Raw genomic sequence first — 144,179 nt, 5'->3', positions numbered from 1 at the left:
TACACCAGAATGGAGATGACTACATTACAGAGGGCAACACATTTGCTGATGAAATAGCTCAATATTGTGCCAGACATCTGACCTTAATGAATCGGAGGAGGGAAAAAGAACATGTTTCATGTCCTTTGCTGTTTACTAACACAATTGAAATGTGGGAAGAGGTGAGACAATTGCAGGAAGAAGCAAGTGATGAGAAAAAAGAGATATGGATAAAATCAGGCTGTAGACGAAGAGAGGAAGATGAGTTTGGGTTTACAGGGATGAAAGACCAGTTATGCCTGAAAGCATGATCTCTAACATGGCACAAATGTACCATGGACAGGCACACATAGGTAGAGATGCAATGATCAGACTTTTTAAGCAGACTTGGTACAACCCAATATTTAGGGCTATAGCTGAAAGCCTTTGTCAAATATGTCTTATATGTCAATAGTTTGAATCCTGGAAGGGAAACAGTAGTGAGTTTGGGAATAATAGGACCTAAAGGAAGTCCTTTTACCAGAATGCAACTAGATTTCATTGAAATGCCCTTGAGTAACAGACTGAGGTATGTCCTGGTGGTTGTCTGTTTGTTTTCTCGTTGGGTGGAAGCAAATCCGACAAGAAGGAATGACGGAGTTACTGTAGCAAAACTCCTGCTGAGAGAATTCTTTCCTAGATATGGTTTCCAGTAACGATAGAAACAGATAGAGCAAGTAATTTCCAAACTGAAGTTATCCAGCTGATATGTGAAGCATTAGACACTCAACAAAAGCTGCATTGTGCCTACAGACCAGAGGCTTCTGGGGTGGTTGAGCAAGTAAATGGCATAATCAAGAATAGGCTAGGGAAAATGTGTCTAGCCACAGGACTCAAATGCCCAGATGCCCTACCTCTTGTGCTCATGAGCATGAGGAGTGTACCAGACAGAAAAACAGGTTTGAGTCCTCATGAAATAATAATGGGACGAGCAATGAGACAAGCATTCGTACCTGTCAACAAACTGCTGACTATAACTGATGATCTTATTCTTGACTATTGCAAAGGATTGGCTGATGTGGTGCATTCTGTGTTTCATCAGGTTGGACCAGATGCAATCACTCTTGAGAGAAACCCAGCTCATGATCTGAGTCCGGGAGATTGGGTTTGCATTAAACTCCACAGAAGAAGAAATTGCCTGGTTCCTCGCTGGGATAAACCACGTCAGGTGATCTTGGTGACTACCACAGCAGTAAAGTGTGCAGGTGTGAAAAATTGGATTCATGCCAGCCATACAATCAAGGTTCCAGATCTTGGAGATCGACCTGTAAGTCAACATTTGGAAACATCAGACACCAGTTCGGCATCTGAAGCAGAAACTGAAACGGTCAGAGTTCCAGATCCTGAAGATCGACCTGTAAGTCGACATCTAGAAATATCAGATACCAGTTCGACATCTGAAGCAGAATAATCTGAATTTGGTGAAAGACAAACTAAGGACATTGAAAAGCAAACAGAAGACTTTGAAAGACAGACAATTTATATTGAAACAGGAGAGACAGAAATAATTCACAGTGATGTTGAACAACCAAGTACAAGTTTTGGGGGAATCCCTTTAGAAATAATTGAAACAACAGAAGAAAATCTAAAATCAGACAGAGAATCAGAGATCATAAAGTTAAAAGTTAAAAGAAATTGAAGTGAGATCTGAAACAGAACCAGAAGAAAGTGAACAAGAAAAAGAACAAAGAAGAGGACCAAGAAAGAGAGCTTGGAAAGTGGAACGGGAAGAAACAGAGACTGAACTAAAAAGGCCAAGAAAAGGAGACAATTGGCCCGAGGAGTGTAAAAGACTGAGATATAAAATAATACATTTGAACAAAGACAAGGAAAAACAAATTAATGAAATAACAAGTCAAAGAAATCAAATACATTTGAATAAAGGACCGTTGCAGAGACCGAAAAGAGCAAAAAGACCTAATCTGAAATACAAATCTCCTGAATGGACTTACATAGCACTGCCTGACATCGAAGAGGTGGATAGCAGTCAAGAGAACCCAAACGAAAATTGTAAGTAGGAGGGTGAAAGTGAACTGTGCCCATCCTGAAGAGACTGAAGGAAACCAGAATAAAGACAAACTGACAGTATCAAAGAAAATTTTGAAGGACCAAACAGCGCGCTAAGGGCAGTTGGTTCGAAGGCCATATTTTTGAGTGTGAAGAGATACATTTTTCTGTACATATCTTAGATTATAGTTTACCATGGCAGAGAATGAAAATAGAAGCTCAAGGTGTAGGTTTCTACACAGATGGTGTAGAATGTGTTTTCCTTGTACAGGTTTACTGATGCTTATTTGGTTCATTTTAGCAATAATTATTGCACTTAGATTAAATGCAGAAAATACATCTGTGATGCACAATAAAACGAATAGTGACAAGGCACATGACACAAAGAATACTGCAACACTGATAGATAATACTGAGTCTCATAGAGACAGGTCAACAAATGATTTTTCTAAGAATGTTTTTACAAAGCTATTATATGAATATGTAGAGACAATGGCTGTTAGGGATTGTTATGTCTGTATGCAGTTACCTGCGTCTGTGACAGAGGGTGTAACATATCATCACCTTCCTTTGACGTATGGAATAACTTGCAGTGTATTGGCTAGTTTATTTTATAAGACAGGCAAATTAGAATGTTACTACACTGATATGGATGATGTTTTTGCTAAAGTTTCTGTAGTTCCTGAACTAAACAAGGTGAAGTCTGGTAAAGTTTTTGGAGAATTTTTCTTAGAAACAGAAGAATTAACATTAGACTACGCATTTAGACACAATCTTACTTGTAGATTAAGGAAAGAAGAACAAGTATTTTTGTACATGGTAGAGGATAAAAGAGTTAAGTTTCAAAGAAAAGCGACAGGAGAAAAAATGAAAACACCACCTTGCGGTTTTGAGGAAGGAAGTTATGATAAGAGTGAAACTAATGTAGCAATAGGGCTAGATTTGCCAAAACAAGGTAAATTGTGCATTCATAGAGATAACACTATGTATGACAACTATTTCTTGGGTGCTAGTGAATGCTGAGATACATACAGAATTATAGGGGGATGGGTATTCAAAGGAGGAAAAGATCCAGTATTCCCACGGATCTACATTATTTGTGTGAACAAAGCTTATTATAGGTTGCCGGACCATTGGTACGGGACATGTTATCTAGGCCTGGTCTTTCCAAAGATATTCATGTAGATAGGGGAACTAAAGAAACTCACGAGATAGGTAAACCACTAACACGTAGAAGAAGGGGAAGTTTCTCAGAGATAATAGGTGACATGTTTGGAGCATTGATACCAGCAGTGGGTATATCTTTTAATGCATATAAGATTCGGAAATTGTCAACAATAGTAGATCAATTATCAATGAATACTGCTGGAGGGTTCTTAATGGTAAATACCAAGATTGTTGCCATGAGAGCTATGATGATGCAAAATCGACTTGCCCTTGATATTCTTTTGGCAAAAGAGGGAGGAGTCTGTGGAATGCTGAAGGTACAACATTGTTGCACTTACATTCCAGATAAAAGTCAGAATATACAAAGGTATATAAAAAATATTACTAAATTGCATGAAAAAGTTACCCCACTGGAGGTTGATGGTGCTTTGGAGAAGCTTGGTAAGAGTTTTTCCTCAGTAAAGAAATGGTTTGCAGAAATAGGTAGTTCATTAGTTGGGAAATACTAATACCAGTGACAATAGTAATATTAATGATATTGATGCTGAGATTAGCATGTGTATGTATTAGAAAAAGAAAAGGAGAAAATAAAGTAAAAAGACAAAATGAGAAAAATAAGCAAAGAGAACGAGAAATGGGAGAAATTGAATTAGAAGAATTTAAAGAAAAAATGTACAACAAATCCTAGAGACAGAATGTGAAGAATACAATTGTTTGAGCTAACAAATGAAAAAGGACAAGAAACATGCTTTCTGATAAATTGGCAGAGATGGTTTTGTGGTGATATCACCAAAGGGGGGAATTGATGGAGCAGTGGAAATACAATTCTTTTTTGTACCCCTACAAAGTTAATTACCTTATAACTTTAAAAATACTCACTGTTTGAATGCATGTATTAATAAACAAATGCACCTTTAATTAGACACTACATGCAGGAAACTAACTGGCATTGCAAAATTCTAATTTATTTACAAAAGTGAAATCAAATTAACATAGGTTTGTGATTTGTGTAGAAAGTAGACGTAAATTGCATGTATTTCATTTGTAGTAAAATTATATTGTGGCAAAAATACAGATGGTAAGTAAAATGGCTTTAAATGTCGCTTATGCTAGGTAACACCTAACACGGGTCATTAGAATGGTGGGTGGTAAACAGAAAGGCTTATGGGCCTGCTAGACCTCGCTTGGAAAATGGCCACTGCAGAGAGACATGATTGCGTGCGCAGAACAAAGTTGCCCCCACGCATGAGCAGAGTGGAAATTCCAGCCACAAGTGTGTGGCCTATGCCCGGTGTGAGAGATGTCAAGGCCAGTCTGACCTAAAACAAGAGTTGTGCCAAGAGTTCAGCATGAATGCATGGGAACGGATAGGAGACTCAAACTCCAGAAGATGAACTAATTCATGACTGTCGAATAATGTTGCAAATATATTAACAAAGTTAAAGAACATTTGGACTTGATGAATCACAAGAACTATTGTATGAATGGATTGTTTGTGGAACCGGTTCGAGCAAGAGGGACAATGAGGTGACCATCACCACCCCTCCATAGCCCCTAAAAGGTTTCAACTTGCGGTTTAGTAAGGTAGTGTAAAGGGTATAAAAAGAGCTTGTGCTTACAATGATGCACGGTGAACGCTTATTCTACATCGATCTATTCAACACGACACGCTGTCTGTTGAGACGATTTTTCCTTCTGATGCTGAAAAAGACTTTGTTCATTTTGGACTTCGAACGTTAATGGGGAAAAGGAACGAGACAGTCGCGGGATTCTATCCTGGGAGGGAATACGTCCAAGGAGGTTAGAGGGACAGTCAGTCAGTATTGGGAATCTATCCTGTGATCTTCGATTCATGTTCTGGTGAATCATTCTCATCATCGCCCTATGGCCAAGGGTAATGAGTATTTTCCATTTCTATTTCAATCTTTACTTAAATGCTTATGTAATAATGTCTAGAATATTTGTCTAATAAAATTTACCTATTCAATTTATTCAATGAATCTAGATAACATTTCATGCTAACTCAAAAGCTGAGTCTGTGGTTATTAGAATTAAAGTTATGATCAATAATTGTTAAAAGGTTTTAATTGTGATTGAGCTGGACTTAATCGCCATCAACTGATTACTACTAGTTGGTCCATCGACCGAAATAGCGGAGTACCTTGATGTTTAGAACCGACAATTCCAAAATCAAATGTATATAATGTATATAGTTATTAGTTAGGTAAAAATATTAACAAGGTACCCCATATGTCTTGTAGCTCGTCTACTTATCACTGATCCAGAAAAACTGAATGAATGTGTGTTTCAGTGTTATGGGCCCCACCGATGAACAAATGGTGTAAGGGTTTTTCTGGGTTGGTGTCGTAAGGAAAGGTTTTTATAATAGCCACGCTGCATTATTATCACTTATGATATTACTTCAATTTTAGCATTGGGAATAATGTGCAGAAACCGTTTATCTGATTCCGTATGACCTGGTAATATCGCAGAGTAATATAAAAACACAGTAGTACCAATTCTGGATGGAATCAAAGAGCCTTTATCGCACGATTAGGAGATGCAGCCATTGGAATGGGGAATAACAAGGGGAAGGTAGTGTTACCGTACGTTTCTGTCTCACTTCCATCTTCATCTTGTAGGTGCATATGTGAATTGAAATACTAAAACACTTCTGCCAAGATTCTAAAATCTGACAGGCAATGCAGCGTAGCAACAAAAGTTGCTACGCTGCATTGCGTGGCAGGGAGGGAGCAGGAGAGTGCCGTATTCACATAGAAATGGTTCTTCCCTCCCTTTTCCCAAGTGCCAGCATGATTTCAGTTGCCGAGCACCACACACACCTTAGGGTCATAGCGCTAGTGTAGGTTCAGGTGCCTAGCATAGGCTTTGTACAAGAAGGGTATACTTCCTGTACAAAATACTAAGGGGCAGATTTATGTTCCCTGGCGCATCCCTGCAAATCAGCATGGATGCGCCGGGGAAGATGCGTCACGCAAGTTTGCCCTTGCGCCACCGCAGATGCGCCGCATTTACAATGTGGTGCATCGTGGCGCAAGGACAAGCAGATGCGTGACGTATCTGTCGGCGTAAGGATGGCGCAGTGCTGAAGTTGTGTCGCAAGCGCGACGCAACTTCAGCGCTGTTCCAACCTACCCCATACCTAACATGGTGCGTCAAGCCTTACGCCTGCTTCAAGCAGGCGCAGGGTTTTGACGCATCAGCGTTGGGAAAGTGACTCAGTGAAATCTTATAGATTTCACTGAGTCACTTTTCAGGGGCGTTCCTGCGACGGAACGCCCCCCCTGCGTGGAAACGCCCACATGAAACCTGACGCAGGTTTCATGTGGCGCAGGGCTTTACACCGTGACGCATCTCCATAGATGCATCACGATGTAAATAGGGCGCAATGTGGCGCAGGGTTTACGCCGCCGCTGCGTCACAAAAGTGACGCAACGGCGGCGTAAAAGTGGCGCAACTCCAACATTGATCTGCCCCTAGGTTTAGACAAGTGCAAAAGCTTTTCCTACTTTGTGTGTGTGCTGCACAGTACAGCACACATGCAAAGTCAGAAAAGCACAGAGAAATGAAAAAAGATCTCCGTTTAATGTCTGCTTTTGAGCTGCATTATTTTTTTAGGACTAAGGGCCATATGTATGAACACATTTTCCCATAGACACAGAATGGGTAAAACCCTTTGATATATCTGGCCCTAAACCCTTTATTGATGTTTGAGAATAGAGTTTAACATCAAAAAGCATGCCATCAAATAAAAAGGACATGCACCATCCTTGTAGCGTCCCCTTGACGCAAAGCAATACAAAGCAGCGTATTGCTTTTCCAAACAAACCAACGCAAATTCCAGTTTGCGTAGGTTTGAGAATCCCCAAAAAGATTTAGCATCGGATTAGCATATCAAAAGCAACGCTAACCCGAGGCTAAACCTGTGAGAATCTGGGCCTTCTTATCCTATTTTGGCCGAGCAAAGGAGTTTCCAACAGAAAACGGGATTACCGTTGCACTCTCAAATAAACCCTCAAATTGTAAAGTTAACACGAGGTTTTTGTATAGGAAAGGGTAGGTCGGCTTTACCCTGTATTGTAGTGATATCACTGCATGCATAATGGTTTAATAGTTCTGAGTTGGGCATAATGGACTCCTTTACAAGATTAAAAAATAATATGAAAAGCACTAAACGCCCATAACCTTTCAAAATCACAAGAAAGTCTTCCTCGGATGGTAAAAATCAAGTAAAGCGGAAAGAAGTGTGAAAATGTACCCACTAGCTAAAATGTGAAATTTTCACCTTAAAAACGAGTCTTGAAAATGAGTTCATTGGATTACTATGTTGAAAAAAGTTAACAACGGCTAACCTATGTGTATCTTATTGTGTTAATTCTCATCTCAGTGGCAAAACAAAAAAACATATTTGCCTATTGTACATCCACGAAAAATCGGCATCCTTAATCACCAATTATTTATGTCAGTGGACTCTATTAATTTAAAAACACATAACCCATTCACTTTGATCGCCATTAACAAGAAAAATCACTGCTTCTTTTATTCTCATTAATTGCCCTTAATTTAAGTGCTGTCTTCACTTTTATGTACCTAAGTGATTAACTAACGTAGCCCTGCCTGAGCACAATTAAATAATACAGAAAGAATGAGATTCATGTGTTGTTAGGGGGAAGAGGATTATAAAGGCTAATAAACATGCAGTAAAGGACTGTGGCTTTGAAAATCTGAAGCTAAGTTGTTGCATTGTTTGTTGGTTAAAACAGGTTTATTTTTATTTTCGGTGCATTGAATTCGTACCTTCAGCAGTACCAGAGCTGTGAAGTTAAACATGCTGCTGATTTTTATCAGGCGATGCCTACCACGTGTTAGTTCAAACCCCTGTCGTCCCAATAAATCAAGATTATTTATCCGAAAACTGATGGTGGCTGACTGGGATATATTGCACCCATCCAAGGGCTCTTTGTTTACTGATTGTATAATTTAATTGGCCAATATTTACTGCTGCTTGGTTGCCCCAGCGTCAATAAAAAAGAAAAACATCACTACTGTTTGACTTGCCAAAGACTAATGCAATTTCTTCGTCCCTGGACAGTTAGCCGAGAATAGGGACGTAAATGTGCTTCTGTGTACTGACAATTTGTTTAATGTATACTTAGCTGTTCAATGGGCGATAAAACTAAATACCACGTGACATGAATTGAGAGAAAAATTATTTGGCGTGCGTGGGTAAGGTCTCGAAATTTATGACCAGGAGCTCAGTGTCAATATCTTTGTAGTTCTTTGATTTAGCTCACCCTAATTGAGGAATTTGCATGCCATTTTACACCATATTTTAAGAATCGATTAGCCATGGTCAGTAACATGGGTAATCTAGAACTACGTTTAGTTGCTTAATAACATGCCACTATCATACATAATAGGGATTAACATATGTTTTGCATGAAATAACCTCTTTTATACATATATAACCCGATTTTCATGCTTGAAGGCAATTTCCGCACAAATGAGTATTTACATTAAATGAATTCGGGCGAAATTATGTCTCTTATACAACTTCATAATACACCTCTAACAAACCTTCAAAACCATCCCCAGATGCCGCTGGAACAAGATAGCGAAAGCAAACTGGACCAACACCTTATGAGCCAACCAACCATACCTCACTGGAGACCGGTACACCAACATAAGAACCTTCAACAACTGGATCACAGGCTGTGCAGCCACTCTAGCTCCCACCCCCAAAGCACATCAGATAATCAAGAACCACTGCGCGAGCCAGCTGGTAAATTGAAGATCTAAGAGACTACAAACTTTACTTTAAACAGCTGGAGAAAAGATGGAAGACTATCAGGGTCATCAACGCAAGAAATACCTACAAATCCCTACTTAAAAAATATCATACCAAAATCAAAGAGGCCAGGAAAGAAGTAGTTGCACTGAGATTAGAAACCAGCTCCAACAACTGCAAAGAGCTCTTCAACATTATCAAAGAATTCTCCAACTCCTCAGCAGCCACCAACAATTTTACCCCATCACAGGACCTCTGCAACAGCCGCTCTGACTTCTTTTACAACACAATTCTCAGGATCTAGAAAAACTACTACCCCAGCACATGACACAAGACCTCATCAACCAGCTACCAACTGCCACCAAGTTTGGCCACAAAATAATAAACTGGAGCCCCCTCACCCCAGAAGACTCTGCTGAAATCATAAAAACAGTGCACTCGGTATCGCCCATTGCCCCCGTCCCCACAAGATCTGCAACCTCGGAGGAACCCTGATCACCTCCATGCTCACCACTAGCATCAATGCCTCCATCCATAGCAGAACCTTCTCAGACCACTGGAAAAATGCAGAATACCCAGCTCTCCTGAAGAAACCTTCAGCAGACCTGGAGAGTTCAGTAACCACAGACCCATCTCGCTCCTACCCTTCCCCTTTAAAGTCATGGAGAAAGCAATCAGCATTCAACTCTCCAATCACTTAGAACTGCACCATCTCCTAGACATTACTCAGTCAGGTTTCAGCAGCAACCATAGAATGGAAAAAGCCCTCATCGCTGCAACTGACGCAATCTGGACCATCATGGACAAAGAGAAAAATAAAGCTCTAATCCTGCTCGACCTCTCTGCAGTCTTCAACACCATCTACCACAAGGCCATTGTCTCAAGATTCCATAATTTCAAAATACATGAACTCACCCTGAGATGGCTTGCCTTGTTCCTCTCCGACAGACTCTCACAGGTCAGACTCCCGCCTTACACCTCCAAACCCAAGAACCTCACCTGCAGAGTCCCTCAAGGGTCATCACTGAGCCCTACCCTCTTCAAAGTCTACATGGCATGCCCACGTCATAAGATCCCATATAATCATAATTGTCTCCTACGCAGACGATACTCAGCTTACCCTCCCAGACACCAATCACACCACCAGGGCCAACTTCACAAAATGCATGTCAAGCTTGGCAAACAGAATGAAACAGAACAGCTTAAAACTCAACACTGACAAACCAGAAGTCCTGATTTCCAGGAACAAGTGTGGGACTCCTCCTGGTGGCCAACTGAACTAGGACCCACACCCACTCCCACACACCACACCAGTAACCTCAGAATCATCATCTTGGAAGCAAATACACAATGAACAAACAGGCAAATGTCGTAACCTCTACCTGCTTTCTCATCCAAAGTATGCCCTGCAAGATATCAAAATGGCTCCGCATAAACACCAGATGCATGGTCACCCAGGCCCTCATCACCAGCAAACTCGATAATGACAATATACTGTATGCCGGTATCTCAAAGCAACTCATACAAAGGCTGAAGACTACCCAGATTGCCACTGCTAGACTCATCCTCAACATCCCTGCAATGCATACACCACGTCCCACCTCAGTGAGCTACCCATCCAGAAGCACTGGCAATTCAAACTGCTCATCCATTCCTACACATCTCACTACAGCGCCGGACCTGCCCACCTCAACCACCACCTTAATTTCCACCATCTAATTAGGCAACTGTGCTCAGCCACACTGTGCCTTGTACAGATACCACACCTACAAGAAGCAAAAAACGAGGAGGCTCTTTTTCCTACACCTCCGCCAAAACCTGTACCAACCATCCCCATCACATCAGGGCTTCCGCATCTCTACTCAAGTTCTGCAAGAAACTGAAGACCTGGCTGTTCAATTAAGAGCTCTGATCAGCCTACACATCTGCTCTAGCACCTGATACCCCCTTGGTGTTCTATACAAATCCTCATAACATAACACCTGCCACCAGATTTTAATTGAAAGGCAGTCCACATGAGCTGGAATCAGGGAACAGCGCTGCATGGTTTGCTTTGCTTGTGCAAAACCATCAAATCTAACTGGGTGTATTCAGTTCTAAAATGGGCAATATGAATGATTGAATACTAGGGTTTTGCCTTGTAGCTGATGTTGTTCAATGGTTACATTGCCTTCCTTTGCTGCTCTTGTGGTCCCCTCCAAAACTGGCTATCACATGAAGGTCGTCAACTCATAATTCTATCTCAAGATTTCATATGAGCCAGCTATCCTCCACAACTTGCCCAACTGCCTTTCTCATGTTCACCACCCAATGCAGGTTGTGCAGCCCTGCCTCGTGATGGAAAAAAACCTAAATAAATGTTTCTGAGTCATGTCATTCTTTCCCACTTCACAATACCTTGGCTCTAAGAACTGTGCACTGAATTATTCCAATGGATAAAGTACATAACATGGAAGTATTTTTTGATAGTGAGTTGTCATCTATTGCCCTGTGACTTTGCACAGTCTGTAAACAGCATTCCACCATTTGTGTTTGCTAAACAATATTCTGCAGTTGCTCCACTACTCTCAGTAAGTGTTCCTCTTCCTCTCTATGGTGATGTCCAGCTTGAATAGCTTTAGCAGTCTATGCACTGGCCTTTTCCAGAATATCCATCTCAAAACACTGGGAGTCAAAAACTATACAGCTCACCTGTTGTTTCTAAAGGTAAGCTTAGGTATCACAGGAACATGTCCATTCCCACAGATATGCCCACTAATGAGTATCGTGCACACTGCTTTAGGGGTGACTTGCCTATACCACATGCAATGCTTGGTAGGCATGGCACACAAGGATGTGTTCCATGTTGGCTCTTTGTTTTTCTCTGCACCAAGACACTCAGGATGCAATGGCAGTTTTATGTGAGCTTGGTGAGGGGATCCTTCAGGTGGCACAATTTGTGCTGCAGTCGCTAAGGACCCTCTTTAGTTCCAAGGCCTCAGGTACCAGAGGTGTCACTTACTAGGGATTTACAGGGATCCTAAAGGGGTGACAATCGTGGAACAATGGTACAGTTTAGGGAAAGAACACTGGTACTGGGGACATGGTTAGCAGGTAACCAGTCCATTTTCAGTCAAAGTTGCATCAGATACCAGGAAAAAGGTTGTGGTTACCATGTCAAAAGAGGCACTTTATTACAAGCGCTGTTTGGATACAAGAAGATAATTGCGCCCAGTCGGTGCTTACCTTAGTACTTAGAAGAATTTCTGAGAAAAATAATCTAAGAAGGTAAAATTCAGCGGGCCAAGACTAAAGGCTGTGTCCGAGGAGGAGGTGTCATCGTTGGGGAGTCGTTGGATGAAGTTGCAGTGATGATTTCTACGTTCCGACATATGGCCTCATTGTGATGTCGGTGGCGAACATCGGTGGTTGTCCCACCATCATCCAGGCCATCGGTCCGACGCCGCATTACCATGCAGATGGCCGGAACGCAACTGTCTGGGGAAACAGACTGCCAACTCCGACTGGCTCAAAGAGCCCATCGGGGCAGCGGTCGGACACTAATCCCTATATTGGGAGTAGTGCCTTCACAGTCACCGCCGTAGAGATAAGGATGTCCATTTCCCACAGCCTTTTCATGACAGTACTACCATCAAGAAAAGGCTGTCAGAAAGGGACTTTGGGCTTCTCAGGCACGGCCCCATCCCCCATGGGCTACTGCTAAGCCATACTGGCAGTCTTTTCCTAATCGGGCAGGTGGGACCGCTGATTCATTGTAATTTTTTGGTAGTTGGAAATCTTCAATGGGACGAAGCTGGAGGCTACCCTTTTGCTGAGGGCCACTGAACAGGATTTGCTGCAGCATAGAAAAACATAGCGGAAGCTTCTGCAAAGTCAGGCTGGCTTGTGATGCACCTTGGGCAGATAAATGAGCAGGTTAGTTCCTAGTCTTCTCTTGGTTCTCAGAGCAGCTTTTAGCCCAAAAATAGTCCCACGTTTTAGCTATTGGCTATCTGGGCATATATTTAGCACCACCTTCAAGGCTCCAGTACAGGAGGGGCACCACTTGGGTGGCTAGGACTCACTCAAGTCGGGTCCGAGTGTGGGTTCAACCTGGTTGGAGCCTTTTATGTCCCTGAAACTCTGATCACGAAACCAGAAAACTAGCCCTTGGAGAAACTCTGGTAGTCCTGGACTCAAGTGATGAAGCAGGGGTCAAACAGCGGGGCAGCCTCTGAGGTCTCAAGGTAGAAAAGTTGTCCTTCCAGGTGCAACACAGCAGTGTTATGGAGTACACTGCAGGCCACAGTAGCAGGCCCAGAAAGTTAACTGAAAAGTGGTCTGAGGATCCAATTTCCATCTTTGCAGTAGGAGAACTTTCAATGAACAATTCCATTTGGAGTGCTTGAGGCTTCCTGCCTACCCTGCCCTGGGCCTATGCTGGCTGCAGGGACAATGCAGTGGTGACAAGTCCTTTGTGTGAAGTGAAGGCAGAGCACTGCCTATTCATTTGCAAGTGGGGTTGTGCCCAGCTCGGGCCCCATACTGCCAGTAGATGGCCCGTTCAGGCACACATGATCCCTCTATCATGTGGCTGTGTGGAGGAATTCACAAAGTCCAACTGTGAACTACACCCAGTCATGTAACCTAGGATGAGCTGCAGGAACCAAATTGTTAAGCCAGGAAAATTCCAGCTTTCCAAAAGTAGCATATTCAAAATTGTAATTTGAAATCAGACTTTACCATTCAGAAGATTTTAAAATACAATTTCTCAGACACAAAACATGCAATACTGACCTATTCCCAATCAAATGGCAGCACTTATTAAATGAAATAAGGCAACCCAATGTTATCTTATGGGACAGGTAGGGATTACTGGAGTGAAAAACCAATTTAGGAGTTTTTCACTAGCATGAAAGGTTAAACTTAAAAGTACATGTCCAACCTTTTAATTACACTGCACCACGACCAATGGTCTACCTAGAGTTTACATTAGGGGCGACCTATCAGCAATAAAAGGGTATTTTAAAGCTTGGCAGGGGGATTATATTGCAAAGTCAAACTGACAGATTAAATATGCATTCAGGCTGCAATGGCAGGCCCGGTGCATGTTATATGGGGCTACTTAAGTGGATGACACAATTAGTGCTGTAGGCAGACTCGTAGCATTACATTTACAGGCCCTGAGTATATTGCATACCTCTCTACAGAAGACTTATAACTAAATTAGATATACAAATTGGGAGTAAAACACTTTTAACAAGATTTAGGGAGTTAACACAAGCACTTTAGTACTGGTCAGCAGTAATAAAGTGCACAGTCCTAAGGCCAACACAAAAAAAATCAGCAAAAAGTGATGGGAAAAGACAAAGGTGCCGATTACGATCCTGTAAAAACCAGGTACGAGCCGTCGGACGGAGCATATTCTCCGTCCGACGCGTACCCGGTTGTAACAATATACAAACATGTAAGTACGATTCGCACGGAAATACTATTTCCGTACGAATCGTACAAAACCCCGACCGACGAAAATAAACATACAAATGTGATCTGGGAAAGCGCCGACGTGACGTCGGGACTCACGCAGCCTGCCATTCACGAACCAGGAAGTACGATTCGCACCGACGTCATCCCGCACGGAGAATATTTTCCGGCAGCCAAAAACTGCCGGGAAATCAGGACGACGCGAACAAGGAGTACCTGCACGCGACGGACAGACATGGACCCGAACCTACGTGTCATCCCGGCCCTCATAGCAGTCGACCTCCTCTACAGGTTACGACGCAGACACCGCAGAAGGTCAGAACAACAAAGGGAGGGGGGAAGGGGGGGGCAGGAGCAGGGGCAGGCCACAAAACCCCCACCAAAGTCACACAGCACACATGCCCTGGACATACCTGACCCCCAGGCCCTGGTCACTACGAGGGGGTGGGGGGCGTGTCCAGCAAAGCCAGCGTCAGCCACAACGGAAGTGGTTGACGACGCGACCCGGCAACACAACAATACAGGTACGTCCCGTACCCACGCCTTAAGAGCGTGGGTACTAGTCGTACCACGCCCACACCTACGTCACCCCAACAATGGCGGGACGGCTGTACCCACGTGGCAAAGGCCTGGGTACGGCCCGCACAAGCATTCCACAGCGTGGGTACGGATATGTACGGACCGTACCCCCACCCCCGTATGCATGGAGCGTACCCCCACCCCAACAGTGTAAGTACGACCCGTACCCTCACCCGCATACGTATGGAGCGTACCCCCCACCCCAACAGTGTAAGTACGACCCGTACCCTCACCCACGTATGTATGGAGCGTACCCCCCACCCCAACAGTGTAAGTACGACCCGTACCCTCACCCGCGTACGTATGGAGCGTACCCCCACCCCAACAGTGTAGGTACGGACCGTACCCCCACCCCGTATGCATGGAGCGTACCCCCACCCCAATCGTGTATGTACGGACCGTACCCCCACCCGCATATGCATGGAGCGAACCCACACCCGTGTATGTTCTAAGCGCACATATCCTGAAATAGGAGGGTTGGGTGCAGAGTCCTCCCAGCAGTGCCCAGTCATAAGAGGGGTGTGTGCAGAGTCCTCCCAGCAGTGCCCAGACACAGGAGGGGTGGGTGCCTAACACTCCCAGCAGTGCCCAGACACAGGAGGGGTGTGTGCCTAACACTCCCAGCAGTGCCCAGACACAGGAGGGGTGTGTGCAAAGTCCTCCCAGCAGTGCCCAGACACAGGAGGGGTGTGTGCAGAGTCCTCCCAGCAGTGCCCAGACACAGGAGGGGTGGGTGCAGAGTCCTCCCAGCAGTGCCCAGACACAGGAGGGGTGTGTGCAGAGTCCTCCCAGCAGTGCCCAGACACAGGAGGAGTGGGCGCCTAACACTCCCAGCAGTGCCCAGACACAGGAGGGGTGTGTGCAGAGTCCTACCAGCAGTGCCCAGACACAGGAGGGGTGTGTGCAGAGTCCTCCCAGCAGTGCCCAGACACAGGAGGGGTGTGTGCAGAGTCCTCCCAGCAGTGCCCAGACACAGGAGGGGTGGGTGCCTAACACTCCCAGCAGTGCCCAGACACAGGAGGGGTGTTTGCAGAGTCCTCCCAGCAGTGCCCAGACACAGGAGGGGTGTGTGCAGAGTCCTCCCAGCAGTGCCCAGACACAGGAGGGGTGGGTGCCTAACACTCCCAGCAGTGCCCAGACACAGGAGGGGTGTGTGCAGAGTCCTCCCAGCAGTGCCCAGACACAGGAGGGGTGGGTGCAGAGTCCTCCCAGCAGTGCCCAGACACAGGAGGGGTGGGTGCCTAACACTCCCAGCAGTGCCCAGACACAGGAGGGGTGTGTGCAGAGTCCTCCCAGCAGTGCCCAGACACAGGAGGGGTGGGTGCCTAACACTCCCAGCAGTGCCCAGACACAGGAGGGGTGTGTGCCTAACACTCCCAGCAGTGCCCAGACACAGGAGGGGTGTGTGCAGAGTCCTCCCAGCAGTGCCCAGACACAGGAGGGGTGTGTGCAGAGTCCTCCCAGCAGTGCCCAGACACAGGAGGGGTGGGTGCAGAGTCCTCCCAGCAGTGCCCAGACACAGGAGGGGTGTGTGCAGAGTCCTCCCAGCAGTGCCCAGACACAGGAGGGGTGGGTGCGTAACACTCCCAGCAGTGCCCAGGCACAAGAAGGGTGTGTGCAGAGTCCTCCCAGCAGTGCCCAGACACAGGAGGGGTGTGTGCAGAGTCCTCCCAGCAGTGCCCAGACACAGGAGGGGTGTGTGCAGAGTCCTCCCAGCAGTGCCCAGACACAGGAGGGGTGGGTGCCTAACACTCCCAGCAGTGCCCAGACACAGGAGGGGTGTGTGCAGAGTCCTCCCAGCAGTGCCCAGACACAGGAGGGGTGTGTGCAGAGTCCTCCCAGCAGTGCCCAGACACAGGAGGGGTGGGTGCCTAACACTCCCAGCAGTGCCCAGACACAGAAGGGGTGTGTGCAGAGTCCTCCCAGCAGTGCCCAGACACAGGAGGGGCGGGTGCAGAGTCCTCCCAGCAGTGCCCAGACACAGGAGGGGTGTGTGCCTAACACTCCCAGCAGTGCCCAGACACAGGAGGGGTGTGTGCCTAACACTCCCAGCAGTGCCCAGACACAGGAGGGGTGTGTGCAGAGTCCTCCCAGCAGTGCCCAGACACAGGAGGGGTGGGTGCAGAGTCCTCCCAGCAGTGCCCAGACACAGGAGGGGTGGGTGCCTAACACTCCCAGCAGTGCCCAGACACAGGAGGGGTGCGTGCAGAGTCCTCCCAGCAGTGCCCAGACACAGGAGGGGTGGGTGCAGAGTCCTCCCATCAGTGCCCAGACACAGGAGGGGTGGGTGCCTAACACTCCCAGCAGTGCCCAGACACAGGAGGGGTGTGTGCAGAGTCCTCCCAGCAGTGCCCACACACAGGAGGGGTGGGTGCCTAACACTCCCAGCAGTGCCCAGACACAGGAGGGGTGTGTGCAGAGTCCTCCCAGCAGTGCCCAGACACAGGAGGGGTGGGTGCCTAACACTCACAGCAGTGCCCCTGCAAAGAAAAGGGTGGAGTACCCACAGATCCAATGCCCACAAATGTCAGTCAGGTGCACAAAGATCCTGCAGTACATGTACCACATGTGTGCGAGGCTGTGAGTATACACATGCATAGCGCCAAAAAGAAAACATGTCCACATGAAGTCATGACAACAGTCTACATACACAAGTACAGTGACCACCAAGGACGCCACGAATGATGCAGGTGGAGACATCGCTCAGCATGCATGGCCCAAGTCTAACGAGTCCGTCACACACCCAGCCAATGTAGACACAGCTCAGCACCACATATTGGAAAGACCCTGCAGGGAAGATGTCAGGTTACACAGAGGAAGGAACACACCTTGGGACGATGTCACCATGCAGTAACTGCTTACATGAACAAAGTTATGTAGCCAACAGCTTGTGATGGCACACAGATACCAGGATCCACCCTATGACCAGCACAAGACTACAATTCCCACACACCCAACACATAAACACCACCCAAAATAATGGGGCAGGTCCACCAACAGCAATACCAGACAGACAGTAGTGTACTAAGGAAAAATAAATTGCTTTATTCAGCATCCAAAAATCTGTTTGTCCCTTGAAAGTTCAAAATGTACAATGCCCATAGGGCAATCCAAAGTTCAAATCCAGGTGGGGGACACAGTGGGACGCGTGTCCCCTAGCTTGCCTGCACAGTCAGACTCCTTCGTCTTCCTGAGGGGGGAGGGCATCATGTGGGGGGGAAGGACCAGGCACCGCAGGTACATGAGGGCGAAGGGTAGGCGTCGTGGGTGCAGGGATGGAGGACTCCACCACAGGGGGTGGGGCAGGGCCAAAGGCGGAGGCCAGGATGGCACTGCACACCTTAGCAAGGTCCTCCAGCGACTCCCCTGCACCCGAAGGAACCACAGGCGCCAAGGAGGGGGGGTCAGAGGGATGGGTCGCAGCACCACTGGGGGAGGGTGTGGACAGAGGGGGGATTCAACCACCCTGACCGGGGACTCCCTTGACTGCTTGCGGGGTGGTGTCACTGTGGGGCTCAGGGACAGAGCGGCCATGAAGGAGTCTTTGCCGGATATGTGGCCAGGAGAGCTGAGGGGAGGGGATTTGTAGGGAGTGGATTTGGTGGAATGCGGACTCACACTCTGGCTGCGTGTCTTACGTTTGCCCCCCGACCCAGTGGGTGTGCCTACTTCACCCTGTGTGTGCGTGCCAGGAGGTGTGCGTTTGACCTTCCCTGCTGGTGTGGTGCCTGTGTCTGTTGTGGTGGGTGCATGCTGATGTCTGGGTGTACGTGGGACAGGCATGGGAGTGGGAAGTGTGGATGGGTCAGGGGTAGGGGGTTGGATGAAGCGCTGCAGGAGACCCACTGCTGCAGTCAGTGTCGAGTCAATGGACCTCAGCAAGTTGCGTTGGTCAGCCTGCGATGAGAAAATGCCCTCCAAGTATGCCTCCATGTTGTTCAGCACTTGGCTGTGGCCATGGAGGACATTAAGCATCGCAGACTGACCAACCTGCAACTGCCGCTGGATGTCCACAGACTCGGCATTGGCGGCAGCAGTGGAGACAGGGGCAGGGGGTGCGGTGCCTGGCTGGGAAGGGACACGAGCAAGTGGGAGGCGGCTGATGGCAATGGAGGGGGCGGGGACAGATGTTGTGCCGCTGTCAGCTGCTGGTGCAGCCTCCGCTCACTCGGAGAGATCATCCTCGGACCCGTCAGCTTCATATTCTGTGGTGCCAGTGGACAGGTCCTCGGCCTCACTCTCCTCCGCCTCAGTTCCACTCGATGTGCCAGCCACGATGTCACCGCTGGCACTGGTGCTTGGTCCCTCCGCTCCGTCTGTGCTGATGTCTCCCTCCGTGTCCCCCGACGATGCTGTGGGCAAGGTGAAGAGACAGCAATTAATCATACACCTGTATACATATGTCACATGAGTCCAATCTACATAGGTTACAGTGCATAGCCTGAAAAGGAAGATGAGTAACATCTACAAAACAAGGAACAGATGTAGGGCATGCAACACACAGTTGGTTGACCCACCATGCCAATGAAAAACTATGGAGAGCATGACACAATAGCAAATGACATGAAATGGATTTTGACAGAGGAGCCAGGCCCTGGGGACAATACAGCACTGCATCTGCACCACACAGCGTTGCCGAAAATAGGGATGAGCAGGGACCATATCCATGAACTTGAGGCACATGCCGCATAGGTAATACTGAAAACATGCCCACCATGACTGGCTCACTGCACCTTGAGTGTATGTCCAGACAAACATCACACACTGGCCAGACCTAGCAAGGAGATATCAGGGTTTGACATGTAGGCTTTTCCCGCACCAACCACCCCCTACATGAGACAATTTGTTGAGACACAGGAAGCACTTACATCTCTTAGTCTGGGTGAAATACACATGGGCTGGATAAATGCAAGATTGGACACAAAATACCCAAGGTGCGCCTGTCTAAATAATCATGTACAAATGGTCATCATCAGATGATTGTAACAAGACACACAGGCACTGGCCACCGTGAGTATGAACAATGAAAATCAGGTCAGGCTGTACAGTGGACACTTGTACTACATTTTACGTCAATATACATGGTGCCAGGGGACAATGGCACAGAGCACAACCTATGCTGTAGACACTGAGAGTGTCCACGTTTTGTGATGACACACATGACACCTAGGAAAATATGCCCCAGGGGACAGTAGTGGCCACACAACTCCATGGTCCTGAATGGGAATGACTGCAACGCACGCCACCATCCCTGCACTATGCGTATCGCACACTCATGCACATCATGTCACAGGCCACAACATAGGACATGCGTGCTGTAAGGCATGACACTTGAGAGACTAACTCCCATGTCTGGAATCAGCATCAGTGCCAACTGACATGGAACCCACATGTACTGAACTGGACAGGGCACAGGCAAGGTCCCAAAACCTGTTACACACCACCCCCACACATGATGCTACAGGCATAGTTCACGTGGAGAAAGTGCCAGCCTACATTACCTTGTGAAGGAGTGACTACACACAGACCAGGGAACACATTGCAAGGAGGGGAAGGGAGGCAGGAGAGCACCGCTATACTGTGGGTAACAGGATCTGCATAGCACCTTTAAACCCTGGCAGTGTATCCATGCAACTGTGCACTTACAAATACTGGTGACACACAACAAACACACATGTACCTACCCCCTTCCTGCTGCTGCTTCTCCTGTAAGCGCCTCTCCAAGTCTGGAAAGACCACCGCAAGCGCACGCTTGTGGATGTGGGTCAGACGGCGGCGCCCGCGGTTCTTATGGGTCTCAGGTGAGTCCCCCAGCAGGACCCGTGCGATCCTCCGCGTCCAGCACCGGATATCCTGCCAGCGTTTTCTCACCTGGGCCAGGAGCCGCTTGCGACCGTCCGTCCTCCTCACGGCACTGACGGCGTTCATCCAGATATGCTTCTTGGCAGAGGCGCCTACCTGTGAGGATGAACAAGTGACACTACATCAATACACCTGGCACATGTCACAGAGACACATATTAGAACAAATTTGCTGTTTACAACAAGGCATAGTATGCATCCAACGCATTGCACCTTTGTCATAGGGACATGATCCTCTGGGGAAGGGCAAAAGCAGTACGTGCCATTGAAAGTACACAGGTGGAATGAGGGCAACGACACAATCAATGATCCAGGCTCACACTGTGCATCACAAGCTACACCAGGATTATGTGCAGCACCTCAAAGCAATCACATGCCACAGGCCACTGATGCTACCTCAGCAGAGTACACAGACACACACAGGCACAGGACATTCACCTGCCATTGCCAAATGCAGCTACAAACCTCACTCTGCACATGTGCCACTAGACGGGGGGGGCTCACAGGTGTGGGGCTGGCTCTGCACGTCAGACACACAGCACTGCTCCCTGCTCACATCACATGGGCAGGGTATATCCATCCCTCATGCAGCTTGGGTGCTACACTCCACATATGCACCCACCCACATGACAGGGGACTTACACACACACCGATGTCCAGGGTACGAACACATCATGTGGACACTCTCAGCACAGGTACACAGAACTAACACACATCTGTGGGTACAGTCACCTGTCACACTGGGCTGACCACATAATCACATGAGGACTGTAGAGGCTACATTCCCAGGAGGATAAGACAGGCAGAATGTGGCATGCACCATGCAGTGATTGTCACAGTAAACACAATGCAAGTGAGGACGGCAGACATGCACCACATTATGCTCTGGCTGGGAGACATCAGGCATTCCCCCCCTGGGACCCCCCCTACAGTACATTGCATGTGTGTCACACCTGGACACAATGGCAGAAGTCACAGTCACAAAAAAGGGACACAGTCTGTGCTAGTGGGCCCTGCACTCACCTGATACCCTGGTTGCCCATACAGCAGGGGGTACTGTGGGAGGATCACATCCAGCAATGCCAGGTTCTCCTCCAGGGTGAAAGGCTGTGCCCTCTCCACAGACCTTGACATGGTTACAGGGAATCAGCAGCAGCAGCTGGGTCGTAGAATCCAAAGATGTGCAGGCAAGTGCTCTCTCATGGGACCTGGCTGCCTTATATCTGCCTTGCTGGCCTGTTGCATGCACAGGAGTACAGAGTGATTGGTCACTCACATTTGCATCCTATGTTTCCTCCAATCCCTTCAAACCTAGCACAGTCAGTGGGTTTTCATTGTTTTTTTTCTTGAGCATGATGTCAACTCCAGAACCACATTGCAACAAAGTAGATTCATTCAAACTGACTTTTGCTGTGCACCTGCAGAAAAAAATTCATACTTTAAACTTGGTCTCCATGACAACCAGCATGCATGTAGGCCTTTATACTTGTCCCTCATGTGTCCCCTATGTAATTTGGAGATTCACACACAGGTACGGTGCGTTCCGGGGCCCTAGGGCACCCCAAATGCATAGCAACGGCCCGTACAGGCGTGTGTACGGTCCGTATCACTATGGGTACGCATACGCGAGCACACCCATAGTGATAGTGAGCGTACGCGCGTGTGTACGGTCCGTATCACTATGGGTGTGCAGGCGTATGCGTACCCATAGTGATACGGACTGTACACGCGCCTGTACGCTCACTATCACTATGGGTGTGCTGGCGTATGCGTACCCATAGTGATACGGACCGTACACGTGCCTGTACGCTCACTGTCACTATGGGTGTGCTGGCGTATGCGTACCCATATTGATACAGACTGTACACGCGCCTGTACGCTCACTATCACTATGGGTGTGCTGGCATATGCGTACCCATAGTGATATGGACCGTACACGCGCCTGTACGCTCACTATCACTATGGGTGTGCTCGCATTGATAGTGAGCGTACAGGCATGTGTACGGTCTGTATCACTATGGGTACGCCTACGGCAGCACTCCCATAGTGATAGGGAACATACACAGGCCCTCTGAGCGAATGTACGGTGCCTTTCACACATCACAGTGGTGACAGGCAGCACACAGGAAGGAATAGAGCTGACATACTTGTCCATGGATGGACATTAAGGCATTGTCTGGGCAGTACTACATGTGTGGGGCACAGGTGTGAAAGGCTGTGATGTGGCACATTACTCCTGAGTCGAGAAGGCAACAGATGTATGATGAGATGTGTACAGATGTTATGTGTGACGGTGCAATGTGTGCCAGGCATGCCCTTCACTCCTTTGACATGTGTGCATGTCGTACTGCACACTTGGGATGAGCGTCACTGGCATGGCACAGTCAACAACACACGCAAGTGTCCCCTGATGCCCGCTACAGGGGTTACCACACAAGACATGTGACTACCCACGGTGCACGATGTGTCTATGTCATGTATGTGTGGTGTGTTCCCATTAGCTTGATGTTGGTGCTCCCTCAAAAGCATCAACTGTTGCAGCAACCAACATGTGTCTGTGTGTAGATGGACATGGCACACTGTTACGCACACCAGGCCACATGTGGTATCGGATGTGAGGTGCGTATGTATGCATGGGACATGGAGTAGCGTAACAAGGACATGTCTGCATCCTCTCAATGTATGTGTGGTGAGTCATTACATGTACACCTTATTGGCAAGGTATGTGGGCTGTCCTAGTGTAATGTCATGTGACCTGTGGCTCTAGTGTTCCGCTACCTGTCTCTGAATTCGACATCCTACTTCTGCTGATGTGTTGATGTATGTCACTCCTGTGTTGCGTCTGGCTGTTCACTTACACTGGGACACAGCTAATCCCATGCCATGGCATGTGGAGGTTCACAATCTCCGTGTGTAGCTGGGTCTTGGTAGGAGTGTCACCTGGCAGCCATACGTGTCCAGGGCATGTGGCACATACCTGACTCCGTATGTAGCATATGTGTATTGACAGATTAACATGTGCTCAGTACAAATAAATTGTTGTTGTAGTGCACTCACTCTTCCTTGTCACTTCCAAATTACTGCAGAGCGCCGCCTCTTCCCCGACCAATTCCGGACTTGGCTGACATGCGGGAGAATGACTGTATATGGTGCTACTGCTTCCCCCAACCGTTGATTGAGGAGTTGACGGCAAGGCTGGCACCACACCTGCAACTGCTGCACAGGTATCCTACGGCACTGACACCCAAGCTGAAGGTAATGGCAGCCCTACATTTTCTTGCCACGGGTACCTTTCAATATACCATAGCTCATGTTGGTGGCATGTCCCAGAGCATGTTCAGCCGTGTGCTGCATGATTTCTTAGAGGGCATGTTGCTTCACCTGGATGAGTTCATCCATTTCCCAACTCCTGAACTGTTGACTGGGGTCAAGCGTGGATTCTATGCCCTGGGAGGGATGCCCCATGTCATTGGGTCCATAGATGGGACACATGTGGCTTTGGTACCACCACAGGCACAGGAGGTAGCGTACAGGAATCGCAAACACTACCACTCCATCAATGCCCTTGTGGTGTGTCTGTCCAACATGGTGATTTCACATGTCTGTGCTCGTTTTCCAGGATCAGCACACGATGCCTACATCATGAGGCGTAGCAGGGTGCCTGAAATGATGACGCAGCTGCGCAATGAACGAGCATGTGTTGTTGGTGGGTACACTCTGTCTGTCCTGTATTTTGCGTAGAAAACCGCACAACCGCTTCTCCTGTCCTACTTATGTCCATGTGGTTTCCATGTAGGGGACGCTGGCTATCCCTACATGCCATGGCTGATCACACCTCTCCGCAACCCCATCACGCCGGCCCAGCTCCGCTACAACACCGCCCATGGCCGGACAAGGCGAGTGATAGAGAGGACATTTGGCCTCCTGAAGAGCCGATTCAGATGCCTCCACAAGACCGGCGGCGCCTTCCCATATGCCCCGGCGAAGGTCTGCAAAATCTTCATGGTCTGCAAAATGTTCATGGTCTGCTGCATGCTGCACAACATGGCAGTTGAGAAAGCTGTGCCACTCATCCTGGATCAAGATGATCAGAACCATCCACCCGTGGAGGAGGAAGGGCTTGGCAATGGGGCTAGTGATGTGGAGGATGTGGTTCCAAAAGAGGACATCCGGAGTCGGCTCATACGCGACTTCTTTGCTTAGTGGTGAGTACCAGTGTCTGTGTGTGCACGCATTGGTCCCCGTGTGGCATGTGTTGCGATGTGTGTGTCCATCTGCATGTATGCCACGTGAGTCAGAGGTGTGTGTGGATGTGTCACTGGAGTGATGGTGCCAGTGATGAGTGTATTTCCCCAGTCATAATTGTGACCTAGCATGTTGTCATCCTTACATGTGTCGAGTACATGCACATGCAAGTGGCTGTGCTTTTTGTGGCTGACTTCTTGTGTGTCTCTCATCCCCAGGTACTTGCGCATGCCGTCTGCTGGTTGCATTGTTGTGGCACTGCTATTCCTCATGGACACGTCATCGTGTGCTGACTCAACGTTACACGAACGGACAAGTTTGGAATTCTCCTTAGGGTGAGGGGTGCATCAGGGGTGTATTGGGTGTGGCTGTTGTTTCCGATGTGTGCACACTGCCCCTGTCGATGTTTGGTTCCTCTGCAGACATGTCGCATCACCATGGGACACATGACATGTAGCTGAATAGATGGTCAGACTTGTTGACAGTCATCTGTGATGGGATAGTGGATTGTGATGATGGCATCAATGTGTGTAACACTGCCCTCGGACACATATGGTTTGCATTGGCTTGACATGGTGTGGGACTTCCACATCAGAGGATCAATGGTGTATGGCAGCCTCTCCGTGAGCAGCAGGGGGTGTTTAGCTGTTAGCCGACACTTGTGTGCCAGTTCCATGGCTATCACGCATTTGTGCTGCAGAAGGGGGGTTCCAGTGTTGGACCCACATGTTACTCCACATGACCTGTTTATGTGTACTCCGAGTTGCCTCTGCATTCCCGAATACATGAATAATAAAGGTGTCCCTATGCCTCCAAGGTGCCTATTCTCAGTCAATGCTGGTGTGTTGCCACGGTGCATACGGCATGTCTGGCATGGTTTTCCGTGATAGTGGCTATGTGTCTATGTGTCGAGTAGCAAGATGCAAGCTGTTTGTGTGGGATTAGACTGGTAGATGGACCGGGAGGGCCGGCCGGGGACAGGAGGAGAGGTCTCCGGGGAGAGCCGTCTCCAGCGATCGTACAGACAAGTAACTTCCCCCCCACAGACAGATACCACACACGGATAAGGTTCAGTGTTCTTTATAAGCACTTCTTAAGGTACGGTTGGATGGTACAAGGAGGTCTGGACTCAGGGGTCCCCTCGATTCAAGTCTCTCAAAGCAGGGTAAGGGGTAGCGGGACAGTCTGTCTACCAGTCAGGTAGTTCGGATGAGATGATGACTAGCTCACAATCCTCGAGCTTGGTGGCTTAGTTGGTACGGGCCGCGGCAGCGCCAGCAGGTCCCGGTTGAGATGGTCGGTACACGGTCCGCGGCAGCGCCAGCAGGTCCCGGAAAGATGGTCGATGTACGGTCCGCGGCAGCGCCAGCAGGTCCCGGTTGAGATGGTCGGTACATGGTCCGCGGCAGCGCCAGCAGGTCCCGGAAAGATGGTCGATGTACGGTCCGCGGCAGCGCCAGCAGGTCCCGGTGAGGATGGTCGTTACAACGGGCCGCGGCAGCGCCAGCAGGCAGGACGATGGTTCACAAGAGCGGGCTACGGCAGCGCCAGTAGTCCGTCAAGGCTGAGTTCTCTCGGTGTCTCTCGACTCCAGGATACAACTGCCTTCCTGCTCCGGAGTTGCCCCAGTTATAGGGCAGGCGCCCTTTGATGTCCGGACCCTCGCACTTGGAGGTCGGAGGGCCCGGGATGAAGGTGTCCAGACACCCAGCAGGGGGTGGAGCCAGCGCCTGGGGGAGCTGGAGGCGATCGGCACCTGGCGGGGGGAAGAGCTCTTGACACTTCGTTCTCCCATTGACCTGCCAAGTGGTCCGCTCACCTCCTGGGTGGAGGGTGGTGCCGGGATGTCGGGGCCGGCCAGGCCCGGGGTTAGGGTCGGGCCGAGGCCACGCGGCCTCGTGGTGCAGGGCCCAAGATGGCGGCTTGAACCGGCCGGGGGAGCCGGTGGGCTGGGCCCCGTGATGAGTAGAGGTCCGAGGGCAGAAGATCCGTCGGGAGACGGGGTACAGGTGCTTTTCGTGGGTTATGCCTGGTGGGCCGGAGCTCGGGCCCTGTCGTGCGGGGAGGGACCAAGCCCTCCGTGTGGCCTGTCCAACATGCGTCCCCCCCAGCTGAAGGCGGGGAGAGTCACCCATCTCCTTGGGGACTCTCTTCGTCGAGGCGGAAAAAGCAGGACAGGCCATCCGCGTTGGCGTGGTCGTGGCCTGGTCGGTGCTCCACAGTGAAGTCCATTCCCTGCAGGGAAATGGACCAGCGCAAGAGTTTCGGGTTCTCCCCCCGCATCTGCATCAGCCACTGCAGGGGTCGATGGTCGGTTTGTACCCGGAAGTGGGTACCGAAGAGATAGGGCCGGAGCTTTTTGAGGGCCCACACCACTGCGAAGGCCTCCCTCTCGATGGTGCTCCAGCGCTGTTCTCGGGCCAGGAGACGTCGACTGATGAAGGCCACCGGCTGGTCATGACCCTCGGGGTTTAACTGAGAAAGGACGGCCCCGATGCCGTGGTCGGAGGCGTCGGTCTGTACCACGAATTCCTGACTGTAATCGGGGGCCTGGAGCACAGGGGCGGTGCACAGGGCGGCCTTCAGCTTCTCGAAGGCCGCTTGACAATCGGGGGTCCAGTTAATCCGCTTCGGCTGGTTCTTGGACGTGAGACCCGTGAGGGGCCCCACGATGCTGCCGTAGTCCTTCACGAACCGCCGGTAGTAGCCGGTGAGCCCCAAGAAGGCTCGGACCTCGGTCTGGGTGACGGGGGGCTGCCAGGACTGGATGGCGGCAATCTTAAGTTGTAGCGGGGCCACCAGCCCGCTTCCCACTTGGTGCCCAAGGTAGGTCACAGACCCTTGGCCAATTTGGCACTTGCCGGCCTTAATTGTGAGACCGGCCTGCTGGAGGGCCTGTAGGACCTCTTGGAGGTGACGGAGGTGGTCGGGCCAGTGGCGGCTGTATACAGCGATATCGTCCAGGTAGGCAGCGCTGAACTCTTCGAGCCCTGCCAAGACCTGGTTCACGAGGCGTTGAAACGTGGCGGGGGCATTCTTCATGCCGAAGGGCATGACCTTGAATTGGTAGTGGCCATCGGGGGTAGAGAAGGCTGACCGTTCCTGAGCCCTGGGTGTGAGGCCGATCTGCCAGTAGCCCGCTGTTAGGTCGAAGATACTGAGGTAGCGGGCGGCCCCCAGCCGGTCGATCAGCTCGTCTGCTCGGGGAATCGGATGAGCGTCGGTCCGGGTGACAGCGTTCAAGCCCCGGTAGTCGACGCAGAATCTCAGTTCAGGTGCGGTACCGGGGGCAGCGGCTTTGGGAACCAATACAACCGGACTGGCCCAGGGACTGTCCGAGGGCTCGATGACCCCGATTGTGAGCATCTTGGCCACTTCCTCCTGTATGCAGGCCCGTACCCGATCTGGTACGCGGTAGGCCCGGTGTCGGACAGGGGGACTGTCCCCGGTGTCCACGTCGTGCAAACACCACGGGGTGACCCCGGGGGTGAGGGAGAACAGGGTAGCGAACTGCAGCAGGAGGTTCCGGCAGCCCTGGCGTTGCTCCGAAGTGAGGGCGTCAGAGAGCCGGACCCCGTCCACGGAGCCGTCATTCTCCTGAGTTTTCAGAAGATCCGGGAGGGGTTCGGAGTCTTCCTCTGCCCCACTGTCCGTAGCCATCAGGAGGCTGAGTTCTGAGCGCACAAAGGGTGGTTTGAGTCGGTTGGTGTGGAGGACCCGGAGGGGGTTCCGGGAGGTCCCCAGGTCGATGAGGTAAGTGACGGGGCTTTTGCGCTCGACCACTTTGAAGGGCCCCGTCCACTTATCTTGCAAGGCACATGGTTCGGTGGGGGACATCACCCACACTTGTTGTCCAGGCTCGAACTCAACGGAGGAGGCATTGTGATCATACCACCTCTTCATGTCCTCCTGGCTGGCCTCGAGGTTCGCCTTGGCCATCTGTCTGAAGCGCCGGGTCTGGTTGCGTAGGGCCAGGATGTATTTGAAGACGTCTGGAGGGGTCTTTAGGGGGGCCATCTCCCAACCTTCTTTTACTAGGCTGAGGGGCCCTCGCACAGGGTGCCCGTACAGGAGTTCGAAAGGGCTAAACCCGAGGGACTTCTGGGGAACTTCTCGGTAAGCGAAGAGGAGGCACGGGAGTGGTACATCCCACTGGCGACGGAGGGGCTCTTCCAATCCCCCAATCATCCCCTTGAGAGTGCGGTTAAACCGCTCCACTAGTCCGTTCCCTTGGGGGTGATAGGGGGTCGTGAATCTGTAGGTGACCCCGCATTGTTGCCAGAGGGACTTAATGTATTTGGATATAAAGTTCGTGCCTCGGTCGCTGACGATTTCTCGGGGGAAGCCTACCCGGGAGAAGATCCCCATTAGGGCCCGGCCAACCACCGGAGCTGTCACGGTCCGTAGGGGCACCGCCTCGGGGTATCGGGTGGCATGGTCCACCAGTACTAAGATGAACCTGTGTCCTTGTGCCGTGCGGGGGTCCAGAGGCCCCACAATGTCTATCCCCACCCTCTCGAACGGGGTGGTGACCACAGGGAAGGGTTGCAGAGGGGCTTTCAGCTTCCGACCACTCTTCCCGCTGGCTTGGCATGTGGGGCAAGATCGGCAGTGATTCAGGACGTCGTTCCTCATTTTCGGCCAGAAAAAGTGGGTCACTAGGCGGCTGTACGTTTTGTCCTGGCCCAGGTGTCCAGCCAGGGGGACATCGTGTGCCAGGTTGAGCAGAAAGTCTCTGAAGCGGAGAGGTACCACCAGTACTCGACCGGCCCCCAGCTCGGCGATTCTTTGCTCGCTGTACAGCAGGTCGTTATCCCAGTAGACCCAGTGAGTTCCGGTGGAGTCCCCTGCGTTCTGGGCGCTGGCTTGTTGGCGGAGTCCCTCGAGGGAGGGACAGGTCTTTTGTTCCTGGCGGAACTGTTCTTGGGTGGGCCCACCTTCTTGACCCCACTGGGCCAGGTCAGGAAGGTCCTGGGATTGCGCGTCCCCTTCGGTCGTCGGGTCTGGGAGGCTGGCCTTGTCGTTGTCTTCTACTGGGGCGACCGGGGGCGGAGGTGCCGGCCATTCCGGTTCTTCTGATCAAGGGACGGCACGGGCGGCCATGGACCGGGTGGTTATGCAGGCCCAGTCCGGGAGGCCCAGCATCCCCAGGTGCTCTCTTCTCTCAACGGTGGCCCACGGGGAACTCTCGAGGTCATTCCCCAGGAGGCAGTCCACGGGGGCATCGTCCCGGACCGTCACCTTCAACAGGCCGGAGACCCCTCCCCATTCGAATGGGACGCAGGCCATCTGACACATACTTTCAGAGTTGTCTGCCGAGCGGACGGGGCAGAGAATGTTCGGCAGGATCTGTTTGGGCTTCACCAGGTGACAGCGGACGGCCGTCACACTGGCGCCTGTGTCACGCAAGGCCTCGGCTCGCTGTCCATTAATTGTCACCCACTGACCGTATTTCCTGGTGTTAGCGGGTAGGGGAGCCCGCGGGACCATGTCTCTTCCCCCTAAGCACGCCAGGACCATGGCGGCCGGCTCCCACTCTTGCTGGGCCGGCTCATACTCTTCTTGTTCCTCCGATGATCGCTCTTCCCCCAGGGCGGCGGCAGCTACCTGGCGGGGCTTGGGTGCTTGGTTCTGCGGGCAGCTCGGGTCATTGGCGTAGTGGCCGACTCGCTGGCATCGGTGGCACGTGACGTTGGCTCGGGCCCCAGGACGCCACGGGGGGTTGCCCCGGCCGGCCGGAGGCGGGGTGCTGGTCACGGGTGTTGTTGGCAAGGCGTCTCTCCCTCGCCCCTGGCCCCCTCCTCCTCCCCGAGGACGGTGCGGGCCTGGGTTGCTTCTGTTCTGTTCGTGTGGCCCCCTCCGGCCCACTCGGGTGCTTTCCCATCAGTCAGCTTCGGCGGCGAGCTGCCGGGGGTCAGTCAGCTTACTGTCGAGGAGGTGCTGCCTGAGCTCAACGAAACAGTTGTTCGACAGGTGCTCCCATACCATAAGGTTAAAGAGTTGTTCGTAAGTGGTGACATGGCTCCCCTTTATCCAACCCTCGAAGGCACGGCTGAAATAGTTCACGTATTCTACCCAAGTGGTACCTGGGATCCGGGTGCAATCTCTGAACCTCTGGCGGTACATCTCGGGTGTGAGGCCGTAGCGGGTGAGGAGGGCAGCCTTCATGTGGTCGTAGGACGACATTTGGTGATCTGGGAGCTGCAGTAGGGCATCGCGACCCTCGTTGATAAACCTCCCCCAAAGTCCGGCTCCCCAATCACTCCGGTCGATCCGGTGGGAGGTCATGGCGATCTCGTAGGCTTTAAACCACTGTTGTATGTCGTCTTCTCGGACATACTCGCGGACAACATCCTTGGGGATGTGGACTTTTTTCTCGATTGGCTCGTGCTCGAGCGTTATTTTTTTCTCCTCCAGCTCTCTCTGTCTCTGCTTCTCTTCTCGTTCATCTCGGAGCCGCATATGCTCGAGGTTGAGTTTCTGTTCAGCTAACTTGAGTTCCCCATCCATCTTGAGTCGTGCCATTTCCAACTCGTGCAATCTGGTTCTTTCTCTTTCTCGGATCTCCTCCTGCGAGAGGCCCGTTCCCCGCTCCTCGGGAGCCGTGGCGTTCCCCTCTGGTGTGATGCTGCTTTGGTCGGAGGGTCCGGCGACCCCAGTTTCTGTCCACGACTCTAGGGCGTGCTTTAGATCATCCTTGGTACTCAGGCCGGTGGTAGCAATGCCAAGTTCTATGCAGAATTGTCTCAGTTCGCGGTGGTTGTATTCTTCTAATTTATCCATTTGGAAATTCTCGGTGGAGCTGCTATCTTTGGCTGACATCGTGTTTTTGTCGTGGGGTGAGCTACTCTCTGTACGATTATGCGTTGATTCGGATCGCGCCGCTGGCCACCAATGTTAGAAAGGGTAGATGGACCGGGAGGGCCGGCCGGGGACAGGAGGAGAGGTCTCCGGGGAGAGCCGTCTCCAGCGATCGTACAGACAAGTAACTTCCCCCCCACAGACAGATACCACACACGGATAAGGTTCAGTGTTCTTTATAAGCACTTCTTAAGGTACGGTTGGATGGTACAAGGAGGTCTGGACTCAGGGGTCCCCTCGATTCAAGTCTCTCAAAGCAGGGTAAGGGGTAGCGGGACAGTCTGTCTACCAGTCAGGTAGTTCGGATGAGATGATGACTAGCTCACAATCCTCGAGCTTGGTGGCTTAGTTGGTACGGGCCGCGGCAGCGCCAGCAGGTCCCGGTTGAGATGGTCGGTACACGGTCCGCGGCAGCGCCAGCAGGTCCCGTAAAGATGGTCGATGTACGGTCCGCGGCAGCGCCAGCAGGTCCCGGTTGAGATGGTCGGTACACGGTCCGCGGCAGCGCCAGCAGGTCCCGGAAAGATGGTCGATGTACGGTCCGCGGCAGCGCCAGCAGGTCCCGGTGAGGATGGTCGTTACAACGGGCCGCGGCAGCGCCAGCAGGCAGGACGATGGTTCACAAGAGCGGGCTACGGCAGCGCCAGTAGTCCGTCAAGGCTGAGTTCTCTCGGTGTCTCTCGACTCCAGGATACAACTGCCTTCCTGCTCCGGAGTTGCCCCAGTTATAGGGCAGGCGCCCTTTGATGTCCGGACCCTCGCACTTGGAGGTCGGAGGGCCCGGGATGAAGGTGTCCAGACACCCAGCAGGGGGTGGAGCCAGCGCCTGGGGGAGCTGGAGGCGATCGGCACCTGGCGGGGGGAAGAGCTCTTGACACTTCGTTCTCCCATTGACCTGCCAAGTGGTCCGCTCACCTCCTGGGTGGAGGGTGGTGCCGGGATGTCGGGGCCGGCCAGGCCCGGGGTTAGGGTCGGGCCGAGGCCACGCGGCCTCGTGGTGCAGGGCCCAAGATGGCGGCTTGAACCGGCCGGGGGAGCCGGTGGGCTGGGCCCCGTGATGAGTAGAGGTCCGAGGGCAGAAGATCCGTCGGGAGACGGGGTACAGGTGCTTTTCGTGGGTTATGCCTGGTGGGCCGGAGCTCGGGCCCTGTCGTGCGGGGAGGGACCAAGCCCTTCGTGTGGCCTGTCCAACATGCATGATGTCCATGACTGTGTGGGTATTGTGACATGTGCCATCCCCATGCATCCAACGTTGGCCAGGCCACCATTCTCTGCATCCACCTGACTCAAGCTTGCAGGACATGGTTCTGCCACCTGTCCACACATACCTGGGTGCCCCCCAGGACACTCCACATGATCCCTGACCTCTGCGCATGGCTGTCGCTGTATTCAACATGTCTGTCGGCACGGTTGTGCGGCCACCCCCTCAGCTGGTTGGACCCATCACGGGTGTGTATGGTGCTCCATGTCTGTGTTGCCTAATACATTGTGACCCATGTGTGTCCTGTGCCAGACTCAGGCCCCAGGGTGTGGATGGTTGAAGTCATATGAGAACTCAGGCATGGTTAGACTTAACAAGACACATGTAAGGTAATAATGCAAAATGTAGGCATCATCTCTTTATCGTGTAACTTTTTATTTTTGTTGGGGTACGTGGGGGGGGGTATGACATGAGGGGCTTTCCGGGTGTGTGGAATCCAAAGTTCACTAGTGGAGTTGGTGTCCTTGCCATTGGAAATCCTCAGAGTCCATGCCACAGTCTTTGTCAACATTGGTCAGACAGTGACCAGCAAGTCCATGTGGCAGAGAATGTCTTTTGCTGATGTGCTGCTGTTGGTCCAGTGGGCCAGGTGCCAGGCCAGGTGTCCTGGGAGATGGTGCTGTTGCGCCGATCCTCACGGTCTTTTCCGTGGACGACCCGCCCTCCTGCGGGAACCCTCAGAAGCAGGCCGTGACGATGTTTGGGATGCTCCGTCGTATGTCTCCTCCTCCTCCTGATCCCTCCCTGTGGGTGGTGATGTTCTACGCCTGGTGGCACAGGGAGGGTTGCCCATGTTGTCGGCTATCCGACGGAGTGTACTGTGAATTCCCGTGAACACCGTCACGAGCTCAGCCTGTCTGTCCTCCATCCGCCCTTGGTGCCGCAGTAGACAGGCATGTTGCTCCGCATGTTGCTGGGCCTGCTGGGTCTTGATCTCCTCGAGGATGGACACAACCTGGGCCATGCCCGTGGTGTCCTGCCGGTAAGTGTCCAGGATGTTTCTGACATGGGAATATACCGGTTCCGCAGCCAACTGGTCGGGCTCGCGCCTCCGCCGTCCTCCACTCCCACCATCCCTGCCCACTTGCACCTGGCCTGCCCTTGTGGGTACATCGGGTCTCCGGAACCCCTGAGGGGTGGCATTAGCGTTGTCGCCTGCCTCCTCCTGGGTGCCCGGTACACCGTGTCCCTCCTGGTGAGCCTGGCTGCATTGTGGTGGTGGGGCAGGGATCCTGGGTGTCTCCTGGGATGTGGCAGGAGTGGGGGTGGTGGTTGGCCCAGTTGTACCTGACGCAGGTGCTGCAGGTGGTTGGACACCAGAGGGGCCAGGTTGGTCGGGGTCGTCCACAGAGTGGTGAGAGTCGTCGCTGCTGGTGGGATCGGCATCCCGCAGAGCCGGGTCCTGTGAGTCTTCCCCCCCAGTGTTGGGGGGGTGATCCACAACGTTGACCTGTGTGTGAGAGAGACAATGTTATTTATATTCCATGCAACATCCATGTTTCATTCGTTTCAAAGTTGGCACTTTCCTTTGGGAATTTGGATATGTCTTGCATTCCACTCACAGTGCACTTGTGCATGGGTATGTCCCTTGGCCACAGCTTTTGAGACTTTACCTATGTGTGGCACAGTCTTACTTGCTGCGTCAATTGTGACTGCAGTCAGCAGTGGAGTGAGCAGGTGTGGCGAGCCATGCATTGGCACCTTCCGTGTTGCACTGTACGTGGGCACATGGAGTTGTTCCACACACTTATATAATGCAGGTAGCTGGTGTTGTGCTCGTGCACAGGTTGAGACATGGCCCTGTGTTTTGCCATGGAGAAGAGAGGGGATTCAGGCACTGGCCACCCTTGTCTACATGCACGCAGTCCACCTGCTGACGTGCAGACATTCCCACACCCCACAAGGCTGAATTAGTCTCCCTGTGTGTCCCTTTCTCACTCCCTCTCTGTCCCCCTCTCCCTCCCTCCCTGTGTCAGCCTCCTCCATCTGTCCGTCTCCCTGTGTCTCCCTCCCTCTCTCTCCCCCTCTCCCTCCCTCTGTGTGTCTCCCTCTGTTGCCTCAGCCCAGCTTCCTAGGCACACACTTTTAGCAGATCTTTAAATGGCCCTTGGCTTGTTGATGTGAGTTTGTTTCTGATCTCCAGGCACCCATTGGGTGTAGTGTCTGTTTCTGCGCTGTTGCTGTGGTGGTGTGTGCTGCCACTCTTTTACAGTGTTGGCTGTTCATTAGCTGCTGTCATGTGCAAAAACGTGCCTTCACCCCCATGTCTTAATGCAAGGCGTCCGCCATTTGCTGGCAAGTATTTCCTGTGTGGGGACACACTGTTTGTCTGGCTGTGACCTAGGCCATATGGGCAGAGGGCATTGTTGTCTGCTTCTGAGTTGCACTATGTGATTTTTGGGGCACACACTCCCGCCATCCGGCTTACCGTGTCTTGTGTTGGTGTTTTCTGTGGCCTGTGACTTAGCATTGTCCAGCTGGGTGCATGGGGCATGGTGGCGCTAGTGGCATGTGCGTGTTCATGGAGTGTGGTTGAGTTATGCGATAGCTTAGGGTGGTTGCGTGACTGATTGTGAGTTTGGTTGTGGATGACGTTCCCTCCATGTGAGGTGAGTTGTTTGTGTACTCACCCGGGTCTCGGAGTCCTTCTGATCCATCCACTGCCACCACCGGCAGTATGGCCATCACCCTCTCCTCCCAGGGATGGTATTGTACAGGTCTGCGGGGCGGCCCTCCTCCAGTGATGTTGGCCTGGTTGTGGTCGTCGGTCATTTTGGCTCGGACCCTCCGCCGCAGATCGTACCACCTGGCTTGGCATTCATGCCTGGTCCTTCTGGTGGACGCAACAGCATTCACAGCATCGACAATCGTCTGCCACATGGCTGTTTTGTCGGAAATGCTGGTCTGTCTGACCAATGTTCCAAAGAGGTGTGGCTCGACTCTGAGGATTTCGTCGACAAGGACCTCTAACTCTTGGCTAGTGAACTTTGGATTCTTGTTAGTGGGCATGGTGAGGGGTGTGGGTGTGGATGGTTGTGGGGGGTGTGGGTGTGGATGGTTGTGGGTGTGTGGGTGTGGTTGTGCAGGTGTGTGGGTGAATGTGATGAGGGGGTGTTTGTGAAGGTGTGTGTGTGAAGGTGTGCAAGTGTAAGGTGTAGTAAAGGTTCAAGTATGGTGCTGTAGGTTGTCTGTGGGGTCTGGCAGCAGTGAGTCTGTTGCAAAGGCTCATGGTTTGTGTCTGTGGGCCCTTTTTATTGGTCCATTTGTGGGTGTGGCTGTGTTTGAACTTTGGGTGGGTGTGTTATAAGGAGGGGTTGTGTTTTGGGCCTCTGTTTGGGATTTTGGCAGTTGCAGGTCAGTGAATGTGTTGTAGTTGTGCTTGTTGGACATGTTTTGTGGCTTTGTGCCATTCGAATAGTGTATTCTTGTGTTGTTGTGCTTTGTCCTGGTTGTGTATGTGCGTTTTTAGTGTGTGTACGGTGTGTACTTCGGCAATTTTGTTGTACAGTGCTGTCCTTGTGTCTGGCTTGGTACGACTCGTACATGCGCGATGTTGGGTGAAGGTGCTGGTGTTGGGGCCTGGGGTGCGCTCCGTACTTAGAATGTTGGGGTGGGGGTACGCTCCATACGTACGCGGGTGAGGGTACGGGTCGTACATACACGGTTTGTGTGGGGGTACGTTCCGTACATACACGGTTGGGGTGGGGGTACGCTCCATACATACGCGGGTGTGGGTACGCTCCATGCATACATAGGTGGGGGTACGGTCCGTACATACACGGTTGGGGTGGGGGTACGCTCCATACATACGCGGGTGAGGGTACGGGTCGTACATACACGGTTGGGGTGGGTGTAAGGTCCGTACATACACGGTTGGGGTGGGGGTACGCTCCATACATACGCGGGTGAGGGTACGGGTCGTACATACATGGTTGGGGTGGGGGTACGCTCCATACATACGCGGGTGAGGGTATGGGCCGTACATACACGGTTGGGGTGGGGGTACGCTCCATACGTACGCGGGTGAGGGTACGGGTCGTACATACACGGTTGGGGTGGGTGTAAGGTCCGTACATACACGGTTGGGGTGGGGGTACGCTCCATACATACGCGGGTGAGGGTACGGTTCGTACATACACGGTTGGGGTGGGGATATGGTCCGTACATACACTGTTGGGGTAGGGGGTACGCTCCATACATACGCGGGTGAGGGTACGGGCCATACATACACGGTTGGGGTGGGGGTACGCTCCATACGTACGCGGGTGAGGGTACGGGTCGTACATACACGGTTGGGGTGGGGGTATGGGTCGTACATACACGGTTGGGGTGGGGGTACGCTCCATGCATATGCGGGTGAGGGTACGGGTCGTACACACACGGTTGGGGTGGGGGTACGGTCCGTACATACACGGTTGGGGTGGGGGTACGCTCCATACATACGCGGGTGTGGGTACGCTCCATGCATACACGGGTGGGGGTACGGTCCATACATACACGGTTGGGGTGGGGGTATGCTCCATACATACGCGGGTGAGGGTACGGGCCGTACATACACGGTTGGGGTGGGGGTACGCTCCATACGTACGCAGGTGAGGGTACGGGTCGTACATACATGGTTGGGGTGGGGGTACGGTCCGTACATACATGGTTGGGGTGGGGGTACGCTCCATACATACGCGGGTGAGGGTACGGGTCGTACATACATGGTTGGGGTGGGGGTACGGGTCGTACATACATGGTTGGGGTGGGGGTACGGTCCGTACATACACTGTTGGGGTGGGGGGTACACTCCATACATACGCGGGTGAGGTTACGGGCCGTACATACATGGTTGGGGTGGGGGTACGCTCCATACGTACGCGGGTGAGGGTACGGGTCATACATACACAGTTGGGGTGGGTGTACGCTCCATACATACGCGGGTGGGGGTACGGGCCGTACGTACGGGGGTGTACATACACGGGTGGGTGTATGTCTCATACATACACTGGTCTATATACACAGGTGTACATACACGGGTGTACATTCACGGGTGGGGGTACGTCTCGTACATACACGGGTGTACATACATGGGTGGGGATTCGACTCGTACATAGGAGGGCTGGGGGGAGTGTTGGGCGCGTATGCGGGCACATGTCTCCATGGTTGCTATGGGAGTTCGGTGCGGACGGTGTTTTTTCCATCCGGTTGTAACATCGGATGCACGGGATGGATCGTACTAGCGCGGTCGGACTTCACTTTTCACATTTGTACGGTAAATCGTCCGGGGACGTGTCGGACACATTTTCTGACCCGAGGACGTGTGGGGAATAATTCCCAATGCGATTCGTATGGACTTTTTCCCATGCGAATCGTACTTGGCAGTTTGTACGGCACTTGTACGATTCGTACGGTAAAAAGACCGGATACGAGTCGTACGGGGAAATTTTTTACAGGATCGTAATCGGCACCAAAATGTTTGGGGAAAGATTACCCTAAGGCTAACAGGTCTAACACCTGCCCTGATAACACTCCAATTGTTTCCCTGTGAAAGAACTATAAGCTTGCCTCATAATCATGATCAGTCACCAATCTTAATTGCAAAGCTGACTGTGCCTTACCTCACTTCTGCCAACCAGTGTTTTGTCTACTCAGCCCAATAGAGACAAGCTGTTCTGTACCTGATGCATCTTAGGTCATGGCATCTACTTAGGACTGCACTAGCGTCAATGCTGAGGCTGAAAATGGCAATCCCAAAATTCAGATCTTTATTGATCCATCGCTTCACCTAGGAATTTGGATAAACCAGACCCCTCACATTCCCCATCTCAGACTCTGCACCCTGCTTGGTCTGATGCTTTGACCAGCTTTGGCTTTCTCACTCAAGCTATCAGGTTTCTTGCTCTTCTTCGAGGCTTTGTCATCTTTCAGGGAACATTTTCATTTGCAGGAACCTTTTACTTCTTGTATTCTACATTTTTGACAGCTAAGTGACTGCTTATGAACTGCATGTTTCTCTTGCATGTCCTTATTCTCCAAACCACCATCTTCATCCTAATCAATGTTTCCAGAGCCTCCAAAAAAACAACTTGGACCCATTCTGCGTTGGGAGTTCAAAACTTTTCAGCGAGAAATTTCCAGAGTGCCAATGGTACGAACCTGCTTCAAGTATCGTGGGGTCACTGCAGTGACTACAATTTAAGTGGTGGCCCAATCATGGAGGATTTTTCTTCTCTTAAAGTGACAAAGTACCTCTCTGTGTTTGTATGTAAAATACATTTCAATGCTTTTCTTCAAACCAATGGCAAAGTCCCTTTCTGAAGTGTAACTTAGAAATGTTTTTGAACTTTTTGATTTCCATACTTTTAACTAGGACCAGTCCACTTGCAGTACTGGACCAGGGCGCCATCGCAGTTGACCACAAATTGCGCCTACTTCCTGGTCTACCACTTCCATAGATTATCATTGGCACTTTGTGCTTATTCGTGCTATTTTTACTTAAAACTTACAAATAAATTCTCACATTCTTCTATTACATTTTGTACATTTTGTTGTCATTATGTTTATTACAATTCTTGTCTATTTTTCTAAATCGGTTTGGGATTTTTATTTTTAAATACTTTACACATTGCCCTAAGTTGAACCTGTGTGATCTGTGAAACAGCTACCAGGGGTTTAAGCTCAGGTTTATTTAGTGACTCTGAAAGTTCGCCTTGACAAGAAGTGTTATTATTTCCTGAGGTGGGCAGTCAACCATCAGAAATCATAATCCACTTTATGACAAATACCTATAAATAGATTCAAATTTAAATCGAATTAATCTGTTTATAGGCAAAAGGGAGAAGGGTAAAAGCTATGCTTATTTAAATTTTCATATTCCTATCTCATTTATATTTGAGCAGCCTGCACTGAGTAGAGTTGTATATTTACTAATGTGAAAATACCTGACCAAGTGCTATTCCACATGGGAGATTTTATTACTTTTTACCACTGGATGCACCAATTCCCCTGCACATTCATCAATTTTGGGGGTGTTCGCTCTCAATTCTCTCCCCGGATACAGACTTAGGGCCTGATTTAGATTTTGGCAGATGGGTTACTCCATCACAATGGTGATGGATATCATGTTTTTGAAATATAAATGCAATAATATCCTATGGGATTTAAATTTCTGAGGAAGGGATATCTGTCACAGTTGTGACGGAGTAACTGTCTGTTGAAATCAAAATCATGCCCTTAGACACTAATTTAGAGGGCATTTCGACAAAATATACAGTTTTAAATACCAATTTGCAGAAATTTCAGAAAAAAATCATTGTGATACAAACAAATCGAGATAGAGAAATATTGTTGTCAAGAATATTGATTTTTCAGGTAAGTAATATTGCTTTCAATGATATCATTGTTGTTAGTATTGATTTCAATATTATAGTTGTAAAAAAGTAGTTTTTCAATTATCTTTGTGTTTTAGTTCATGTATTAATTTTATGTGTTATTGTTTGTATAGTTCTTAACATTATTTTTACATATAGTTAGTAATTTTAAGTGATTTATAAATTTATATTTTAATTGCTAATAGTAATTTATATTGTCGTAACGGGGTGCTATATGTATAGAGGTGCAGGGTGGGAATGTTATTAATTATAATTAATTAACACTTGATTATTAAATGTTTAATTGATTAATAAATATGTAAATTGTGTAATATATACATTTTGGTGCATCTGCTGGGTCTGTGGGGGTATAGGGTCTGAAGTTAAATAATAATGAATTCATCAATTAACAATTAATTATTCATTTATTAATAATTATTTTAATGAATGATAATTATATGAATTGTATAATAATTATATTTTTTAGTTATATATTTGTTTGTTTGTTTAACAGCTTTATTTCGATTATTACATCATAAAAGCAACAAAAAAAAAAAAAAGAAACAAGTTATCAAGCAATTAGACGATTAAAAGTCACCAGTTAAACAGTAATTAACAGCCGTTTTGTCCTGATCGACCAAGCCCATGACAGAAATTTCGCAAGGCTAAAAACATACAAGGGCCGGGTATCTGATATTAAAATTCGGAGTGCCACAGATGAATGCCTGGTGCCCAAGGCCCTACACACGGGCTTAAGCCACGTTTGCCTTGGGCAAGCATAGGCCGGGCAAACAAACTAAAAATGTTCAATTGACTCTTTGGGAGTACTACAGAAGGGACAAAACGCAACTGTCTGGTAAGGCGGTTTCCAGCAAGATGTTAGGGCACGCACAGGGAGGGACCCCACTCTAAATCTAAAATAAAGGGCCCGGTCATATGGCTTCCAGACCAAATCCAGGTAGACCTCCAGGCAGGGTGAATCCTTATGCACTAAAAACTCCTCTGTGAGCCTACCATGAGAAGAATCCGTGGAAATTCTGTTTCTAACCCAGTTCCAATATAAGGTTTTCAGGGCTGCTTTCGGAGGGGAAGACCTATTTTCCCAAGCTTCACTAAGGCCTAGTTTGCCAAGCATAGACTTGACATCAGTAAGCCATCTGATCCTACACCAGCCTACCATAGACATCACCTCTGCTAGGCCTTTAGCATACTTAGCGAGTTCGGAGACGCGCCATAGCCTGGCCCATAAGAGCAGTGGACGCAATCTTGCTACATCGCTAATTTGCTGGCAACCAAGGTCCAAAAGGAGGGGTAATGTGGGTGTACTCTCCGGGAGAGACATAATGCATTTTAGGAACTTATTCTCAGACCTAGTTAGGGCGCTGATGTTAGAGGTACCCCAAAGTTCAGCGCCATACAAAGCGTAACTAACTCCCTTTGCCCTGTAGATATCCAAAACAGGGGCAATAGGCTTGGTCGAAGAAGATCTCTGCTCTCTGACGAGTGCCCCTGTAACCCTTTTATGGTTAAGAGACATTTTTAATATATGAGGGGTCCACTGCATGGAATCTGTGATATGGATCCCTAGGTAGTCAAAAACAGTGACCCTTTCCAGAGAGGTTTCACTAAGGACAGGGGGACGGCCTAATTTGTTTGAGGGATTTAATACCAAGTACTTCGTTTTATTTGTATTTATTACTAGGCCCCGTTGGTCACAGAAGGTCTGAAAGTTGTTTAAGAGTCTCTGTAGGCCCGCCGAGCTTTTTGAGATTAAAAGGGTATCATCAGCAAAGAGAAGGGTGGGAATTCTCTCCCCTGCCAATGATGGTGCGTCCGAAGGTTGTTTGAGTAGATGGTCCACAACCCCATTCACGTAGAGTGAAAAAAGGGTGGGAGCCAGGACGCAGCCCTGGCGCACCCCTTTTGCCACTGGGATCCTGCTAGTTTTCTGGCCATCAGTACCCCAGCGCACCTGCGCGTAATTGCCATCATGCAGGCGCATTAAGATAGAGAGGATGTTTGGTGGAATCCCCATTTCAGCTAACACGCCCCATAGCTGTCCTCTGGGCTCAAGGTTGAAGGCAGTCTTCAGGTCAATAAATGCCAAATAAAGACTGCCTCCGCCTATCACTACCACCTTCCAGTATAGTAGTAAAAGCCTGAAGGCCTGCTCTATCGTGCCCGTTCCAGCCCTAAAACTAGCCTGATAGTCCGACAGAATCTCTTCGTCGTTAATCCATTGGAGGATTCTTTCTAGGACCACCTTTCCCACAACCTACTGGGTTGAATCCAATAAACTTATTGGTCGGTAATTGGCAGGGTCGTCCCTCCGACCTTTCTTAAAGATAGGGACAACCTCTGCCCCCTTCCAAGAGTCGGAAATGGCTGCTCCTTTGTCGATTGCACTGATCAGAAAATGAATAAGCTTCCCCCACCTCTGCAGGTTTGAACGCAGCAGATCCCCCGGAACTCCGTGGGTCCCGCTGCTTTCTGGGGCACAATACACCTAATAGCGTGTTCTACTTCTTTGATTGTGAATGGGGAGACTACTTCATTTCCCATGGGTACTAAGGGTCCATAGGATGCAGGGGGGGCAAAAGCCTCTTGATGGTTCGAATACAAGTTAGTAAAGTGTTCGAACCAGGCCTGACCAGTTATATTACACGTTATAAAGTTACTAACAGGTCTGTTCCTTTCCCTAATAGTATTCCAAAAACGGGCTGCATCCCGCCCAATGCTTGCTTCTCTTAGGGTTTGCCAGTATGCGTCTTCCCATTCCTTTTTTGCAATCCCAATCACTCGTTTGTATTCTGCTCTAGCCTGCAGCACAAGGGGCTGCGACTTTGTCCTAACAGCATGAATGAGGCACGCCTTCAATTCTCTACATTTTGACGTATACCACCCCTGCTTTTCTTTTGACCTGGGGTGGCCATCCGGCCTACCTACACGTGCTTGCGCCTTGAAGAGATTACCAATCGAGTTGATAGTCTCCTCGAACATCAGCGTAATCCTGGGTAAGGCAGATTGATCTAAAGAGATTGTTGCCAACTCGCTTAGTGTGGTTTCCAAAAATTGATCTATAGCCTGTAATTTTGGTGCGTCAGAGGCTACTTTCCGCCATTTGAGGCGCCTACCACAATTAGACAGAGTGACGTCCGATGTTATCCTTTTGACTGGTGATAGGGTTGGGGTACTATGATTTAACCATAGGTGCCTTAAAGAAAGCGAAAGGAAATTGTGATCGCTCTCTGTGGTAGGTACCACAGCCATATCCACAACAGACTGCCAAAAGTCAAAATCAAGCAAGATGTAATCGATCCGGGAAGAGTGGTTAACCCTGTTGTATGTATGACTGCCCAATGGGTCAGAGGTGGTTCTTCCATTAACAGCTCGCAAGCCGTACTCCAAGGTCATAGAATTTAGCTGAGTCGCCCTCTCTGACCATCTCTTTATCGGCTCAGCAGATAGTGCTGGAATACCCCTCCTCGCATCATCCTCTAACACACCCAGAATATCTTCTGCGGCAAGGGGTTCGAGCGTGCAGTTCAAGTCTCCTGCAATCATGACTTGGGCATCCTCACCACACTCATCTAAGACTTTCTCCAGTGACACTATAGTGGGGTAAAGAGAGCTACCTCTAGTACCTCTGGCATACACATTCAGAATCTCTAGGTGCCCCCTAGATCCTGGGCCTTTCAGTGAAATTCTAAGAATGTCCATTGAGCCACTATGCTTCTGTGTAATACTACACCCCAGGGAGATATCCACCCAGATGAGGAGTCCCCCCGAAGGACTGCCCCGCCCGGATGATGACTGAAGGGCAGGCAGATAATATGTGGAATACCCAACTTTATAAACAGGTTCAAGGCTCCAAGTTTCCTGGAAGATGCAGATGCAGTGCTGTTCTACCTGTAAGTGCCATCCGGGGAGATCCAGGTTCCTACAGATGCCCGCTATATTCCAACTCATAACCCCCATCATTAGTCCATTGCCATCCGACCCTCCCTGTACATGTGCAGAATTCTTTATACAGGAAGCACTTGTGTCGTCTGAATTCACAACCTCCACTACCACTACTGGATTGCTTAGTGTGGGTCGATTAGGAGATTGGATGGCCACTGGAGAGTACAATCCCTGGTCGGGTATCGGTGTCTTAGGGGTATTACCACAGTCAGCCAATCCCTCCACTTCCGTGGAGGCAGGTACGGAATACCCTAAGGACCCTGACTGTCAGTCGCAATCGCTCATACCCGAGAGGGCATTAAATCTATTTGACACATCCAAGGGGGTCGAAGGGGTCAGTGGGCCTGTTATACCTTTCCGTCTAGGACCACAATGACTCGGTGGGATATTCTGCCACCCAAATGATCTATTAGTGGCCAAGGGGTGCAGTGCATGGGGCACAGGCCAATTGCTTCGGGGTGCGGGATGATGACTAGGTCTATCACAAACTAAGATCCCAGAATTCACTGTGGGACACACCAGGGGTCTTGGATAGAAATACGTTAGGTCGTAGGGAGTGATGAGATTACTTCCACTCCCCGGGAACCAGTTTAATATATGCCTAACAACTCCCTGCTCTCTAAAGTTGACAATAATAATATCCCCCTGTAGGTCCTTAACCCTGCGACCTAACCATAGGAGGCGCCGAACATGCAGGATCTCGTCATCGATATTGCGAGGGAGAGGTCTATTCTGAGCCAACCAATGCGTAACTTTATGCTTTAGCTGGAAGAAACTCTCTCTTTCGCCTTCTGCTAACGCGGGAACTCCAGTAAGGACTACCACATATGGTACTGATTCAGGGGGTAACTCGACTGGACACCCATTATGCTCCGTAGTCATTGTTTGAACATTACAAACCCCTCTATTGCTATCAGGTCTTGGGTGGAGAATACTATGCCCCCCCGCAACTACTCTACCATCATTCTGTGCAAGCTGCTCGATATTATTGGGCGGGGCCTTCTGCTTGACACTAACGATGGATTTAGTGGTTTTATTTATCTCTTTGCTGCGAGTAGTACTAATAGCAGCAGGTTCTGCGGGAGCTGGAGAGGGCAGTACCGATTTCTCAAAAGTTTTTAACAACCCAGTAATATCAGCAATAGTTTGCTCTAGGGTTCCTAACCTTTGCTCCAACCTATCTAGTGTTTGCTTGATCGGGAACATGAGGGATTTAATTAGCTGCTCTATACCACCTAGGAGAGCAGAAGAAACTACCTCATTTCCCGTGGATTGTGTCTGTAGGGATGTACTTGCTGGCTTATCTAAGGGCAATACAAGAGATTTGGGCGCTTTGCCAAAGTCTAAGTGACTAATTTTGGCTTTAGGTTGCTCACCCCCCTAATTATCCTTTTTCTAGGAGGGGGCCCCAGCACCTTAGGAGTCGCTTTTTTCCTAGCTCTATCCATGTGTGCGGTCCCTGCACCTATAGGACGTTGCTCAGGATGGATCTCCACCACTGTGATTGGGCCGCTAACAGGGAGTACAGGAATGGAAGACGAAGGAACGGTTAAGTCAGGTACGGGAGATTTTTCGCGGAAGAGCACGAGGGTGCTGTCTAATCGAGAAACATCAGGGCCTTCAGGTGAGCTAGGGATACTCAGAGGATGTGAAACAATCAATTGCAGGGGGTCTAAGGATGGGCGTCTACCCTTCATGGATTCAATCGAGCGACGACGCTCGATTCGTCGCTCAACCAGTGCTTGCTCCCTATCAGCTTCTAGAGAAGTCCTAGTAAAGTAACCATCTAAGGTCCCTTGGTTCGATCCCCCTGCTAGCGGTGATATACCAGCAGTGGGACTTAAAGCCATGATACTTCCTGACAGCTGTAAAGTCTACGGACAAGCAGCCCTGTTCGGGCGAAAGAGACACGGCCCAGCCCGGCCTCCTTCGGCCTCTGACGGCCTCAGACGGCCTGCCCTTTGCCCGGGCTTCGCCCCGGGCGCTCCCGCGCGCTCCAGCGCAGCGGGAACAGAGGCCAGTAATAAGGTAAGTGGTGAAGGAGGGGCGGGGCAGGCAGGGAGAGCGACCCAGGTGTTGCGGGTCTCGACCTCACGCAGGGACTCCTGGTACTTTGAGTCCCTGCGGGTCAGCTCGCAGCCCTGATGTTCCCCACACACGCGCCAACAACAGCAATGATGCCCCAAAGGTCCTCACAGCACGCAGGGTCACCGCAGGCAGGAAGGACGAAGCGGGACCCGCACAGCGGGTCCGGCGAGGAGCGACGTTGAAGCAGGTAGAGTCCCAGCTCTAGCGGTCCAAGACAGCAACGAGCAAAGTTCACTAGTCCCAGGCAAAGCAGACAATCCCAGTGGTGCTACACGGCTGCAGACACTTATTTGCTGAGGGTGGGGCGGGGCAGGCAGGGAGAGCGACCCAGGTGTTGCGGGTCTCGACCTCACGCAGGGACTCCTGGTACTTTGAGTCCCTGCGGGTCAGCTCGCAGCCCTGATGTTCCCCACACACGCGCCAACAACAACAATGATGCCCCAAAGGTCCTCACAGCACGCAGGGTCACCGCAGGCAGGAACGACGAAGCGGGACCCGCGCAGCGGGTCCGGCGAGGAGCGACGTTGAAGCAGGTAGAGTCCCAGCTCTAGCGGTCCAAGACAGCAACGAGCACAGTTCACTAGTCCCAGGCAAAGCAGACAATCCCAGTGGTGCTACACGGCTGCAGACACTTATTTGCTTAGGGAGGGGCGGGGCAGGCAGGGAGAGCGACCCAGGTGTTGCGGGTCTCGACCTCACGCAGGGACTCCTGCTACTTTGAGTCCCTGCGGGTCAGCTCACAGCCCTGATGTTCCCCACACACGCGCCAACAACAACAATGATGCCCCAAAGGTCCTCACAGCACGCAGGGTCACCGCAGGCAGGAAGGACGAAGCGGGACCCGCGCAGCGGGTCCGGCGAGGAGTGACGTTGAAGCAGGTAGAGTCCCAGCTCTATTGGTCCAAGACAGCAACGAGCACAGTTCACTAGTCCCAGGCAAAGCAGACAATCCCAGTGGTGCTACACGGCTGCAGACACTTATTTGCTGAGGGAGGGGCGGGGCAGGCAGGGAGAGCGACCCAGGTGTTGTGGGTCTCGACCTCACGCAGGGACTCCTGGTACTTTGAGTCCCTGCGGGTCAGCTCGCAGCCCTGATGTTCCCCACACACGCGCCAACAACAACAATGATGCCCCAAAGGTCCTCACAGCACGCAGGGTCACCGCAGGCAGGAAGGACGAAGCGGGACCCGCGCAGCGGGTCCGGCGAGGAGCGACGTTGAAGCAGGTAGAGTCCCAGCTCTAGCGGTCCAAGACAGCAACGAGCACAGTTCACTAGTCCCAGGCAAAGCAGACAATATATTAAGTGCAGGCTGTTGGATTTGTAGGGGTATAGTGTGGGCAGTCAATCAAGTAATAATTAATTGCACATTAATTAAAATGGATCAATAATTATTTAATTGAATGCGTAAATTGTGTAAAACATTATATTTTGTAAGTTATGTGGTAGGTGCAGGCTGCTGAGTTTGCAGGGGTTCGGGAGCAAAGTTCACTATTAATAAATTATTTCATTATTAATTAATTAATTATTAATTAATATGTTATATATTTTAGGTGTGGAGTGCTAGGTTTGTGGAGCATAGTGGGGTAAGTTAATTTAGTAATAAATAATTGGCAATTTATTTAATTGATGATTAATAAATTGTTTAATAACCATAATAATTGTTTTATTCTTTTTTATTTTACATTTGTTTTAAATTAATAGGGTTATGTTCAACGAAACTTATGTGTCCCTACTTTTGAACAGGCTGGAGTGAGAATACTGATCTATTACTCCCAGACTTCAATACTATATTAATATTGTTTAAATATATCTAAAATATTCTTATTTATTCATCTGTTATCTGTTCAAATTTATATATATATATATCACTCTTCTGTTGTCCAGCGCATGAAGACGCACTCAATAACAAGCGGGCCCCGTCATTTGTAACAGAGTCCTTTATTCCGATAAAACCAGCATTCATTTTCAAGCCTTGTTACCAGCCCTACGCGTTTCGGAGCAGCATGCTCCTTGTTCACGGGCTTGCACAAACAAATCAGCAGACTCAGAGAAATTCAAGTCCCCATTAGTTCCTGTTTTTAGCACCCCCAGTGGGCATGTTCCGGTACATTTACATCAATTGCATCCTGGGACTTGAAGTTTTTCTCGCGCAATATCTCCCTTCGGTGGGTTCTGCTGTCTTTGTAAATACTTAGTGCATCAATTACCTATCATTAAACTTGTTATTCCGCTAATATGGCCAGCTGCTTAATACTGGAATTATGCAGCGGAATAACAAGTTTAATGATATTAATGCAAACCGGACTCCCTTTTGAGCACCCACTGGAGGGCAGGTAATTGATGCACGAAGTCCGGTCAGGAACTAATAAGGTGCCGATTCTGATCCATTAAAAATGTACCCCGTACGAATCGTATCCAGATTTTTGTTCGTACGAATCGTACAAGTAGCGTACAAACTGCCAAGTACGATTCGTATGGGAAAAAGTCCATACGAATCGCATTGGGAAAATTTCCCCACACGTCCTCGGGTCGGAAAATGTGTCCGACACATCCCCGGACGATTTAACGTACGAATTGGAAAAATGAAGTCCGATCGCGCAAGTACGATCCGTCCCGTGCTTCCGATTTTACAACCGTATGGAAAAAACACCATACGGACTGAACTCCTATAGCAACCATGGAGACATGTGCCCGCATACGTGCCGAACACCCCACCCCAGACCCCGTATGTACGCGCAGAACATCCCCCAGCCCTCGTATGTACGTGCCGAACACCCCCCCAGCCCCCGTATGTACGTGCCAAATGCCCCCCCGGCTGCGGATGTACGTGCCAAACCCTCACCAGTGTATGTACGGAGCATACCCCCACCCGTGTATGTATGGAGCATACCAACACCCCACCAGTGTATGTACGGAGCGTACCCCCACCCGTGTATGTATGGAGTGTACCCCCACCCGTGTATGTATGGAGTGTACCCACACCCATGTATGTATGGAGCGTACACCCAGCCCCCCTGTATGTACGGTGCGAAACACCACCACCTATGGACGGTGCGGACCAACACCCTGCCCGTGTCTGTACGCACCCTACCCCAGGCCCCTACACCAGCACCCTCACCCAACATCGCGTATGTACGAGTCGTACTAAGCCATAGCAAAGGTCAGCACTGTACAACAACATGGCCCATGTACGCACCGTACAGACGCCAAAAACACTCGTACTGAACCAGGACAAAGCAAAACAACACAAGGAGAGTCAATTCGATTCGCACAACACCACAAAACATGTCCAACAAGCCCAAATACATCCTATACACTGACCTGCAACTGCCAAACAGCTAAACAGAGGCCCAAAACACAACCACTCCTTATAACACACCCACCCAAAGTTCAAACACAGCCACACCCACAAATGGACCAATAAAAAGGCCCAACACACATAAACCATGATCCTTTGCAACAGATCCACTACTGCCAGACCACAGAGACAACGCACTGCACCATACTACATCCATCAATACACCTTACACTTGCACTCCTTCACACAACCACCATCACAAACACCCCCTCATCACATTCACACACACACACCTTCACAACCACACTCACACACCCACAACCATCCACACCCACACCCCCACAACCATCCACACCCACACCCCACACCATGCCCACTAACAAGAATCCAAAGTTCACAAAGGAGGAGCTGGAGATCCTTGTTGATGAAATCATCAGAGTCGAGCCACAGCTCTTTGGAACATTGGTCAGACAGACCAGCATAGCAGCAAAATCAGACATGTGGCAGAGGATTGTCAATTCTGTGAATGCTGTTGGGGCCACCAGAAGGACCAGGCATGAGTGCCAAGCCAGGTGGTACGATCTGCGGAGGACGGTCCGCCGCAAAATGACGGACGATCACAACCAGGGGAACATCACTGGAGGAGGGCCGCCCCGCAGACGGGTACAATACCATCTCTGGGAGGAGAAGGTGATGGCCACGCTGCCGCCGGTGGGAGTAGACGGAGTAGAAGGAGTCCGAGACCCTGGTGAGTACACAAACAACTCACCTCACATGGGGGGAACGCCATACACAACCAAAATCCCAATCATGCACGCAACCCCCCCAAAGCCAGCACCGGACACAACCACACTCCAAAAACACACACATGCCACTAGCGCCTCCATGCCCCATGCACCAAGCAAGGCCATGCCAAGTCACAGGCCACATAAAACACCAACACAAGACAGCCGGAGGGTGGGCCTCAAAACTAACATTGAGCAACTCAGAAGCACACAACAATGCCCTCAGCCCATATGGCCTAGGGCACAGCCATACAAACAGTGTGTCCCCACACAGTACTGTGTTGCCTGCAAATGATGGCCGCGTAGCAGGATGACATGGGTATGAAGGCACAATTTGCACATAACAGCAGCTAATGAAGACGCATCACTCTGAAAGAGTGTCAGCACACTCCGCCACAGCAGCAGCGCAGACTCAGACACTCCGCCCAATGGGTGCCCGGAGATTAGAAACAAACCCACATGAACAAGCCAATGGCTTTTGAAAGACCTGCAAACTGTGTGTGCCCAGGAAGCTGGGCTGAGGTGACAGAGGGTGACACACAGAGGGAGGGAGTGGGGGAGAGAAAGGGAGGGAGACAGAGGGGGACACAGGGAGACAGACAGAGGGAGGGAGGAGGGTGACAGAGGGAGGGAGAAAGGGAGACAGGGGGAGACGGACAGAGGGAGGAGGCTGACAGAGGGAGGGAGAAAGGGAGACAGAGGGAGACGGACAGAGGGAGGAGGGTGACCGAGGGAGGGAGAAAGGGAGACAGAGGGAGACGGACAGAGGGAGGAGGGTGACAGAGGGAGGGAGAAAGGGAGACAGAGGGAGACGGACAGAGGGAGGAGGCTGACAGAGGGAGGGAGAAAGAGAGACAGAGGGAGACAGACAGATGGAGGAGGGTGACAGAGGGAGGGAGAAAGGGAGACAGAGGGAGACGGACAGAGGGAGGAGGCTGACAGAGGGCGGAAAAAAGGGAGACAGAGGGAGGAGGGTGACAGAGGGAGACGGACAGAGGGAGGAGGGTGACAGAGGGAGGGAGAAAGGGAGACAGAGGGAGACCAAATCACCCTTGGGTGGTGTGGCCATGTCCGCTCGTCAGCAGGTGGACTGTGTGCATGTAGACAAGGTTTGGCAGTGCCTTAACCCCCCTTTTCCTTTGATAAACACTGGGCCATGTGTCAATCTGTGCACAAGTACATCTGTGCTGCAGGCACAACCTAACCTTACACCCAGTATACCCACCCACTGTGTTTGTTAGAACCCTGTCACAAATGCTCAAGTTACCTACCTGCATTCTCAAATAGCATGGAAAAAACACCATTTGGCCACGTACAGTGCAACACGTAAGGCGGCTCTGCATGGCTCGCTACGCTCGCTCACTACACTGCTGACTGCGTTCCAAAAAGAGGCATCAACTAAGATTGTGTCACACATAGGTAAGTGTCGAAAGCTGTGGCCAAGGGACATACCCATGCACAAGTGCACTGTGAGAGGAATGCAAGACATATCCAACTACCCAGAGGAACTGTGCCAACTCAAAAATGAATGAAACATGGATGTCGCATGTAACACAATCAACATTGTCTCTCTCACACACAGGTCAACGTCTTCGATCTCCCCCAACACTGGGGGGGAAGACTCACAGGACCAGGCTCTGCGTGAAGAGGACCCCACCAGCAGCGAAGACTCTCACCACTCCGTGGATGACCCAGACCAACCTGGCCCCTCTGGTGTCCAACCACCTGCAGCACCTGCGTCAGGTACAACTGTGCCAACCACCCCCCCCCCATTCCTGCCACATCCCAGGAGACACCCAGGAGCCCTGCCCGCACACAACAACACAGCCAGGCTGACCAGGAGGGACAAGGTTCTCTGGGCACCCAGGACGAGGCAGGCGACACCGCAAATGCCATCCCTCAGGGGTCCCGGAGACCCGATGTGCCCACAACGGCAGGCCAGGCGCAAGTGGGCAGGGGTGGTGGGAGTGGAGGACGGCGGAGGGGCAAACCTTACCAGTTGGCTATTGAACCGGTAATGTCACACGTCAGCAACATCCTGGACACATACCGGCGTGACACCAGGGGCATGGGCCAGGTTGCGTCCACCCTCACAGACATCAAGCGGACCCTCGATGAGATGAAGACCCTGCAGGCCGAGCAATATGCCTGTCAACAGCGACACCATGGACGGATGGAGGCAAGACAGGCTGAGCTTGTGGCGGTGCATACGGACATGACCCGTGTACTCCGTTGGATTGCCGAAAACATGGGTAACCCTCCCTGTGCCACCAGGCGAAGAACATCACCAGCCACAGGGAGGGATCAGGAGGAGGAGGATTCATCCGACGGAGCATCACAAGCATCGTCACGGCCTGCTTCTGAGGGTCCCCGCAGGAAGGTGGGTCATCCACGCCAAAGACCGTGAGAGTCAGCGGAACATCACCATCTACCAGGTCACCTGGCCTGGCACCTGGCCCTCTGGCCCAACAGCAGCACATCATCACATGACATTCTCTGGCACATGAACTTGCTGGTCACTGTCTGACCAATGTTGACAAAGACTGTGGCATAGACTCTGATGACTTCCAATGGCAAGGATACCAACTCCCCCAGTAAACTTTTGATTCTACACTCCCGCCAAGCACCTCTTGTCATCCCCACAAACACGTACCCCACCACAAATAAAAATCATCACAATCACGAGATGATGCCGTCATTTTGCATTATTCCACTACATGTGTGTGTTGTAAAGTCAAACCATGCCTGATTTTAGAAGTAACTCCAACCATTCATACCCTGGGGTCTGAGTCTGGCACAGGACACACATGGGTCACAATGTATCATCCAATACAGACATGGAGCACCATACTCACCCGTGATGGGCCCAACCAGCTGAGGGGGTGCCCGCACAACTGTGCCTACAGACCTATTTAGAAGAGCAACAGTCATGCCCAGAGGTCAGGGATCATGTGGAGTGTCCTGGGGTGCTACTCCCAGGTATGTGTAGACAGGTGGCAGAACCATGTCCTGCATGCTTGAGTCAGGTGGATGTGGAGAATGGTGGGCCGGCCAATGTTGGATGCATGGAGATGGCACAATGGGGCGACCCTTGACCTTAGGGTAGGCCGCTCCCCCGCCTCCGCAGCGCCACCAGTGCTTGCCTGCCTCAGTGTTGCCTAGTTCTGCCTGTGTGCCCCCGTGACTGCCGCTTCCACTTCTCTACTTGTTCCCCGAGTGCGTGGCCCCAGAGTGCCCGGTTCCCTCCTTCTATTTTGAACCCTCGAGTGCCTGCCTCAGAGACTGCATGGTTGAATGTAATTCCACCTTTTTTCTGTATCCCCGAGTGCGTGCCCCCCCCCCTGTGCGCCCGGTGCCCCTGCTCGTTGTGCTTGTTTTTCTCCGCCTTTCTTTCTCGTCCTTTTCCCGCCTTTCTCGTCGTCCGCATCGCTTCTTCCCCTGTTTTCTCGCCACCTTCCCAAAGCCGTTTTTTCCTCGTTTTTCCCGCCGCCCGCCTCCCGCTTTTCCTGTCGTTTTTGCGCTCCTCAAGCATAATCCCATTGGCCCACCTACCCTCCCGCCTCCCAGCTGACCCCCCTCCCCGGCTACCCCAAATATGGCGGCCGCTGCGAGGCCGCGCATCGGACGCGCGCAGCGGGCGCGCCGCTGGCTCGCCGAAGGCACGCCTAAGGCAAGCCCGTCTGCGCCCGTCCACGCCTGGACCGCGCCCAGCACCCGTCCCCCTGGTCCCCACGACCCCCACCCCATCCGCCACCCCCACCTGACCTACGACACCACCACCCTCACCACCCTCAACCCCGGCCACACGCCCGACTGCTACCGCGCTACCCCGAAGTGGACCCACGGATCCTTCACCTGCCGCAACTGCCGCTTTACCTGCGTACGAACACACATCGCACCCGACAAGAACGACTCCCACGGAAACAACCTCGACTGCATCCTGATCAACACCCGATCCGTCCACAGGCATGCCATCGAACTATGGAACCTCATCGACTCAACAAACCCGGACATCGCCTTCCTCACCGAGACCTGGATGAACCCCTCCTCGACACCCGACATCGCCATAGCCATCCCCGACGGCTACAAAATCATCTGGAAAGACCGCACCAACCGCACCGGAGGAGGCATCGCCATCGCACAAAAATGCTCCATCCGCATCTCGACCCACGTCGACAACTCACTCCCCGACGCCGAACACCTCCACTTCGCGATCCACAGCGACCCCAAGACCACCCTCAGAGGCACCCTCATGTACAGACCACCAGGACCACACACTAAGTTCAGCGAAGACATCGCACACTTTGTCAGCCCACACGCACTCCCGTCCACCGACTACATCCTCCTAGGGGACCTCAACTTCCACCTGGAGAACCACACCGACAACAACACCACTGCCTTACTGGACAACCTCGCCAACCTGGGACTGAAACAGCTAGTCAACACCCCCACCCACTACGCCGGACACACGCTCGACCCCATCTTCTCCTCCAGCAAACACATCTCTTTCAGCCACACCACCGAACTCGCCTGGTCGGACCACAGCTGTGTCCACTTCAGCTTCAAGAAGACCACGGTGCACCACCACACCCAGCAACCACCAACAGTGGAATCGAATCACCACGGAACAACTCACATCGACCCTCTCTCAGAAGCAACCCACCAGCACCACAGACCCCAACGAAGCCACCAACCTCACAAGCTGGATCTCCGACTGCGCCAACCTCCTGGCCCCCCTGAAGACCCAAGCAAACACCAACAACCACAAGAAAAACTCCTGGTTCACCCCCGACCTCAAGGACTCCAAAAAAGAATGCCACACCCTCGAAAAGACTTGGCGCCTCAACCAGACCGAGGAGAACATGTCTGCTCTCAAGAACGCCACCCGCCAACACCACCAACGCCTCCGCGCCGCACGAAAATCAGCCTTCCAGAACAGACTAGACAACCACGCCCACAACAGCAAGGAACTATTTGGCATCGTCAAAGAACTCTCCAACCCCGACGCAGAAAACAACTCCATCCCTCCCTCACAGGACCTCTGCGACTCCCTCGCAGCCTTCTTCCACCACAAGATCACCGACATCTACAACAGCTTCACCACAACCAACACGAACCCACCACTGGAACCCGCCACCGACAACACCACCATCCTCACCTGGAACCCAACCACCACCGAGGAAACCACCCGCATCATGAACTCCATCCACTCAGGATCACCATCCGACCCCTGCCCGCACCACATCTTCAACAAAGCCGACAACATCATCGCACCCCACCTCCGAGACATCATCAACGCGTCTTTCACCACCGCCACCTTCCCGGAGAAATGGAAACACGCCGAACTCAACGCCCTCCTAAAGAAACCAACAGCAGACCCCACCGAACTCAAAAACTTCCGTCCCATCTCGCTCCTACCGTTCCCCGCCAAAGTTATTGAGAAAATCGTCAACGCTCAACTCACCACCGCCCTGGAAATCAACGACTCACTCGACCCCTCACAGTTCGGCTTCAGAGCTAACCACAGCACCGAGACCGCCCTCATCGCAGCCAAGGACGACATCAGATCCCTGACCGACAAAGGAGAAACCGTGGCCCTCATACTCCTGGACCTCTCTGCAGCCTTCGACACGGTATGCCACCATACCCTGATACGTCGCCTCAGCAACGCCGGCATCAGAGGCAAGGCCCTGGAATGGATCATCTCCTTCCTCTCCGGAAGAACCCAGAGAGTCCGCCTCCCCCCCTTCAGATCCACAGCCACAGAGATCATCTGCGGCGTTCCCCAAGGATCCTCCCTCAGCCCCACCCTCTTCAACATCTACATGACCCCCCTGGCGAACATCGCACGAAAACACGGACTCAACCTCATATCCTACGCCAACGACACCCAGCTCATCTTATCCCTCACCAACAACCCCACCTCAGCTAGAACCAGACTACACGAAGGCATGAAGGAAGTAGCGAACTGGATGACAGACAGCCAGCTTAAACTGAACACAGAGAAGACGGAGGTCCTCATACTCGGCCCTACACCCTCCGCCTGGGACAACTCCTGGTGGCCTCCCGCCCTGGGCAGCACTCCCCAACCCACCGACCACGCACGCAACCTCGGCTTCATCCTGGACTCATCCCTCTCAATGACCAGACAGGTCAACTCGGTGACCTCGGCATGCTTCAACACCCTCCGCATGCTCCACAAGATCTTCCGCTGGATCCCCACCGACACCAGGAAGACCGTCACCCACACCCTCGTCACCAGTCGCCTGGACTATGGGAACACTCTGTACGCCGGCATCACCATCAAGCTGCAGAGGAAACTGTAACGAATCCAGAACGCTGCGGCACAACTCATCCTGAACATACCTCGCCACCACCACATCCCCGGACACCTGAAGAAACTTCACTGGCTCCCAGTCAACAAGAGGATCACCTTCAGACTCCTCACCCACACACACAAAGCCCTGCACAACCTCGGACCAAAACTCATCAACCACCCCGTCTCCTTCTACACTCCTCCGCGCACCCTACGCTCAACCGGACAAGCCCTGGCAGCCGTACCCCGCATCCGCAAAGCCACCGCCGGAGGAAGATATTTCTCTTTTCTGGCAGCGAAGACCTGGAACTCCCTTCCCAGCCACCTTCGCGCCATACAGGACCACCTCTCCTTCAGAAGGCAGCTCAAGACCTGGCTTTACGAGCACTGACCCCCCCCCCCCTTCCCCCCCAGCGCCTTGAGACCCTTACGGGTGAGTAGCGCGCTTTATAAATGTAACTGATTGATTGATTGAATGGGGTCTTGGATCACAGTGCCACAAGGTTGTGTTGGGGTTGTGGGCTGCATCCTGAGTGTGTGTGTGGATTGAGAAGGTCATCCTGCAGCTGGCAGTGATCCATTCCCCCCATCTCTGTTGGACGTTGATGTGGCTTGGTCGCCGGATGTAGAAGCAGAGCTGTGCAGATGCACCCTGGATGTGGACAATTATCATGGGAGTTGTAACGCACATGTCCGTAGAGTGCAGGGTAAGATTAGACACGGATGTTGTAGTTGACCTGGGGGATAGTCTCTCTTGCCTTGAGGTGGATGGAACTGGGGATCTTGTGCATAATGCAGAGTGTGCTGCAGCATGAGGCACAGATGCTGCTGATCAGCATAGCACATGTCAGCAAGCAATCCATGATGAACACCAGCTCGTTTGCGTGGACACTGGGTGCCCTTGTTGCAGGGCCTGCAGCAGCATGCACCATGTCAAGAAAACAATGCCACAAGTTGCACACAAAGACAAGGATCTCAGGAAGGAACTATGCAAAAGGTGTATGTCAAGGAAGGAATGTCTGGTTCAACATGGCACACACACACACACACAATGGATGCACATGCAGCACAGTGGTCGTCGTGGAGACTGACATGCCACAATACCTACACAGCCATGGACATCATGCACAATACAGATTCTAATCCCTGACAAACAGCTTGCAACTTGCTACTCTACACATAGACTCAAACACACTATCTCTGACAACTATGCCAGACATGCCGCATGCACAGTGGCAACAGACCACCATTGACAGAGATGAGGCACCTTGGAGGCAGAGGGACACCTTTATTAGTCATGTGTGTCGGAATGCTAATGCAACTCTGTCAAAACATACACAGGTCATGTGGATGAACATGTGGGACCGACACTGGCACCCCCCTTTGCACCACAGATGCTGGAAATCCATAGAACTGGCACACAAGTGACGGGTTACAGTTAAACACCCCCTGCTGCTCACGGAGAGGCTGCTATACACCATTGAGCCTCTAATGGGGAATTCACACACCATGTCAACCCGGTGAAACCTGTATGTTTCCGAGGGCAGTGTTACACACATTGATGGCTTCATCACAATCCACAATCCCATTACAGATGACTGTCACCAAGTCTGACCATCAATTCAGGTGAATTCAGCTCCATGTCATGTGCCCCATGGTGATTCTACATATATGCAAAGTAACCAAACATGAACAGGAGCAGTGCACACACATTCAAAACAAATACCACACCCAAAAAGCCGTGCTGCATCCCTTACCCTAAGGAGATTTTCAAACTTGTCCGTGCATGTAACGCTGATTCAGCACATGTTGCTCTGTTCATGAGGAATAGCAGGAGCACAACAATGCCACCAGCAGACAGCATGCGCAAGTACCTGTGGATGAGAGACACACAAGAAGTCAGCCAAAAGAAGGACATCTGCATGCATGTGCATGTACTCGACAGGTATAAGGTTGTCAACATGCAAGATGACAATGATGACTCTGGAAAAACATTCTTCTATTGCACCATCACTCGAGTGACACATCCAAACACACCTCTAACTCACTTGGCAGATATGCAGATGGACACACACATTGCAACACATGCCAAACACGGCCCAATGCATGCACACTCAGACACTGGAACTCACCACTAAGCAAAGAAGTCGCGTATGAGCCGACTCCGGATATCCTCTACCGCCTCCTCCTCCACAGCACTTGCCTCGTCACCAAGCCCTTCATCCTCCACGGGTGGATGTTCCTGCTTATCCGGATCCAGGATGAGTGGCACAGCTTTCTCCACTGCCATGTTGTGCAGCATGCAGAACACGAGGAAGATCTTGCAGACCTTCACCAGTGCATATGGGAGTGCGCCGCCGGTTTTGTGGAGGCAACGGAATCGGCTCTTCAGGAGGCCAAACGTCCTCTCTATCACTCGCCTGGTCTGCCCATGGGCGTTGTTGTAGCGGTGCTCGGCAGCCGTGCTGGGGTTGCGGAGAGGCGTGATCAGCCATGGCATGTTGGGATAGCCAGCGTCCCCTACATGGAAACATCATGGACAAAAGTGGGTCAGGAGAAGCAGTAAGACAGGAAGACGCTAAATACAGGACTGCCAGAGTATACCCACCAACAATACATGCTCGTTCGTTGCACAGCTGCAGCATCATTTCAGGCACCCTGCTACGCCTCATGATGTAGGCATCGTGTGCTGATCCTGGAAAACGAGCACAGACATGTGAAATCACCATGTTGGCAAGACACACCACAAGGGCATTAATGGAGTGGTAATGCTTGCGGTTCCTATACGCTACCTCCTGTGCCTGTGGTGGTACCAAAGCCACATGTGTTCCATCTATGGACCCAATGACATGGGGCATCCCTCCCAGGGCATAGAACTCACGCTTGACACCTGAATTTAATGAACTCATCCAGGTGATCCAACATGGCCTCTAAAAAATCATGCAGAACATGGCTGAACATGGTTTGGGACATGCCACCAACATGAGCAATGGTATATTGGAAGGTACCCGTGGCAAAGAAATGTAGGGCTGCCATCACCTTCATCTTGGGTGTCAGTGCAGTAGGATACCTGTGTAGCGGTTGGAGGTGTGGTGCCAGCCGTGTCGTCAAGTTCTCAATCAACGGTCGGGGGAAGCGGTAGCGGCGTATACAGTCATGTTCCCTCAGGTCAGCCAAGTCCGGAATTGGTCGAGGGAGAGGCGGAGCCCTGCAGTAAATTTGAAGGGACAACGAAGAGTGAGTACAGTACACCACCAATGTCAATGTACTGAGCACATGTTCAACAGGCAATACACATATGCTACATACAGAGTCAGGTCTGTGCAATATGCCCTGGACACGCATGCCAGGCAGGTGACACTCCTACCAAGAGCCAGCTACAAATGTCGATTCTCCACCTCAATATGCCATGCCATGAAACTAGCTGTGGGCCAGTGTAAGTGAACAGGCAAACGCATCATAGGAGTTACAGACATCCACATATGTGCAGAAGAAGGATGTTTATCGTACAGACAGTTTGCGGAACACTAGATGCACAGGTCACATGTCATAGAAAAAGGACAGACCACACACCTTGCAATGAAGGAGTACATGTCAAGACTGATCACACATACATTGAGAGTATGCAGATATGTCCTTGTTTTGAAACTCCGTGTCAATGCATACAGACACACCTTACGTCGGATTACACATGTGGGCTGGTGTGCGTAACAGTGTGCCATGCCCATCTACACACAGACACATGTTGGTTGCAGCAACTGCAGATGCATTTGACCAAACACCTACAGCAAACCTATGGGAACACATGACACACACATGACATAGTTACAGCATGCAACACGGGCATTCACATGTCAGGTGTAATATTCCGTGTACCTGGCATCAGGGGACAGTTGCGGGTGTCGGTGACTGTGCCATGCCAGTGACGCATGGCTCAACAAGTCTGTACTACATGCACACATGTCAAAGGAGTGAAGGGGATGTGTGGCACATAGTGCACCATCACACATGACATGTATACACAGCTCATCATACATTTATTTGCTTCTCACCTCAGGAGTAATGTGCCACATCACAGCCTGACACACCTGTTCCCGACACATGTAGTACTGCACAGACAATGCCTTGATGTCCAGCCTTGGCCAAGTATGACAGCTCTATTCCTGTCTGTGTGCCGCCTGTCACCACTGTCAGGTGTGAAACGCACCGTACATACTCTCTGAGGGCGTTTGTAGGGTCCCTATCACAATGGGAGTGCTGGCGTATGCGTACGCCATAGTAATACGGACCGTACACGCGTGTGTAGGGTCCCTATCACTATGGGAGTGCTGGCGTATGTGTACGCCATAGTAATACGGACCGTACACGCGTGTGTAGGGTCCCTATCAGTATGGGAGTGCTGGCGTATGTGTACGCCATAGTAATACGGACCGTACACGCGTGTGTAGGGTCCCTGTCACTATGGGAGTGCTGGCGTATGCGTATGCCATAGTAATACGACCCGTACACGCGTGTGTACGGTCCGTATTACTATGGCGAACGCATACGCGAGCACTCCCATAGTGATAGGGACCGTACACACGCCTGTACGGTCCGTTTCACTGCATTTGGGGGGCCTAGGACCGTGGAATGCACCGTACCTGTGTGTAAATATTGAAATAACATAGGGGACACATGAGGGACAAGTATAAGGGCCTAAATGCATGCTGGTTCTCATGGAGACCGAGTTTAAAGTTTGAATTTTTGCATCAGGTGGCCAGCAGAAGTCGGTTGGAAACAATATACTTTGTTGCAAAGTGGTTGTTGACTTGACATCATGCTCAATTTTTAAACCATGCAAAGCCACTCACTGGGGTAGGTTTAAAGGGATTGGAGGAAACGTAGGATGCTAATGTGACTGACCAATCACTCTGTACTCCTGTAAATTAAACAGGCCAGCAAGGCAGATATAAGGCAGCCAGGTCCCATGAGAGAGTACTTGCCTGCACATCCTTTCATTCCACAACACTGCTGTTGCTCGTGATTCCTCTGGCACCATGTCCAGGTCTGTGGAGAGGGCCCAGCCATTCACCATGGAGGAGAATATGGCGTTGGTGGATGTGATCCTCCCACAGTACACCATGCTGTATGGTCGACCAGGGGAGCAGGTGAGTGCAGACTCCACTAGCTTAGACTGTGCCCCTTTTTTGTGACTGTGACTTCTGGCATTGTGTCCATGTGTGACAGACATGCAATGTTGTTTAGAGTGGGTCCCAGGGTGGGGAAGGCCTCATGTCTCCCATGCAGAGCATGCTGTAGTTCCTGTGTGCACTCCTCACTTGCATAGTGCTTACTGTGACAATCAATGCATGGTGCATGCCACATTCTGCCTGGCTACTCCTCCTGGGAATGTTGTTTCTACAGTCCTGATGTGATTCTGTGGTACCTGTGCTGTGAGTGTCCAAATGATGTGTTCGTCCCCTGGACATTGGTGTGTGTGTGTAAGTCCCCTGTCATGTGGGTGAGTGCATATGGGGAGTGTTGCACACCAGCTGCATGAGGGATGGATATACCCTGCCCATCTGATGTGAGCAGGGAGCAGTGCTGTGTGACTGCCATGCTGAGCCAGCCCCACACCTGTGACACCCCCCAGTCTAGTGGCACATGGGCAGAGTGAGGTTTGTACCCACAGTTGGCAATGGCAGGTGATTTTCCTGTGCCTGTGTGTGTCTGTGTACTCTGCTGAGGCTGCGTCAGCGGGCTGGGGCATGTGACTGCTTTGAGGTGCTGTACATAATCCTGGTGTAGCTTGTGATGCACAGTGTGATCCAGGATCATTGATTGTGTGGCACCCCTCATGCCACCTGTGTACTTTCAATTCCACGTAGTGCATTTGGCCTTCCCCAGAGGATAATGTCCCTATGACAAAGGTGCAATGAGTTGCCTGCATACCATGGCCTGTTCAAACAAGACAAATTATTAATATGTGTGTCTCTGGGTCATTGCTCAGGTGTATTAAAGTATTCTCACTTTTGCATCCTCACAGGTAGGCGTCCATGCCAAGGGGGAGATTTGGAAGCAAGCCGTCAGTGCCGTGAGGAAGACGGAGGGTCGGAAGCGGCGCCTAGCCCAGATGAGGAAACGCTGGCAGGATATCCGGTGCTGGACGAGGAGGATCGCACGGGTCCTGCTGGGGGACTCACCTGAGAGCCACAAGAACTGTGGGCGCCGGCGTCTGACCCACATCCATAAGCGTGTGCTGGCGGTGGTCTTCCCCGACTTGGATAGACGCTTACGAGAGAAGCAGCAGCAGGAAGGGGGTAGGCACATGTGTGTTTGTTGTGTGTCACCAGCTTTTGGAAGTGCGCAGTTGCATGGATACACTGCCAGGGTTTAAATGTGCAGTGCATAACCTGTTCCCCAAAGTAAACCGGTGCTGTTCTTCCTCCCTTCCCCTCCTTGCCATGTGTTCCCAGGTTTGTGTGTAGTCACTCTTGCACAAGGTTATCTAGGCTGGCAGTTAATCCAAGTGCCCAATGCTTGCAGAATCATGTGTGGGGGTGGTGTGTAACAGGTTTTGGGACCTTGCCTGTGCCCTGGCCAGTTCAGTCATTGTGGGGTCCATGTCAGTTGGCACTGATGGTGAGTCCCGACATAGGAGTGTGTCTTAAAAGTGTACTGCCTTACAGCATGCATGTCCAATGTTGTGCCCTCTGACATGATGTGCATGAGTGGGAGTAATGCATAGTGCAGGGACGGTTGCTTCAGTTGCAGTCATATCCATCCAGGACCATGGAGGAGTGTGGCCACTACCGTGCCCTGGGGCACCTTTTCCTAGGTAGCATGTGTGTCATCCAACAATGTGGACATTCTCTGTGTCTTCGGCATAGGTTGGGCTCTGTGGCATTGTACCCTGGCCTCATCTGTATTTACATAAACTGTGCTACATGTGTCCACTGTACAGTGTGACCCAATTTTGCTTGTGCATACTCACAGTGGGCAGTGACTGTGTGTCTTGGTACGACAATCTGATGATGGTTGATTGTCAATGATATATGTGGACAGGCGCACCAGGGGTAGTTTGTGTACAATCAGGATTTAGTGCAGGCCATGTGTTTTTATCCCAGAGTAAGAGGTGTAAGTACTTCCTCTGTCTCAATCACATTGTCTCAGGTAGGGGGTGGTTTGTGGGGGCAAGGCCTACATGTAAAAATCTGAAGTCTCCTTGCTAGGTCTGGCCTGTGTGTGATGTTTGTCTGGACATACACTCAAGGTGCAGTGACCCAGTCATGTTGGGCATGGTTTAATGTATTAGCTTTGCAGCATGTGCACAAAGTTAATAGACATGGTTCCTGCTCATCCCTTTTTTGGCAACGCTGTGTGGTGCAGATGCTGTGCACGATTGTCCCCAGAGCCTGGCTCCTCTGTCCAATTTGATATCAAGTAATTTGCTGTTGTGTCATGCTCTCCATTGTTTCTCAGTGGCATGGTGGGTCAACCAACTGTGTGTTGCAGGGCCTACATATGTACCTTGTATTGTAGATGTTACTCATGTTGCTTTTCAGGCTATGCACTGTGACCTATGTAGATTTGACTCATGTGACATATGTATACAGGTGTCTGATTGTTTCCTGTCTCTTCACCTTGCCCACAGCATCGTCGGGGGACTCCGAGGGAGACACTGGCATGGACCGTGAGGAGGGAGCGAGCACCAGTGCTGTCTTATCTGGCGCATCGAGTGGCACGGAGGCGGAGGGGAGTGAGGCGGAGGACCTGTCCAGTCCCACCACCGACTATGACGCTGACGGGTCCGAGGCTGAGCTCCCAGAGGGGGCGGAGGCTGCTCCCACAGCTGGAAGCAGCACTCAATCTCTACCCGCCCCCTCCATTCCCATCACCGGCCTCCCACTTGCTCGGGTCCCTTCCCGCCATGCTAGGTCACCACGTGTCTCCTTCTTGCCAGGCACCGCACCCCCTGCCCCTGTCTCCACTGCTGCCGTGAATGCCGAGTCTGTGGACATCCTGCGCCAGTTGCAGGTTGGTCAGACTGCGATGCTTAATGTCCTCCATGGCCACACCCGAGTGCTCATCCAGATGGAGGCATACATGGAGGGCATCTCAGCTGCGCAGTCTGACCAACGCCAGTTGCTGAGGTCCATAGACTCGACACTGACTGCAGCAGTGGGTCTCCTGCAGCGCTGCGTCCCCCCCTACCCCTGCACCATCTACACTTCCCACTCCCATGCCTGTCCCAAGCACACCCAGACGTACCCATGCACGCACCCCACCAGACACAGGCACCACACCACCAGGAAAGGCCAAGTGCACACCTCCTGTCACGCACACACAGGGTGAAGTAGGCACACCCACTGGGTCGGGGGGCAAACGGAAGACACGCAGCCACAGTGGGAGTCCACATTCCTCACAACCCACTCCCTCAAAATCCACTCCCCTCAGCTCTCCTGGCCAAGATTCCGACAAAGATTCCTTCAAGGCCGCTCTGTCCCTGAGCCCCAGTGTGACACCACCCCGCAAGTGGTCCAAGGAGTCCCCGGTCAGGGTAGTTGAGTCCCCCCCGTCCCCCCCTCCCCCAGTAGCGCTGCGACCCATCCCTCCGACCCCCCCTCCTTGGGGCCTGTGGTTCCTTTGGGTGCAGGGGAGATGCTGGGGGACCTTGCAACCGTGTGCAGCGCCATTCTCACCACCACCTTTGGCGCTGCCCCACCCCCTGTGGTGGAGTCCTCCGTCCCTGCACCCACAACACCTACCCTTGCCCCTCCTGTCCCTGCGGTGCCTGGTCCTTCCCCCCACATGATGCCCCCCCCTGTGGAAGCAAAGGAGGTATGAACTGTGCAGGCAAGCTAGGGGACACGCGTCCCTATGTGTCCCCCACCAGGAATTGGACTATGGACTGCCCTATGGGCCTTGTACATATTGAACTTTTATTAACCAATTTTTTTTCATGCTTAATAAAGCAATGTTTTTTTTCCTTTGAACACTACTGCTTTTCTGGTATTGCTGTTGGTGGTGCTGCTCCATGATTTAGGGTGGTGATAATGTGTTAGGTGTCTGGGAAATGTAGTAGTGTGCTGCTCATGGGGTGGACCCTGGTATCTGTGTGCCATCACAAGGTATTTGCGAGATGTCTTTGTTCATGTAAGCTCTTACTGCATGGTGACATTGTCCGAAGGTGTGTTCCTTCCTCTGTGGACCCTGTCATCTTCCCTGCAGGGTGTTTCCTAAATGTTGTGCCGAGCTGTGTCTACATTTCCTTGGTGTGTGACAAATCTGTTCAACTTTGCCCATGCATGCTGGGCAATGTCTCCACCTGCATCATTAGTGGCATCCTTGGTGGTCACTGTACTTGCGTATGGAGTATATTGACATGACTTCATGTGGACATGTTCCCTTTTACACACTATGCATGTGTGTACTCCCAGCCTCGCACACATGTGTTACGTGTTCTGCAGGGTCTTTGAGCACCTGACTGACAATTGTGGGCATTGTATCTGTGGGTACTGCACCCTTTTCTTTCCATGGGCACTGCTGGGGGGACTCTGCACCCACCCCTCCTGTGTCTGGGCACTGCTGGGTGGACTTTGCACCCACCCCTCCTATGTCTGGGCACTGCTGGGAGGACTCTGCACCCACCCCTCCTGTGTCTGGGCACTGCTGGAAGGACTCTGCACCCACCCCTCCTATGTCTGGGCACTGCTGGGAGGACTCTGCACCCACCCCTCCTATGTCTGGGCACTGCTGGGAGGACTCTGCACCCACCCCTCCTATGTCTGGGCACTGCTGGGAGGACTCTGCACCCACCCCTCCTGTGTCTGGGCACTGCTGGGAGTGATAGGCACCCACCCCTCCTATATCTGGGCACTGCTGGGAGGACTCTGCACCCACCCCTCCTATGTCTGGGCACTGCTGGGAGGACTCTGCACCCACCCCTCCTATGTCTGGGCACTGCTGGAAGGACTCTGCACCCACCCCTCCTGTGTCTGGGCACTGCTTGGAGGACTCTGCACCCACCCCTCCTATGTCTGGGCACTGCTGGGAGGACTCTGCACCCACCCCTCCTATGTCTGGGCACTGCTGGGAGGACTCTGCACCCACCCCTCCTATGTCTGGGCACTGCTGGGGGGACTCTGCACCCACCCCTCCTATGTCTGGGCACTGCTGGGAGTGATAGGCACCCACCCCTCCTATGTCTGGGCACTGCTGGGAGTGATAGGCTCCCACCCCTCCTGTGTCTGGGCACTGCTGGGAGGACTCTGCACCCAACCCTCGTATGTCTGGGCACTGCTGGGAGGACTCTGCACCCACCCCTCCTATGTCTGGGCACTGCTGGGAGGACTCTGCACCCACACCTCCTGTGTCTGGGCACTGCTGGGAGTGATAGGCACCCACCCCTCCTATGTCTGGGCACTGCTGGGGGGACTCTGCACCCACCCCTCCTATGTCTGGGCACTGCTGGGGGACTAGTCTGCACCCACCCCTCCTATGTCTGGGCACTGCTGGGAGTGATAGGCACCCACCCCTCCTATGTCTGGGCACTGCTGGGAGGACTCTGCACCCACCCCTCCTATGTCTGCGCACTGCTGGGGGGACTCTGCACCCACCCCTCCTATGTCTGGCCATGTACGCTCGGGACATACATGGGTGGGGGTACGCTCTGAACATACACTGGTGGGGTGTGGGTACGCTCCATACATACACGGGTGGGGGTACGCTCCGTACATACCCGTACCCACGCTCTGCAGGCCTGGGTACGGCCCGTACCCATGCCTTTGGAACGTGGGTATGGTACGTACCCCCATTGTTGGGGTGCCGTAGGGGTCCGCATCGTACCCAGGCCTTCTGAGCGTGGGTACGGGCCGTACCACGCGTACCCCTACGTCACTCCAACAATGGCGGTACGGCCCGTACCCACGCTCTTAAGGCCTGGGTACGGTGCAGACCCCCAATGGGGTGCCATAGGGGTACGCACCGTACCCAGGACTTCAGAGCGTGGGTACGGGTCGTACCACGCGTACCCCTACGTCACTCCAACAATGGCGGTATGGCCCGTACCCACGCTCTTAAGGCCTGGGTATGGTGCGGACCCCCAATGGGGTGCCGTAGGGGTACGCACCGTACCCAGGCCTTCAGAGCGTGGGTTAGGGTCGTACCACGCGTACCCCTACATCACCCCAACAATGCTGGTACAGCCCGTACCCAGGCCTTTAGAACGTGGGTACGGGCCGTACCGCCATTGTTGGGGTGACATAGGGGTGGGCGTGGTACGACCCGTACCCACGCTCTTAAGGCGTGGGTACGGTACGTACCAGAATTGTTGTGTTGCCGGTTCACGTCAACATCCACTTCCGTTGTGGCGGACGCATGCGTTGCTGGACACGCCCCCACCCCCTCGAAGTGACCAGGCCCTGAAGGTCAGGTATGTCCAGGGCATGTATGATTTGTGACTTGGGTGGGGGTTATGTGTCCTGCCCCTGCCCCCCCCTTTGCCCCTGGGTGTTTTTCTGACCTTCTGCGGCGTCTGCGTCGGTTCCTGTAGAGCAGGTGGACTGCTATGAGGGCTGGGATGACACGTAGGTTCGGGTCCATGGCTGTCCGTCGCGTACAGGTGCTCCTTGTGCGCGTCGTCCTAATTTCCCGGCAGTTTTTGGCAGCCGGAAAATATAATCCGTGCGGGGTGACGTCGGTACGGATCGTACTTCCTGGTTCGTGAAACGCAGCCTGAATGCGTCCCGACGTCACGTCGGCGCTTTCCCGGATCACATTTGTATGTATATTTTCGTCGGTCGGTGTTTTGTACGAATCGTACGGAAATAGAGTTTCCATACGAATCGTACTTGCATTTTTGTAATGTTTTTTCACCGGGTACGAGTCGGACGGAGAAAATGCTCCGTCCGACTGTTCGTACCCGGTTTCTCCAGGATTGGAATCGGCCCCTAAGTGTTGTGAGGCTGCCTGCATGCGACGAATAAAGTCACCTTGTCAAGCAAGTCGGAGTTGGGCTTTGCTTTCTTTGTGGTGTTATATCTATATATATATATATATATATATATATATATATATATATATATATATATATATATATATAGATATATATATATATATATATATATATCCAAGCTCCAATTTCTCTTGTTTCAAAGAAATAACGCACTCTGGGGGGACCATCACAGTTTGTAGTTTAATGGTAACCGCAAACGGAACAAACGCGTTTCGGCGTCAGCCTTCTTCTGTGTTCATAACACTTTCATGTTGGCACGTTTAAAAAGGGGTTGACTTGGTGCTTCCGACATGGAGAAAGGACAAACATTTTATAACCAAATGCGAGTGCCATATTGTAATGGTTACAATTGTTATTTTCCGCCGTGTATCGGCTTAACTCTAAAACAATTCAGAGTCTAATTTAATTATTCCGAGTAAATACCCCATCAGTAATGTTTTTAAACCATATTATGACATTCGCATACATGTTAAAATCTCGCCGTGTATCGGCATACGTCCTTTCATAATGCACTATTGTCAACAACTTATCAATATTGCCAATTACTTGTAAATACACATTAGACAGTAGAGGCAGTAAATCTAACGGTGGTGAATTTGACCAACAAAAACCTCACAAATGATGAAAAGCAAGTATTAAGCCTGGGTCTAACCTTCTGTCCTAGCAGTCATCTGGAATATACTCAGACAAGAATAGATCTCTTTAGCTTTATTCGTAAACTCAAACTGCATAAGTATTTCAAACTGAGATCTAATACCAGATACCCTAGAATTGGAGTAAGACTCACAATCACGGATATATTAACGGGGAAAGATTTACTAGCTATTGAACTCCTGGAAGACCTGCGAGGAGAAGAATCACTCAATTTGGACATCAGCAAAAGTATGGCAGAAAGATCAATAGAAATGGGGATTGAACAAGAAAGGGAGGAGAGCCCATTTAAACCTACCTCCTCATTCAATCCCCAAATGCCATTTGATGCTATCGATGTTTTCTCAGAGGCCGTGGTAAAAGATCTCCTGATGTTCAGATCAAAGAGAGACAAACACAAAAATAGAAGCAATATTTCAATTGGACAGAAGAAGGCGTTACAAGATCTAATGAAGGACACATCAATCATAATCAAACCCTCCGACAAAGGAGGTAATGTGGTCCTGCAGACAAGGGATAACTACAGAAAAGAGGCACTACGACAACTGTCAGACCATAAATATTATGAAAAGACAACGAATGAGGCATATCAACAGAGTATTGTGAAATACGACGAACTCATTAAAAAATGGTATGACAAGTCAATGCTAGGAACAGAAGAGCATATGTTCCTTCGGAGTAATAATCCTACAACACCCACTTTCTATCACATCCCTAAACTGCATAAGGACAAAGTAACCCCTCCTGGCAGACCTATCGTGTCCTCTCTAAACAGCCTAACGGAACATGAAAGTGTTATGAACACAGAAGAAGGCTGACGCCGAAACGCGTTTGTTCCGTTTGCGGTTACCATTAAACTACAAACTGTGATGGTCCCCCCAGAGTGCGTTATTTCTTTGAAACAAGAGAAATTGGAGCTTGGATATTTAGCGGTGTCCACTACCGCGAACTGCACCCGTCCGAGAGTGCTCCGCAAAGAAGAAAGTGGAGACGGAGCGTGATATATATATATATATATATATATATATATATATATATATATATATATATATATATATATATATATATATATATATTCACTTAAAAAACCATAGGTTTCACACACGTTATAGTTAGGAATTAGCATTTAAAAAACCTTGCAAATTCACTTAAAAAACCATAGGTTTCACACATGTTACAGTTAGCTGGACATTTCACTCGTAAAAAACCAATGAAATTCCCCCGTTATAATTAGTGCAGGTAACTATAACACACGCGACCGCAATCCTCTGCTGATGACGTCAGATATTACATCACTGTATTTAGACACTTATTTACCCATGTCTTCTTCCATTATTCTTTAGCTATACATATATTACAAATATTTATTTTTCAGAAAGACACATATGTCATCAGTGATGTAATATCTGACGTCATCAGCAGAGGATTGCGGTCGCGTGAGTTATAGTTGCCTGCACTAACTATAACAGGGGAATTTCATTGGTTTTTTACGAGTGAAATGTCCAGCTAACTATAACATGTGTGAAACCTATGGTTTTTTAAGTGAATTTGCAAGGTTTTTTAAATGCTAATTCCTAACTATAACGTGTGTGAAACCCATGTTTTTTTAAGTGAATTTGTACGTTTTTTTAAATGCTAAGTTATGTATTTTAATTTTTTTTTGTTTTTTAGGGTTTACACCGTGCGCGAAAATAGAATTTTCAGATTTCCTATGGAAACACGGTCCTAACTATAACTATCTACTGGCGACCGCCAGTAGATAATATATATATATATATATATATATATATATATATATATATATATATTATAAACAATATAGTATTTTTTAACAATATTAGTGTGAAACTATATTTTTTTTAGATCTTTTTGTACTTACCATTATAGGTATAAATGAAACTAGATTTTTGTAATTGATATTTTTAACACAATATTTCTGTATCTGGATATTATTGTGATCGATAATATGTCAGTGATCCAATTTAGAGTTTGGTCGACAGGTTATCTGTAACAATGGCAACGGAGTACCCCGTCCAAAAATCTCTCAGTAAAATTTGCTCAGTCGGTATAAACCTTCCTCTGATGGCCTGTGAGAGTACAGGCCATCAAAGGTAAAGCCATCTGACCATTGCCCTAGTTACACTGTTCAGTCAGACAACATTTTTTCACTGTCTGTTACTACCAGGAATATTCTGGTGCTGACGGACAGTAAGAATGAAATAAAAACCTACACCATGAAAGAAAACACCCATGGTGTCAGGGTCATTAGCTACTTCTTTTCCCAAAACAGATTCCCACTTTGGAAGTTTCTTTCTGGAAAATATTTGTTTTCAAAGTTTGGTGTAAGCATTTGTCACCAGTGACTGGTGTACACAAAACTTTTAAATGACTGTGAGAGTGGTTAATACAAACCCAGATAGTTCACCTCTGGGACGGTGGTGGACTCTAAGGGCCTCATTATGATGGCAGTCAGACTTTTGTCAGACCGCCATCATATTGGGAATGGGATGGCCCGACTTGCTGTCAGCGGTCCCGCCAAGGGAATTACAATTCGACCACCTTCAACGCAGTTGCAAAGTGTATTTATTGCATTGTGGCGTGTGCTGCGAGCTGCAGCACAAGCCACAATACAATGAATAAACATTTTGCATATCCCTGCACTATGTGGCAGGCACCATGTGGTGCCTGCCACATGGTGCAGGGATATGTAGGGGGGCACCATTGGTGTCCCACAGGTTCCATGAGTAAGATCCAGGGAGGAAGGGGGACCCGCTATGAGCCCACAATGTCCCCTTCCACCTGCCTTTTCATGGCGGGTAAACTGCAATGAAACAGCTGGCGGAAAGGGAGATTGTAATCTCTATGGTGGTGTCTGGCAGGCCGCCACCATTGTAGGGATTGTGGTTCCCTCTGATGGTCCGACAGGCTCCTTGAGCCCCTCGGATCCATGGCGGTCGGTCTCTCCGACCACCAACCATCCGCCCACCATCAAAATGCGGCGGGCAGTGAGGTAGGGTCTGATGGCGGTGGGACCATCACCGATGGGCTGACGGTGGCAGTCCCCCTGCCATCGCAATCAGGCCCTAAATTTGGCAGCCATAGTGACATGGTGGCAGATTTAAAGTCCTCGAAGACCCGACTGCCTTTCCTTTGCCTGCCAGAATTTAAATCAGGCCCTTAATCCTTTACTTGGAAGACTTAAAATTCCATGTCTAGAGTTATGAGGGAGCAAGTGTTATTAATGTTGCTATATCAACCTCTATTAACTCAGAACTGTACAAAAAGATATATAGCCAAAATTGTATTACTCTACTGACTTGTGTCTACTTCCCATATGCCTAAGTCCATCACACTTATGGAAAGGAAACTTCACCCACTTTTTGTGCCATGCTTCATCATTTATGACCTGCCAACACCCTGAGCTTAGTTGTATGGGTGGGCTCAGCCATGTCTGGGGACTCCGGAGATAGCTGTTTGATGGAAACAAGATCCCTTCAAACATGAAATTATGTCTTGGAATCCCTAGAATGATTAGACCAGAAATGACCCCAAATAGCCCAAATGTATATACATAAGTCTACATGAATGGCTAGACCATTTTACACAATTTTATTTGGGTATCAGAGTGAAACTTCCTTCAAAGACTATACACACAGTAGAAATCCTCCACGTCACATGGAATACCACCAGAATTTACAATTTCTGAATTATTAATAGCCATTCATGACCAAAAGCCATTGAAATCACCTGAACTAAATAATGTCTAAGCAGACAGGTATCTTCTGAAACCTAAGGGCTGGGGCACTGTGCTAGCTACGTCTTTAAGACAGTTGTTATAAGTGGTGAAATTCTGTTGTCATAGAGATTACTATCTAGTCTTCTCATCTATAAAAATGAATCTAACAAACTCTTCAGATTATGGCCCATCCCATTGTTGGATTCTTTGGTGAAGAGTTGTGACATAACTCTGCCTAACCTATTGTGGGTGTAAGTTTGTTCCTTTGGTAAGCCTACTGATGTCCAAGAAGGTTTTATGCAAGCCATTGGTTCCATGGACCAAGAAATGCTGTTACATATATTTTGTGCCAAATGTTCTCTTGAACATTTTACTAATTTATGCATGCATGTATGTATGTATGTAGTAACGTTTGTATGTATGCATTAATGTATGTCATATTTTTATGGCACATGCCTAACCAAAAGGCTTAAAGTAAGCTTTTTAGTTAGTTAATGTCCGATGTTTCACCAGTCACTAATGTGAAATGTCCCTTGATGTGTGTTGGACTTGACCATCTCTGTAGGGTCAGCCCATAACCTTTTGCGTTCATCCCTCATGTTTTCAGAATTACTTTATGTTGGTATTAGGACTCTGTTCTCTTTACCATTGTTAACCATTTCTAAAGTGCTTGTGCTCTCTCCCTAAGCATTGTAGAATTGGCCTACTCCTGATGGCATTTTAATTTACTGATAAGTTCCTGGTATATGGTACTACATGGTACTCAGGGCCTGTAAATTGAATGCTGCTAGAGAGTCTGCATCACTGATCATCAAAGACTATATTTAAGTCAATTTAGTATATAAAAGCACATATGGTAAAAGGATTAAATTAATTATAACTGTATGGAAACATTTCAGATGCTATGTACAAGATAGACATTAACATTCATAGCTATCGCGGCTTTAAAAAGTTCAAGATGAAATCTAAAAACAGTTATCAACTGGCATCCAAAACCATAATAAGTATACCAATAATTTAACATCAGTATATTATAATATGCCCAATGTATAACGTCAAATAAAAACACCAACCTCATGCATTAAAACAATGAGTTACGAAGGCTAATAGCATATTTTTAAAAGTAAACAACCCTAATACATGCTTCCTCTATGCATGTGGACTGCAAATATATAGGTGCTGCTCTACATGTTTGGATATGCAGCCTCTTTAAAATTGGAATCAATAAACCACTCGTCAAATTTTTATAATACAAAAAATACAACATGGAGCAAGATTTGGTGGGAGGTTTTGTCACAAGGACAACCGCATACACTAGTAACATTTGCATTACTCATTGTTCTGTCCACTGATGTAGCACTTTAATACTTGCCTCAGCCCTACTCCTGTAGTATGCACAAGGTGATCAGCACCGACCATACATTCAATTCACTATATAATCTAGACAATAAAACATAACTGGCTGCGCGAGTTCTGCACTTCTCGATACAGCAATGTCAGCCTACAGTGACTGACAATGTTAAGTTCTAGCAAAGAGCCTCTACGAAACCTGACCGGCACTTTGCGCTATAGCGCCTACAGCCCACACCACTCGACCTGCACTTTGCATTACAACGACAACCATCTGTGAGACTCTCTTAAGAATAGCACTGATTAATAATGGTTATTATTCCAATGAGGGGGCAAACAAGAGTCTGCCCTGAAGCATGTCAAATTATCACTCTGTAGGAAATAGGATTTTAGAAATTATGGCTAACTACTGGTGTAATATCTAAAATATCTGAAATTGGGGAAATAAAAATATTAGTGAGTAAGGCAAGAGAAGATGTTAAAATTACAAAGCTAGATCTTGACTACTTTGTTGATCATAATCCCCATTCCCCAACTCCTGCCCTCCCACTCCATCTTGTGATAGGCCTATATATTACCCAACCCCCAATGCAAGACATGCCTAAATCCCCATCACCATAATTAAGCAAATCAAAAGAAATCAAACACTTTGAATTCAAAATGATCCAGAGTGTTTCCATAAATTAAGCGATGGTAAATGTTCTGCACTCTGGTTTCCCACTATCTATATAATGTACTTCTTCTGAATGTCTTCTTAACCTATGGGGGTCATTGGCTTTCCCCTTCCCTGATAACCTTCTCATATGGCCATTAGGTTTGAGTTTGTTCTACGTACCTTCCATACTGTCTTTACCTTTGGTGTCCTTTTCATTAATTCCTAGTTGCTAGTTCTTTTGGCCCATGCCCCAGATGCACCTTTCTTCTGTCAATTCCTTCTCAGTGTGACCATCAGCCTCTGCTAGCACCTGTGTTTTATTGCCTGTTTTGGTGTTTTTCGGATCTTTGTCCTGCTCATGTGCTGTTCCTGCACTCTTCCATTGGAGTTTTCATTGTTCTTCTTACAAGTCCCATGTATCCTCTAGTGCTGTAAAGATCCATGTATTCCCCTCTGTGACCACCCTGATACCATCAAATTTACTTCATGTCCTGTTCTCATGATTACTTTTTCACTGCTTCTGCTTTTTCATATCGGTTTTTAAAAAAATCTGGGAACATCAAGACATTTGTGTTCTCAAACTGGATTGTACCCTCCTGTCTCGCTTCCTGGAGAATTCAGTCTAGAGAGAGTATCAAATGCAGAGATCAGCATGGATGCTAAAACAATGTGTCATATTTATCATATTTTCGCACAACACAGAACAGCAAGACACCTTGCTGTACTACATGAAAGGGAAAGGACAGGAATGGGACATAGCTATCAAGATATGGTGCATTTCTTCTCTCTCCTTGTGCTGAATCACTTTTGGCTGCCTAACGTCAACACAGGCACCCTTGCACCATGGTGCATGAGTGCCTGCATTGCAGGCAGAATTGTTTTAGTGCAGGAAGGGACACCTTCCTGTACAAAAACAAACCTTTAAGGCTTTTTCCTCTTCCTACGTGATCTACAGAATGGGAGGGAGTAGCGTTTTGACACATTCTCAGGTCTACCACTCATGGTAAATCTGGGAATGTGCCAAAATCGAAGGTTGAATGTTTGGGACTACCCATGCTCCACCCATGGAATGCCTCGCTGGGACAGACTAATTCATGGCAGCGACTTGCGCTGCCTTGAATTACTCCAGATTTACCAAGCACCACAGGGCCAAGCAAGGTGGTCTCACGTGTCTAGGTAATTCTCTTCTATGTTTTGCATCTCCCTTCCATTGCCTTTCGTTGCAAAAGGGTGACGTAAACATTTGATAAATATGCCCTCATGTTATGAAGTATATGGGGCTAGCTCACCATATCGAAGTACACAAAAGGCCTCTTTATGGTAATGGTCAGACTGGCTTCTACAGCCTTGTCAGAAACAGTTGCTCTGACCACTAGTTTATGATGCATGTGCATACATAGAATTGTGACTGCAGCAGTCCCTTCAACTCCGCCAGGAAATTTTGACCGCAGTGGTGTCGGAAAGGACCAGTGGACCTCATCAGAGAGCAGACCACCTTACGAACTGCACGCCCAATTACGATGCGCCTTTCTGACAAGCCAAACATGGCGGTCCAACAACCTCATCTGAGCGAACAGAAAAGGAGGGATATGAGACTGAAACTTACCTGTACACTGCTTCTCTGGTCCTGTGCCAACATGGAGCGTATCGCACATGTCCTGCTGCTGCGCTACCTGCTTGATGATGCTGGAGTGACAGTGGAAAGAGCAAGTAGTGTGAGTTGTGTAACAGGAATTGAAGTGGTCTGGGGTCTGCCGGTGGCTAGCATCAGCAGGTCAGAAATGCAGAGGCAGAAATTAGTCCCATCGGACTCTCCACATTTGCACTCACAGTCAGGGTGCAAAATAAATTAAACTTTGCAGCAGTACTACCTTCAACTGCTGCTGATGCAACGGCAAAAAGACTCGTAATAGCCCATTCACAGTGATGTCGGGTTAGAACTGAACCTTATCACAATCCTATGCAATGAAACCACAGTTGTTGCTCCAATAAATAATGCAACTAATGACCATTGGCAAATCCAAAAATCATGGCTTCTTGTGGGTGCAATGTAACACATTGTATCATGTAACTTGATCTTGTGCGATAACAGAAGTAGTAATATATTGTTTGTGTGAGACAATATGCCAGTCACAGATGTCCAGTTTACATGCTTGTAAGCCATGCCCTCATATCCATCAGCCATGCTCCTGTTAGAAACCACCCTAGTACAGTCATCCCACATAAAGTCCTGCTGTGGAGAACAAGAAAAAAACACAAAGAAGCACTAAAATCACAACACTGTACAAGTCGGGCTAGTCTTTGCCCCCCTGAATACATTTAAACAAGACTGGCACAAGCGCGCTCCTGAAATCCTCCTGAGGCTCGAGCCGGGAGTGACCACCGAAGCAGAATTGTTGTCATGCTGCATTTTGAAACTGCACTTTGTCTTAAAACCTGCTTTTAAAACCTGTTGTACTGTATTTAGAAAGGGATTCTAGGAAAGTTCTGTTATTGCTCTATTTTTGCACACTCCCGGTGTCCGCATTAGCAGCGCGGGACCGCCATCTTGGGAGAACTCAGGCTAGCAGGCTAGCAGGCTAGTCTTTGCTCCCCTGAATACATTTAAACAAGGCTGGCGTGAGCGTGCTTCTGAAGTCCTCCGAGGCTTGAGCCGGGAGTGACCACCGAAGCAGAATTGTTGTCACGCTGCATTTTGAAACTGCACTTTGTTTTAAAACCTGCTTTTAAGACCTGTTGTACTGTATTTAGAAAGGGATTTTAGGAAAGTTCTGTTATTGTGCTATTTTTGCACACTTACCAACACTCCCGGGATCCGCATTAGCAGCGTGGGATCACCATCTTGGGAGAACTCAGGGTAGCGGGCTAGGCCTTGCCACCCTGAACACATTTAAACAAGGCTGGCGCGAGCGTGCGTATCTGCCACGCGCATCTAGCGCACAACAGGCGCGCCAAAGGCAAGCCCGTCTGCGCCCGTCCGCGCACAGTTGGGGCACAGCACCAGCCACTCTGCCCATTTTACTTCAGGTAATTTCTCTTTGAGGCACTGCTCTAGCAGCTTGTTGAACAGCCTCAACGTAACTGATAGACACGCTAAATACACATGTTTTCAGCACGGCACCGGACCTCCCCACACACAATTTACCTGTCTCAGCTTCAAAACGAAACTACCGGAGCTAATGTTTCAGCAAATTAAAGAGCTACCAAGCACAGGTAAGGAATCATGTGTGTTCTTTTTAGCGCAAGATCGTTAGTTAAACATCGTATAGACTGCGCCACACTTATTGCGGAGGAGGAAATTAATATTGCAATCATTACCGAATCCTGGACGGACAATGCTTCCGGTCCGGATCTGGTTAATGCAACACCACCTGATATCTAGTTACACAATAAATAGGCCCTATTAGAAAGGGGGTGGCTTGGCAGTTATTTATCATAGATCAATAACAGTATCTTTTTACCCTTCGCCAAATGCCGAATGTGAAGCATTGGACTTTTGTTTCTATCTCTCGGACTATCACAGCTTTAGAGGTACCCTCCTCTATAGGCCACCGGGCCCTAGAAGGCCATTTATAACACAATGGTGTTAGTGCTAGCTCACACACAATATTCGGAGATTTTAATTTCCATCTAGAGATGTTCAATGATCCAGATGCCGCCAACCTGCTGGACTTGATGAGTAACCTTAACCTAAAGCAATTCATCATTGGCGCCACTCACAAAGCAGGACATACATTGGACGGGATATTTTCTAACAATGTCCATCTACGGGTCATAGGCCTTCTCCTATTGGTCTGGTCAGACCATAAGGCGGTGATATTTGAGCTGACCATGCCAGACTGGCACACTAGAAAACCAGTAAATAAACAGATGATGAGCAGAGCAAGAAAGAAGGTAAAAGCTAAGGAATTACACAAAGTGCTAAAGGCCACATCATTCATTTTACCTACAGATCTGGATGAGACCACACTCCTTTACACTAATTGGCTGGGAGAAGCTGGTAACAAGCTTGCTCCCAAGGAACTCTGTCAATCCAAGAGAGCACGACCCTCCTCTTCTTGGTACAACCAAGAACTAAGAAATCAAAAATTGGCCAGCAAGCACCTTGAAAAAAGCTGGAGGTAGGAGTACAATGATAACGAAAAAAATTATTACAAGATAGGTTTAGTTCAGTACAAAAAGATGCTTCATGAAACAATTAAGAGTTTTTAGCTAAAAAATTCAAATTGGCAGAGAACTCAACTAAAGAACTGTTCAAAACAGTAACCACTCTAGCACATTCCGGCTAGCCAGGAACTCTGTGATAAAATAGCAAAAGTTTTCCTTGATAAAGTAGAGGGCATTTTCTCCACATTCAATAGCTCAATTATAAACACCTTTGGATCGCACAGCTGATCCTAAGTTAGTAACAAGCTCCAGCCCACAATTCGATCAATTTGCCCCTGTTACACCACCAGACATGTTCAATACTCTCATGACGATAAAATCTGGTTCACCATACGATCCTTGCCCAGTTTCCATACTAAAGCTAGCACCGAAACTAAAAACTATAACCTTGACTTCCATCGTTAATGCTATGTTCACAGAAGGATATTTTCCAAAAATCTGGAAAAGGGCATCTATACTCCCCCTGCTAAAAAAAACGAGTCTAGGCCCAAAAGACAGCAATAATTTTAGATCTATATCCAGACACCAGCTTCCTGCAAAATTAACCGAGAAAATTATGAATGCCCAACTTAGCTCTGTTTTTTGAAGCAGCTCAGGTGCTTGATCCCACACAGTATGGGTTTGGAGCGGGGCACAGCACAGAGACCGCCCTGCTCAAATCTACCGAAGAGATCAGGGCGACACTTGACAAGGGAGGAAAAGCTGCAATGATCACTCTTTGTTGATGGACCGATTGTAAGAGATTGGAGTCCAGGGATCCGCCTGGAAATTACTAAAATCATTCTTGTCAAACTGACTACAAACTGTCTCCGTTGGCGAATTCTCTACGAACCATTCTCCCTACCCTGTGGTGTCCCTCAGGGGTTATCTCTGAGGCCAACACTCTTTAACATTTATACTTCATCGTTGGCCCCCCTGATCGAATACTACAGTTTCAGCCTGACCTCATATGCAGAAGACACCCAAATTGTGGTGTCGCTGCGGCCAGATAAACTACAGTTGTTTGGAAAAACAATGGTTCTGATGTGGCCCAAAAGGTCCAAATTGAAGGAACCCTGTTGGGGGACTCTAGGATTAATAGTAGTAACTTAATTCATTGAAGAGAATGGTAGGTAATATAAGTAGGGACAAGTAGGTGAATGTATGACAATTATTTATTCAACAACAATAGTATTGAGGTGCTCACACATTAAGTGACAATAAGCGTGACATGAAAAAGTGAGGGTGAGATTAAAATAAAGACATCACATTGACAACAATAATAGAACAACTTTTAGAAGATTTTTACAGAGTAAAAGGAGTTCATGTTGTAGGGGGTCGACGGCATTTCGAACTCAATTATTTGAGTTCATCTTCAGGACATACATAGGTGAGCAAGCTGAATTAAACGGAAAAGTTGAAAGTTAGATTGGCATCCGGGATATAAAGCTCCTTTGGATTACTAGGCTTCTCTGTGAAAAACCGGGAGACTTAGTGTGTAGAATCACTATTAGAAGGCAGCTGACCGCCGCGTGGCATCTTGCAGCGCCGGGGATTTTGAATTAGTCAAACACAGGGCATTAAATGGGGGCCTGTGGAAGGAGGGCAGAGCAAGTCCTGCTGCTTCTGTGGTCCGCACTGATTGCACTCGGTGCTGCAAGATGCCACTCGGCAGCCAGCTGCCTTCTAATAGTGATTCTACACACTAAGGGGTCCATTAGGATGTAGGGCGCTGGGACCACCGCTGCGCCGGTGGTACGGAAGAATGCCTTTTTTCCGCCCGCTAACAGCGGACATCATGCCCGCCATATTAGTATGGTCAAACATAGGCCAATTTCCAACCGGCGCGGTGCGACACGCACTGCCAGCAAAGTGCGCCCACCACCGCGGAGGTGGCAGCCAATGGAGACCCTCCGCCGTGTGGGTTGACATCCGCCCGCTCCACAAATTAGGATGACTCAAGCAAGCAGACACACCGCAGCGGAGACACCGCCCAACCAGAGACGGCGGAAACTCGACAGTGGAGCACGAAACCAGAGTCCCGGTTTACACCACCCGGACACGACCGCAATGGACCCAGCTCTACATGTCTTTCCGGTGCTGTACCTGCTACATCACCAGGAACTCATGGACAGCCGCGGACGACGCTGCAGGTACGCAATAATACAACACACAACCCACGGCCTGACACAGGGTCCAACTCCACACCAGACACCCTAGGGGGGACATGGACACATTCACAAGGGTACGCACACATCACCCACCTGCCACAAAGTCAGCCTGCTGCATCCTGGAGCGATGTCCCGGTCACGTCACCGCAGCGGTGAACACAAGCATATACATGCGCAAAATGCAGAAGGCAGGGTCAGTGCCAGGCATGGGCAGGGCACAAAGACCACAGAGACACACCCACTCCCACCACACACTAGCACACCCCATGAAGGCACATGACATATGCCCCCCATGCACCCCATGCACAACAACAAGCCAGGGCAATACATACCCTGCACCACACAACAAACAATCATGGAGACACACAATGCAGGAGTGGCTGCACAGGAACAAACAACACGCAGCACAGTAGCACATGGCCAGGGAAACACACACTACACCACACTCAGGGAAAAAAGCAATGAGGACTACCAACAAATGAACACACATAAGGAATCAACATCCAAATAGACACACAGCCTGCACAGTCACACATGCATATCACAGACTGACACACACACACATACATACCCCACATGCCAACAGCAATGGAGCACAACAAATAGGGAAAGCAAAGTGGGCTGCACACAAATGGAAGGCCATGGAGACACACAACAAGCATGTGTACATCACATCAACACAAGGAACAGAGCACAACACCCTCACAACATCAAAGCACACATGGCCGGCACAGTCGGTGAAATCAAACCACAGACAGCTCAGTGCAACAACACAGGGAGACAGCAAGGCAAACCATGTAGAGGCACAAGGATGAAAGGAAGGCCCTGAAGTCAAACTGGGAACAGCCACACATCCATACAACTACTTCACAGGAGTACCCCAGCAGCACTACACACAGGGACCATCTACACACCTCAGGACTGACAAACACCAGTAAGAATATATACACATACCTCCCTCACACCAGCAGCACACAACACCAGTGCCAAACACACTGAAGGCTGCCAATACTTGACAGGCAATACACACACAAACAACCACACACCCTGGGCTCAGCCACAAACATCACACACACACACAGGGATGCCACCACAAATGTGGAAACAAATACAACAGACACACACATAACCCAACAGAAACACACACAGAGCCACAACAACAACAGACATGCCCTGTGCAGATAAACTGGGGAAAGGCAATGGGAGCACAGCCACAACAGGAGTGCACAACCTCATCACTCAGGAACAATGCACAGACAACATACCACAACACACACAACAAGTGCACCATCACAGAACAACACAGCCACAGAAAACAAACAACAGATGCACAAGCAGAACAATTACATAGCAAACATAGCACAACATCAGGGGATGCACACCAGGCAATCACAAGGCAACATACACACACAGCACTGCATGCACAACAAGCTGTGTGTGCACACCAAGCAAACCAGACACACACAGACATCAGTGACAGAACAGCAACCCACACAACACCATACAGCACAGCACAAAGACAACAGCACACCCAGGAAGTAAAGCAATAACACAAACAACACACATTCATCCAACACAACACCCAATAGATGCACACGTCTGGGACACCAAGGTGGAAACAACTTTACCACAGGACTGGGCAGCACACACAATTGAACTGCATAGCAGCAACCATGACTGACAAACAGCACCAGAACATCACACATGACCCATTGGGGAAATGCACTGGGTGACACATTGACCCTGGCCAAAGAACTGCACCACAAAGCACAGTGGCACAAATGAAGTCATGGGGAGGCACACACACATACAAACCAAGGGGACAGCTCACACCAAAGTGAAGTGTACTGCATGTCAGTAGAGGACATGGCAGGAGTGTAACATACACAAAGAGAAGGAGTGGCATGACAACACACACAACATGCCACACTAGAGGCAAGAAGGCACCATGGGACAGCAAAGCATGAGAAAACACAACCACAATGGCAGTGTGGAGCAGCAGGTCTGCACAGACCCCACAAACAGCCAACAGACACATGGATGTGCAACAAAACACAACACTGAATTGCCAGTAACACCCTCTGCATACTCACAAGTGACAAAAACAACAAGTCAGAAAGAAGTGTGAGGACCAACAAACACACTGTACAGTGCACAACATACAACTCACACATGGGCATACAACCACATATCCACAGGGATGAACAATCAAAACAACGGGCACACAACTCCTGGGTGACATGTGTGTAGTTGACATTGCATAGGCATGCACACATCAACACTCCCCACAAACTCACCCCCTTCACACTGCACACTACCTGGCCATCCAAGAGCACACATGGAAAGTAAGCCATGGGACTAGGGTGACTGGCCATCACAAGATGACCACACACATACACCACTGGGCACACATATGATGACCCTGGACAGCCTGCCTGCAATACTGTGGGCAGAAACCCACCCTGTGCTGACAATGCCCCCCAACCTGACATGTGTACAAAAGAGCCAACATGAACTAATCAAGTAAATGACAACTGCAAACCATTCGAAATTGACACAGTTGCCACCACAAGCATCATGAAAAATAGAGAGCTAGTGAGCCCAAACATTGACCATGTTGAAGTGCCACACAGACCATGTAGCACAGTAAACCATTTACACACAGCAAAATAACTTTATTCAGTAAGGACACTGACAAAAGAGACAACTGGAGCAACTGTCTTTATTCACAAAGTGCACAGATAGTCACCATGAGAAGAGAAGAGTAAGGCACAAAATGCAGAGCATGTTCATGAGAAGCTGCACAGGCAAGGGCAAAACAGCAGTGAACAACAAGGACAGTGGCCAGGGCAGAGTGCAGAGTATGTCCATGAGAAGCTGCACAGGCAAGGGCAAAACAGCAGTGAACAACAAGGCCAGTGGCCAGGGCAGAGTGCAGAGCATGTCCATGAGAAGCTGCACAGGCAAGGGCAAAACAGCAGTGAACAACAAGGCCAGCGGCCAGGGCCGAGTGCAGAGCATGTCCATGAGAAGCTGCACAGGGAAGGGTCCAACACAGCAGTGAACGGCAAGGCCAGTGGGCATGACAAACTGCAGACTGAGTCCATGAGAAGCTGCACAGGGAATGTGTGCGACTGTACATTTCCATGGCCAGCAACACAGTCAGGGCGCAACAATGTGCAGTACAGGCCCACCTGTGTGAGACACAGGTGTGCGAGGGAGACTAACACCCAGACTTGGCTGTCAGGCGGACTGGGAGCTGGCTGTCTCGTGGACTGTCGGGGCACTTAAAGGGGCAGAGAGCTTGGCAAGCTGGAGGGCTGTTTGGACCAGGTGGTGTAGTGGCACGTGGAGGTAGTAGAGTCATGCAGACGGGAGTCACGGGGTGCCCTTCCACTTCTTGGGGATCCTAAATGGCTTGACTGACTTGGGATCAATGGGAAGTGGTGTGGGCACAACAGGCACACACACCACCAATGCTGCAGCAGGTGCAGGCGCTGGCAGCCCCTCTGGTGATGTGCTGGACCCAGCGGAATGCTTTGCCTTGCTTCGCCTCTGCCCCCCCTTCCCCTGTTTACTAGGTGTTACCCTTACAGTGCCCTCCGGCCCCTGCTTCACTGGGCTTGGAATGGGAGTCGAGGTGGTTGGTGATACTGCCTTGGAGCCCTTCCTAGGTGTTCCCTTGGCATGCACCACCTCCTTGGTGGGCACAGACCCTGTACGATTATCTTTGCGCGATGCTTTAGGGGCAGGAGAGTCCTTGAATGGGGATGCCACTAAGGTATGTGTGCCTGAGGTCTGCTGCTTTGCTAATTGTCCACTGGTGTCGCCTGACGGGTTTTTCTCCCTGTGCTCTGGGGTGCCTTTGTTCTTCTGTGGGGATGGTGTCTGTGCACGGGACCGCTTGGGTTGCTGCTGCTGTGTGCTCTGTGTACTGTATTGTGACTTTGATGTATGTGGACCGTGGTCACTATCATCAGACGTGGCCACTGCCCGGGGGGGGACAAAGGGACTGGATCTGGAGTGTGAGAATGTGCCTGTTGCAGGGCAGACGTCACTGTTGATGACAAAGCCTGGACTGTCCGGTGCAGCCCACCCATGTCGGAATGTATGCCCTCCATGTAAGCAAGCACCTGGGCCAATTTGTTGTCGTGGTCAATGAAGGCATTGAGGAGAGCTGTCTGGCCTACACACAGCTGGCGCAAAAGGTTCCCAGACTCAGCCCTGATGGCTGCAGGGGGGACAGGGGCAGCGGTGCCAGGGGTGAAGGACATTCTTCCTCTCTTACTGAGGCGGACATGGGCAGCACCAGAGGAAGTGGCTGGGAGGGTGGGCAATGGCCGCTGTGTGGTGGAAGTCGATGCAGACTCCCCGTTCCCTGTGCCTGCCAACATGGACGCATCTTCGCTGGCATCGGATGATGTGGTGCTTTGCATCTCAGGCTGGGACTCCTCCAGCAGACTCATGTCCCCCTCTGATGCGCTGGTGACATCTGTGTCACTGGGCTCCTAGGCAGCTGTGGTGCTAGTTTCACCCCCACTGGTGTCCGTCTCCTGTCCCTCAGTAACCACAGGTGATGCTGCATGGGAGAGAGATGTAGGGTCAGGTCAGTCGCAAAAACAGAACAAACATATGCATGCAATGCATGACAAAAGTAGAGCTAATCTACATGTTGCACACCACCCTGTGCAATCACATCATGCCAACTCACTACATAGACTCAAGCAGTGCGTGGAAACTGGAAACTCAGGCATGAGTGAGCCATGTGATGACCGCACATCACTCTGTTCAAACAGACACACAACTAGTTCTGAGCACATCTAGGGACATGATGGGGGCACAGTACTTGTTGCCAATGACAGCACTGGATGGAACAGGAGGGGACAACACAGACCCAGACTACAACATGACATTCCACAATGGACATTAGACCATGCCACCCACCACGTACCTTGGGGACAATAGAATGCTGCACATTGCTGTAAGATGTCTAGCCCTCCCCAATATGGGTGCATGCAATGGACGCATTGATGTACGCACAGTCAGATTGCGCACACTGCCGTTCCCTCCCATGGAATTCCCAAGACTACACCAATGCAGAAGAAACCTGAAGAGCACAACTCAGAATGTAATGTGAAGGCACAGCATCCAAATCTACTTTGCAAGTACAGGTAGGGCAAATGCATGCCACAGGCACCCAGGCCAGCAGCCACTTACATGCCACAGCATCACACTACCAACATCACAGAGGCCAGCGCTGACACAGGCTCTGTACACATGCAGCCACTCCTATCCAAAGTCAGACTCCCGAAATGCTCACCCCTGGCTTGCTGCTGATGCTCCTTCAAACGTGCATTCAGCTCAGGCTGTGTCACCGCCAAGATGTGCCCCATTAGTGGTGTCATGCTGCGCCGTGCCAGACGCCCAGTGCGAGGGAGCAGCCCCAGGGTCATCTCCGCCACATTCTTTGCCAGCCGGCTGATGTCGTCCCATCTCTTGTGGCAGTGGATGCGCCGTCGGATTGAGCCCCTCAGGGCTCACACCTTTGCTGCAATGGCCCTCACCACGCAGTGCCATGTACCAACATCTATCAGTATGGCAGCAAGATACAATATCATCACATATCCAACGATAGGTCAATCAGAGACTATAGTACAGCCCACATGGGACCCCTGCATGGGAAAAGCTGATGTTAAAGCATGCAGATGAGGGGAACACAGTCCCTACACATCTCACACACATGCAGGATGCCAGCACTGAAACACCCATATAGCCTGCCCACATCTCCAGTCCATTGTTTGCTTGAGCAACACATACATCACTTGTCAACCTGTGTTTGTGGGTGGACTCACTGTGTCCAAGACTGCGCAGCCATCAATGTCCCTGTCTTGTGAATAATTGAATGTGTCATGGTGGTCACATGGATGGACATGAGATCACAAAATCCAATATGTCAATCAGAAGGGCAGTTGTATGCAAACCACGGTGCTGAGATGGACCACAGCTGGAGTGATATGTGACAAGACTGATGTCATACTCTGTAAGTTGAGTGAGTTGTCCTTGTCTTTGTAGGCGGGGACTGTGCAGGCCAGCTGGGCTCACACTGAGATGGACTACAGGGGCACACACAGACATCCTGCCAAGCATTCACTATCCTGACTACAGCATGAACAACCTTCTGTGTCACTGTATGGCTGACAACACAACACAACACAGGTCACTCATACATACATGTGCATGGAGGGAACGCTGTGGCATTGGGTAAACACACCCTCCCACTGGAGATAGCCTGTCAGGCAGTGCATGACACTACCCCACACTCCCAGGCACATACTGCATCAGTCCACTACATGTGTGGCCCCCTGCCCTACCACACCACTGTTGAAGACTTACCACAACATTTGGGGCACCATATAGCCTTGGGTACTGTGTGAGCACCTCGTCCACCAGGATCTCCAGGTCCTCGCTCGTGAAGGGACTGGCATGGATCTTCTCTGTCCTTGCCATCACTGTGGACGTGAGACAACATCAGGGTATTTTTGAGGCGAGGGTTCCCAGGCAGCAGTCCCTGGAGGCAACAGCAGGTGAGGGGTCTCGGGCAGTAGTCCCGGGAGGCAGCAGCAGGTGAGGGGTCTCAGGCAGCAATCCCTGGAGGCAGCAGCAGGTGAGGGGTCTCAGTGAACAGTGGCAATGTGAGGCTCACTCCCACATATATAACCCCCTGGGGTCGTTTCAAAGGTGCCAAGCTGCAGCAATTGGTCATCCAGGTCTGCCTCTTTCAAATGCATCTAATGACCGCCTCGGCGGTGGCGGAGCACGCCTACCGTGATCTTCAAAATTGCATTATGTCACCACAATCATGGCTCCCATTGGCTGTAAGGGAATGCTCCATGATGGTGATACAACGCTGGGGCCCGGGGTGCGCTACCGCGATGGTGCATCTTTTAAATGCAGCCAATGACCGCCTCCATGGTGGCGGAGCATGCCTACCGCGATCTTCAAAATTGCATCATGCCACCGCTATCAAGCTTTGCATTGGCTCTAGTGCGAGCTCCATGGCGGTGTAACACCGCAGGGGCCCGGTGTGCACTACTGCGATTTTAGTGGCGGAGCATGCCAACCGCCATTTCCACATGTCTCCATGCCTATGACTACCGCACTTGTGTGAATGGGGGTGCTGGTGACACACTGCCGGTGCCAGGCGGTAGCTACCGCAATATGGGTGCCATGCATTGACACGAGGCACCGACATTCTGGCAGTGGAGCATGCCAACTGCCATTTCCACATGTCTCCATGCCTATGACTACCGCACTTGTGTGAATGGGGGTGCTGGTGACACACCGCCGGTGCCAGGCAGTAGCTACCGCGATATGGGTGCCATACAATGGCGATGGCCATCTGTCAACCATCAACAGTGCACAGTGCCAACATGTTCAATGGCACATCATTGTGCACACAATGCCAATGTTCAATTTACTCGACTGATGGCTTCACATGCCATGTTTGTGTGTGTGTAACATATATTTGTCTGTACCCACTCACATGTCACTTAAGGATTTGATGTTGGTGTAGGCAGGACAGTGTAGTCCTGGACTGTACAATGTGTACTCATGTCAATGTTTTGAGGTCCAGTGACAATCACAGCAATGCTCGTCTTGATGAATGTTGATCTATTTAGCATTGCCTCTCATGTCTGCTCATGAACACATTCATCATTCCGGCGCCGACTGTGGTCATTGTGTGGTGGATATGTGCCAGGTTGTAATGACGCATTAAGGTGTGACCGGTACAGCAGCTAGGTATGAGACAGTGGTTTTGATTAGTTACACATATGCGGGATGCTAGACTCCCAGGCGTGCACATGTGTACTGTGGCCATATCCCTATGTGCATTCACATAGCCAAAGGTGGTGTTTGAGGTACTTGTCTTGTGTAAGTTGACACGTGTGCCCTTCTGTAGCTGAAGGTGTCCCTCCATGTAAGCTGGTCTGTTAGTCACTATAGATGTCAGTCATTGTTGTCGTTGTGTGATATGCTGTGCACATCTCATGATGTATTGTATTGACATGTGTCCACTATCATCTCCAATAGGAGGAGGCCAAATTTGACTCGTCACTTGACAGTGCTGGAAGACATGGAGGGTGTTGCCATCATACGCAAATGCCGCCTGGACAGAGCCACCCTGAAAACCCTTTGTGATCTGTTGGAGCCCCACCTGCAGCCACGCAGGACATATCCAACAGCTATCACCCCTACTTATAAGGTGATGGCAGCCCTGCATTTTTTGCCACAGGATCATTCCAGGAGACTGTGGCCAGCACGGGTGGGATGTCACAACCTATGTTCAGCATGGTGCTGCGTGATGTACTGTCCGCCATGATGCTATACAAGGACAGATACATCCATTTCCCCAGGGGTGTTGAATTGCCAGCTGTGAAGGTAGACTTCTATCCCCTTGGACACATCCCCAATGTTGTTGGGGCCATTGATTGCACCCATGTCGCTCTTGTACCACCACAGGCAAGTGAGCACATTTACCGCAATCGCAAGCATTACCACTCCTTCAATGTGCAGGTGGTGTGCCTGGCAGATATGACCATCTCGCAGGAGTGTGCAAAATTCCCAGGCTCAGCCCATGACTCCTACATCCTGTGGAACAGCATAGTGCCCCCGCTGATGGCTAATCTTCTTCCAGAGCGTACATGGCTTGTGGGTGAGTATGCCTAGTCGTGTGGCGTGCTGTGTGTGTGACCTGCTCCCCTTAGACTCTGCGACGTTGCAATGTCTATTTGTGTTTGTCATACCTAGGTGACTCTGCATATCCCAACCGTCCCTGGTTGCTGAGCCCACTGCGGAATCCCAGGTCCCCGGCTGAAGTCCGCTACAATGAGGCACATGGGAGGACACGTCGTGTGGTGGAGCGTACTTTTGGCCTGCTCAAATCACGTTTCCGGTGCCTGGACAAGACCGGAGGTGCACTGGCATACTCGCCCGGGAAGGTATGTCAGATTGTTGTGGCATGCTGCATGCTCCACAACCTAGCCATTCGCAGGGAGATTCCCCTGCTCCTGGATGATGGTGAGGACCCAAGGCCCCAGCCTGCAAACCAAGCCATGTCCAGTGATGAGGACAGTGGAGAGGAGGAAGGTGTTGACCTGTGTAAACAGGTCTTCTCCCAGTACTTCACTTGACGGTGAGTGTCAATGTGCAACATACCCATTGTCTGATGATATTGCTGTTGTCGTGAAGGAGCATGTGAGAATTGTAGCATCAGCCAGTTGTAGACTCAGTTGTGGTTGGAAATGTTACTAGGACATGTCATTTGGGATCATCAGCGGGACGTGTATGTTGATACTTGGGGGCCATTGTGACATGTGCATGGTGGGTTATCCTGGTGTTAGGGCTTGTGTGATGTCTGTGATGCCACACCCAGACCAGTGACAGTTGTTCTGTTGTGTTTCCCTAGGTGCCTTCGACTTCTCCTTGCTTACATACAGCCCATGGTCCTGGTACATTATGATCATGTTGAAGACTGTACACCCTGCAATAAAGACGGAGCAGACACAACAACATGTGTGTGAGGATATTTTATTTACTATGGTGAGATGCGAGGGGGGTGTACATTTCCATTGGGGGGGAGCAGTGAGTTGACAGTCGTGGTAGATGAGATGGTCGAGTAGTCACCACATTGCTGTGGTGACCCAGTCCAACAGACAGATGCCATTCACAAGGCAGTGTGGGGAAGGACAGTCCCAAGAGTCAATGCAGTGGTGGAGAGGGTTGCCATCTTGGCTGGCTCTGCAACTGGCGTCTGGCAGGTGCTTGGCCTCCAGATACTCCCAGGGTCTTCTTGGGATGGCCCCTTCGTTGTTTGGCAGGGGGGGCCCTACTGCAGGGCCAGTGGGGTCTGAGGACTCACCCCTCTCTGTGGGCACAGGGGAGGATGATGAACTGTCATTGTGCAGCCCACCAGAGGGAGGCGGAGGTGTTGTCTGGGGCGCATGCCTGTCCCTCAGTACCGCCACTTGCTGGCCCAAGAGGTTCACGATTTGTTCCATGCGTCCGTCGATGGACCTCATCAGCAGGATAAGCTCGTGCAACAGATCGTCCGACCAGCCCGTTCGTCCCTGGGCCTGTTCGTATGCGCCCAGGACTCTGGTGATGTGTTCCAGGGAGTGGGTCCCAGCCTCCTGGTGTCCCTGGGTGACCCTGCCACTCCCACCTGCTCTGCTGCCACGGACCTGTTGCCTCACCACTGTGGGCACCCGCATCCTCTCCCTGCCCTCCTCCATGGGTGGTGTGTGCTGGGCATCCTCTGGGACAGGGAGGGTGTTGCAGGCAGCACTGGTGGTGGTGGTGGTGGTGGCCGCACAGGCCGTGACAGCAGGGGTCTGCGTGGAGTTGTTGTTGACGCAGATGTGGTGGGGGGGGGATGCTGGGGTCCTGGGACCTGTTGCTCCCTGGCACACCAGATGGGCCGGCCTCAAGCTTATCGTCCACGGAATCCTGGGAGTCAACATCTGAGAGTCCTTGTACCGGGGGTGGAGACTGGCTCTGCAGGTTGCTGGTGTTGTCCTCTGCAGTGAGTTCTTGGTCACCTGTGGGTCAGATGTGAAATGGTCATTGCAGTGCACCCGGCAAGCTTTGTGTTAGATGTGTGTCATTCACTTTTTGTACACTGCACAATTGACATATCATCACATAGTTGACTGTGTGCAGTACTGTGCTTCCTGACATGATGCAGTGGTACAAGCATTACTTGTCCATGGTGCGAGGTGTCAAAGCATACCATGCGAACTGTGTGCAATTGAGGTTTACTGGGACTTGCTGCCATCTAGGGCCTGGCACAACATGTGTTTAATTGTGGACTCATGGTTATTTGTCTGACCTAGCAGACGTCACATCTGGCCATGGACTGGCCATTGTCATCTCCTGCATCCCTTTGTCCTGTCATGTGCATATCTTTATTTGTGCCACCAAACATGCTTTCATATTTTTAGAATGGTCCTTGTTGCACTTGCCCCATGCTGATGCACATGTAACTAGTTGCTGTGCATGAATGTGCCCAGTCTTTCTTCTACTTGTGCATTGGTGTGTCACACTTTGGTGGTTGTGTCACTTTCCTTAGCGTACCTGTGTGCACACTGTGCTTGGCAATAGGATAGGTATGCCTCTTTGTGCAATTAGAGGGCTGGTGTTGTCATATGGCACCATTTAATTTGTGAAAAATGGGTGGGTGCACGTACTGGCTACCTACCTGTAAGTTTGTTTGGTGTACTGCATTGGCTTCAAACTGCTCCTGGGTGGGGTGGGGTAGGGCTCCATACTGCTGAGGTGTGGGACAGAGGGAATGTTGGGAGTAGTAGTGCAGCCCTCCCAGACACACCCTCCCAGGGAAGATGGCTTACTACCTGTAAGTTTGATGTGGGTTGTGTAATGGCTGACACATGCTTCTGGGTGGGGTGGTGGGAGGGCTCCATCCTGCTCAGGTGTGGGACAGGGGGCATGGTGGGAGTAGTGGTGCAGGCCCCCACCCCAGACACCCTCATTGTGAAGATGGATACCTACCTGTAAGTTTGTTTGGTGTACTGCAATGGCTTCCAACTGCTCCTGGGTGGGGTGGGGTGGGGTGGGGGAGGGATCCATCCTGCTTAGATGTGGGCCAGGGGGCCTGGTGGTTGTTGTAGTTCTGTCTGCCTGTACACATGCCCCCATGGTTATGTTGTTAGCTATGTTTGGGGTGAATGGGAGTGGGTGAATGTTGGATCTGTGAGCCATGTTTTTGTAAGTGTGTGGTGCAGATGGATGGTATGTGTCCTAGGTGGTGTAGCTTTGTAGTTGTGCAAGGCAGTACATTGCAGAGTGGCGGTAGTCATTTATTTGTACTTACCAGCCTCTACTCCCCCGGCTACTCCTGTGAGACTCTCTGGATGCAGTATGGCAAGCACCTTCTCCTCCCATTGTGTGAATAGTTTTTGTGGAATGGGAGGGCCACCGCCAGTCCTCTGAGCCACCTCACGGTTTTGCTCCTCCTCTCCTTGACCACTCTCTTCAGATCATGCCACCGCTTCATGATCTCCTTTTTTGATCTTGGGGTGGTCCGTACTGCATTGACCCTTTGGACTATCCTAGCCCACATTTGTGTCCTTGTGGCTAATGGTGTCTGTTGGACCAGGGTACCAAAAAGCTGTGGTTCCATTCTGACTATCTCATCTACCATGACCTTCAACTCACTCTCAGTGAATTTGGGCATTTTCTGTGTGGCCATGGTGTGTGGTGTGCAAAGTGATTGTTGGTGCAGGAGTGTGAGTGGTGGTTGTGGTTGTGCTGTGTATGGTGTGTATTGTGCAGGGGGGTTCGTTGTGCTGGTTTAGAGGTGGTGGTGTTGCTGTGTGTGGTGTGGCTGGTGATGTTGTGTCCTTTGCCTCTCCTGTCAGCTGGGGTATGTGTCCCTTCTCTCCTGGAGTTTAGCAAGGGATTGTGGTCAGGGAAGGGGCTGGTTTTATACTCAGCTATGTGGGTGTGTCCAATTGGGGTGTTGCTGACAGGTGTGTTGTCCTGGGATTAGTTTTTTTCATTTTGCCATGTTGTTGTGTCATTGGGGTGTGTTTTGTGTATTTGCGAGGCATGTCTAGTTTTCGGTGTGCACTTTTTGGGCCTTCTTGTGGGGTTTCGGCTTCATCCGCCATATTTTTAAGGGTTCGTCCGCCGCGGTGGCTGTGCTTCAGCTCTTCCACTGGCTCTCCCATTCATCCCATTGTGCGACCGCGGCGGTCGGAGACGGCGGTACGTACCGCGGGACCGTCGGGGATATACTAATTTCCGGGGCAGTGTCTCTGCTATACTTGCAGCGGGTTTTCCGCCACGATTCCGACCGCCCTGGACGGATTTTGGCCATCTCCGGTTATTCTGGGCCTCGTACCGCCGCGGTCAGATTTTTTGGGCAGTTAATTCTAATTTGGCCACCGGTTTTCCCACAGGACTGGCGGGCGGTTGTTTTCCGCTTCCATGGCGGTCGGGGTTTTTTACGCCCTACATCCTAATGGACCTCTAAGTGTCCCGGTTTTTAACAGAGGAGCCTAGTAATCCAAAGGAGCTTTATATCCCGGATGCAAATCTAACTTTCAACTTTTCCACTTAATTCAGCTTGCTCACCTATGTATGTCCTGAAGATGAACTCAAATACTTGAGATCGAAACGCCCTCGAACCCCTACAGCATGAACTCCTTTTACTCTGTAAAAATCTTCTAAAGGATGTTCTATTATTGTTGTCAATGCGATGTCTTTATTTTAATCTCACCCTTACTTTTTCAAGTCGCGCTTATTGTCACTTAATGTGTGAGCTCCTGAATACTATTGTTGTGGAATAAATAATTGTCATACATTGACCTACTTGTCCCTAATTAAATTAGCTACTGTTCTCTTCTAAGAATTAAGTTACTACTATTAATCCTAGAGTCCCCCAACAGGGTTCCTTCTATTTGGACCTTTTGGGCCACATCAGAACCATTGTTTTCCCAAACAACTTAACTCCCCCGGTTCACATATTGGGGTACCCTTGTTCTCTTTACTACGAGATAAACTACAGGGCACAGTGGCCTGTTTCCATGACTGCATGACTGCGGTAGGTAACTGTATGGCACGAAATTGCCTAAATTAAACTCCAATAAAACAGAGGTTCTATTGTTCGGAAATGACACCAATTTCTGGACCCCGGCTTGGTGGCCAGACACACTTGGACTCCTTCCTTCCCCCATCAAAAAGGTAAAGATTCTCGGAGTTTGGATAGATGACAAACTCAGTTTCAGGGACCAAGTGAATGCAGTGGTGTTATCAGCATCGTACACTCTAGGATCTTGCAAGAAAATCATGCTATTCCTACCCAAAGATAGTCAACAAACAGTCATTACTGCTCTAGCCATGTCCAAACAGGACTATTGCAATGGCCTCTACATTAATATCCAGGAAGGACTTATGGATAGACTGCAACTTCTGCAGAATGCAGCAGCCAGACTGCTCACTGGCACACCAAAATACGCCTCAATCTCGGCTGAGATTAAAAGGCTTCATTGGCTGCCCGTGAGAAAACAGGTTCAATTTAAGGCTCTCTCTGCATGGTGAACAAAGCCCTTCATGGATTTGGGCCCAATTACCTTAAATAGCTACTTCATTGGTATGCACCAAAAAGACTGCTGCGTTCCTCAGATGCGAAATTGGTATCGGTACCCTTTGCAAAAAAAGCCAACTCAGGTGGTAGAAGTTTTGTGGTAGGAGCAGACAAGGCGTGGAATGGCCTGCCATCGCATCTCAGAGGCATGACAAACCTACTTGCCTTCAGGAAGGCTTTGAAAACTTGGCTGTTTTCAGCATAATTCCCAACTTTTACCTCTCCTGTCTTTTTTTGTTTAGGCCTCTGTAGGACACTCAGCGCCAGGACACCTCTGGGTAACAGTCGCGCTCTAGAAATAGCAATAACATAACATAACTTAACATACAAGTTCATCACAACATAGAAGACAAAGAGCATGTGTATGTGTCAGTGTGGGCAGGTAAAACATCCCGGATGAAAATCTACAGACAGTTCACATCACCTGACTGAAAGCACTCCTAGTCAACTATGTCCCACACGATACATGAATCATAGGATTGGGACACTACCTACAGCCCCCCTGGAGCCACAACACCGTGGATAAGGCTTGGGGCATTGTATCCCTGGTCCAAACATATTTTGTGGTTGCATGTACGTAACATCGCAGAATGCAAGTTTCCATTCCATTTGAATGATGCCCTCTATGCCCAGGGCAGTGACAATGTACAGGCATACTCTCAAAAACTGTACATGTGTGCACATCTCAGAGTCTGGTACACTGATGTATGAAACAAACAGTGGCACAAACAGCACCTCCTCAAGAATAACATAGCAGTCATCTTCTGTGGCACCCTTACATTGCTAATAAGCTAGATTTTGTTCTGACATTGAACATACTTCAGTATGGATATCTCAGGAAAATAAAACACACCTCCACTGCTAAAGCATTGTAATGGGCCTTCACACATCAACCACAAGAAAAGGGAAAGTCAGCTAAATGGGATTCCCACAAACCATGGTCTCATACATTTAAAGGCCACAATGTAAAGACTCCCTGCAGATTTGGGTTACCTAAACCAGGGGGACTCCGGGAAGGCAACGGGCCAAGGCCACCGTCCATATTGCACCTGCTCAATGTCCCCATGTTCACAGAACATGAGGTATATCAGGGACAACCGATATTGTCATAAAGTGGCATGCTCATGTGGCTAATGTGTTCGTGGAAGTCCTTGAAAAATGCTGCAGCAGTAGCAGTTGTCAAACATCTATTAAATAGTATGTGGAAAGAACACAGATGAAAAAGGTCACATGTGCATCCATAGTACCAATTAGGTATGACAATAGAACACCCCCCATGTGTGGAGAAACAAATATCTACTTTGCACACATTACACACATTTCCACCCTATGTCTCATGTAGTACTGCAAGCCAAAAGAGGTGGATATTGGCCAAGTCAAGCTGCAATATCTACCATAGCAGATACCACCCAATGCAACATATACATCCATTAAATGTTGACCCTCGGCCTCTGTAACTTTATAACTTGTCCCAAGGTTTGACTGTACTTACCACTGAAAATGGATCAGCTATGCTGAAACAAACACAACTGTATTCACCCGTCCCAAATTAGCCAATAACAACAAATAGCATCAGCATCAATGGCAGGGCAAAGGTCTTCAAAATAAAGAAAGTTTTTATTAGCGACAACAAATTGATCTCCCAAAACAATAGGTTTTTTTTGCAGGAGATAGACTACCACTTAGTCTTGTGAGAAAAACCAGGTCTTTAGAGACTTTCTGAAGATAAGTAAGGAGGGGGCAGTTTTTAGTGTTAGTGGTAAGCTGTTCCAGAGCACCACAGTAGCCCTAAAGAAGCTCCTTCCACCCCATGTAGTCCTCCTATAACAGGGACAATCAAATGCCTGAGGTATACCATGTAAGCTTGTCCTTGAAGCAATCCAGTCCCGATCCATACAATGATTTGTAGGCCAAACAGAGGGCTTTGAGCTTACAACGTTTTCTGACTGGAAGCCAGTGAAGTTTCCTGTTTGCTTCTTTAGCCGATTCATATTTTGGTATTTTGAAAAGAAAGCATGAACCTGCATTCTGCAGAGTCTGGAGCCTCCTCATGGGACCTACTGCAAGATTGAGATATAGACTGTTGCAGTAGTCAATCCTCGAGAGTACCAAATATATGACCACAGTTTTTAGGCGCTCCAGAGGTAAGAATTATCCAATCTTCTTTACCATCCTCTGGGAGCAGAAAGAAACAGAAATAACTCTGTTCACCTGCTCTTTGAGCTTCATCTCATTATCTAAAAGAAAGCTGAGATTCTTCACTTTATTAGTGGGTTCAGGAAGAGGGCCCAGCTCAGGAGGCCACCAATCCGTTGTCCAAAAAGAGGGGTTATTGCCGAAGATCATAACCTCCGTTTTCGTGATATTCCATTTCAGACAGTTTTTGCCCATCTAGGTGCTGACATTGCTCATGCACATCCTGAAGGCAGAGCTTGTCTTCTCATCAGCATTTGTTAGTGACACCACAATTTGTGTATCGTCGGCATATGATGCCAGGGAGAAACCAGAATTTTTTATTAGTGTCGCTAATGTAGTAACATAAAGATTCAAAACTGTTGGGCTCAGGGCTGAACCCTGCGGAACTCCGCAGGGTAAGGAAAATGGACTGGAGGTAAAATTGCCCAGTGACACGTTTTGTTGTCTATTTACCAAAAAGTATTCGAGAAGCTCTAGTGCCAGAGCATTTATCCCCAATCTCCGCAACCAAGATCTCATGGTTGACCGTATCAAATGCCACAGAGCGCTCCATCAGGATCATGGCCGCTGTTTCTCCATGTCCAGCTTTTCTCAGATATTTCCAACACAATTATCAGAGCAAATTCTGTGCTACGATATTTTCTAAACCCATGCTGTCTGTCATCCAGAAGGGAATGTTCCTCAATGTATTCCAAGAGTTGATCATTCATCACTTTTTCTGCCAGTTTCGCACCAAAGGGGAGTCTAGATATAGGGCGATAATTGTTTGGGTCCAAAGCATTCAAATTATCCTTCTTTAGTAACGGCAGAACAGAGGCAACTTTCCATTGTGCAGGAAAAATACCCTCGCTGAACATTTTATTAAGAATTTGTCCTAGATTTTGTGACAATGGTGTAGAGATCTGATGCGTTATCTTGGGTGGGCAAGGATCTTGTGGGAACCAGATTTGATTTTAGGGAATAGGTTCATAAGTTGTTCTTCCGATGTGGCCCTAAAGTGGGGGAAATTAGTGTGCGTAGATGTTGGAGTGGAGGGCTGCCCGTCGTATTGGATAGTGGTCTTGCCTGAGTTGAAATCGTTAAAGATATTAGTAAGCTTTTTTTGAAAAAAGTTGGCCAAAGTGTTCCAAAAATTTTGATTGTTTATTGCAGTGTCCAGGCTAACTGGTATCACCGATTTTTTTATTACTTGGAAGAAAATTTTATAAGCATTATGACCTGATTTAATCTGCTCAGAATAATCAGCGGATTTTGCAGCTATAATTCATTTCTTATGCTTTGCTAATTTATTCTTACAGTTGGATTTCTCCACCTCCTCATAGTTTTTTCGCCATTTCTGTTCCTGCCTTTGGCAATCTTGCCTCGAATTTCTAAGGGTTTCACTATACCAGGGCTGGGAAACTTTCCTTTTAGTTGTGGTTCTTTGTTTACCTAGAGCGATACTGTCTAGTGCCGAGTTAAGTCATGAAAAGAGGATTTCCACACTCTGCTCCAGATTATCGGCTGGTTGCCAAGGAACCGAGGTAAGGATAGCTTTCAGTTCGACCGGCTATAACTTATGCCAGGTTCTGCTAGAAGGTTTTTGAACTATATCTATGTGCCTGGATATCTTCTCCATCTTTAACTGCCAGTTAATTGCCCATTGATCTGTCCAGATAAGAGGAAGAGATGAGAGTAGATTAATGTTTGGATGGCTTGTAAAAATACCATCAAGCATATGTCCAGCCTTTTGCATTGGACCTTCAGAAACTAGAGATAGCCATAATGCCTGCATTGCATCAAATAGTTTAGAGGAATCAGTGTTAGTTTCATTTTCTAAATTAAAATCACCTGACACTGACAGGTTGGCATTAAGAATGTATGATTCGAGAGTCATACTTAGTTCATCAGTAAAGCTATTTCTTGGTCCCGGAGGATGATAAATTAGGATCTCCCTAAATGATTCTAGGTCTAGTATTTGTATCAAGAATACTATAGCCTCGAAGCCCGAGGTACCTAATGGCTCAAAGGTGGTTTTGAGGTGGTTTTGAGGTGAGAGCAAAAAAATATTTTCTTATTTGCCTATCTAACTGATAGATGGCGTAACCTGATGGAGTGGCAGCCACCACTTCTGGGCCTGAGCCGATGTCTGCCTATGTTTCAGTTATGAAGGCAATATCTACTTGAAGTGTTTGGACCAAGACCGCAAACTGTAAATGGTGCTTTACTAAAGACCTGGTGATTAGTAACATACATACGAAGGTCTCCCGTGTTGGTTTACAATCTGTTCTTTGTTGCTGATCAAGTGACATAGTTTGGACTGACTCAATGACTGAAATCAGAAAGGGATCCCTAGAAAGTGTTGGGGAACAAATGTTACCATTAAGGTCAAAATGGCATTCATCCTTCAGTCTTACCCCCAGTAGGGCATCCCAAGAGTATTTAATGAACCCTGCAGAGGCTGGGGACAGCCAGCCAGGGGGACTGGTGCTGGGCCCGGTCCAGGCGCAGACGCATTTGCCTTTGGCGCGCCGCGCCCTCTGTGAGCGTCCGTTGCGCATCGGCACCATCCCCCATTTTATGTGATAGGGGGCCGTAACTCAGAGAGAAGACTAGACCATATCCCTCCTAAGATGGAGGTTGAAAGTGGCCCTACGGAAGTGAGGAGACCTAGAAACCAGCCCGCCCTCCACACAATCAGCAAGATTGCTGTGGCGGACCATTACTCTGGTAGCCCCGGGTTGGGATTGGGCGGCCTGGGTATGTCCTTGGGAGGGCTAGGCTCATCCATGGGAGGGCTGGTCTAGGGATTGGGAGAGCTGGGCTTGACCATACATGGTATTTTGTAAGCATGAAGGATAGTGATGGGTATGGGGAGGGTGGGAACAGGTTTTGTAGGTTTTTTTAGCCTTAGGAAATTTGGGGAAGGGTAGGGAAAAGGTTCTTTGGGTTTTAGGAGGGGTGGGTCTGTTTCTGGATGGGTGGCTTTTCTTTATTTATGGCCTTGTGTTTTGGCAGGGGTAGTGAGGTGTTTAGGAGGGGGCTGGTATTTTTGGGGTGAAGTCTGAAGTGTAATGGATAAGTTGTGGTGGGAAAGAAGACCTTTTGGCTTTGGGAGGGGGCAGGCAGCTGTGGCAGGTAAGAGGTCAATGGCAAACAGGGTACGTTCTTTGGGAGACTGGGGAGGAAGTAAGACAAGGCATTGGCCATTGGAGATGGAGGGATGTGAAGAGTGAGGGATGGATTTCTGTGCTGTTTGTGCATTTCTATGTGTGTCTGATGTGTGTTTGGTTGATGAATGTCTTCTGTTCCTTGCTAATGTGTGATGTGTCCGTGGCTGGTGGTGTGGTTGTGGTGTCTGGGTTTGTGATGTAGGTAGTGGCTGAGTTTGGTGGTGTAGGGTCTTGCTGTATGTGTGTAGGAGCTGTGTCTGCTGGCATGGTGTGTGGCTGTATGTGTGTAGTGGCTGTGTCTGGTGGTGTGGTGTCTTGATCTATGTGTGTAGTGTCTGTGTCGGCTAGAGTGGTGTTTGGCTCTGTCTGTATACTGGATATATGTGGTGGAGAGGGTGCAGTGTCTGAGTGTATAGAATTGGATGCAGGGTAAGTAGGTTGAGTGCCTGGTGAGTGGTTGTGTGCCTGCCGTTTTTCATATGTTTCTGTTTTTGTTTACTACATGTGGCTGTTGAGGTGGATGCGTGCTGATGTGGGGCAGGTATGGGAATAGGGATTGTGGATGGGGAAGAGGCAGGAGGTGGGGTAGAAAGCTGGAATTGGTAGAAGGCTTCCGTTAGTGTGGAAGTCAGAGCCTAAAAATATCTCTGTAGGGCAGACTTGTCAGCATGAATGCCTTACAGGTATGACACCATCTGCATTAGCTTGGAGCTTTGCACATGGATGGCATTCAGCACTGCAGTCTGACCCACAGAGATCTGTCTCAAGATGTCAATTGCCTCCACACTCAGGGCAGCAGGGGGGACAGGGGCAGAGGATGAGGTGCATGGTGAAAAGGAGACTCCTCCCTTCTTAGGGGAGTGGGCCAGGACAACTAGGTGGGGAGCAGCCAAGAGGGTGGAGATAGAATGGAGGTGGCGGTCATTGATGTTGCGGATGCAGGTCCAGGGGGATCCACCACCACCAGGGAGGGGTCACTGGTGCTTGACTATGATAACAATGATCATGTGTTGTCTGGCTCCTCCATGGCATTCCCATAACCCTCTGGGCAAATGGTTCCCTCTGTGTCACTGCTGCAACAGGAACCACTCTGGCCAGCTACTTTCCCAACTGTGTCGGCCCTGTCTTTCTCAATATATATTCATATATGTATCAATACAATTCTGAACGACCTCTGTATGTTTGACATTTTTTAAAATGCAATAAAGATATTTTTTTTTAAAAAACGATCTGTTACACATATTGGTGTCATAACCACAGTCTGCTCCAACTGCATCTGTGACCCTCACCAAATAATCCACCCTTGTGTGTGTAGCAGGATATATCATCACCCTGTCAACCTAGGTCTTTGTAGCATACCATATTTATCTGATGGCATGAACAGGTAGTCCACATGGAATGCATTACTACCTATCCACACAAGGCTCTGCAATCAGCAAATGGTCAGGTGTCCCTAACCCACAACATGTAGAACTACTGCTAAATACCTGCTACAGATAAGTTGCAACAATGTGTGACTACCAAGAATAAGTTGACATTCCAGGCTGTTCACACTTCCCAAATGACACTTTCATCTATGTCCACTACCAGATGATGCACTTGAAAGCTGCACTTGAGTAGCTTAGCTCGTGTGTCACATGTAGTACAAAAGAATTGAATGGAGACAATGTGGCTCCAAGTGGTGTGCAATTTCAGCACAAAGACCCATTGTACATGAGTCTGACTAGGAAAATCCCCAGTCAAGATGGGTTCTTGTGAGCAAACCTTTTATACATTACAAATGTCAGTGGCATTAGAAATATTAAAGGTACATGAGGCTTAGGAAATATCCAGTCCATAAAGAGGCCTACAAAAGGAAGAACATTCACTGCACCTTCCTTGTCTCGCAAACGTAAATACCAATGTAGTACTGTATACTAATTATATGACGCCAACATGTCAGCATGTCACTCCCTGATTAATGTCACCAGTCAGTAAATGACCCTCCACAAATGCACATGTGCATCACACCTAACTGAATACATCCTTCTCAATGGCATGCAAACTCACTTTGCCAGAAATGTTGGAAGTCTTCCAACCATGTGTGTCATTGCCTCAACAATTTGAACTGGCTAATGACATCCATCAATGCCATTGGGTATGTGTGACTCCCCTACCTATGTCTACACAACCATCTAAGTGGTTACACCTACACTGTATACCCATCACGGAATACTATTGTTACATACACATTGGCCAACACATTGAAATGTAATGGAATCAGAATGTAAACCTTGTAGTCCCCCATATCAGTTTAAGTTACCATTTAAAGATGTTGGACATCCTTTTTGGTGTGGTAAATAAAAATAATATAAGTGAACAAAAATGTATTATTTACAAATGAGTAACCTGGCAGCATATTGCAGCTGCTGCTCCTTCAGAAAAGAAAATCTTTTCAAAAAAAGAGTGCGAAAGGTAGAGTCATGGAGCAATAGTGCATCTGGTATGGTGTGGGGTAGAGCAGGTAAACACCACAGAGAAGCAGGGGGAAATTGGGAGCTGGAACAATGGTGGAGCAAAGGAGGATGATGGTGCAGAGGGTTACAAAAGGACAACAAAATGTTAGTGGGTCAGGAAGGGAGAGCGAAGAAATGGCGACCTTAGGGACAAGCAAAATGGAGAGTGCAGTGGCATGGTGATTTGAGAGAAAGCAGTACAAGGGGCTGAGAGCAAGAAAACACATGCATGCCCAAGAAGTGATGAAAGAAAATCAAAAAAGTAGTTCCCTGATATGGAGCCATGATAGGTTACAAACCATCTAAACTCAACAATTGTAAAGAGGCTATGAGCTAAGGCATGGAGAAATCCAAGAGGAGGAAGGAAAGCCATTGAAAAAAAATGGAAGCAAATGAGATTGACAAGAAAACCAACCAATGGTAAGCAATGAGCTTTCTCAAGGTCAAATTTAAAGTTTGGTATAGTGCACCATCGGTATTTAACAAAAGTCAGTTAAAAGGCGATGGTGCGATCTAAAACCTACAATTGGAATGCCCTGTTTATGGTGAGTAATGGTACCTCCCCCCACTAGCCCATTGATGGCTCTCACAGGTTTATGACCAGAATATCTCACTGGAAATTTCATCTTACAAGAATACTGTTGCTTCTATAATCGTGACACCCAAAATATAATTGTCAAGAATATAGCATGTAGGAATGACATGTTTTAGAATTATTTTTAATATTGTTGTTAAAAATAGCAGTGTATACAATATTATTGTGTATAGTATTTTTTGTATTATTGTACTGCTGTAAATGTTATATGATTTTATTTTTTGTTGAATAAAGTATTTTAATGATTTAGGTATATGTTTTTGTGTTAGTAGGAGAGTTGGAAGGGAAGAATTTTTTAAGTTTTTTATGCACAAATGTTTAAATTGATTTGTATCTTTTTTAACTTTTACATATTTTCAAGTATTTATTTATATTCATTGTCATTTTTGTGATGTATTATTGTAATGTGTTGGGATCATGGTTTTAAGTTATTTTTTTATTGGTGGGATGTAATGTTTATAGAGTAAAAGAGTGGCGAGTGTTTCATGGAATATGATAATTTATTTTTTAAATACATATTTATAATATTTAATTTTTTTTAGAAAAAGGTCGATAATTTTTTTTATAGAATTTCCTTTTTAATTGAAAGTGTTATTTGTTTATGTGTTTGGCTCAATTTAAAAAAATGATTTTATTTTTTAAAAGTTTGCTTACAAATATTTGTCATGCTTTTATTTATTTTTTTAGGATTCTTTTTTCCATTTCAAAGATTATCGAATCTAAAGGAAATCATAGTTAAGCTTAAAACATTTTATTTTTAAGTGTAATGTTTTCCTTTACATAAAACGGAATTTACCTGTTAATGGTAACATTTATTTAAAAAATCTTTTAAAAAGTGTTGTTTGGTATTATTTTTTGGGGAGAAAAAATGAAAACATCAGTGTTATTTTAAAAATATAAAATATTGGGTTTTATGTTATTTTTTTATTAGTGGGATGTAATGTTTCTAGAGTAAAAGAGTGGCGAGTGTTTCGTGGAATATTATAATTTATTTTTAAAATAATACAATTTTATAATATTTAATTTTTTTTACAAAAAGGTTGAATTTCCTTTTTAATTGAAAGTGTTATTTGTTTATGTGTTTGGTTCAATTTAAAAAAAATGATTTTATTTTTTAAAAGTTTGCTTACAAATATTTGTCATGCTTTTATTTATTTTTTTATGATTCTTTTTTCCATTTCAAAGATTAATGAATCAAAAGGAAATCATAGTTAAGCTTAAAACATTTTGTTTTTACGTGTAATGTTTTAGTTGATATAAAACGTAATTTACCTGTTAATGGTAACATTTGCCTTTTAAAAAGTATTGTTTGGTATTATTTTTTGGGGAGAAATAATGAAAACATCAGTATTATATTAAATGTATAAAATATTTTCATTAAATATTTTTTCTAGATATTTACATTTATTTTATATATTTTAAATAGTATTACAACAAATAGTTTAAAACAATACTTATTTTTAAATTATAGTTTCTTTAAAGTGGTTATAATTGATAAGTGGCCTTCAATGTGTAATATTTTCTGTAATATACCTAAGGTTAGGGTTAGTAAATTAAATCCCATCAATGTCCAAATCTTTCCCCAATATAGCTTATTTTGGAGTTTGAATATTAAGGGGGTCATTAGTATGCGGGCGGACTTTGTCTGCCCGCCATACCCCTGGGAAACGGGACCCCCCGCAATGCTTGCGGCGGTCCCACACCTACAATTAGGATGGCCCCGCCACACTGACGGGCGCATCCCGCATTTGTAACATTGCGGCGGGCGGTGCTGAAAGCACCTTCCGCCGCAATGCCACAAAAGCAAGTTGTGCCTTTCAATGCACAACATGACAGGCACTGTGCAGTGCCTTCCACGTTGTACATTGAAATGCAGGGGGGTACCATAGGTAACCCCCATGTACACCCCTCACCCCCCAGAATCCCTGGGGGCCCGCTACGGGCCCCCAATGTCAAAGACCGCATGCCTTTCTGTGGCGGCGTTGCCGCCACGGAAAGGCATGTCCCCGCCTGCACACTAATATGGATGGCGGTGTCTACCAGACACCGCCACCATATTAACAGCTTTTCCACCTGGTAGGCAATCGGGCGGATTGCCCACCGGAGGAAAACCGGTGGACGGTCTATCCGTCCACCGGGGTCCCCCCCGCCATAGTAATATGGCAGGGGGAATTGACATGCAGGCGGGCATGTGGGCATGCGGGCGGTGGCAATCCGCCCGACATGCTAATGGGCCCCCAGATCTCAACATTTTAATGTTCAGCACCTTTCCCGATGTAGCTTAGATTAGAGTGAGAATAGCAAATGTAACCCCTTCAACCTCCACTGCTTACCCCAATGTATATTAGATTGGAGTTGATATGGTGGGTGTTACTCTATCCAAGCCAAACACCTTCCCCAGTGTAGTTTAGATTTGAATGGCAATAGTAAATATAACCTCTGCAATGTCACACAATGCTTCCCCAAATGTAGTTTAGTTTTGAGTTTGAATTATAGATTTAACCAAATCCAAATCTTTCCCTTCTGTAGCTTAGATTGGAGTAGTAATTATAAATCTACTCCTTTGGAGATCTAACACCTAACCAATGTGGCTTAGATTAGAGTGGGAATAGTCAATTCAATTCAACACAAGGGAGTCTCAAGACTCTAATAAATAAGACTATCCACTGGCTTAGGAAAGTCAGAGGCTACAAGTCAGTTATCAGAGAGGATAGTCTCTACTCTACTTGGTTTAGTGACGCCCAATCACAATTCTACAATATCGGCCTGAAATTAATTAAACATGAGCTTGTTGATAGGTCTCATATCACCAGGACATTAGATTCAGGACTACCACAGGGTCTCAAATAAGACTTATGACTAATACCCACCCATGTACTAACAGCCCCCAGGAATCCAGATGATATGGAACCTGAAACCTCTGAGAAAATTGCACCCAACCAAGATGCCTGCTCAGAAGCTTTGTCAGAAGTTGATTTCAGGTAGTAGAGAGTGGAAGTAGCCCCCTGATGGTATAGAAAAGCCACCCCCCAGATAACAAACAAAGGTATCAGCTCGATGATGGGGACAACACTGAAATTACAGTAAAAACCTTCATATGCACTCTAGCACTAAATGGTCAGAACCAAGGGGCCTATTACGATGGCGGGCGGACTTGAGTCTGCCCGCCATCAAAGTGGGGATTGGGACCACCCACCAGTCATGCGACGGTCCCGCACTCCAAATCCCGATGTGACCACCACCATGGTGGTCGCATCTTACACTTTAACATTGCGGTGTGTACTGCTGGCTGCAGCACCTGCCGCAATATCAAAGGTGCATGCAGTGCATTTCCCTGCACTACGTGGCAGGCACCAGTGCAGGGAAATACAGGGGGTACCATGGGTACCTCCCAGTGCACAACTACCTCCCCCAACACAAGGGAGGCCCACAATGGGCCTGCAACCAGCCCTCAAAACCAATCCCCACCAGCCTTTCCATGGCAGTTCCGCCACCATGGAAAGGCTGCCAACAGCCCGCATTGTAATTTGGCGGATGGTGCCTGCTAGGCACCGCCACCATTTTACACAATGTGGACTGTCCGCCAGGCAATCGGAAAGATTGCCTGGGGTGGATCCGTGGTGGACGATCTCTGCGCCCGCCGCGGTCGCGGTCCGATTCCCCCTGTCATCCTAATTTGGCAGCGGGAAATGTGTCATCCGATTGCAGAGGGCCAGCCACTGCATGGCTGGCGGTGGTGGGCATTCCGCCATTGTATTCGGCCCCCAGGTTTTGTTAGCACTTGGAGAACGGGGAGCAATGTCCACAGAGGACAATTTGAAATTATTATGATGGAATGTGGCTGAAGTTAAAGCTAATCTCACAGATCCAGAATGGGGTGACTTCATAGGCCAACATCACATTGCCTTACTCCAGGATACGTTGGCGATTTAAGCCTGTATTCAGATCTGGGTACATTACATTCAATGTTTACGCTGTACCATCTACTGTAGGAAGTGGATTATTCGTAGTGGTAAGCAGTGACTTATCACTAGTAATAAGTCCACAGGAACAATAAAAGGTTCAGATAGGGTCTCAATAAATCATTCCCTTGCTCAACCCTTGGTTGCTGGCAACAAGCAGACAAGCTTAACTTAGGAAACAGGTGTATAAAGCATTTAAAAACACCAAGACATTAAATAAGTGAGACACAACACGTAATTAAAATCCAACTCAAATTTATAAAAATAGATTATATGTTTTTGAAAAACAAGAGGACACCAAAATGACTCAAATCCAATGTAGGGAACGAGAAATATAGTTTTTTTGAAGATTAAAAGTAAAACTAGCACTTAGAAGCAAATAACCCTCAAAGTGTTAAAAAGGTCATGCTGGACTGGGATAAAGTCAAGAGTTCTTTACACTTACTTCCAGAACTGTTTCTGGATGCAGAAAAGTGGTCCACAGCACCGGCCAAGGGTTCAGATGCTCTTGTTTGCCTCTCGGTTCTGGGACTACAACTCCCACAATGCACTAGGTCCACTTATGGAGCTTTTTTCAAAAAGTTGCACCAAACTTCTCCAGACTTCTGGAACTTCTTTCAGAAGATCTCTGTGAGGGTTCAAAGTGTCCACAACACCAATCCAGGGGACTAAAATCTCTGAGAAGGTCCTTTAGATGTTGAGACTACAAATCCCAAAATGCACCTGGCTGAATTCTTAAAAGTCCACTGGACTCACTCCAGTATGGGGACTACTTAGTGGAGCTGAAGCATCTGAGCTCAGTTATCCTGTATCTTGCAGGGAGTCCACTCCACAATCTTTCTTGAAGGAAGGCAAAGGGCTTAGGGCCGTAGTTACAAGTGTGCAACAGGTGAAATCCTTTAGAGTGCAATCCTTTAGGGTGCAGGCCAGGTGTCCAGCAGAGCACTCCTTCTTCTCCTTGTAGTTTCAGGCAGCATATCTGAGTTGCTTGGGAACTCTTCCAGTGAAAGACATCTTGAAGGGTCAAATCCCTTTCTTTTAGTATGTTTATGTGTTTTAGTTATCACATTTGCTTTAGTTTGCTTTTCAGTTACCAGTATTCTCCTGTCCTCAGGAGACAGGGGTTGCTGGACCCCGGTTTTGATGTTTTTATTTCCCCACTTGTTGTTGCATGACTGTAAGGCTTTTCCGCAGTACAGATTGAGCAAGCCACACCCTTGGCCACACCCCCGGCTTCATGGTGGGCTACTAAGACAGACGCATAGTGCATCCGGGCAGCTGATCGCTGGAAAGGGACTCCATCCTCTGCATTTTTGTTTCTTTGTAAGTGGCTTGGTCTGGCTGCCGTATTTTGGAATGTGCCTGGCTCCCAGAATGGAAGACATCTTGGAAGGGTCAAAAACGCTTTCTTTGAATATTTTGATGTGTTTTTGTTATCACGTTTGCTTCAGTTTGCATTAAAGTTACTAGTCTCCTGTCCTCAGGCGAGCCTGCGACAGGAGTCAGTTGTTGCTGGACCTCGATTTCGCTATTTTTATTTCCCCACACATTTTTGCATGATTGTTAGGCTTTGCCACCCTTAGGCACGGCCCCTGTTTCATGGTGGGCTCCTTAGACAGATGCATAGTGCGTCCGTGCTTTGGCATACCAGAGGCAAGCCCATCTGCACCCGTCTGCTTCCAAATAATGTCCAGCGCCAGCCCCCCTGCTAGTTTTGGTCCCAAAGCAGGTTCCACAGTTCGGTATACACATGACTTGCGGCTAGCTCTTAATACCTCAGGTGAGCTTTTAAATTGTCCCCAAATTGACCCTGTTTCATTTAGAAGTAATTGCAACTTCAATTGCTAGTCTTGTGAAGTGCACTTGGACTTGCCTGATTCTGAGCTTCAGTCAGTTCCAAAAAATGCTACTAGTCATCAGTCAGAGAATAACTCCTTGGAGGTCAAACCTTACTCTTATTTGCACTGGGGGCTCGTCAACACCAGGTCACTGATTAAGCATGCTGCTGAATGTAACCTATTCTTAGAAAGTCATAACTTTTCCTTGTTATATGTTACTGAGAAATGGGTTGACATGTCAGCCAGTCCGGATATTATAGCAGCCATCCCTGATGGCTACACCATTCTTAGACAAAATCACGTAGGAAAGACGGGTGGTGGCTTTGCCGTCATATATAAATCTGATTTGAAGGTTCTTTGTAGACCTCTGTAATCTTCTTTCTGTGGAGCAGCGTCCTTAGGTGCTGAATTTGCTAAAAATCAGTTCTTTAAAGAGTTGTTAGTTTACCGCCATTCCGGACCACATTCCATCTTTGAGCAGGAGGTTAGCAGCCTATTTGAAGCCAATATTTTGCGGATGGACTATACGGTCTTGGGTGATTTCAATTTTCATCTTGGTGCCCTCTCTGATGGTGACACAGCTGCTCTGCTCCAAACTATGTCAGCCTCAGGTCTATCCCAGTTGGTTGCAGGCCCTACGCATGGGGTTAGCCATACTTTTGATGGCATTTATTTGAGTAACCATTCTTTGGAAAATATAAATATTATATCTTTACTATGGACTGATCATAATGCAATTTTCTTTGACATAAAATACAGTCAAGCTTATGTTGGGCCTGCGGCTCGTCGAACTTGGACTTCCTTTCGTGCTTGGCATAAAATTCAAGTAGATAAGTTTGCCAAATATTACAAAATTCTCTTCCTGGACACTTGGATGACCCTGAGTTAGCAGTCCAGAAGTATACACAATGGTTGGATACCACTGCTCTTGCATCTGTTAAAAGGACTAGGCTGAAAAGACATAATACACGAGCACCCTAGTTCTCTAATCAACCTACGGCCAGATATACAACCATTTCCTTTTGTAACTTGCAATTTGCACATTTTAGTGACTCGCAATTTGTGAGTCCGAAAGAAAATGTACTAATGTGTCTCAGACACATTTCGCAATTCCAAATGGGGTCACAAAGGACCTACCTCATCAATGTTTATGAGGCAGGTTGCAATTTGCGACCCATTGAGAATGGGCAATAACATAGGGATGTTGGCCTGCCGGGGACAGCAGACCCACTTGTGCTTGCTTTATAAATAAAGCCAATTTTTTGTTGGGACCATGTATGCTCTTAAGCATCATTTTCCCGGTCCCCTAGAGTCCCTTCCCATTTGCGATTGGCTTACCACCAATTTGAAATTGGTGGTAAGTGCAATTGAATTGTAGCTGCATTTGTGGTCGCAAAACAATCTTACATCCCCCTGCAACTCGCTATTAGGATGGAACGCCCTTGGCACACCCCTTCCTAATAGCAATTTGCAAAACAAATTTTGAGAGTCAGTAACAGGTTACCAGTTCGAAAAATAGGTTTGGTACATGCTACAACCCTTTTTAGAGGTCACAAGCAGGCCAATTTCCTATTCGCGACTGCTAAAAATGGTCAAAAATCTCGCCCTTAGAGTTCTGAAACAGTGCCATGCGAGACAGGAAAAAAAGTGGAGAGATGGGTACTCCAATGTTGAGAAAGCTAACTATAAAAAGTGCTTAGCTGACTATAAATCCTTGATTCTCAAGGAAAAGACTGCTTACTTCACGAGCAAAATTGAAGTGGCTGCTAACTCTTCTGAAGAAGTATTTGCCACTGTTAAAAAACCTGACAACTGACACGACTAACACCCCTCATGATTTTAGTCAGTATTTTTGCAATACAGTGGCAGATGCTTTTCGCCCCAAAGTTGAAGATGTGTACAATACATTTTCCACTTTGTCATCCACTTCCCATCGGGACCTACACTTTCCCGTTTGTCTGACTTCGAATAGTAGTCTTAGTCAGTTAATTCCACCTTCTCGAGATGAGGTGATTAATCTGATTAAGACATCTAAATCAGTTTGTGATGCTCGTCCACTGAGGATTACCACTTTGGTAGCAGAAACCATTTAATTTAATCTGACTGATATTTTCCAGCTAATGTGCTGTTCTAGCTCATTTAATTTAATCTGGAAAAAGGACTCCGTTTTGCCTCTCATCAGAAAACCTTCTCTCAACCTACTAGACTCAAACAGTTACCGTCCCATCTCATGTCTACCGTGCCGGCCAAACTGCTTGAGAAAGTCTTTTTTTTTTTTTTTTATAAACATCTTTATTGATTTTTAATTTATAACAACATTACCCCTCTACCCTCCCCCCTCCCCACCATTCCGAACAAAAAAAACAACATTCTGAGTTTCCCATAACACCTGAAACAAGTAAATCTGTGGAGGGTCTTAATACACACATTTAGTGGAATTGAAGAATAACATCAGTAGCTCTAATTTATTAGAGCATTCCCTTTGAAAAATAAATTTCTGTTGTAGACCTAAATAAAGTTGGACATCCATTGTATCAATGGGTCCCATATCAGCATACCTCTTTTGCACTTAATACGCCCTTTTTTTTTTATATATGGCTACTTCTAAATTGCATGTTGCTAGAAAGCGAGCCCTCCATTGATGAAACGTCGGAGGATTTGGATCCAGCCAGGCTGAGGCTATACAAAGCCTAAGAATAGCCATAGCTACAAAGATCAGACCATACATGCTTTTAGGACGAGCACACTCTGTTATACCCAACAATATTTCCTCTGTTGATATATAAATATCTGTTCCCGATATTTCAGAAAAAAACTCGGAAATCTCCCTTATTAGGTTAGACAAAACATTACAGGAAGCAAACATATGGACACTATCAGCCTCAAAGAGTGAACAACGTGGACATAGAGTACCTTTCCCGGCCCCCCACTTAGCAATTTTCTTAGGAGTATAATACAGAGAAAAAAATGTCTTATAGTACTGAGCTTGTAGTTTAGCCGACATAAAGCTGGATTGTGACATTTCAAAGGATCGAGCAGGGATTTGGGGTGATATAGTTAGTTTTGTCTGCCAAGTCCCGAATTGCTTTTCCATATCGTCGGAGCCCAAAGAATTCAAAAATCCGTAAATCTCCCCGATAGTTAGAGAAGATCTTTTACAAATCCGGTCAATAATTTGCATAGGGTGAAATTTCTCCCTAGCCCCGCCTTTGGTTAACAAAAAATCTCTAACCTGTAGGTATTTGAAAAAATCTCTATGACAGAGGTCATAGTCCCTGCGTAGATCTTCAAAGGTCTTCAAGCCTGCTTTATTAAAAAAACAGCCAAGCTGTTGTATCCCTATTAGTATCCACTGGTTTATGCACCTGTCATCAAATATCCCTGGAAAATCATTATTTTTAGAGATAGGGGTATAATATGAAAATCGTCCTAAGCCTAACAGTTTGCGCGAACCGCCCCATACGTTATAAATCCCATAAATACTCTTGAATTTTATTTTCTTGAAGTAATTGTCATTCATATGGCGCCACAAGCATCCTTCAGAGCTCCTACCTAAAATGAGTGTTTGTGGAGTAGGTATACTATTACCAATGGGCTCTAAGGAAATAAGTGCAGAGCAATATCTCAAAACCGTGGCCCAATAATAGAGTTTAAAATTAGGCATTGCCATCCCCCCTCTATCTTTTGGGAGAGTGATATATTTTAAGGCCCGGCGTGGGGTTTTATAGCCCCACAGAAATTTAGAGAATAGAGAATCAATAGATCGAAACAGTTGGGGTGTAAATTCTAGACAAATGGCCCTGAAAAAATATAAAAATCTGGGGAGATATAGCATTTTGATCACATTAGATCTTCCTCCTAACGTTAAATGAAGGTTATTAAGATGTATCAGATCTTTTTTTGTCCGTTGTATCAGAGGCTCTACATTATCCTTAACTATATTGTCCAAGTCTGCCGAAATGCTTACGCCAAGATATACAGCTTTGTTAGTAACTCTAACATCATTCATCGTTATCTTGTCATTAAGAATAATCTGTGTTTTGGTTTGATTTAATTTATATCCAGAGACAGATCCGAAAAATAGGGCCTCTTTCTCTATCTCAACGATTGCTTTGCTTGGACTGCTAGTAACTATGGCAATGTCGTCTGCAAAAGCTAGAGTTTTAGTCTCAAATTAATGCACGCATGTTGCGGGGATTAATAAATTTTGCTCTAGCCTCCGAATAAACGGGTCGATATATATCGCGAAAAGGAGGGGAGAGCATGGACACCCCTGCCTTGTCCCCCGTGTGATGGTTACTTTGTCTGATAACATTCCATTTATTGCTACCCTAGCAATGGGTTCAACATAAAGCATTTGTCTTGCTTTAATGAATCGTTGACTAATCCCATAGTGTAACATTGTGCGCCAGAGATAATCCCAGGAGACCCTATCGAAGGCTTTCTCAGCGTCAAGTAGTATGAGCGCCATAGGGTCTCCTGTCGCCTGGGTAAAGTCTAAGAGAGATATTACTCTTTGGACGTGGTCAATTGTGGATTTCCCGGGAATGAAGCTTGAGAAAGCCTTAAACAAACAAATTGTGCCTCATGTTCAGGTTAACAATTTCGTGAATGGCACCCGGTTTGGCTTTTGTGCTGGTCACAGTACTAAAAACGCGTCATTAAAGCCACAGAGGAGATCAGGTTAACTCTTGATCAGGGCGGCAGATCTGCCCTTATCCTGTTCAATCTATCAGCAGCTTTTGATACTGTGAATCATTGCTGCTGATGGAATGGTTGGATAGGATAGAAGTAACTGGTACAGCATGGAAGGTGCTGAATTATTTCCTCAGTAGCCGTGAACAGTCTGTCCGACTGGGAGAGTTTGTCTCTGATACATACTATCTGCCTAGGTTTCCTCGCTTAGTTCAAAACTGTTCAATGTTTGTGTGACTCCATTGGCAGAATTGATTAGATCTTACGGCTTCTCTTTGACATCTTACGCAGATGACACTCAAAATGTAGTTTCTTTAGATTCAGAGGAGTTTGGGACGGGGACAAATTTCTGTGAATGCATGCAGGCAGTGATAATATGGATGTCCAGGAATTTCCTGAAATTAAATTCTGGAAAGAAGGAGGTTTTGATTTTCTATTGTCAGCCATCCTTCTGGTTCACTGCATTGTGGCCATCTGAGTTAGGCCCACTTTCCACACCTGTTAGAGCTGTTAAGAACATTGCAGTTCTAATTAATAATAAAATGTCTTACCATGATCAGGTAAATGCAGTCACTTCTGCTGCAACTAAACTCTTAGGCTGTTCAAGAAGGTCCTACTGTTTATCCCTGCCAACTTACAGAAAACGGTAGTCACCTCTTTTGTGTTATCTAAAATAGATGACTGTAATAGGCTTTATCTGAATGCCCATCATCATGTTCTTAACAAACTTCAAACTTTATAAAATGCTGCAATTGGGACGCTTCTGAAAATTCTTAAGTACCATTCCGTTTCCAATTCTTTCAGTAAGCTTCACTCGCGACCTGTATAGCACAGAGTACTCTTCAAAGAACTTTGTGTTACTTACAAAGCTCTGTATGATTAAGGTCCTGTTTTTTTAAAGAAGAGTTTTGATCGTTATGATATGCTTCCACCAAAAAGGTACTAGTACTCAGCTTCAAGCGTAGTACCTGGAATGGCAGATGCTTTGTGCTGAATACAACAAGCTTGGAATGACCTAACACTTTTTATCAAAGTGGTACCAAGTCTTTTGCTTTTTAGGAAATCCTTGATAACATGGTTCTTTTTTATTTAATTAGCTGTTTCTGTTCTTTTCAGCTAGCGCCAAAATGCCTGCGGGCATTTGAGCACTCTACAAGAATAAATAACATAACATAACACAATTTTTCCAAAATCCAACATGGAGAAAGTCTCTCCTTGGAGGTTAGATCAGGCTAAATCAACCCACTGGCGTAGCTAAGATTTCCGAAAACTCCCATTCCAGCCCTCTCCCTACTCTAATTACAGAGGCTCGTATGTGGCTGGGGTGGCAGGATGTGGGGTTGAGCCTGTGCCGGCCTAAAACGTCATTCTCCCTTTGAAGACTAGTTTTAACACTTTTCCCCCCTTTCTGCCTGTAGTTTTTGCAGCTGCCGTTCTACTCCCACCGGAAATCCATTGTCTCTATAGCAGGCTACTTTGCACCTCATTAAAACAGCTTGGCTCAGCTTAGCAGAGGCTAGCCAATCTGGAGAAGGCATCTAGAAGGCTGGATTTTGGCTTACAGAAAAGAAAGCTTAATAACTTATTTTATGTGATAGTTATCATAAATCTAACAGTGCAAGTTATTGGATTTATCACAACTAAAATCTTGATACCGTGGATGATATTTTTATCTCGTCCTGTTAATATTTATACTTATATAAAATATTCCTATGTTAGCCTATGGCGCTCATTATCTGCAATTGGGAAAAACGCAATTGGCTGATTTTCTTTCTTCAGGGCCTATAAAACATCTTTTATAATATCCATGCTTATAGTTACATGGCACCCTACCACTGTGGCAGCTAGGGAAGACCTTAGAAGTGTTTTCTATGTAACAATTAGGCAGATTACTACTTTGGAAGTACCTTTAATTCCAAAGCCGAATTTGCATATAAATGCTATTTAAAAGTAGTCGCAAGGAAGGACTGGCTTTTAAAATGACAGCAGGCAACACAGTAGTGCATACTCTAGTGCAGGAAATCTACTAGGCCTCTAAACCTCCCTGCCCTATCATATACTAGAGGCATATAGGTGGTTTGAATCCCCCTGGCCTTATTATATACTAGAGACTTACAAGGGTCTGTCATTGCCAATTATAATTATACCTAGCCATGTACTTTTAATGCCCTAGGTCTGTTTAGGAGAACCCAGGGCATAATCCGAGTCAGAAAACCAGTACCAAGTAGTCAAAATGTGTGGTTCAAAAGTGGGGGCACACTGCAAACAGGGCCTGGTTTGTCAAAATTACATTCAATGTTAATGCTATACAGAACAGTCTACTGTGGAAAGAGATCAGGCAGATTGCTCATCTGGTTGAGCCTGGATGTGTTCCTCACAGCAAAGAAAATCCTGTTGAATAGTAGGGATCTGTTAGGCATACAGATTGATATGGGCACTGCTCCAAGGGTTAAGTTCCTAGCTATTGTAAATATTTACATACACACTGTTGTGGCTATTACACAGTCTAGTAAGATAAATTAACTCTCAGATATGATGGGCCAACTTCACTGCAGATGCTATAAAAGTTTTGCAGGAGATTGCAATACATGAGTATTGCTCGCTCAAGCTGGTATGGACCAGATAGATCAGCTACACGAGTCCAGGGTTGCATCCCAAGCTGTTCCTGTTGAACTGAATAAATCTTCCAGGGTGGCACTACAACTAGACGATCTGGCCTTGACCAGGGGCCCAAGGGTCATAAATGGTTCTACTAGTTCGAACACTCCTTCTTGCCCAACATTCAAAAAGAGGGCTGACCACTAGTAATAATTGGTTAGATTTTTCTGGATCTTTTGTTATGGTCGATCCTAATTGATATGGACGCTGTCCCTAGAATGGACAGTGATCACAAGGCATTGTATATTAAATTTCAAGAAAGACCATTCTTTAGTCAAAAAATGCCACATAGTAATATATTAAACTCTACAGAAACAAGTAACAATGGAAGGAATATGAAATGAGTAACAGTTGCAACAAATACCACGGCCCAGACCCAAATGTATAAACTTTTTGTGGAGAAAACGACCCCCTAAGAGCAGAGTGGCGCAACCTTGATCAAGTTTGTGCCACTCTACTGGGACCTAATTTGACAACAGAAGACATTTTTGGGAAAAGAGGGGCAGGGGGGTCATTGTTTAACAACCCCCAGGCTGGTTTACAAGAGAAAGCTGATGTGCAAAAACCAAGTTACTTGGTGCAGTATAAAAGAGTAATGGTATACAGATAGGCAAACCAAAGAGGAATTATAGGGTAACCTTGACTGAGGTCAACAGAAGGTGCGAGGTTGAACAGTGGGAGGCACTCACAGAAACCCTTCAGAACAGGAATACAAATGCCCTCTAGAAATTAGTATCCGTTGACTCATGCACTATAGACAATCATTTCAAAGTAGTGGTCCAACCAGGAGCATGGGTGGCCCACTTTGTTGATCTCTCTAGCAAGTGGGCAAAGGATAAGGTCCAACTGAAGGAGGACTCTGTGACAAACCTTGCTATGAAGGTCAGAAATAATGTAAATGGGTACTCTGGCCTGAATATAGAAGAAACAGTGCAGGCTCTAATGCAGATGAAGAGGAAAAAGACACCTGACCTTGATGGTATCCCAGGAGACCTATATTTATCCCAACCCGAAATTTGAATTACCCATCTAAATGTGTTGAGCAATGCTATAATGAGGGGGGAGAACAATCCTCCGTCCTGTGGTGGAGCTGTTGTCGCTCCCATCTCTAAGAATGGAAGCAGGTATGCCCCAGCTAACTCCAGACCCATGAATTTAATCAACAACAGACAAAACATATTTTGTAGGCAGGTCTTGTTTAGACTCCAAAAATTGATATCTGACCATCATATCTTCGTGGACACACAGGCAGGTTTCAGAATTAGATCAGTACACTTGACTTTGTCTTCCACTTCAAGACGATATGCTGGAACTATGTTGTCTCGAGGCAGAATCATCTATTTGTCACCTTCATTAATTTGAGGGTGACATTTGACCTGGACCGAAGGGAAAATCTGTGGAGGGTCTTGGAATCTTATGGTACCCCTATGGGCCTCCTATGGATTTTGAAGACACTACACGCTGGAACTTTTGCCTAAGTTAGATGAAACATGGGAGGAGATCTCACAGCTAGGATAGCTATCAAACACGGAGTCAGAAAGGGCTGTGTGCTGGCACCAACTCTTTTTAGTTTATACATTAATGGTGCAGCTGACCGGCTGAGACAATGTAATCACAATGCCCCCAAATCAGTAGGTGTCAGTGTCTCCTTCTTTGACATGCTCCTTCTGTGTAGAACACCGAAGGGCCTCCAATCTGGTTAAATTGCTCTGCAGCATTTGTACACATAGGGGTATATTCACAAGAACATGTGATAACTACCGCAAGAGTAGGGTAATGCAACTTTCAATATCGCAGCCCATCGCGGGAAAATAACCTTGTGTCAACGTGGAATTCACAACATGGCGATACCATGCGATAGCCACCAGATAACGTGTCAAATAACAGCGTCAAAATCAACGCCATGCCACAAAAATGCGAAACGCGAATGCGAAAAATCATGCGATGAAGCCAATTGCGGTACACAAATCAGCAAAGACCAGCCACAGGCCTGCAAATCCCATGCGCCTGGCGGGAAAATGCACTATAAAATACATTTAAAAAACCACCAAAACCTATTCAAACTGCGTAGCAACATGGATGCACCCGGACCGAGTGCAAAGGACAAGCCGAACACCACAAGCCCCATGGAGGACCAGCCAGGAACACCGCGTTCGGGGAAGGGCAAGGACAAGAGGAAGAGTCCTGCGGACTTGACGGGGTTCAAGTCCGCAGGAAGAACGGATTCTCGTCACGGAGGTGACCGAACACCACCAACAACTGTTCGGCACCTCCACTGGCAACCCAAACCAAAATATGGCAGGCCATCGTTACCAAAGTCAATTCAGTCGGAGTGTTGAGGAGGTCACTGGAGGAGGTCAAGAGGCACTGGCATGATCTGAAAAGGCAGACCAAACATATTCTCGCTGCCAACAGGGAGGCAGCAACGGCGACTGGAGGTGGGCCTCCTGCGACACAGGAGGAGCTGGATGAGCTGGAGCAAATGGTGGCCACAGTCAGCAGTGAGGAGATGGTGGCAGGATTGGGGGGCCTGAACACACCACGATACGACCTGACCCAACAGCAACAGGGTGAGTAACGACCAGGGACGGGAGGGCCGGGGGGAGATGGGCACAATGGCACACATGTACAATTATGCATAGCACACTGCACACCCATAATAACCGTGGAACATGTCCCTGATTGCCTTCCCACACTGCAGCACACATAGAAATGCCAAGTAGGCCCCCATCCACAATGTGCACAGAGGGGCCCCCCATCACCAATATCACAACCGACCCGTGCACATGTGCTGAATGCAGCAAAGCAGCGGCTCTGTGACCCACACTGACTATGCAAGTATCACTGCATGTCCGATAGCATGGCAGCAGCCAAAAAAAAAATAACATGGCCCACAAATTGACATGGAGGTAGCCCAGTGCGGATCACACTCTGACATGTCCACGTGCACCCACAACCCATGCCGTACAATACACACAGCAGACGAACAATGCACCAGGCCACAAAATCTGTCCGAGAGCACATATGACCCAAGTCAAAAGCAAATTAGGCCCCAAAAAGCACACAATTCAAAGGAACTCCGCCTAAAAGGGAGAAGGCCACATGAAATCAAAGCTGCAGGGGCAACTCTCCCACAATGCAGCACACACACATAGCAATCACTGGACATCAGCAACGACGGCAATGTGTTACAATGTGCAACACCAGCACCACAGGACAGAGCTCACAACAGGTTCCGCTCGTGCGTAGTAACTGTCCACTCACATCAGGCATTGCCGGACACAGTTGGATGATAACAAACAGATACTTCCTCAAATCCGTCATGTATTCAGAAAACACACTGACTGCCATCAAATTGCCAGCTCCCCCAAAACAGTCACAATGTACATTGGCATGCAGTCTGAATTTAGTGTGAGCAAAATAAATTAGGAAAGATGAAAATAATCGTGGACCTAAACAACATACACAATGTGCATACACCCTGGAATATTAGGTATCAAAAATATTTTTTATTTTATATTATTTATGTAAACAATTTTCTTCATATACACATTAAAAGTTTAAAGGGGAGGAGTTATCACCCTCTATGATCAATATTGCACTATAATTATACATTTAGATTACATAAAATGGTTATGTTTCCTATCATGAATCCAGACATAACTAAATACATTTTTCACAGCGTCAATAGTACATGTCTTTATACATGAAAATATTTCAAATGGTTCAATATTGGTCAAGAGATACAAAAATTATCACTTCATTTTATGTAGAAAACATTCATTTTCTGGCATGGCTCTTGGAAATCTGTATCCTACGGGCATTTCGGCTGTACGCCTTCATCAGGAAGCCAAGTACATAAACAATAAAACCTCATAAGATATTGCAGGAGATTTTACTTCTGGGCTTATGGGAATGTAGGGCCAGATGCTGGTATTGTATAATGGATTCTCTCATATGGTTTGCCCAAGTCCGGGGATAAAGAGAAGAGTCTAAGGACCTAAGCAGTCCAGTTGATGAGATCCAAAGTTGGCCACAAACTAGTGTGTAGTGAGGACACCAAATTGATCAACGTGTTGTGGTGGGTCCACTAAATCTGCAGGGCCCTGTAATGGACCTGATGGGTGTATAGAGGTCGTAGGTTGCTGATGAGTATAGCCGGTAACTTAAATGTGAAGCGTCTATTTAGGTAGATGGAAACTGCTAAATGTTCGGTTGAAGTCCAGGCGTCCACATAGAGCCTCCGGTCCAAACCATCTTCACCGCAATGCGTGTCGTAGAGAGTTCTCTGCACATGTCGTCCAGCAACTATCCAAAAACAATGTCTGGCTCACAGAGGTGGAGCTTGCCAAAGGGACACACCCCCATTGTACATGTGTCTGCAAGTTCCTCCCTGTGTAAGGACGATGGTCATTGTGGCACACAAGCGAACAATCCAAACAACACACCTCACAGTTAGACACCAGTGGAGTTGCATAGACTTTATTGACATGTGTGTGTCAGTACGGACGAGGCAAACGGCCACAACAGGCAGGGACATGCTTAAGACACTTACACGCAGCATGGGTACATGTCGAGGTTCAGGAAATGTTGGGGCTAAAATGGGCAACATTCATCACGGATGGCAACGGTCTCAGCCCACCTTGCCTTGCTGGATGAGTCATGTGTTGTTTGGCATCTGCCCATTGTCCCGTGTGAGGGGGCACAACTCACTGCTCATGGGATCTGCATAGTGCTCTCCCTCTGGCGTGCGCCGATTGTCTGCTCTGCTGACATTGATTAGGTGTGAGGGTCAGACAGGTTCACATGTCGTGCTACATTGCCATGTGTGTGCTCTCCCCCAGCAGTGTGTCCAAATTAGCAATGTTGCCAGACGACTCTATGTTAAACTGAGCATGGACCTGCATCACCTTGCACAGGTGTGTGTACACACGCGTTGTTCCACCCACATACATCCAGAGCCCGGACGAAGGCAGACGTGTCCTCTGTTGTGGTGGGATATGTGAGCAATCCCCATGATGCAAAAAGTTGTTGGGACATGTGCTGTGGGTGACAATTGGATGTGGCGGCAGGAATGTAGTTACTCGTCGATGAATGCCCGTGCAGCTTCATGTTCAATGTGTTCCAATAGTACGTCGTTGTTGTGTTCAAAGAACCCCAGGGTGAGCCAATCCATTAAGTGGTCCGAGCAGGTGTGCTCAGCCCACGCCGTTTCACCAATCCGCAACACAGCCTAATAGGGGAGCGCCTCGATGTGATCACTGCACACAAGGAATTGTACAATCTCCCATGCACAACTACCAATACATATGCAGTATGTCAGGGCATCCCATGCACGGCTGTCTCGGTTACACTCCTCTCCGTGATCCAACAGGGGGCGCAGACACAAGTCATAGTCCAATTCATCAAGAGTTGTGTTGGATAGGCAGACATCCATGGGACATGTTCTGCAGTGGAACCAGGGCTGGACGCGGGTGACGTTGGCAATGCGGAAGCTGAGCCGGTAACTGATCCGCAGCACTGCCTGTCGCACTGCGCCCAGTAAATGCAGCATACGTGCATGGTACTGTTACACGTGAGGGGGGTTGTGCATGTGCCCAGTATGGCCTGCCATTGAGTTGGTGCGTCTCGTGGGACCGGCACTCTTCTGAACTGCGGCAGTTGTGTGGACGATATGCCACAGCTCTGGGCAATGATTCAAATGTGTGGGAAACGTTGGGGAGAGTGGGTTGCTGTTTCCGTGAGTGTCAAGGGCATCCCATGTGGGGGTACCACAGGCAGCGGCTTCTGTGTGTGGGGTGTGGATGAGTCAGATAGTTCATTTGCGGAATGCCTCGTGTGGGAGTTGTCCCCGTCTGCCATGGCATCTTACTCAGGGTGTTCCAGGCGCATTCTGGACCAAGGTCAGAGGTGCAGGTGTCCTCCCGCCTTCTGCATTGGTACAATGGAGCTTTCTTCCCTGATGTTTCTCTGACTACTACGCTGACTACTGCTTGTGTTTTCAGAATGTGATGTGGCTTTGGTGCTGAGATTGGGACACGGCCTTGGGCTCATGGTGTACGGATGGCGATACACACACACATGTTGGCATGTGGAGCCAGGTGCCTGAGAGGCCTTGCGCTGCTTGTGCAATCTCACTCCGTCTCTCTCCCTTGCTCTCTCCCTCTCTTTCCTTTGTTGGGTGCATGGCACACCTTCTTTTCCCGGATTTGGTCTTCCAGGCTGTGTGCTACGGATTGTCCAGTGAGGAGCTGCTAGGACTCATCCTACGGGTTGTCTCAGCTTTTGTTTGTATGGTGTTTTGTGTTGGTGATTGAATTGCTGTTTGACTGAGTGTCCATTTCCTGGCCACGCAGGTCTGTTAATTTTCCGGCTTGTGCGACATCAGGTGAAATGCTTGTATTGGGATTCATGGTGTTGGGGTGCAGTTTCTTAGTCCGAGGTTGGGGGTGGTCCGGGGGGTTGTTGCGGGCCTGGGTGGGGTGTTGGTGGGTGTTGTAGCTCTCTGGGGTGTCCGAGCCGCATGATGGGTGGCTCCATGGCTTCTGTTGCCCTTCCGGTGTGGCCCTGGGCTGGTCTCCCTTTTGTGGGGCAGGTTTCGTCTGACTTTACACCAGGTTAGAGCAGTTGTAGATGTCCTGGTGCTAACACGCCTTGGTGCCTGTTTTGTGTTTTTATCGCCAATGTAGCTGGTCGTTGAGAATGTTGTGGTGTGATGTTGTCACGGATTTTGGCACCGGAATGCCCACTCTGCATCTCATTAGCGATAGTTGCGCAGGTCCTCTGTGGTGATGTTTTTTGCGGCTGCCATCGCAGGTAAACTGGTGCTTTGGGCTGTTGACACCAGCTTGGGAATGGGGAGGTATATTTATCACGACTTTGGCTGCAATAAAGTGCCGTTAATTCGGTGATAGCTCCTTGTGAATATGCCCCCCAGATGCCTAGAAATTAACTCCACTAAGTCAAAATGTATGGTAATGAACCTTCATTGGTCTTTCAAATGTAGAATGATAATAGAAGGGGTTCTGATGGAATGTGTGGAAAGCTTTGACTAATTGGGAGTAAAATTGGCAGATAATTTGTCTTGAGGTCCACAAATCATGACAAATTGCATTATTGTCCACCAAAAGGGTGTCAGCAATTGGGAGGAAATTCAAGGCCACTTCTTGGGGTCCGTGGGTCCATTACTCAAAGTATATGGAGCCATTGTTATGGCAGCAGCTACCTATGGCGCTAAACTTTTGAGGCTACGCTGATGCAACGCTGCTCACACAGACTACATCAAATTCATTACAATGTTGTTTAATCGACCTTCGAGCACTCCCCTTTCACCTCTATGATTTGATCTGGTGCTAAATATAATTAATCTGGTAACAACCTTTTAATTCCATTACTGTATTGGGTGCACCTCTGGCCAACTCCCAAGCTGGCACTAATTCACAAGGAGAAGGCTGGGAGTGCTGATCAAATCAGACAGATGTGTGCACACCCATGGCTCAAGGAAATAAAACACTTCTCTGCAATGACTACATCTGAATACGTTTGAAACTCCACATCTGAATTGAGCCAAAGTGTTACTATAAAACTGAAACAAGCATATTGGGAGGGCAGCCTGGTGCAGATTTAGAAAGAGCGAAAAGAGGGGAGCATCAGTGAAAACCTCTTAAACCACAAATGTATGCCTAACTTTGAGCCATATTTGAACAGAATCCCTCCATTTTTGGCCACATGCCTGTATGTACAATTTAGAATAGGCATTGCACCATTGAGATCTTTCACAGCAAAGTGGGACAATGTGGGCCGCTTCCCTTCCTGTTGCCCACATTGCCCAGATGGAGGAACACTTCTTTGTTTGCACAAGGTAAGCACTGTCTCGTAGGAAGTGGATTATTGCAGTTTGCAAGCTTATAGGTGCGGATCATTACTGGGAAACTCTAAGGTTCCTGAGAAGCGACACACAGGAACAGATAGTGTTTGCTGTCACCCGATATTTATCTTGGGCCTGGAGAACTAGATCTAAATCAGTCTCTATGTTGGCATCTTAAGAGGACCCATAGTCTCTATGGGACCGAATACATGTGCTCCTACAACTCTGATTATGTGTTGAGGTTTTAACTTTTTAACACATGATGGGGCCGGATTCTTAACTGCCTGATTACTTCCAAGAATCCTCTCAGGTCGCCAGGATCTTTTTATCTGCTCAATAGTGTAGAGGGGAGGAAAAACAATTATCAACACATAATCGCCAAAATTAGATTTCATTGGAAAAGGAGCACTGACTCCAAATCGAAAATTTATAAGACTTTATTACAACCAAAAACAACTGAACATATAGACAGCTCAATACAAGGTGTAGAAGGTAAATAGGCACTAATACAAAGGGAAGTCTACGTAAGATTCTCATCCAACTCAAAACAAAAAGAATCATTGATTCTAAGATCATCAAGAAAGCAATGGTTAAGCCAATATCCAAATTAGGAATCATTAGTCTAGAAAGAAAAGAAAACGTTAATCTATCCCTACTCTATCTCTAAGGTGACATCCCTACTTAACATTCCCTTCCCAGGCAAGGAGAATAAAGGTGTCAGAAGTGAAGACTTCCTAAGAAGTACATTCACTTAGTCAGAGCTCGATCTAAGATGCTCTTTCTAGCTTCCCGTCCAAACCTCAACTGCTCAACCCTTGGGGCACTGTCCCTAATACAAAATCTCAAAAACATAGAACACGCCCTTCGGCACACCTCTTCAGCCAGGTCTTCTTCCAGTATTTTTCCTACTACTTGTCTGGCATCCAACAATGGTTAGCTTGACCTTGGGTCCCAGGCACCTTCTCCGCTGAAAGTATCATCCTCACATTCCAATGTACTCCCCTGTTGGCTTCTCGCAGCATCCTAACTCCTAAAATAAAGACCTAGTCTCATCAACGAGCTAAATGTCCTTGCACCTACCACAGAAACATGGGAACGAAAACATTTCACGTCTCCCTGCAACCCAAAGCATTTACCAAGGGAAATCATTTTCGGCCTACAACGTTCAGCTAACATAAGAAAATGAACAGGCCTTTCTCTTTAAACGTATATGCGATCAGGCCTTTACACTGTTAAACACTCCTAAATCATAATCTGTGCGTTAACTTCATCACTCTTATACATGTAAATAAGCAAACTCTACGTGCATCTTTAACTTGGCACACGTTTAAACTAGCACATTACATTAAATGAAAATCAAACATTATGCGTTTACTAAAATACATTCACAATAATCTGCAGCATTATTCTTCATGAAGGCATTGTTGCATTTCTAATCACCCCTATGTTAAACGATTCTAGCAATGCATTTATTTCTAAACCACAATTAAACTACATCGATTAATATGCGGGTGCTGACTCCTGTGAATATGATGCTCCCCTACAAATTTCAGAATCACATGACGCTCTATAACACGTCTTTTTTTAAATCAATATGTTTTAGTACATTCTTGCAACCTTTTTACACAATATGAAAGTGTGATCACTAGGAGCTGCCTGTGCACTTGATATCTGATGCTGCTAACCCAAAGTGCACTATGCACGGCATTAAGATGTTTTGGCTATCCTAAACACGATCTATATGCAAGAGTGTTTATTAGGAGCTATCTTTACACATCACATTCAGTGTCGTTAAACAAAATTGCATTTTGCACTGTTTCTGGATGTTATATTATAATGACTTTCATGCTCTGGTATTGTATTAGTTGATAAAAAATGTTTACACTTGTGAGTAGTTCTTTAATGTACCAGATGTATGTTGGCCTAAAAAGCTCAGCAAATTGTTCAAGCAGCTGGTTATTGTGATTACAAAGTTATGTGTATATATATTTTCAACAATTTGTTTTTATTTGTTTGTGTATTATTTTTCTGGCTTTCAGTCGTAATTAAGGCCCTAATTACGATGCCGGTCAGACGAGTGTCCAACCGGCATTGTTGTGGTAAAGGGAGTGGCCGACAGGTAGTCGGCAGTCCCGACTGCCTAATTAGGATCCGACCGCCATGGAGGCAGTCAGAAGCATGCCATTTGGCATTGAAGCTCGTGCTGCAGCCCAGAAGAGGGCAGCAGCACTAGCCTCAATTCCAAAAGGTATGTTTTTAAACATCCGTGCACCCTGTGGCAGGCACAGCACGGTGCCTGTGACATGGGACATATATGTTTGTGGGGTCACTGGCCTCATAGGGGAGGCGGCAGAGGCCAAAGTCCGTTTCTGACAGCCTTTCAATGGTGGTTCATTGAAAGGCCGTCGGAAATGGTATTGGAATCCCTAAGGCAGAGCCTGACCAGGCAACGCCCTAGTTGTAGGGATTACATTCCGACCGCAGAGCCGACACAGCGGTGTTTCCCTCACACATGCAGTTGGACCGATCGCATTGCAATGCGGTGGTCTGACCGATGCTTCAGATGTCAGTGGGACCGACACCGACGTGTCGTCAGTGTTGGTCCCTCCGACATCATCTTGAGCCCCAAACTATTTACTATTACTATAATTCGATTCATTTGATTATTCTTAACCGATCATAAAAGCGCGGTTAAAAAAGGCATAAAAGGAAATATGAATACACAATTTAAGAGCACCATCCCAGGATGGTGTCATTGGGGAATCACTGATTTATAAAAGAGTATTAAAGACTTTAAACAACACCACACAATATAAAAGGTAATAACAGAGATTTCACATATAAAAAACTGTGTTCAAAGGTAGTCACATTTAAATAGGATTTAAAAGTAATTGATTTACGGTGCAGTATTATGGCCTTCCGAAAACACCCCACAAAATGAAAGTCAGCTGGATTAGACAACATCCAAAGGAAGTCAAGGGTGGTTTACATTTTTTAAATCTGTACGGTTTATATAAAGACAATAAATTACATTGTGTAGAAGTCTTATAAAATTTGAAAAGGCGACCAATCTTTGTGTAGAGAATTCATTTCAGAGACATAGCAACATTGACGATGAGTTATATTGATGCAAAGGCAAAAACAGTAGTCTTCTGAAGTTACTGAGACAAAATCTAGTCAGTAGTAGTCTTGGCTCTGTATCAGTTGCTGGTCTAACATGGTATAATAATTGTGCAAAGTTATTTTTTTTTCCTTTCTTTGTCATCTCTGTACATGTCAGAAAGTATCATGTGCATCTTCTTCACCCTTTGTGTTTCATCCTTGGTTATCTGATGGGTCAACATGATCCATCCGGATCGACCCATGATGGTCTGTGTGATATGCCTGAGCCGAGGTCACGTGTGAGATAGTCTGCTATGATGTCATAATTAAGGTAAACAAGTGTGTTTCCTCATATTGATACGCACAGTAACATTGGGATAGTTTTATATGGGAATAGGCCCAACGTCTTCCCAATGTACCTGGAAATAGTAAATTTACCCACTTCACTGTCCAAGGCCATCCCTAATATAGCAGACCTTGGCGTAGTAGTAGGAAATAGATCCTATTTGAAGTGTATAGGTTTTGCTATGAAAGTTACAGTGTAGTGTTGATGGATTACTACAAATAATTTTTAAACATTTTGGGCCTGATTACAATGAGGATTTCCGACCCTCATCACAGTTTCAGTTTCGACTGCTGCATAACAATGTAGGCTGTCGAAACTGAAACCGGCCGAACATTCCGACTGGATTCCGACAGGCTCAAGGAGTCCGTTGGCCAGTCAGAAACTGGCACGTAATCCCAATGGATGGTGTTTACGCAGTTGGGATTAGGATGTCATTTTCCGACAGGCTTTCTATGTCGGACTTTACCTGCGGCCTCCGGTTGGGGGCTGAGGGGTAATCTATGGTGCCCCCCTGTGAATCCCTCCACCGTGTGGCAGGCACCCTGAGGTTCCTGCCACATGGTGCAGGGATTCACACAAACTGTCATTTCTCTATGGGAGCTTGTGTTTCTCCCAATTTACGGCTACAGCACAAGCTCCCATATGGAAATGGGAGTTTGTGACTGGACCATGTGCAGTTGTATCGTAATTAGGTATGCAGAACTGCTGAACCATGGTAGGGCGGTTCCCATAACGATAAAGCCCTTAGTCTGAATGTTAGTTTTATTTTCACACAATTAGGAACTTTTTTACACACACGTTCACACTTCACAAGCTTGTAAGATACTTTCCAATTTTCCTTATTTTTGCAGATACATTCTAATAAATAAACATTATTGCATTTGTAGTTTTATATTTTTAACAAAACATTTCACATGTAGAGTTTACATTTGACTATATAATAATAGTAGGCCTGGGCAAAAATTTCGTTCCGTTCGCGGAAATTGCGATAATTTGACATTTTTGCGTTCCGCGGAGAGCGCGAAAATGTCAAAAATTCCGGTTTCCGCAGCTTGGCGATAATTTGTTTCTTGCTCGCGCTGTAAAATGATACATTCTCGCGCGCGCGCGATCGCCTTACCTGAATCCCTGCGTTCGCCGACAAGTTTTCTTGATCCGGTCGCGTTCTCCATGAGATGTTGTATTGTTTTTAGCCATTTGCGCTGTCTCGCGACAGTTCGCGCCCGCAGTGACGTCATGCGTCGCGCGATCACGTCTTTCTTCTCGCGATCATGCACCGCGAGAACAACTCAAAACAAGATGGCCGCGCCCGCAAGCAACCACATGGGTAAGTTGGCGACCCGCAACCATGCAGAAAATCTCGCGAACATGCCGGAAAAAAACTTCCGCATCTTTGCGATATTTCTGCTTGTTTGCGATAATTTTAAACATTCTCGCGATAATTTGCGAAGGTTAATTCCGCAAATTCCGCCCACCCCTAAATAATAGTTTGTACATTGTTTTGAACAATATTTTTTAGCAAACACATTTTATTGTTTCCATAAATAGCTTTTTTGGGGGTCAGAAACATAGGCATACTTATTATATATTAATAAGTAGTTAAAAATAAAAAATATATTTTCTCACTAATCTTTCATACATGCACATTTGATGTTTGGAGGATGTGTTTAAGGATAGTATAGTGATTGTAAGTTACTATTTTGTTCCGGTTTAGTGTTTAAGTGTGAGGTTGTAGTTTGAGGTTTTGTGGTGTAGTGTGATACTCCTTATTATGATACGTATGGGTTTAGGTAATGTTTTGTTCTTGTTATTATATGTATGTTTAATTATAGTCAATAGTATATTATTTGTAATGTCTATGGAGTCATTTGGTTTGAGTGGGTCGATATTTCCTGTTTTTTTGCAGGTTTTTCACCAGACTCAAAAACGTTACCAATTTTTTAAATCAGAATTTCTTTTCAAAGGTGATAAGAATTGTTATATTTTAATTTCTTTTGCAGGGATTTTTTTTATCTATTGTTCTGGATTTCTGTTAGAATATCCAAGTCATCGACATTAGGATTCACCAATTAAATTATAGTTTATATATTATTAATGGCTTGTAAATGTTTATTTGTTTCATAGTAGTTTCTGTTTTTAAAATGCTTATTATATGCTATATACTGTATTTATGTATTGCTACATTGTCGTATGTGTTGCATTTTAAAGAGATGTTATGTTTTTCTTTTAATGTATTTTAATTTACTTTTCATTTTGACTGTATTCTCTTATATTCAAATATGTCTTTCTGAAAGAATAGTAACTTTGCTATTTACTATAAATCAATAAAGAAAATATTATTATCATTATTATTATCATTATTATCATTATAATTAGTAGTAGCAGTAAGAGCAGCAATAGCAATAGATTTTTGAAGTAGCAGTAATACTAATAATGGCGTTAATGTTCATATACAACTGCTACCCCTTCTATTACTGTCACTAGTAGTAGCAGTAATATTACTACTAATACTAATTAATATGAATAACAACAACAAGACCGCTAATTAATATACTTATTATTACAGTTATTCTTAGTATAAATATTATTATTAATATTATTGTTATTATAACTACTACTATTAGCACTACTATTAGTGCTACTACTGCTAATAATAATGCTGGTAATAATAATAATAATATAATAATAATAAAAATAATAATAATAATAATAATAATAACCATAATGATGTTGATAATAGGAATAAGAACGTTAATAATGAAGATATTAATAATCATAGTACTAATCATAATACTAATAATAATAATAATAATAATAATAATGAGAATAAGAATAATGATGATAATAAAAAATAATGATAATAAACATTGCACTCATTCTTCTGCTACTTTTATTGTTATTCTTATTATTACTATGATGATAATCTATCTATCTATCTATCTATCTATCTATCTATCTATCTATCTATCTATCTATCTATCTATCTATCTATCTATCTATCTATCTATCTATCTATCTATCTATCTATCTATCTATCTATCTATCTATCTATCTATCTATCTATCTATCTATCTCTCTCTCTATCTATCTATCTATCTATCTATCTATCTATCTATCTTTGCAACACCACCTATCTTTGTAACACTATCTATCTATACAACCCTCTCCATTTATCATTCTTTGCAAGTCTCTCCAGCTCTATTTGTAAACCTTTCTATCCATCTCTCTTTGCAAACCTCTCTATTTGTAAGAACATTTTAAATAAAAAGCATTAGCAAAGGCAAGAGGAATGTGGCCAATGCCAGCCCAATGGGCCATTTAGGTCTTGTGTTAGCCAAGACCATTTAATCTTACTAGAATTGGGTTTATAACTGAGCTTCTGATAGGGGTTTTCAGTCAGATGTCATCCATTATTCTGCTGGGGTGTCATAAACATTTTTCTTTCAGCCTCTGCAACTTGCATCATGTAACAGTGGGTTAGCACACTGGATGATTTCATTATGAGTTACAGCATGCTGTCCTTTCACAATAAGCACATCCACACACAAAGTAGTCCCCTTCAGCGACAAGGAGTACTATGTTAATGTGTGCTTTTTTGAAACCCAAAAACTTTTTGGCCTACAGGAAATTACGTTTTTTTTAGATAGATGATGGCCTGGCTGCCTCCCCAACAATAAGGGTTTGCACAAACCATGACAGAGCAAAACAAGAACTGCCAAAACCAAAGGGCTGGCGGCCAACACCAGACCTTGTGCTTCCATGTAGGAGTTAGACCGCAAACACAAACTATACATCTTCAGTGTAACACTATTTGCAATAGACACATTGTCATTCCACATTTATAAATTAGCTGCACATATTATTGGATATATATTTAGGCAGCATTTCTCGTGTGGGTCTAGTGTGCCACATCCAACCAGACTGATACTCTGTATTGTCTCCTTCACTGAGAGCTGGAATACATTTTTGAAAGCTTGCTAGGGCAATTTAATGGAAATGCGGCCCTCACAGCTTGCAGCTGTGGCCTTATCACTGTGACTTGGGGCACAATATGTGAAATTCAAATGTTCTTGTTCATCCGCCAAGTCATCAAAGAGGCACATGGTGTTGGAGAGGGGAGATAATAGGAAGAAACAGGCAGCTCATGGAGGTCTCTGCGCTCAGAGACACATGTCAGAATTTGAGGGCTCGTACTCAAGTTGTAGCTGAGAAAAGAATCCTCCTTGTTCCAAATTGTCTTATAAATACATAGGTTTTGAAGTAGACCACATAAATTGCATTTGTTATCGTCAGAACAGCAAACTTCCCAATGGCTTGGTCAATGCTTAATTTGTAAAAATATAGGTGGCAATCGCCAAAGTTTGGCTTAGGAGGCCATTGCAGCTTGCGCCACCCTCGACCCGACCAGTGCTGTGAAAGTAAGTACCAATGCTCTGGATGTGCCACTGTTATTATTTTTTTGCATATATTTCATTGGTAAACTAATAAGTTCTGATGAAAATAGGCAGACAGTGCCACCATGTGGTGGACTGTCATAAAAATATGTAGGTGCAAGAACCAAACACCAGCACAAATTAAGCACTGACTAGGTGTAGAAATGTTTAGATGTTAAATCACCCAGCTTGGCAAATCAGAGGTTTTGCATCTGGAACCAATTACTGGTAGCCATTTTAGATGCAATATGAAATAGAGATAATTAGAGTTAAATCTATGAATAAATGCTGTTGTAAAAGAAGCATCAGGCCCTGAAAAAGTAAGGAACCTGGGATCAATTGACCATCGCTTTCTTCTCACTTCTGACTGCACTGCCTGAGCCCCCGTTTGGTATCATTTCTAAATATTAATTATATTATAGCAAGGTCTAAACTAGACATTTGTTCCTGGACAAAAGGTTTTCATTGCACTTAAAATACATAAAAAGAAGAGCATGTCACAGTTTTATGGTTTTCCTATTGACTAACATATGATTGAGTACATACAAAGAAGTATAGATTTACTAGTCTGAACTTCATATCTACTTACCTTGACCTACTTACTGTGATCTACAATACATTGATGGTATAAGGCTTATCTCACTGGGATTGACATGTTGGTAGTCATTATCATGGATACAATATTTTGGTAGGTCAATATTAAAATCACAATATTGTACAATAACACCCATAAAAATAGATAACATAACTTTAGCATTTGTAAAGCACACATCCACCCAAGGGTATATTGGCGCCAAATAACAGATATTTGTTGTCACCCAACAAAATGGTACACATGTTATCGACCTCAGAAGGATAAAAGGCTGAACAGACCTGCTGGGATTTGAACATGTGACGATGAGGTCAAACACATGCCCTACAGTGGATGCATAAATACAGAAAGCCATCAAACCCAGCTATGCACTCTCAAATATGACTTTCCATTAATTACACTGATGTTTCCCAAATGCACATCGCTCTCTGGCAGCCTCAATATCACCAATATTTCTTCATCCTTTAACGTAGAATTTCATTTCAATTTTGTCTAAACAAAAGTTTTGAACTAGTCAGGCATCCTGTCTCTGTACTTAGGTTTGTTGTTCAATTGAGGATACATAATGTCTAAGTTGTGCTTGTCTAGTGGACTGAGTATATGAGAAAACCTAGGCATATATTAACTAAAAAGTCACACAATCCAATACAGCAACCAAAGGTGCTGTGCAGCGCTGCATGAAATGGAGAGAGAGCAGGAAAGGGACATATCGAGTTGGCATTCCGATACCTACAGTAGGATCTGAACACTGCTATTTCTTGAAAACAACATGCATTTCATTATTTGTTTCTCGAGAAGCCAAGGAGGTGCAAAAACAAGTACAGTGTTGGGATTTTAAACAAAAAAACGATTACATTATATGGTTATAAATTGCCCTACACTCTGTATATGCAGCCATGACAATCCATACATAATCATATTATAACATTTCACTACCATGAATGTTAAATGAGTCTACTGAATACATGTTCATAATCATAAAGCACTGCAAACGATATACTTGTGTGTAAGTGCATGACAATCATTACTATAGTGCACCCATACAAAATAGAATGCTTAAAGCGCTCAATCAACACCATTAGATAATATCTTGTTTAGGTCTCGCCTACGCTGCGCGCATGTATACTCAGGAAAAAGACCTTTAGTCATTGGCACAGCTTTGTGGGCAAAAACGTACACACGTTGCATTGCTTTAAATGGCAACGCGTGCATGCTTGGCGATTCCCTTGCGGGAGCGAGCTTTCAAACCATATGTTTGTAATTAACTTGCTCGCTCCCGCAAGGGAAACAGGCCCAGGCTCCCACCTCTATCCCCTCCCCCTGCTGCTTTTCTCTTGCTACTCCTCATCCTAGGCATTCACGTCGGCCTCGTGCCCCGTCACTTGAGACCTGGCGCATGCACTTCATATGCATTGTGATTCCGTGTTGGTTTTTCCCCAATTTACCCCCAAATTGATCTCAGCACACTTGGCGGAGGGTGGATTTTCCACTTCTGTTGTCCCACCCTGACATAATGACCGGCAACCTCCGCCGCACAACTCGAACCTGGCGCATGCGCTTCACATGCATTGCAATTCCGTGTTGGTGTTTCCACCATTTACCCCCATATTGACCTCAGCGCAACTCGATGGAGGGTGGCATTTCCCCTTGTGTTGTCCCATCCTGACACAATGACCGGCAACCTCCGCACCACAACTCGAAGCTGGCACATGCGCTTCACATGCATTGTGATTCCTTGTTGGTGTTTCCACCATTTACCCCAATATTGACCACAGCGCACTCGACGGAGGGTGACTTTTCCCCTTGTGTTGTCCCATCCTGACACAATGACCGGCAACCTCCGCCCCACAACTTGAAGCCTGATGGAAGGGTGTGTGAGCCAACTCCCAGATTTCATTCTAGCAATACTCCATTAGACCCGGGAGAGGATGCGTTGCCATCTGCCAGTATGCCGTTTAACATGTGGAGCTCTTAACATGCATAGACTGTCTTCTAAAGCAGACTTCCAAGCATATGTGGGCGTTTCTTAGTAAAGGAATTTGCATATGTATATGCATGGTGTGGTTCTGTGCTCGTATCCTAAGAGATGAAAATCTCTGCTGGGGGTTGCAAGCGTGCAATGAGGCGTGAGAATGATCACGGGAAATGCCCGAATGCTACTGTACAGTGGATGGTTCATCGGGACGGCCTAGACAGACAGTTAGGAACCCGAGTGGTCACGTTTTCTTCAAACACCGTTTGCAATTGCTGCTTTCGATTAGAGGGCCCTGCTATATATAGCTCTGTGACGCAAATTGGAGATTCTCCACTAAACATTTGTGGTTTTATTCCCAACATGGGGAAGTGCTATTGGGCCTTCAGGGGGAACATTTTGAACTCCCCGCATTTAGCGATATCATTTTCCTATGGCCCTTGGTGGGAGCGGCAAGCACCTTCTGGAAAAAGAATACCATGCCGAGTATGGCGCATTAGATTGGAAAGCTGTTGAGACTCTTGGCTCTTAAAAAATGAACACACAATCTGAGCCATGCGGAAAAACAGTTTGCAGCCATGTGGTCCGCGCTGATTCAGTATTTATCCAGACTTTTTTGGGGGGGGAGTTTTATATAGCGCAAACTCGATCTGAGGGTATCAGAGAGTTTTACATGAGCACCAGACGGACACATTCATTTTGTTAGGCACGGGGAGATTAAGTGATTTGCCCAGAATCACAGGATGTTGAGCGTCCCTGCTGAGACTTGAACCCGGCTCCCCAGCTTCGAGGTCGACCGATCTTGATCATCAGCACTTTGCTCCACTTAAGATAAAGGGCCTTGCAATTATTTATGTAATGGGTTGACATCTGTACCACAACTGCTTTGCTATAGGTATTTGGGCAGTGGCGGGGCAATATGTTGAGACAGAGCCGCCCATGAGTAGACAATACATTTAAGAGCAGTGCTTGAAATGGAAAAATAGAAGTGCAGGTACTCTGTACCAGAGTACCTGCTTACTTCTGAGAAGGGCCAGTACTCTCCATTTAAAAGCATTGCATTTCTCTTGAGAAGTGCTGGTACTCTCCGTCTCGAAATAAGTAAGTGCCGGTACTCTGTACCGGACAGTACCGGCCCATTTAAAGCACTGTGTAAGAGTGTATCTGAGAGAAGGGCAAAAGGGGCACTGGGAGGGGCTCCATGGAATGGATAGGGTATGTTCTTGTTACCCACATGTTTTATTGTACTGCTAAAATATCAATAAAAGGATTTGAATAAAAAAAAGCAACCACATCATTATTTGTGTCAAAGCACTAATACAGCACAAGCACCTGATCTAATTCAGATAATCACTGATTAAGTTAATGACTTCCATTTAGAATAAATGTGTGTGAAACATGTTAAGTGAATATCCTGAACACCTCAAATGAAACAGGCCCTCCTATATACGTTTGGATAACGCTGATCTAATCCCACCATGGCATTCATTCCTGTGGCAGATGCCATCAAAAGCAAGTTGCTTTCAAACATACCTCTCCCTCTGTAAAGGTTGCTCGCTGTGCCACTGGATTCAAGCTAGCCTGGCTGATGAGGGGTGATCCCCCAAAACTGGTCCCAGGATGCTTGTTTCCCATCTAGGGAGGACCTGACCTGGCAGTTCGGGCTGGACTTTTCCCATGGGGAGCAGGATCAAGACTGATTTGCATATAGCTGGGTCCAAACTGGGGTGGCGTGGTGAGCAAAAGAACAATGGATTTAACCCAGATCATTTGACGGGGGGGGGTAGTGTTTGGAAAGTTTCAGCACTCCGTCCATCATCTTGTTGTGTTTGCTAGTGCGTCCTTGTTCCACATGAACGAGACATCCAGTCTGCGATTCCTAGATAGGATGGATGCTTCGATACCTTTCTGTAAAAAGAGGCCTCCACCACAGCCTTCACGAGCAGTGGGCTTCCGCCTCACATCTAAGGCAGTCTTAGATGCCAGTTTGATGAGTGAAAGTACAGAGGTGGATCCCACAAAGACATAGTAGCTTCACAGCCCCAACCAAATAAAGAGAAGCGGTTCAGGACACTGGTCTATTACCTGCTGTGAACAATTATTTTACAAGAAATCAGAAGTACAGTGCTTTCAAGGCAAATAAATATACTGACTTTGAAGACTTCACGTTTACATTTACCGCATCCTAAATACGCAGTAAATGTAAACGTGAAGTCTTACACTTACTTACAAGGTCCCAAAAGCGAGACCTATTGGCTAGGCCAATGCTTGTTTTAATATCTGCTTTCTTGCTAGCCGTTTCAGTCAAGTCAGGTTTCTTTACATACATTAAGACAAAAATGCTGAAGGATCACAAGATGAGGTTAAAGGGCAAGCAGTACCATTGCAGGCCAGCAGGAGGCAGCACAGGTAAGTCTTCCCATTATTTCGCTTCTATAATATGCAAAAAGCAGGATAGTGACGTTGTGTTTTTAGTACAGAGAAGTATTAAAGCAAAGGAGAACCGTATTTGTAATTCATTAAATGGAAAGCAATAATAAATGATCACAGAAGGTGACTGTTGACATGAACAACAAGAACTGCCTCAGTGAACTAGAACTGATTTTAAATCCAAAGACATGTTGTTAACATTTGTCTTATGTTTATGGTCAGTGCAATTAATGAAATTCAAAATGAAAATGAATAACAGTTGATAAATCACTTTTGAAAAAGAAGCTGATTCACCATGAAGAAGATGCTTGCATAAAGAAATCCACAGCTGCCATGGATATCTGAGGAGAGCAGTTAAGGACAGTATATGGCTTATCTCACTGGTATTGATGGAATAAAGGTTTTTCCTCTAATCCGTTAAAGCGAGGGTTAAAGCATAGTCTGCCTTACTTTGAAGCGGAAATCTTGTCATTGTGCAACGCGCAGCAGGAGCTCAGTCACTCACTCTGCATCTCTAAGCACTCTCTCTCTTAAAGATTATATTCATCCTATCCTGGGAAAATAGGGTGCCAGGTGTAAATGTAAATCCAAGGGTGATAATCGATATTAGGAACGCGAATGAAAATGAAAAATACGGATTGCTAAACAGGCATACGCATAAGTATATAGCTTTTTGGTTATTTATATACACGCTATGTGTAAAAACGGGTTAGAATTGATGATTTGCAGGATGACATTTATTAAATGAAAAAAACATGCCACGTGTTCTTATGTATATTAAAGCTGACTGTTTACTTAGCTCAATAATATATATATAAAGCCCATTTTCAAAGAATGCAATCTATGGTTTAGAAAACGAACCATGGGGGGGAGAGGGGTGTGGTCTTAAAATGTATATCTGCTGTTGACGTCGGATACTGACAGTAGGGTTATATAAGCTACAGTAAAGGTGGTATTTTAGTAAATACTAGGGCCAGATAAGTTTAGAGTCTGGTTAGTGTCAAACTCCTCCATTGCTTTTAAAAAAAAAAGTAAAGCAAGGCAGTACATTGCGCAAACTGGCATCAGGTAGACATTCCATGGGTAGTGCATGGGTATCTCTTTCCATCCTCCAATGGATTTTAACGCAAACTCATAACTACAAAGAATTGGAGAGATGGGTTTGCACCAAAATGGCATACGTGCCTGAGGGTGGCCTTAAAAGAAGAAGCATCGTTATGTTTTCCCCATTATTACCGCTCCCTGCACACAAACTCTTCTGACCTTAATGCAGACACTCTTGCACTATGGGGAAAGGGTGCCTGCAATGGCACAAGGAAGCCACAAGGGAACCAACTCATGGAGAGGGCAGAAATGCTCAATTTCTTTGAAGATATGGCACACTTCTGCTCTCTACCTTTCATGCAACGCAATAACTTCACATGCTGCAATGAGTTGCATGTACTCTTTAAAAATATGCCTCCGGATATTATGAGCAAACACAACAAGATGATGGAAGGAGTGCTGAAACTTTTCAAATACTCACCCCTAGGAAAGGGATCTGGGTTAAATCCATTGTTCTTTTGCTCACCGTGCCACATCAGTTTGGGTCCTACCATATGCAAATCAGTCTTGGCCCTGCTCCCCAGGTCAGATCCTCCCGGGATTGGAAAGAAGCATCCTGGGACCAGTTTCTGGGTGGGTATCACCCCTAATCAGTAAGTCTAGGTTGAATCCAGTGGCACAGCGAGCAAGGGACCCACATCTGGGCATACCTTTGGACACTTAGGCGAACATAGCACACACAACAAGATAATGGACTTAGTGCTGAAACTTTCCAAACACCCACCCTCAGTTAAGAGATCGGTGAGGGGGGGTGAATATTTAATTTGTTCATCATTCCGTCCATCATTTTTACTTTTTGCTTTTGCCCCCTCCTTCCCAAGTGGGAAGGGTATACCCAGACGTGGATATACACTCTTAATACGGTGATGAGGCATCAACCACTTTTTGGTGGGCTGTCCTGCATTTATCCAACTCCAAAAAGTGTCTTAATCCTTCTGAGGATGAGGAAATCATTTACTAGCTTTTGAAAAAAAGAACAATTATACTCTTTCAACCTGATGTGTTCTCTACATTTTCCAAACATAATGTAAAAAAAAATGCAAAGTCCTTCACATACAGCCTGGAGGCCATTACCATAACACTGAAGGGCATCTTTAATAGGATTTCATGCAGCACTGTGCAGCAAGAAAAGATGTGTGAAAGGGGAGAGTAGAAATGTACCATATCTACTAATTTATGCCACACTTCTGCTCTCTCATAGTGCTGGCGCACTGTCTGCCTCCTCGTGCCAATCCAAGCACCAGGGTGCAAGGGTGCATGTGTTGCGGGCAGGATTGTTTTTGTGCAGAAAGGGATCCTTAGAGACATATTCCTCTGTTTACGTGTGCTGCCGAATGCCCTGTATTATGTAATGTCACAGTTTTGGTATGTTGATACCTCTCTTACTTTATCCACTACATCCTCACCTTTCTCTGGATTCAAAATGTTTCTCATCTGAACCGCAGGTATGAACAACTGCCCTTTTCTATTCACTTCTGAGAGGAGTCTTAATTCTTTTTTTTCAGTTAAATAATTTTTATTAAAGACAAAAGCGCACAAGATAAGCGATACAAAGTAAGCTAGTAGGAGTAAGTAATGTGAAAAACATGTAAGCGAGTATATAAGTTGTCTAAACAACAAGTTAATACAACCGACAGAGGAAACAAGATTAAATCAGTATAAAGCAGTACAAATTAACAATTTGTTAAGAACAAGCAATAAAGGTCAAGGCATAGTATACCATAAGAAGTATAAAACTCCTAAAAAAATAAATGTAACAGTGCAAATATATTATTTAAATAGCAGAGTGGAGATTTTTTATAAAAGAAAAAAGAAAAAAGGAGAAAGAGGGGAGAGAGAGAAGGAGAGGATGGGAGGAGAGAGAAAAGAGGTACAGAAAAGAGAGGACAGAGAGAAAAGAGAAAAGAATAAGATAATGAGAAAGGATAAGGACTACGGTGGTGATGATAAGAATGATGTGAAGGGTAACCATAGTAGGTCAGACTTAATCTGTAGGTGAATGGAGGATTGAGGGATAGATGCAATTCTATGTTCGTCACATATATAATTCCACCAATGCAGAAAGGATAATTTAGAATTGTCTTTCCAGCAAGTGAGAATAACCTTAAAAGCCACAGCAAGAAACAAATCTAATAATGGAGAAGCAGGAGTATCTAAAACAAAATCTGGTGAAACAGTGCCTAAAAATACATTTTGAATATTAAATTGTACATTATAAGAAAAGATCTGAGTACATTTTGACCATATCTCCTTCCAAAAGGCACAAACTTTAGGACAGTAAAATAATAAATGTAATAAAGAGCCCTCAGCTGTAGAGCAAGACCAGCAAGATGATGAGGTAGAGTGATTGATTTTATGTAACAAAAGCGGAGTGATGATGACTCTATTAAAAATAAAGAAGAGGGATTGTGTGAGGTTTGCAGCTTTGGAAGTTTTGAATAATTTCTGCCAAAACTTATCCCAATGTGACACAGATAAAGTCAAGGACAGGTCAAGCTCCCACTCTAGTTCCACCTTAGATTTAGCCCGTGTGCAGATAGGAGTAGACAGAAATTTATAGATATAGGAGGCACTAGGAGTAGCATCAGCAAAAGTGTGGCAAAATAAAGAATCAGAAGGAGAGGAAGGGGGAGTTGGAGAAGAGGAGAATTTCTGTAAACACTCCTGCAGAATTGGGGCTAGTGTATTATATTGCAGAATACAGGAATCAGGGAGACTGAAAGTAATTTGTAACTGATGGAAGGAGAGAATTACATTGTTGACAATTAGTTGATGTACAAAAAGAAGGCCCTTCTCTTTCCATTGTTTGTAATAGAATTACTTATGGCGAAATGTAATGTACTTGTTAAACCACAGAGATGAAGCTTGAAAGGATTCATAGTTATTCATGTTCTTAAAGAAAAGAGTGTGCAACAACATATGGGAATGTTTCAAAATGGGATATTTGGAAATAAAAGTACAGTTAGACATGCAAACAACATCTCGCATTGAAAAATCATTCAGTAAGGAACGTTCAACAGTAACCCAAGAGGGTTTAGGTAAATCTTGATAGTCCCTAGACAAAGCAAAAAATTGACGAATCAAGAAGGCATTGTGATACAAATTAAAATCAGGAAACCTTACACCACCTTCATTTTTAGGACGAATCAATTTAGCCAGAGCAATACGTGCATGTTTGTTATTCCATAAAAACTTTGAGCATAGCGAGTTAATCTGGGAAAAATAATATTTAGGAATTTTGAAGGGTAACATTGACAATAGGAACAAAATTTGAGAAACAATCATCATTTTAATTGTATCAAGTCTACCCCACCAAGAGAGGAATAATGGAGACCAGAGATTCAGCAAATTAGTAATTTTAAGTTTTAAGGCAGAGAAATTTTGAGCGAGTGTATCACGAATGGTGGGGGTAAACCATGTACCAAGGTATTTTATTTTTTGGGGACACCAAGTGAAATTAGACGATGCAAACATATATCTATAGCATGAAGGGTTTAAAGGTAAAACCTCAGTTTTAGAAAAGTTCAACTTGTAACCCGAAACCCCAGCAAACGATGCAATTTCATTCAAAAAAGGGGGCAGTGAGGATACAGGGCTAGACATATAAATAAGTACATCATCAGCATATGCGGACAGTTTAATATGTTGAGATTTAAGATGAAAGCCAGTAATAAGCACATTATTTCTGATACGTTCTAGGAATGGTTCTAGACATAATAGGAAAAGTAATGGGGAGAGGGGGCAGCCCTGGCGTGTACCTCTTTGAAGGGAAAAATAAGGGGAAAAAAGACCATTGACAAAAACACAGGCTTTGGGATTGGTGTATAACAACTTAACATAAGAAATAAACTTTGGGCCGAAGCCAAACCATCTTAAGGTGTGAAGCAGAAAATCCCAGTTAACACGATCGAAGGCTTTTTCAGCGTCCAGGGATAGAGCCGCTAACGGAGATGGATATTTTGTACTGAGAGCAAGGATATTGGAAAACATTCTGGCATTGTCAGACGCCAAACGACCTTTAACAAAACCAACTTGGTTAGGATTAATGAGATGAGGAATAATTTTCTCTAAGCGGGAAGCCAAAATTTTTGCAAAGATTTTACAATCATAATTAATTAATGAAATAGGACGAAAATTTTTACAGTAGGAGGGATCTTTATCTGGTTTGGGGATCACAATGATAAGAGCTTCCAAAAAAGAACCACAGGCTTGGGAATTAGAAATAAATGAATTAAAAAGTTCTAATAATTTGGGTGCAAAAATTGAGGAGAAAGCAGAAAGTAGTTCAATAGAAAAACCATCCGGTCCGGGAGCTTTTGCTTTCTTCATAGATTTAAGTGCCTCAGTTAATTCTAGCAAAGACACTTCATCTTCAAGGGGTTGACATTTATCGTGGGGAATTTGAGGCTTAGGGATATCTAAACGTAGCAAAATCATCTTCAGAGGGATTGGTGGATTCTGTGTATAGGAGTTTATAATATGATTGAAATGTATCAATAATATCTGAGTAAGAAGAGAGGAGAGAGTCATCAAATTCTGAATGGATTGGGCCAATGGCTTTCGTTCTGATTTAATTCTTAAATAGTTTGCTAGCATTTTCCCGGCCCTATTTTGGCCTCCATGATATTTAGACTTAACCTTGAGGAGGATATTACAGACCTTCGTTGTGGCAATCTTATTCAGGGTGGATTTAGCTTTGATTAACTCTTGTAGAGATGATGAAGATGTGTACTTGTGTTCTAACGCTTTTATGTGGACTAAAGTTTCTTTATATTTAGCATGCAGCAACTTTTT

Source organism: Triturus cristatus, chromosome 10, assembly GCF_964204655.1.
Source record: "Triturus cristatus chromosome 10, aTriCri1.1, whole genome shotgun sequence".
In the NCBI taxonomy this organism is placed as follows: Eukaryota; Metazoa; Chordata; class Amphibia; order Caudata; family Salamandridae; genus Triturus; species Triturus cristatus.
This window is presented reverse-complemented; position numbering follows the sequence as displayed.